At 46.4% G+C, this 121,896-nt stretch overlaps 2 protein-coding genes and 2 long non-coding RNA genes across 4 annotated transcripts in view; 2 read left to right on the top strand and 2 right to left on the bottom strand.

Annotated features, from left to right (window-relative positions):
• Window positions 1–3,237: 3,237 nt before the first annotated feature.
• Window positions 3,238–31,784, top strand: LOC127389812 (sodium/hydrogen exchanger 2-like). Its single transcript, XM_051630683.1, has 12 exons — window positions 3,238–3,277; window positions 4,688–5,151; window positions 5,924–6,174; window positions 10,206–10,423; window positions 11,942–12,138; window positions 15,865–15,954; window positions 17,976–18,046; window positions 19,478–19,624; window positions 20,671–20,773; window positions 21,939–22,073; window positions 26,208–26,274; window positions 28,428–31,784. The coding sequence occupies exons 1-12, from the start codon at window positions 3,253–3,255 to the stop codon at window positions 28,562–28,564; spliced, it is 1,905 nt and encodes a 634-aa protein (XP_051486643.1). The 5' UTR covers window positions 3,238–3,252; the 3' UTR covers window positions 28,565–31,784.
• Window positions 31,785–36,715: 4,931 nt separating this feature from the next.
• Window positions 36,716–52,511, top strand: LOC127389820 (transmembrane protein 182-like). Its single transcript, XM_051630697.1, has 5 exons — window positions 36,716–36,987; window positions 39,554–39,671; window positions 41,677–41,775; window positions 44,209–44,346; window positions 51,672–52,511. Exons 1-5 carry the CDS (start codon window positions 36,835–36,837, stop codon window positions 51,899–51,901), a joined length of 738 nt encoding a protein of 245 aa, XP_051486657.1. The 5' UTR covers window positions 36,716–36,834; the 3' UTR covers window positions 51,902–52,511.
• Window positions 52,512–53,954: 1,443 nt separating this feature from the next.
• LOC127389829 (uncharacterized) lies at window positions 53,955–62,982 on the bottom strand. The gene is made up of 5 exons (XR_007890711.1): window positions 62,863–62,982; window positions 59,673–59,745; window positions 58,355–58,491; window positions 57,521–57,677; window positions 53,955–54,064 (listed from the first exon to the last, which is right to left on the bottom strand). It is a non-coding gene; the product is annotated as an uncharacterized LOC127389829 (long non-coding RNA).
• Window positions 62,983–118,031: 55,049 nt separating this feature from the next.
• LOC127389830 (uncharacterized) overlaps window positions 118,032–121,896 on the bottom strand; it is a 13,789-nt gene continuing 9,924 nt past the window's right edge. Inside the window, exons 3-4 of the long non-coding RNA XR_007890712.1 lie at window positions 119,222–119,303; window positions 118,032–118,129 (exon numbers count right to left, since the gene is read on the bottom strand). This is a non-coding gene — a long non-coding RNA (uncharacterized LOC127389830). The remainder of the gene's footprint in view (window positions 118,130–119,221; window positions 119,304–121,896) is intronic.

Raw genomic sequence — 121,896 nt, 5'->3', positions numbered from 1 at the left:
TGGAGAGTGGAAATGGGCAGGACTGGGAAATCCTGCAGTCCCCCTGGAGGGAGAGGAAGATGTCTGGTGAGTTTTGAGCCAACAGTGTGTTTCTTTGTGCTGGGTGGGTCTGGGAGGCCTCAGTCCAACATAAGATTTTCACATGTTATTAACCATAAACCCCCAAAATTTTGCATTCTCATATTTGAGTAAATACTTTAATGATGTCCTGATTTGAGGCCCAAATAATATGGGAAGTCTTTGCAGTGACACAGCTAAAGATGCAGATGTTTTTTTCTTTCCCTTCATATAAAGCATGAGCTTATTCTCAGTTTCCCTTCATAAATCTCAGCAGTGAAATTCAGGAGGGGATGGGAAATGAGATTTAATTGGCAATATTTTGTTGTTGTTAAGTGATTCATGTGTTCATAGTGAAGAAGAGGAGTCAGAGTGTACTTGAAGGTGATTGCACATCAGGAGAAAAAGGTTTCACACCTTTTGCTCTCCAAGCAAGGAAAAATGATTTGTTGCCATTGGTTAAGGAGTGTTAAGGGGTTAAAAGAGTTGATTTAACAGAACATTTTCATTGCAGGAGCCTGAATTCTGGTCACTGCTACCACAATACTCTGTTCTTCTCTCCGTTCTAGCAGCAACGAGGTACCTGTCAATACAATTCTGGGCATCAGAATCCAGCCCAGAAACCTAAATGCCCAGGAAAGCACATTACATGAGAAAAAAAAAAAGGGAAACATATCAATAAACGTATGATCAAATGGCACTCACATGAAAAAAAGTGGCTCAGTAACATCCATAACCATTACAAGAGGTACAACATGTCTGTTGTCATCATAGAACTTTGCAAAAACATGTTGGTTTATTTGTAACTCATCTATAATGACAGAGATCCATCAAATACTTGAAGGGAAGGAGCAAACTCATTTATGTAGAACTTTAAGGCAAAATAATTAGAAAAACAGGGAGTTTCCAAATCCTAAAAACAAGCTTGAAGGCTCTCACTGGGATGAAACACCATGTCCAACATGTTTGCCAGGTGCCTGTTGCCACCCTTGCCCAGGTCTGGGTGCAGGGAGCTGGTTTTTGGGCTGAGAAGGGCAGAGGAGCTTTGGAGCAGCTGCTGGAAGCTCTGCAGGAGCTTCTGTTCACATTTGGAATGTTCTCCCTAAGAACCACGGGGTGTTCTGCCCTGTTCACAGGGCTTTGCTGAGCAGTGAAGGGAAAGAAGCATCCTACCTGTCTTTTCACTTCCCCTCTGTTGCTTAGTCCCTAAGGTCCTGATTGTAGAAATTCACTTCATTTGAAAAATGGAGCATATTTTCATCTCATCCTCTCTGCTGACCTTCCTCAAATACTGTCTGCTGGGGGTGTTTTTTATTTCTGGCTCCATTATCAAATAGATATTGATTCTCTGCATGAAAACATTTTCCAGATAGTGCTATTGAGCTCCATGCTGCAGGTCTTTTATTTTTTTTTCTGTCCAAGATGCAAACGTTTCCTGTTTGGCTGGAGGTAAATGCAAACAAATATTAACTATCTTGCTTTTTTTTTTTTTTTTAAATTTTCCTGAGAACAGCAAAAATCAAAACGGATTGTTTGGGGCTGGGGGGGAATGGGAAGTTGGCAAAACTCCTTTTCTGTGCCACCAAGTGGCCAGACTCCCAAGTTCACCAAGTATTTCAGCAGAAAGAAGGAATGTGATGGTTTGGCTGGGGAGCCCAGGCTCAGAAATGCTTCCCCTGCTCTTAGCTCTGGCTGAGTAATTTCTTAATTGCCTCTTCCCTGCTGTTAAGAGCACTGCTCTATCCCTCCTTCACAGGAACAAGGGATCCTGTCTCCTCCCCCTAAAAGACATGCTGTTAATTCAAATTAACCACAGCAAACTAGGAAGAAGTCACTCCTAGAGTGTGTCCCTGCAGCTCTCCTGTCTGCCAGGTTTATCCTCCTTCCACCAGACCAGAAGCAGGGAGCTCCCACGAGCCCAGGATCAGTGTCTGCACGAGGTTGGGTTCTGGCTCTGCAGCAGCAAAGTGGGTCACCAGCTTGTTGTCAGCAGCTCAATTTTGGTGTCATTCAGACAGCTGAAGAGAAGCAAACAGGCCATCGACCAGCCCAGCAGCAGCCTGGGGCCTCTGCCTTTTAATTACATGTGGCCTTTGGACCAAACCCATCCCTGTTCAAACATCATCAACTGAAATGAAACTCCACAGTGGAGGAATTTGGGCCAATCTCGTGGGGTTTTTTTTTTTTCTCTTTAGTATGAATATATTTAATGTAATTGTAAATATCTTCTTATTGGTTCTCCCTCCAACTTTTCTGAGCAAGTTCCCCCAGGTTTTAATGCGTTCAAGTAGTGAAGAGAGATGAAGAGAATTTTTCCTTCTTGGAGGAAGAAGCTTTAAGCAATTGTTGCAACTTCTTCTTCCAGCTCAGGTGCCCTCTCTCCAGTGTGATGCTGCAGCTTGGTGTTTAGCATAAGAAGCTGGGTGCTTTGCTTGGTTTACCAGCTGGACACTGTGACTATCAGCAATGTTGCTGCTGCCTGCTCTCTCTGTGGGCACTGGGGACGTCCAGCTAAGCTCACTGCAACACGGGTCCATTTCAGGCTGGGGCTGCTTGGTGTGGGACCTGCTCCATCAAAGCCTGCCCGCTCTAGCAGCAGTGAATTAATTTATTTTCCCCTCCCAGATGGGTTTCTGAGAGCTCAGAAGCCAAAATGTGCCAAGAGTTAGGACTAAAGTGCAACTTCTCGAGCACACAGTGGATCCGCCCTCGGTCTAAAGGCACACGAGGTGTTTCTCTGAGGAAGCTTCTGCAGGAGGAGTCTCTGCCCGTTTGGGCATGTGGTGCCCAAGGATGCAATTCCCCAGCAGGGTCTCCCAGCTGGGAGCTAATGGAGCAGGGAGGAGAGGAGGAGAGGCAGTGTGAGGCGGAGCAGAGGCTCCTCTGCTGGCAGCAGCCCACGCCGTCCCCAGCGCGCTGCCCACACCGAGAGGGTTTCCAGGGCACATGGAGGGACAGGCCAGGGGCAAAGCTGCAGCTGCAGTCCTAGCTGGGTCCTTGCTCTCCTCCAGCCTCCAAACCACCAGGGTCAGAGCCCTGCAAGGCTCCCCGGCGATGCCACTGCTGGAGGACTCCATCCTGGAGAACATCAGCTGGGCTGCCGAGGAGACCCAGGGCAACGCGTCCTCAGAGCACGCGTTTTTCTCTCCGGATTACCAGCACGTCCAAGTCCCCTTTGAAATCACCCTCTGGATCATGCTCGCCTCCTTGGCCAAAATAGGTAAGGCACCTTGAGGGGGTGAGGAAGGACGGGGTCTCTGTGGGGATGGTGTGGGCGGGGGTGGTCTTTGCTTCACCTCTTCTCCAGTCCCGGGGCTTGAGATAACACGTCAGTAAGATCCTCAGGATGTGCCAGACACACCTGCAAGCCCAAGGAATAGCTACCCTTTTGCACTTTGGGTTGGAAATGATGGTTTCCCACCCAGAAGTTCCCATCTGTGCCTGTCAGTGCTGCTAGTAGGAAAACTATGAGGCTTTCTGGGAACTGTAGCCAACTGCAGGACACGCCGAGGTGGGCTTCATCTCCATGAGCTTCTCAGCTACACTGCCTGTGGGTTGTCCCCTGGCACCTTCATCTTCACATGAAGACTCCTTGGTCTTAAAAAGGGTGCTGCACCTGGCCAGCAGCAAGGAATAAAGCAATCCATGTGCAGGGGGTTTTACAGCCTGACCCCAAATCTCCCAGTCTAACAACACCTGAGAGAGGATATTTGAACCACTTGGACCTGTTTTTTGTTGCCTTGAAAAGCTGAGCATAGAAAAGTGGAAACAATGAATTATCTTTTTAATTATCATTTATTTTTTCCTCCAGGATTTGGGATCACTCTCTTGAATCACTGCTATTCTCAATTTCTTTTTTCCATAGAAGGGAGAAATCTCTGAGATCTCTTTAAACCAGAATTTCTTTCAGATGAAAAGTCTTCTTGTTTTGCTCTCCTTCATATTATAGGATGAGATCCTAATTTTATTAACATGCATGAAGAAATAATAATCATCACAGACAATTTTTTTTCCTCCTTCTACTTTGCTTTGGTCCAGTTTCTCTTCATAACTGACCTGGAGGGTCTGTGGTGATTGGCAGCATTTCTCTCTAATTTGGGGCTTGAAGCCTGGTTCGAATGGACTTTTTTTTTTTTTCAATCTTGTCTTTAGCTTTATGTTTTTTTTTGATTAAACACTCTTAAAAGTGGCACAATTTGCAAGCAATGAGCATGCTTTTTTGTGATTTTTAAATATAGAGAATCTCTATTGGCTTTCAAATTAGCAGCTGCTGTTTCTGTTGGTGCTGAGGGTGCCTAGATCACCCCAGAAATAATTCCACATATTTCCTTCTTTATGCAGATGATTTAGTTTTTCTATTTGTGTATTACCTGAAGGTACATCTTTAACCTTGATGCCACAGTGAAATGCAGCCTGGAGCAACAGTAATTTCAGGAAACTTGCTATTTTCAGTCAACTCTGATTTTCTAGCCCGTTTCTGATGTAGTGTCTCCACCTTATTTGTGTGTGTGCTACCTGCTGAAGATGGGACCACAGGTGGTTCCTCACCCCACGGAGGAGCAGCTTGGGGCTCTGCAGCCAGTTTGGGCTGGTGAGATGATAATTTCTTTGTCTATCCATCTTCTCCCAGGGTTTCACCTCTACAACAGGCTGCCTTCTGTCGTTCCCGAGAGCTGTTTGTTGATATTTGTAGGACTCATCATGGGGGGAATCATTTATGGCCTAAACGACAAGTCACCCCCTGTTATGGACAGTGACATCTTTTTCCTCTACCTGCTGCCACCCATTGTCCTTGATGCTGGGTACTTCATGCCCAGCAGGCCCTTTTTTGAGAACATGGGCACCATCCTCCTCTACGCGGTGGTGGGGACGATATGGAACGTCTTTGGGATTGGCTTTTCCCTCTATGGGATCTGCCAGGTGAAAGCCTTCCAGCTGCAGGACGTCTCGTTGCTCCACAACCTCCTGTTTGGCAGCCTGATTGCTGCCGTGGATCCCGTGGCAGTCTTGGCTGTCTTCGAGGAGATCCACGTCAACGAAAAGCTGCACATCTTGGTCTTTGGCGAGTCGCTCCTCAACGACGCGGTGACAGTGGTAAGGACCAGGTTTGGTTTGGTGCCTCTGGTGCTTAGAGGAAGGATGGGCTGGTGCTGAGAGGTGGGACGTGAGGTCTGCAGAGGGAAAAGGTGTCAACAGCTGCTTCTAGAAGAGGACTCCTGGTCCACTTCTCTGGCCTGAGGTCCTGAGAAGCTTTTTGGGTGAACAAGCTCTTTGCATGTCTGGAGACAGAAAGTCGTGAGTGCCTCAGCACTCATGGAGTCACAGAGTCCTCAGGGTTGGAAGGGACCTCTGGAGATCATCTAGTCCAACCTCCTTCCAGAGCAGGGTCACCTACAGCAGGTCCCACAGGAGCTTGTCCATACAGGTTGGGAATGTCTCCAGAGAAGGAGACTCCACAAGCCCCCTGGGCAGCCTGTCTCAGGGCTTTGTTTCTCTCACAGTAAAGAAGATTTTTGTTGTGTTTAACTTGAACCTCCTGTGCTCCAGCTTGTGCCCATTGCCCCTTGTCCTGTCCCTGGACACTGCAAATAAGATTCTGGCCCATCCTCCTGCCACCTCCTGCAGATATTGCCCAGCACTGATCAGATCCCCCCTCAGCCTCCTCCTCTCCAGCTGAGCAGCCCCAGCCCTCCCAGCCTTTCCTCACAGGGCAGATGCTCCAGGTAGGACCCTGACCTCCAGAGCAGGTTGTTGACCCTCCACTGGCAGAAATCCCAGCAGCAGATTAGAACGTCATCGCTGCAAGCGGCCACCTCCGGTGAACGCCTTATTCACGGCTGCTTTTCCCTTGAAAAATTTTCACCAGGTGCTCTACAAGCTCTTTCGCTCTTTCTGTGAGATGCCAACCATCAAAAGCGTGGATGTTTTTGCTGGAGTGGGAAAGTTCTTCGTGGTTGGGCTAGGAGGAATTCTAGTAGGGCTGACCTTCGGGATGACGGCCGCCTTCACCACGCGCTTCACCAAGGACATCCGTGTCATCGAGCCCCTCTTTGTCTTCCTCTACAGCTACCTCTCCTACCTCACTGCTGAGATGTTCCACCTCTCGGGGATCGTGGCGTAAGTGTGTCCCAGCAGCTCACCTGGCCAGGAGAGCTGTCTGCATGGAGTTACTAAATAGTGTCAGAAAAAGGTTTAACGTTCGTTTGAGAGAATCCCAGAGTGGGGGGGTTGGAAGGGACCTCTGGAGATCATCTAGTCCTACCCCCCTGCTGGAGAGGGATCCCCTAGAGCAGATCCCACAGGAACACATCCAGGAGGGTTGGGAATGTCTCCAGGGATGGAGACTCCACCACCTCCCTGGGCAGCCTGTCCCAGGGCTCTGGGACCCTCAGAGTCAAGAAGTAGTTTCTCATCTCCAGGTTCAACCTCCTGTGCTCCAGCTTGTGCCCATTGCCCCTGGTCCTGTCCCTGGACACCCCTGAGCAGAGTCTGGCCCATCCTCCTGCCACCGCCTGCAGATATTGACCAGCACTGATCAGATCCCCCCTCAGCCTCCTCCTCTCCAGCTGAGCAGCCCCAGCTCTCCCAGCCTTTCCTCACAGGCAGATGCTCCAGCCCCTTCAGCATCTCAGTGCCCTGGGATGGACTCTCTCCAGTAGCTCCTTGTCCTTCTGGAACTGGGGAGGAAACAGTTCTAAGTTAGTTGGAGGTCTGTGTCTTGAGGTGTCACCCACCTCACACGTCACACAACCCCAGGCTGATGGTGACAGCTGCAAGCCACAAGCATCCCAGATGACAACTGCTGGGCAGGTTTCAGGCAGCTGATCCATTGCTGTAGGTTATTGAGGAATGTTTATTTGAGCTCCATGGTTTTTGTTTTGGAACCCTGGACGTTCAAGCAAGGGAGATTCCTGGTTCCAGCTACACACAGAGTTACCAGGGAGACCTGTTTTAAAACTAAAGATACTCCTTCAGAAAGAAACCATTCCTATACCTGCAGGTTTTGATTCCTCACATGTTTGAACAGGAGCAATATCCTGGCATTCCCAAAACCATTTCTAGCTCTGGGAATAAGTGGGAGAAAACCTATTTATAGGAAGGTAGGACAGAACAGTGGAATAAATTCACTGTATAATCCCCGTGGAGCAGCAAACACTCGATGCTCCTGGTGTCTCCTGCTACCAATCCCAAGCTGCTCTTCCTATGATGGAATCCATTGTCTGTTCCTTTGAACAATGCTTTGTTCAAAAACCATGGCAAAGGCAGCTGATCCCTGCACTTATCAGTTCAAAATGATCAAGCTCTCTTTGATATGTCTTGATTTCAAACCATCCATTCGTTCGTGGCCGGGGAATGTTGGGTTAGAAGCAGCAGATCTTGGCAGTTTGTTTCTTTGGGAAAGAACCTGATTGCCAAAAAAAAGAAAGAATAAAACAACAATTCTAGGTAGTAAAATAGAAATGAAATCCATCCGTAATTGCAGTGCAATCTGCTCAGCAGTTCTGGGACTGGTTTTTGGTTCGATTTTTCAAGGTTTGTTTTGTTTTTCCCTGGCTCTAGGGACAGAGCAGGTCAAGTTTATTCCCAGTCTTTGAAACTGGTGTGAAGTCATATCCTTTTCCCAAGAAGTGTTCCCAAACCACAGCTCTGGAAGTCACCTGCCCATAAATAACTGTTGGATTTCTTAGTTCCTAGAACTATCTCACTCCCTATTTATTGAGGCAGACACAGGAACAGAAGAGTGTGTGGTTTCCTTCTCAGTGGTTCAATCCCTGCCACTCTTTCTTGCTCAGTGCTTCATACAAAGTGAGCCAGTCCAAAAAAGGATGAAGACTGATCCCAGAATATTTTAAAGTACATTTTCATAGGAGATGAAAGATGTGAACTCCAAAAACATCGGATCAAAAAGGCATTTGGATCCTGCCCACAGCCTGCTGGAGAAAACAGGATGACTTTCCTGTGTCTGCCCTTCCATACCCTGTTCCTTTGCTCCCAGCCCTGAAGCCCAGTTTTCACTTGGGACAGACCCAAATGTTTCTTTCTCCTTCAAAAAAAGTCCGGGTTTTTTATTTGTGGCAATAAGGAAAAACCAATAACACCCATTTTGAAATGAAAGAAACAGAAATGTCTGCATTTGGGATTTATTTTTTTTTTGGCCCTAATTCTGAGCTCAGCCATCAGCAACTCCTACTGGGTGGAGCTGCATCTTAATTTGAAGAAGTGTTTTGTTTTCCCTGTAGTTTCTTCGTTGTTCCAACTGAATGTCTGGGAAGTGTTTTCTTCCATGATAGTGCTGCTGATTTTCTTACTGCTTGGAGTAGGACATGTGGGTGCTGCTGGTTCCTTTGCCTTGCTGCACCAGAGCTGTGGGTCAGTGGTTCCCTGGTGAACCAGAAGGCAGGTAGTTCTGCTCCTGCTGCTCCTGGCAGCGGGGCAGGGTAGGAGCAGCAATGCAGTGGCTGTCAGAGTCTTCCTGGAAGAAATAAAGAGCTGTGGAGGGGAGATCTGAGGTCTTTGGTCTCACACAGGTCTTAAAACCACAATTGCTGCACAGCCAGCTCTGCCTCTTTGCAAACTGTCCTGTTGGCTGGGCTTGGGGGGCAACCCTGGTTTGCTTTGTTGTTGGGTTTTTTTTCCCATGAAAGCCTGAATAATGTAAATATTTCCCTTCATGAAGTTCTGGGGTTAAATGTGATGCTTTCCCTGCACAGCAGCAGTTGTGTGGCTGTTTTCTGAGCAGTCCTTAGCTGGGAGGATCCATCCAACCCCAGCCACTCTAGGATTCTATGACTATGGACGATGTGCTGTGAAGCCCCCCACCTATCTTACCACCTGTTTGCATCCAGGTGGGTCACTTACCTGTGCTGGTCACAGCTGGTGTTTGCAGTCAGTCTGCCAGCCCCAGGGGCACTTCTGCAAGTTGTGGTTCAACTTCTCTGTAGGCTTGTCTACCTATTATATCATGTAAAGAGATTAACCATGATGTCCTCTATGAAAGGACTTTTTAATGCAATAAAAGTCCACGTGGATGGGTTGACCCAGTGCCAATGGACACTGGCCCTTGGCAATGTGAAGCTGTCTTGCTATTGCAGGTACAATTTTTAGAAGGAAGGGTTTCTGCTCGGGTTAAAATACAAAAAAAAATATGGAGCTGCAGTTTTTTTGGGTGCTCAGTTGTTTTGCCCTTCAAAGGTTGCTGGTCTGAAAGTGTATTGATTTGAAAAGCTGATGCATTAGGCTGAGCACATGTGCCTTGGAACCTGGGGAGCCCATTAGCCATGAAAAATGGCAAGGGAGAAGTTCTAATTGGTGCTGCAGGCTTCTGGAGTGACCTTGGGGGTGCAACACCTGAGGGAGTAAAATGGGCTGAGGGCAGTGACAGTGTTTCTTGCCTCATTGTGCAGCCTCACGAGTCTGCTTGAAGATTTTATTCTCTCTTGGTTGCATGGAGTCAATGGCTTCCTACCTGTGCCCCCAACACAAGAGGGACATGGAGCTCCTGGAGAGAGTCCAGAGGAGAACCTGGAGATGACCTGAGGGCTGGAGCAGCTCTGCTCTGGAGACAGGCTGAGACAGTTGGGGTGTTCAGCCTGGAGAAGAGAAGGCTCCAGGGAGACCTGAGAGCACCTTCCAGGGCCTGAAGGGGCTCCAGGAAAGCTGGGGAGGGGCTTGGGACAAGGGCAGGGAGGGATGGGATGAGGGGGAACGGGGATTAAAACTGGAAGAGGGGAGATTTAGACATGAGGAGGCAATTCTTTGCTGTGAGGGTGGTGAGACCCTGGCCCAGGTTGCCCAGGGAAGCTGTGGCTGCCCCATCCCTGGCAGCGTTGAAGGGCAGGTTGGATGGGGCTTGGAGCAGCCTGGGCTGGTGGGAGGTGTCCCTGCCCATGCAGGGGGTTGGATCTAGATGGTCTTGAAGGTCCCTTCCAACTCAATCATTCTATGATTCTATATAGTATTTTACTGTCCTGCTGGTCCTCTTGATCTTGTTGGGCTGATGTAGGAAGCGAATCACTACCCCATGAGATGTCTGCAAGGATATAAGGCTTGATGAACCCTATTTTTTTTTAAATAAATGACAACATGCCAATTTTGTGTGCCTAAGCAGAAAAAAACCCCCTCTAAACCTCTTGTTTTTATTTTCTCAGCATCATTGCTTGTGCCATGGGCATGAAACGTTACGTGGAGGCCAACATCTCTCTCAAGTCTCACACCACAGTCAAATACTTCATGAAGATGTGGAGCAGTGTTAGTGAAACCCTCATCTTCATCTTTCTTGGCGTTTCCACTATTGGAGAAAACCACGAGTGGAACTGGCCATACATTTGCTTCACTGTCATTTTCTGTCTCATTTGGAGAGCACTAGGTATGGTGAAATTAGATTTCTTTCTTTATGGGAGTGAAAAATGGGATTGCATTAAAGGAGAGAAGGTTCCTGCCCCCACCACCATCCTCTCCTGCTCCCTCTGTAGCTCCTCTCCCATGTCAGTGTGTCTTGGTCCCTTCATATCTTCACAGTATGAGGGAGATTTTAAGTACATGGCTTGGGATCAGAGAGCTGTGTGAGCCTCTGGCTGCCCATTCTGACTTGCAGGGTTCCAGGGGGTTTAATTCATAAGGAGCTTGTGTTCAGGAGCTTCTTTAATGGGGAAACTGGGGGAACCTTCAAGTCTCTGGAGATGCTGCTCTGCTTTGCACAGCTGACTTCTGGGTGGGTGAGAGCTGGGAGCTAAAATGGAAGTGAAAGGCAAAAATGTAAGGATGGTTCTGCTCCTTCTCAAGAGCTTCAGATAAGGACTGTGAATGTCAGAATGGCCCAGAAACAGGGAATTGCTGAGGTTGGCAGGGACCTCTGGAGAGGCAGTTCTCAACATAGCCACTCATCTTCAGGAAGTAAAAGGCTGATCATCTCCATTGGTGTTAAGCTCACTTACTGACTTAAGGCCCAACTTTTTTGGACATCTCTGCATCTGTTTGTGTATTTGCAAACAACTATCAAGTGCATCCATTGCTCGGTCACTTTACGGAGTCCTGAATTCCTGCAGTACAAGTCTCAGAGCAGAAGATTTGTGGAGAGGCAACGTGAGCACAGGGAGAATGCACATCAAACGTTCAGAGTGCCTCAGGTAGTGCTGGCAAACTCCTGGCAATCAGAAGGGAACCTGGGGTTACATTATTGCTAATGGTTTGCCTCGGGAGCTTTTAGAATCTGAGCAATTCAATCCTTTGTCCTCACCAGTTAGAATAAATCCATTCATACTGGAGTTTTCAGAACCTGGCTGGGTCATTGTGCCAGTGGATGGGGCAGCTTTGGCTGGCAGGTGACCACGGGATTGCCCTGCAAAGCTCTGAATTAAGTGCCACCAAACCAGATGTGCTGCTGGGTCCTTGGCTGCCCACAGTTCTTGTCAGTTCCGTGTTTAGCTGGTGCTCAGGGTCTGGTGGGCAGATAAGGGGGGTGTTCTGGGGACCTGCAGCCCCTAACATCCCTCTGCAGAGCTCAGAGTCCTTCTGAAGGAAACTCCAGTTTCCCAGGTGGACTGTTAAAAACAAACAAACAAACGAGGGGATTTGCTACCAAATGAACTCCCTGCAACGTGAGAGTCCTAGCAAACCCCCCCAAACTGTGCCTGGTCAGTGGTGTCTGGAACCCCCAGAGCAGAGATCTGGGGAGTTAATTTCTATCTGGACAATTGGAATGCAAACCTGTTGGACCAGGCTGGAAGAAAAGCCCTTCTCCAGTGGCATACTGGGAATACACCCCCTGGGCACTGGTGTTGACCAGCTCAGGGATGGTTTGCTGTGGGAGGCACAGAGTAGATCCCATCATGATGTGTTTTCTCTCTTGGTCTGATGTGCTCCCATCTCCTTCCCTGCTTCCCAGGGGTCCTGGTGCTGACCTTCTTGGTGAACAGATGTCACGTGAACACCATCACCAGTAAAGACCAGTTCATTATTGCCTACGGGGGCCTCCGAGGAGCCATTTGCTTCTCCCTGGTTTTCCTGCTCCCCGACTTTCACCGGAAGAAGCTCTTCATTGCAGCAACAACTGTTGTCATCCTCTTCACCGTGTTTGTCCAGGTGAAAAGACTCTGGCTGTGAAAGTGTGGCTTCAGAGATGTAGAGAGGTGGTCTTTTTCTTTTCTTTTCTTTTCTTTTCTTTTCTTTTCTTTTCTTTTCTTTTCTTTTCTTTTCTTTTCTTTTCTTTTCTTTTCTTTTCTTTTCTTTTCTTTTCTTTTCTTTTCTTTTCTTTTCTTTTCTTTTCTTTTCTTTTCTTTTCTTTTCTTTTCCCTTCCTTCCTTCCTTCCTTCCTTCCTTCCTTCCTTCCTTCCTTCCTTCCTTCCTTCCTTCCTTCCTTCCTTCCTTCCTTCCTTCCTTCCTTCCTTCCTTCCTTCCTTCCTTCCTTCCTTCCTTCCTTCCTTCCTTCCTTTCTTTCTTTCTTTCTTTCTTTCTTTCTTTCTTTCTTTCTTTCTTTCTTTCTTTCTTTCTTTCTTTCTTTCTTTCTTTCTTTCTTTCTTTCTTTCTTTCTTTCTTTCTTTCTTTCTTTCTTTCTTTCTTTCTTTCTTTCTTTCTTTCTTTCTTTCTTTCTTTCTTTCTTTCTTTCTTTCTTTCTTTCTTTCTTCCTTCCTTCCTTCCTTCCTTCCTTTCTTCCTTTCTTCCTTTCTTCCTTTCTTCCTTTCTTTCTTCCTTCCTTCCTTCCTTCCTTCCTTCCTTCCTTCCTTCCTTCCTTCCTTCCTTCCTTCCTTCCTTCCTTCCTTCCTTCCTTCCTTCCTTCCTTCCTTCCTTCCTTCCTTCCTTCCTTCCTTCCTTCCTTCCTTCCTTCCTTCCTTCCTTCCTTCCTTCCTTCCTTCCTTCCTTCCTTCCTTCCTTCCTTCCTTCCTTCCTTCCTTCCTTCCTTCCTTCCTTTCTTTCTTTCTTCCTTTCTTTCTTTCTTCCTTTCTTTCTCCCTCCCTTCCTTCCTTCCTTCCTTCCTTCCTTCCTTCCTTCCTTCCTTCCTTCCTTCCTTCCTTCCTTCCTTCCTTCCTTCCTTCCTTCCTTCCTTCCTTCCTTCCTTCCTTCCTTCCTTCCTTCCTTCCTTCCTTCCTTCCTTCCTTCCTTCCTTTTGGTTTTTTCCTTTCTTCCTCCCCCCATTCTTTTTTCCCTTTTTTTTTCTTCCCCTTCTTTCTTTTCCCTTTCCCCCCATGCTTTTTATATTTTTTTCCCCCTTAATTTTATTTTTCTCAGTTTCTTTTTATTCCCCCCCCACTTCTCTCCCCCCCTTCTTTTATTTCCTCCTCCCCCTGCTCCTGTTTGCAGCCCCATCCCCCAGGAAAGCAGGAGCAGCCCGGGCTGCTCCAGGGAAGCACCGACCCCTCCTGCAGCTGCCGGGGCAAGGGCAGGACCTGGGAGGGGAGATGTTCTCCCTGCCCAGTGCTGGGATGTCATGGGTCCTTCAGCTGCTCTCCAGGGATGTTGAGGAGAGAGGGTTTCTCCTCCTTAGGTACGGGCTGAGCTGGGAGAACTGCTGAGCTGCAGCTCCCGGCGCTGCTGGGACATCTAGTGGTGACATCCCTGCAGCTCCTGGTGTCCCAGCTCCCTGGAGTCCCTGGTGTCCCAGCTCCCTGGAGCCCCTGGTGTCCCAGATCCCTGGAGCCCCTGGTGTCCCAGATCCCTGGAGCCCCTGGTGTCCCAGATCCCTGGAGCCCCTGGTGTCCCAGATCCCTGCAGCTCCTGGTGTCCCAGATCCCTGCAGCCCCTGGTGTCCCAGATCCCTGCAGCCCCTGGTGTCCAGCTCCCTGCAGCTCCTTGTGTCCCAGCTCCCTGGAGCCCCTGGTGTCCCAGATCCCTGCAGCTCCTGGTGTCCCAGATCCCTGGAACCCCTGGTGTCCAGATCCCTGCAGCCCCTGGTGTCCCATCCCTGCACATGGCACCTGTAGTGACAGACTTTGCCCAGGCTCCAGGTACCTGCAGCTCAGGCCACCACGAGAACAGGGTGGGAGGAGGATCAACCTGCTTAAAAGCTGAAGCAGATATTGCTGCAGCTCAGCCCTGGCACCTTAGGTAAAACCAACAGAAGGAGGAATGGAGGTGAACCTTCAGAAACCTGGGTTTGCAAATGTGTCCAAGCCACAGCCGTGGGTGCAGGGTTGAGGAGCCTTTGTTGGAGGAGCACAAACTCACTTCATGTTCTTGGAATTCCTGACCATGATGTCTGAAAAGCCTCATGCTGCATAGATTAGTGTCCAAGGTGAGAGCAGTTGGGCTTGTCAGGGTCTGTCAGTGCATAACAACCCAGGAAACTCTCATTTGGCCTCTCTAACTCAGGTCCATGAAGCCCTTCTTCCCACAAGAAGTCTGGTTAATCATTTTGAGAATGTAAGCTCAGCAATTGTCATGTCCTCAGGGCTTCCAGGAAGGCCTGGATATACACCACATAGACCAGAAAGTCCTCCAAGGAGCTGTGGGCTTGTCTGGAATGTCACAAAAAGCCCTCATTGTTCTGCCTTTAAGTGCAGTTGAAAAGTGAAATACCATGTTCTCCCTTTGAAGTCCACTCTCTCAGCCTGTTGACCTCTGGCCTCTTGTACAAAACTCTTAGCAAAGACAGAAACTGTGGAGAGTTGGTGGGTTTGGTTGGAAGTTTGGCTTTTTTATTTATTTTTCCGTTTGCTGCCCAAAATGACCCGTTCACTGCTGGATCTCTGGTGATAGGAACCATTTTGTGTGGTGGTAGAGCTGCCAGCACTGGGTGATGCACTTCAGGTGAGTAACCCCTGGTGGGTGGAGGAGCCCCAGTGGGACCTACGGGTGTGCAGTGAAGTGACAAGGACCCAAAACTGACCCTTTGGGATTCCCATCATGTCCCCGAGGTCAGGATGGGCCGAAGCAAGTCAGGTCTTTCTAAATCTGAGAGTCCTGGTCACGAAACTCCAAAACCATCCCTTTTGAAATGAAAACCAGCCACTGCTGACCAACCAGCAAAGGCAAGAGACCAAAGTGCAGAGTCTCGACTTCTGTATTATCTGTTATTTCTGAATTTGTGAGTTGGATGTTGCTTCCTCTGAACAGCGACGTGGTTTTTATTGCTGTTAGCTATTAAAATGACACATGAATTGGTTCTGCAATTAAAAATGTGTACAAGTCTCCCCTGTGCCAGCATTTGTGACATTCAGGAGTCATAAACATCAACTACTCCATCATTTTTGCTGTAAACCTGTCCCAGAAAAGTCATGTCACACCAAAGCCAGACTAAGAAACGCACCAAACAGTGTTTTAGAAGCTCTCTTACGAGGCTCAAAGGTCACCAAAACTCTTCCCTTGGCCCTTCCCACCAGGTGGATACTTTGATTAGTAAGCTCAGCCACAGACTGACCACCACAGATGGTTGGAGTAATGAGGTGTGACCTAGAACTTGAGAGAAATGATGGGGGATGCCTCGTGCTGTGAGGGCTGAAGGCTCATTTCAGGCATTTGAACTTTGCAGGTTGGAAGGTCCCTCTGGTAGGTACCAGCAACGGTGTGGGAAGCTGTTCTTTTCTTCCCCACATCAGTCTAAACAACAGTGGTTGGTTTGGTGGTGGTGTTTGCCCCCTGAGCCCACATGCTCTCCCTTCCTGCCCCTGTCCCTCTGCCTCCTCTCCTCCCGTGCCCTGATCTCCACAGGCTTGACCTTGACATCGTTGGTTGCCTTGTTGTGTGGTCTTGGAGGCTTCAGATGAGGAGAGTGGAGCATTTCTGCTGTCTGCCCACCCTGAGCCTGTGTGCGAGCTCCTGTTGAAGCTCTGGATGTGAAGCAAGGCTGATGTTGTGTTTGTGGTTGTGCTGCAGGGAATGACCATCCGGCCTCTCGTTGACTTGTTGGCTGTCAAGAGGAAAAGAGAGAGTGCTCCCACAGTGGGGGAGCAGATCCACATTCGGGTAAGTGCTGCACCACAGCTCTCCACTATGCTTTGCTGACAGCAACGTGGTCCTTCTGGTGTCTGGTGTGCCTCTAGGGACTTGACAGACCTGCAGTTTTACCTGCATCTTCTGCAGGTCAGTCCCTTTCCAGCTTTGAAGTCCTACGTAGCTTCCTAACCATGGCTTATTGTTTGCATTGGAAGAGCTGAGGCTGGGGCTGCCTTCAGTGGTGCCCAAACATGATAGGCAAAGATAATCCCTCACCCAGAAGTTTACACTCTGCCATAACTCCAGTGTTCTGCTTCTCTGGAAGGAGCAAAAGAAAGAAAACATGACTTGGTTTCTCCCGGGGTTGTGATCACCAGTCACATCACCACCATCAGTCTGGATGTTTTTAGAAAAGAAAAAAAAATAAGTAGAAAAGGGAGGGTAGGATTAGTGCTAGACTGGAAGGAATCACTGAAGTGTCCCTCCCCTCCCTGGAAGTGTTCAAGGCCAGGTTGGACTGGGCTTTGAGGAACCTGATCTGGTAGAAGAAGGTGTCCCTGCCCATGACAGGGGGGTTGGAACTAGATGGTCTTGAAAGTCCCTTCCACACCATTTGATGATTCTAAGTCCATAATCCAAAGGTGGAACTTAATTCACCTTGCTCTCACCATCCAGAGGTTGGCCTTTCTACTTGTAGAGGACTTCTTCAGAGAGTGGGTCAAGTCCATTGGAAAGCAGGGGGTTCTGCACACCCACCTGGGGCTTTTGCATTCGCAGCTGCCTCCAGTGTGAAGTTGTGTTTCTGAACCTCTTTATGCCATTTCTTTGACTATGGCTTCTCCAGGTGTATCTTGCTCTTCTTTTTGGGAAGCTAGAAATAAAGCCACGAGGTCTGAGGACATCTCTAAGGTTGGCAGCCTCACCACCAGGTGTTATTGCAGGGCTTTGTCTGAGGTTAATGGAACAGTTCCCTGGGCTGAGGAGTCTCTTCTTGTCATGAACAGAGAATATTTCTTCTTTTGGTGGGGTGTGAATAGTAAATCATCCCTGGAAATGTGTTTATTGGGAAACCTGAGCTGCAAATGGCTACGTCCCAGTGAAGATGAGAAGGTGACAGTGCAGAGAGGTGGAAATCAGGGACACAAATGCCAGAAGCAACTTTCTCCCTCAGATGATTTCTCCATCTGGGTAGTCGGGCCGTTCTTGCTCGCAAGGATGAGTGTGGAGGGGGATGTCATTTGCTGCTCCTCAGACCATGCAGCTGCTGCTGGCAAGGTGTGGACTCTCAACCTGTACCAGGGCTGAGTGAACCACTTGGAAATTTTTCTGTCTCTGACCCCACAAAAGGTAATTTTTTAAAACATCAGAGCTGGAGGAAATTCTAGGGATGTTGGTACCTGAAGGTGGAGGGGGAGTGACCCACAGGAGAGCAGGGCCCTTCTCCCAGCTCAGAGAAAATCATGTGGGAAATTACAGAGGTTTAACTTCTAGGTGGAAAAATCATCCTGTCTGAGACTTCTCATATAAGATGAAATAATAAGAAGAATGTGTTTTGTGTAAGGCACAACATGGCCAATTCCATGGGAAGTGTCTGGGGGAAGGCAGTGTTTGTTATTCAAGTCAAAACATCATCTGTACGTGATCTACATCCATATCCTGAAGATACTGATCTCCTGAGACAAACTGTCCTCAAAAACCTCACGATGAGCCTTTCCTGCCTATCACAGCCCAAAATGCAAGACATGCAAAGCCACCAGCCACCCTGCACGTGTCACCAAGAGCAGATCCACCTCCCTCAGGGCTTATTCTTTGCTCGGCCGGTCCAGAGAATAAGCAGCCAAACCCCTTTTTGTGCTCCAGAGCTGAGGGACACAAGTGGATGGCTGGATGGGGAATTAGCCCCACATCCCTTCTTCTTGTTTCCTGGCTCTGTGGACCAAGCTGGAAACATCTCCTGGTTTGTCTGAGGGCTTTTTGATGTTTGCTGGCTGGGCTCATCACGTATGCAACGCACGCAACCCGCGTACAGCAAAATCCTCTCTTCTGTTTAGTTCTTGGATCATTTGCTGGCTGGCATTGAAGATATATCTGGTCACTGGGGACAGTATTACTGGAAAGACAAGTAAGGATTTGCCAAAATACAACCGTGTACACGTGTAGAGCAAAATGAAGCTGGTTTCTATTCCCTAAGTTTCCACTCTGGGCAGCTGAGCCTCGTTCATACCTGTTCATTCCCCGCCCGCACGTCGTGGTCTGTACTTCACCCTAACAAGCCTCCTTTCTCCTCTCCTGTTGTGTTTTTCTCTTCTTGTCCAAAGAAATCTGCTGGAAATGAAGAGCACAATGCACAGCTCGGGTGGCTTGAGGGGGTCCCTGCACTCCTGCCTGCCTGGCTGTGCAGGAGCTGAGGACCCCAACCCAGTTTGTGCACAGGTAACATTAAAAATAGGAGCTCGCAGCTCTTGGAGGAGCAGCTGCTTGTTGGGGATTGACAAATGATAGCAGATCTCTACAGGTTTCTGTAGCAAAGGCTTTCATTAGGTTCCTTTAGATGGTTGATGTAGGAGGTTTTTAAAAAATGCAAAGAACATACAATAAAAAAAATATTGCCTGGAGAAGAGAAGGCTCCAGGGAGACCTTAGAGCACCTTCCAGTGCCTGAAGGGGTCCAGGAAAGCTGGGGAGGGACTTGGGACAAGGGCAGGGAGGGAGAGGACAAGGGAGATGGATTAAAACTGGAAGAGGGAGATGGAGGTTGGACACGAGGAGGGAATTCTTTGGTGTGAGGGTGGTGAGAGCCTGGCCCAGGTTGCCCAGGGAAGCTGTGGCTGCCCCATCCCTGGCAGTGTTGAAGGGCAGGTTGGATGGGGCTTGGAGCAGCCTGGGCTGGTGGGAGGTGTCCCTGCTCGTGCAGGGGGTTGGATCTAGATGATCTTGAAGGTCCATATAGATGAACCTTATGATCCATATGATCTATGCTAAGAGCAATCTGCCAGGTTGAGCTTCTTGGTTGTGCAGACACCTTCCTTGCAAGGACTCACAACTGCAGCTGGCAGGGATTTCCTTAGGAATGCCCGTGCTTGGAAGTGCCACTGGGAACGGCTGCTGCTGAGGAGCATCCTGGCTCCTCATGAGCAGGTCTGTGAACAGCTAACAACAGCCAAAATTAACTGTCAGGATCTGATACCAGCTAGATCTTTCCCAACTGTGCTGCACTGGAGCAGGAATTGAGAGGAAATGGCTCAAAGCAGAAGCTGGAAGCGTTTAAATCTGTTGCATCCCTTGGGACTACTGCATGTTGCACTCCCTGCAGTACTTCCAGAGGAGCTCATGATAAATCTGTCACTTTGGGGGAGTTTTTATGGTATTTGGCAAAGTGAAAAAGTCATGTACAGTAGTGATTAGGGGCTGACCTTGTGGCTCACTGATTTCTGGAAAGAAGGGAAGGGGGGTTACGGAGCAATTGTGGACTGTGAATCTGCTGGCTTGCTCAGCCCCATTTAGGTGCTGGGGAGCTGTGGGAGGAGGCTGAGCCTGTCTTGTTTGGTTCTCAGATTGGAGTATTTCAACAGCAAATACCTGCAGAAGATCCTCCTCCGGGAGTACGACCAGCCCAAATCCAGCATCGTGCTCCTCTACGAGAAGCTGGAGCGCAAACACGCCATCCAGCTGGCAGAAACAGGGCAGCTGGGGCAGACCCCGTCCCACCCCTCCTTGCTGTAAGTGTCCCCCCTTGCCCTGGACCCCTTGCAGTCACTCCTCCCACCAGAAGGAACAGTTATGAAAAGCTTTCGCCAAGTTCTCTGCCTCCTCTGCTCCTCCCTGCTGGGCTATCCCACGGGAAGGAGCAACGTAGCTTGGGCAAAAGTGAATTAACCAGATTGGATATTAGGAAGAGCTTCTTGACTTGGAAGAGGGGTGGTCAGGCACTGGAATGGGCTGCCCAGGGAGGTGGGGGAGTCACCATCCCTGGAGGGATTAAAACGAGTGTGGAGGCATGGCACTTTAGGACATGCTGTGTGGGTAGTGTCCTGTTGTTTGGTTTATTTAGGGGGTTATTTTTGGTTGGTTGTTGTTGTTGCTGTTGCTTTACTTCTCCTGGGTGGACAGTTGGACTTGGTGATCTTAGAGGTCTTTTCCAACGGTGACAATTCTGTGGTTCTGTAAAGTTACTTTAATACCTGCCTACTCTGTAGTAGGTAGGTAGCAAAAACGAGCAGTTGGGTGAGCAATATATCAGCACTGATGAACACATCTTCTGATCCTGTACATGGAGGCTCACCTCCTGTGTGGAGGCTTATCCTTCCAGAGCCATCAAAAAACAGTGCTCAGAGGAAGAGGCTTGCACCATTTCTTGATGGCTTTGGCCGTTTCTGGATGGCTTTGACCACTTCTTGATGGCTTTGCACCATTCCACATACCAAGGGAGCCAACAGTGAGCATGAACATTGGCTGAGGCAGCAAGGCCAAATATTTGTGTGCCAGAATGACCATCTCATCTCTCACAGATGGTTCTGCTCTGCTACAGTTCCCCACAGCTCTTGTATCTCCCCAGGAGCACAGGGATGGCACCACTCTGCCACAAATCCCAAATATCCCTTCTGCCCTGGGCTCCAGGGGCGAGGATCAGCTGTTGGTCCTGTCTGCTGGTGGTGGGATCCAAAGGAGCTTTGGGGAGACACTGGTTGTGCTGCTGTGCACCTTCTGAAACTAGGCCCTTTGGTTTTCTCTGCAGCAACAACGCCAGGACTGTCACAACAGACAAAAATCTGGAGGATACTCTGAATCCTGATGTCCTGGAAAATATACAGGAAATCCTGGCAAGGAACCTGTACCGAATAAGGAGAAGGGTAAAACTCTCCCCTCAATCTGTATTTGAGATGTCCAATAACAAAAGTTATCTCAGTTATCCAACCAGCCCGAGCAGATGTTATGAATATTTCCATAATTACTGCTGATGTCTCTTTGTGAGCAGTGAATGGTTGGCTGTGTGAAGCCAGCTCCAGTTTCCAAGTCGGTGGCACGTTTCTGTTTGCAGCATGACAGCTTCTGAGAGGTTCACCCAGTCAGCCTATAATTTCCCAAAGTTATTTTAGGCATCAGTACCCAGAACCAGAAAGAAGAAAGGAGGAGCAGATGGATCTTCAGGCATCGGGTTAGCAGATCCAGAAGCTGCAGCAGCTCCTGGTTACCTCCAGAGCAGGGCAGGGATGGGGTTACACTCATCTTGCATCTTGGGTTTTTTCCCATAGTGGGGAGCACAGCCAGTGGGCTGGGAGTGAGAATTCCCGTGGCAGTTTAGCCAGGAAACTGGTGCAACTGGTGGACAGCACAGCAACCACTTGCTGTTGACATGATGATTCAGGAATCAGCTGCCTGAGGTTTCACACAGCACCTGGGGCTGTGCTTTGGCGTTGCTGCTCAGGTGGTGGTACCTGGAGCCTTGTCCTTCAAATCCTTCCAAATGTCCTTCAAAAAATGGTTTACGGATTACATGTGGAATCCTGAGTTCTTGGGGATGCAGCTGGGGTGGGCTCAGCACAAAGGGACCCCCCACCCCTTCCTGTCCCTTTTGCTGAGCCGAGAGAAGCAAGTAGATGTGGCTGGGAGGAAACCAGTAGACGTGGTGAAAGGGCTGGAGGTGAAGGCACATCTCCAGTCTGCACTGCTGCCTAAACCCAGCAGCTGTCCCAGAGTCAGTGGGAGATTTCACTTTGGTTAGTGCACACCTGTGCTGCAGGATTTAGCATTCCTGGTGATGCTCTTGCAGGACTGACTTGTGGAGGTGGGGCTAATATAAAACATGGGAGTCCCCTCTGCCCTCCTTGGCTCCTTGCCCTCCTTCCCAACCTCTCACACTTGGGTGGATCACTTGATCCCACCAACTAGGCAGGCTGGTGGCTGCAAGGGGGGTGAAGGACTGTGGAAGAGGCAGGCTCTAGGGAAGGGATGCTGCTGTGGAGAGGGATGGATGGTCCCCCCTCCACCACCATCTCTCTCTGGTGCCACGTGCAGGGACCAGCCTACAACAGGCACACCCTTCCTGGGGACACCGAGCCTGTGGAACATGCCAAGGAGCTCCTGATCCTCCGACACAAGAACCTGTGGGTGGAAGTGAGTGGAAGTGACACAGCCAGCTCTGGGAAGGAGGTAAGAGGGAGCAGGGAAGGCTTGGACCTGCAGAGACCGTGCACGGGCTGCAGGAACAACAGCTTCTATCTACTCTGTGTTGCTGCTGGGATTGCCTTCCAAAGACGAACCCTGTTGCCTTGAAAAACCAAACCAACCAACAAAAAAGCCCCACCTCTCAATCCTAAATATCATTCCAATGAGTAGAAAATACTGAGGGGGAAAAAAAAACCCAACAACTCCATCCTAACTCCTGGCAAACAAAGGAGATGTCTCGGGTGCAGTGTCATTCCATGCTTTGTGAGCACAGGCTTCCAGCCACCCCAGGAAAGTTATTTACTGAGCAAATGTTATTAATTGGGCTTCAGTCAGCAGCTTCAGAGGTCTGCTTTCCCCATGTTTTCTTTTCTGGGAGATTTTCTTGGAGGTGGGAATTTGGTTCACCCATTGTCAGCAGCCCAGATGGACCGTAAATATTTGAAGCTGCTCGGTGTTTGTTTTCCCCCCCCCCCAACTCTTTTGAGAGGACAGAAGTTTTATTGTGAGCTTCCTATTTATTCTGGAGGTGAGGTTTTTTTTATTTTTAAAAGCAGCTACAGTTCTGGGCAGACTTGAAGAAAGTACAATAGAGGCAAGTGTTGCATCCTGGGCTCCTGGGAGAACCACTCCGAGTCCAAATTCACTGCTGGCACAGCTCCATGTTGTTCACCTTCTGAATCAGAGGAGAAAGAAGGTGAATACTCTGTCTGTGGCTGGTGAGGACTTTTGTTGACTCCTTTGGAAATCAGCCTGGCCAGCATTACCCCTTGGAAAGATGAAATGGTCCAGGAACAGGGCAAGAGGAGCGGGGATGATCTTATCAGTTCCTCCCATCCTCTGCATGTCTTACTCTGGAGGAAAAGCATTTTGCTGCCAGGCCCCCAGGTGGCTGAGCCATCCCTAAATTTCACCCACCTCCCCAGATCTGGAGTTTTTTGGTGCCTTGAGCTCGAGCACTGCCTGAGTGCAGCCTGTGCTCTCTAATCTGGGCAGCCAGACTGCACCACCAAGGAGAGCAGCGTGACCTTTTGCAAAGAAACAATTTATCTTGCTTTATTTAGATAGTAATTTTCCAGGACAGCCAAAGAACTCGGGGCTGCCACGGGCTCTCTTCCACTCCAATTTCTTTCTTCAAATGCCAGTCATGGAGGAGCCCATCAAGAAAAGCAGTAACACACCAAGTGCTGCTGCTCCTCAGCCCTTCATTCACAGAAAGGTGTCCTGGCTCTTGCAAGCAACTCAGAAGATTTAATTTGATCATTTACATGCTGATTGGTACCTACAATTCAAAACAGACAGGCAAGAGCGTGGCATGTTCCTGGAGAACATTTGGTATAATTAAACTTCAAAAGAACAGCATCAAACTCGGGCTGATTTTGAGCACAACGTTGCATTTGATTGTTAACCCTTGAGCTGCTGCCTTCCCCTCCACTGCTGCTCCCAGCAGGTGCATTTGGTAGGAAAATTAGCACCTTTAGGAGGGTCCTTTCTCCTGTTGCTTGGAATGCTTTTTGCAGCTGGCCTCTGAGGAGAGAATATTTGGGGGGAAAAACTGCAAAAATAGCATAGAATTCTCTCTACCTCTAAAGTGACTCATGGACGGTGCCAATAGAAATAAGGGGGTGCCCAGAAATGATGGGATAATGTTCTATGAGAGCCCTGGAATATCGACAGGAGGTGGGAGGGTGGGTGAGCTCTGTTACTTCCCACTGCAGGAGGACAGATTGCAGAATCTGCCAGCAGAAGATAAGGAACTTGGCTCTAAAAAAGTGTCCATTTTTGTCCCCTTAAAAACAGCTCAGTACTTCCAACTTTTTTTGGGGAATAAAATGAAGCCGTTCAGGTTTGGTTTCAGTTGACAAGCAAATGGAGTTTTCCTGTTTAAAAAAAGAGGGCTAGTTGGTGGTTTTGAGCTCCTAATTGTCACATACTCCATCTTTTCTAGTCCCGAAGGGAAGGGGTTGGCATTACAGGTTTTGAGTCAGCAAGAAGTGAAAAAACAAACTAGACACGCGTGGTTCTATTCTGCATTTCACCACGAGATGGAAGCATTACAACTGGGTTTGCAAACCCAGGAGCTGGGAAAGCAGCTCCAGGCAAAGGGCTGCTGGAAACCCACCCTGCTGGTGAAACGCCTGCTGCTCTTCCACTGGAAAAGAAGTTTTGGGGAGACCTTCCATCAGTTGGGTGTTATGAGCTGAGTGAATCATTTAAAAAATCCCTTTGAGTCAGTAAAAACACTGTGTTTACTTCTCACTGGCTGCCTGCATATATATATATATATATATATTTCTTTGTTAATTGAAGTTGCTTAGTGACTTGCTATTAAAATATGAAGCTGTGGTAGCTCAGTTCGATTAATCTCCTAAACTATTAGGTGCTGGTTGGTGTTTTTTCCCCTGTATCAGTCACCCCAAAATAAGGAATGTCTGGAAGAGCATCTTTCTCTACATCTGTGGCTGCACCACAGGCTGGGGAAGAGCCAAGGGTGAAGTTCATTTCACTGGATGGACAATCCATCTCCTTGCACTGTCAGCATGGAGAAACCAGTGCCCTGACCAGGACAGGCACTGGTCCATGGCCAACCCCAGGCTTCAGCCAGGGTGGATCACCTCTTCTCTCCAACCCGGGTGGCTCTAGATGCCTTGGGGCTCTGTTGCCACTTTGCTTTTACAGCAGTGAGATGGCTCTTGGGCTGCCTCAGAAGCTGCTGCCAAGGAGGGGCTGGAGAGGGAAGGCAGGGACAAGAAGGAAGAAAAGAACCATCCTCGTCCCCCCTGGAGCCAACGGTGCAGGTTAAATGATTTACACCAGGCAGAAAACCCTTGGCAGGACCACGAGGTGACTTCAGATCTGAATCGCTGCCCAGAGGATGAACTCCAAGACTCTCTATTCCCAGCAGAAAGTTCTCCTTCCTCTGCCTAAGGACAAAATTCCTGCCAAAGGCTGCTGCTTCCTGGAGCCCTGCATCGTGCTGGCTGTGAATGCTCTCCAGATTTTGGGCTTGCCTTCTTTCAGGCAAGGATCCAACACAGGGGACACCGGTGGGACAGTTTCTGAGGCTCAGGATAGCTTTTCTTTGCCCACCCAGCACCCAGAAAATCCTTGCACCTGTAGCCAGGCAACTTGGTCCTCTTTTCTTCTGCCAGAACACGAGCACACTCCCCCAGAAGGAGCTTATTTGGAGCTGCCTGTAAGCCATGTGTGTAAATGACATCTTGCCTTGGGTAATTATGTCGGAGCCCTTTCATGGAGCGTGCTCTGAGAATGGGTAAAAGCCCCTGGGAATGGCTTTCCAGGGAGCCAGGAGCTGCTGCTGGAGCTGGGAAGGCTTTGTTATTAAAATGGTCAATAAAAGTGGGAACAAGGGATGGAGGGCACTGGTCCTCGTTAGGGGAGGGGGGAGGAGAAACCGAAACAAAACAGCCACCCAGGCTGGGAGGTGTCCAGAGTTGTTTTGGCAGCCTGGGCTTCTGGACTGAGATGCCAAATCACAGCTACGTAAGAGGCTTATTCCCAGTTTACAGAAGCACTGAACAGTGCAGGCAGCCTTTTTATTTTTGAGTTTATTTTTGTTTCCCCCAAGGCTGGATATTAGCAGTGGAGTGAAAGGGCAGGGAGCTCGTTAGCGCAAGCTCGTTACCTGCCTCCTTGGCCTGCAGCCAAGGTTGGGAACAGGCAAGGTGAGAAACACCCATGTCCTGGAGATGGGTTTTGCTTCCTTCCTCTCCTGCTCTGTCCTCCCCACTCCAGGGCTGCTCCATCCCACCCCACCCCACCCCACCCCACCCCATCCCATCCCATCCCATCCCATCCCACCCCACCCCACCCCACCCCACCCCACCCCATCCCATCCCATCCCATCCCCTCCTGACTCCCTCCAGGAGAGCTCAGGCCTCTTCCACCAACCCGAAACAAAGCAGCAAATATCTCCTGCCCTCTCTCCAGCCTATTTTTAGCAACAGTTCTTTCTCGTTTTTCTTGGCCAAAGTAAAACAAATGGCAGCAGAGTCCCTGGGGATGGCAAATGGCTTGTTTATGAAGCAGGAGTGTCATTAACAGACTGGTCAGCAATCTTCATCAATGCACTGAGGTCTTTTTCTTCCTTGCTCACAGAAGGACGACTCCTACTCGGCGCAGGGGGACTCCAGCACGCAGCTCAAGCTGTCCCGTTCCTTCTCAGGTAAGCCTGGGAGCTGGTGGGTGCTGGTGGGGATCCCCCCAGCTCCCCTGGGGGTGGCCCAGCAGAGAGGATGCTCTGAGGTCCACGGTGTGTCCCTGGCAGGGCTGGGATCTGGGAGGCAGCCCAAGCAAAGCCTCCTGTCCTCCCCAGCTGGTCACTGTGGGGTGCAGGTTGGTGCCTGCAGGCAGGGTGGCAGGGACATCTCTCCAGCCCTGGGGGACAAAGCGTGGGAGAGAGAAGTGTGTCCCAGTCCAGGTGTTGGTCCTCTCTGTCACCTGTGTGCTGCAAGGGGAGGGGGGGTGTGAATTCACACAGAGCTTCCTTGTCTCCCACATCCAGCCAGGAAAACATTTGAAACTGGGACCGTTCTTCACATTCTTCACCAAGAGGTCTGGCAGTAATTGCAGATCATTCTGCCTAGGGTGATGCTAATGCATAAATTAAAACCTTATAAAAATGAGTGATACTTGGAAACATGAAGTTTGTGCCCAAATGCTTTCCAAAAATGAAAATGATTATTTTTTGGTGGTTGTTGTTTACTAAGTACTTTAAAAGTGCTTTAAAACCCCACGAGCAGCACTGCCTGGATTGAGTATTTGTTGCAGGAAGGTCAGAGGCTCAAGACCTCATGTTTTTGAAAGCCCAAACTCAATTTTTAGGTAACTGAGAGCTTAGTTTTCACACTTTTAGTAAAGGACTTCACACCAGTGAAGCCTCACACCAAGCACAGCTGGGCAAACCTGCAGGCAGAGTCAGTTTTGGCCCCTGCACCTCAGTGAAATGTTCAGTGGGAAACTGAGCACTGGGTGTTTGCAATACCTGGCACAAAACACCTCTTAGCAGAATCCTGCCTGTAAAAGTGGTGGTGGGAAAGATTCAGTGTTTGTTGGAGATGATACAAAATAAGATTGTTGGCTCCCAGTTTGGGCTGGGATAGGTTAAAGGGCTGGGTCTAATACAGAGTAATTTTTTTTGTTACATATGCACGGGAAAACTATTTCAGAAGCAAGTTTTCTTTCAGTCTTTTCATGTTCCTCTATTTCTAATATTTTCTTTGAGATTTTCTTTGAACAATTAATTAAAACTTGCTAACTAAGGAGCTGTAGAGCAGGTACCTCACTGCAGGTTTGCAAGGGTGGGTGGAAGGAACCCAGCTGTGTGGTGCTGGTGACTTCATGACATGGACATCTGCTGGGGATGTAGCTCTTTTAATCCCCAGCTTAGGATAAATGTTTAAACTATGTCCTTCCTGCAGGAAAACATGAGTGTCAGCCCAGCAAATTGATAGGAAAGTGTTGCTGGGAGGGTGGGTTGGTTGGTTCTTTTTTTGCCCTGGGGAAAATGTGAGCCCAAGGGTGGTTGTACAAACATCCTGCCCCTGAGTCAATGTGGGACCATGAAATTCGAGGTGCTCTGGCAGGACACCTGCATCTTGACAAGCTGTTTTAAGGTGGTTGCCAATGGGAATTGCTGTTTTGCAAAGGTGCTGGTGGGAAATGACCAGAGTGATGTTATTGATCCAAATTGTGTGCAGTTCTGGGCTTCCCAGTTCCAGAAGGACAAGGAGCTACTGGAGAGAGTCCATCCCAGGGCACTGAGATGCTGAAGGGGCTGGAGCATCTGCCTGTGAGGAAAGGCTGGGAGAGCTGGGGCTGCTCAGCTGGAGAGGAGGAGGCTGAGGGGGGATCTGCTCAGTGCTGGTCAATATCTGCAGGGGGTGGCAGGAGGATGGGCCAGACTCTGCTCAGGGGTGTCCAGGGACAGGACCAGGGGCAATGGGCACAAGCTGGAGCACAGGAGGTTGAACCTGGAGATGAGAAACTACTTCTTGACTCTGAGGGTCCCAGAGCCCTGGGACAGGCTGCCCAGGGAGGTGGTGGAGTCTCCATCCCTGGGGACATTCCAAACCCTCCTGGATGTGTTCCTGTGGGATCTGCTCTAGGGGATCCTGCTCTGGAAGGAGGTTGGACTAGATGATCTCCAGAGGTCCCTTCCAACCCCACCACTCTGTGATATTTCAAAGTACAAAATAGGGTTTCAATTGTCCTTTCCCCTCAGTAGCTCTTGGTACTTCTTCATTCCTGTTGATCCACAAAGGAGAACGTTTGTCCTACAGGTTGGTGTTTTTAGCTGCTGTTTTTCTCTCCCTGCAGTGAGGGATGCGGAGAAGGTTCCGGAAGGGAAGCAGAACCGGTCCAAGTCGGTGTGTGTCCTCCCACCCCCACAGCCCAGCAGCACAGCTTGGGGGGAGGAGAAGCAAACGGAGAAAAACCTGACTCTGGAGGGGTAAAAGCTTCAGAGGTGCTGCCTGGAGGGGTCTGACTTTGGTGGATGTCTGCTGTAGGTGTAGATAATGTAAATAACAGATGTCTTGAAAAGGAAAGCGTGGGCAGGGCTTCCTGCTCATGGCAGGGAGGTTGGAACCTTGAGGATCTTGAAGGTCCCTTTCAACCTTCACCACAGAATCATTGAATCACTAAGTTTGGAAGGGACCTTCCAGATCATCAAGTTCCAACCCCCCTGCCCATGAGCAGGGAACCACCAGACCAGGTTGCACAAAACCTCGTCCAACCTGGCCTTGAAAACCTCCAGGGATGGGGCATCAACAACCTCCCCGGGCATCCCATCCCAGTTCACAGTTCTGGGATTCTATGAAATGTCCTGAGTGGTTTGCACCCACACGTCTGCTCTTACTGCACAGTGATGGGTTTTGACTGGGGAGCAGGGGAGAAATGCACAGCAGAGCACCAGCAGTGTGGGGTCATGGCTGAGGGAGAATTTGTAAGGAATGCCTAGGAAAAATTAAGCTGGGAAAACTGCTGAAACTGTCTAAAGCTGCAAGACAGGTGAGATATCTGATCCTCTCATTAGGCAGCAGTGACAGACAAAAGAGCAGGGAGCATTTAGATTGTATGGTAGGAAAAACTTTGTCATCTCAAGGAGGGTTTTATTAGGTGATGGGACATGCCACCAGGAAAGGCAGCAGAAATGGTGAAAGGTCTCTTCTTCTCCTCAGGAACTGGTGGGTCCTGACCATGGACATTAATCATGTGAAGTTCAGAGTTAAATCATGTAGTTTATTAAGGTGTTGTGTCTTACTGGAGGCTAGACACTGTTCTTTTGATGACAACTTCTTCCTGCTGTGCTAAAAGGGGAAAATATATTCTTAGGGATTTAAAAAAAAATATGTAAGAAATGGTTCATCTCAAAAAATGAGATGGAGAAGCTCCAAATCCAGTGGTGATACCAAGAGCTGAGCATGCCAGCCCTGTGAGAGATGGGGAAGGCTGGTGCTGTGGTCTGCAAAGGGTCTCCAAAAAGATCTCCTGGCACAGCTGAGAGCTGCAGGGGGCAGAGGAGCTTTGAATGTGTCTCCTTAGAAGGTGCAAGAGGGAGAGGGACCCAAAACCTCACTGCTGTGGAGAGCTCCTGTCAGGAAAGGTGCCACCCTCTTTCAGAGCAGATGCAGGGATAGTACCTGAGGAAGATGGGTATCTCCACCTTTGGGTCATTTGCCTTGAAACTCCAGGTAAATGTTGGAATTCTTGTCCTTAGCTGAACCCAACAGGGTGAGTTTCAACGTTGCAAACATCAACATGTTTCTTTCTCTTCCCCTTCCTCTGCCTTGAAGGATCCAAGAGTATTTCATTAGAACGAGCAGCTCTTTCTGAAATAAAAAGAAAAGAAACTGCAGGAATTCACATGCTCCATTCCATGGCATTTTGGGACTTCCAGAACCAACCTCCTGCATGCAGAAACACTGCCTGGTGCACTGGGGCTTTCATTTGAAGTTAGAGAGACAAAATGGGGTGTATTTGCTTTACAGTGATGTGGAGGTCTCCTTTCCAGTTGAAAAAAACCCTTTTACAGTGTCCTGACATGAGCTGAGTTAGCTTATCCTGACCTGAGGGACATTCTTCACTCCCCCATCACTGGAAATTCACCTTACTGCAAATGAAAATGGGACCTTTTAGCCTTGCATGTGTATTTTGTGTCTGGGTGCACATCCATGTACATATTCACTGATCTTAGTGTCAGTCCTTTGTTGTCTTTGGGTACTTTATAAGCAGTTTGGTTTGTTTCTGAATTAATTCTGTCTTGCATGGGAGTGAGGTGGATTGGTCTGTACTTTATTTAGAAAACTGCCTTTCTTGAAGATGTTGTAATATATATGTACCCTGTTGCTGTCTGAATTAAATATGCTGTATTATGAGATCATCTAAGGGTTATTACCTCCTTGCATCTGCAATATGCACACAAGTGAGAGGGGAAAAAATACTGAATCTGGAGATCCTTGGCTACCTGGTCTTGAAATATCCTCTGTTCACCTGCAGTTTAATGTCCACGGTGCTTGAAATTTCTCCTTAACTTCTGCAGAAGTTAAGAAAGATGGGTCCTTTTTATTCTGTAGTTGGAGGGCAAAAAGGCAAATCAATCATGTTGCTTTCCAAAGAGTTTTTAGTCAAGGGTAGGAACTTTTTTAATCCTTTGGCCAGTTGTTGCTTGGTTTTGGATTTTTTTGGGTTGTTTCGTTGGGGTTTTTTTTGGCTTCTGAACTGTCTTGCTTTTTTTTTGTCCAAAATACCTGGCTGTCTGTACCATCTTTGTCTTGTACAGGATCCTTCATGCTTCTGGGTCCTTAAATAATGAGCTTTTTATCGTTGGGGTTTCACGTCGTGTAAAACGAGTTCTCTGCAATATTGTTCTGGATGATCAAGGACCTTCCTGTTTTGGCACGTGTAGGTTTCTTTGTCATACTGTAGTAGGCAGCAGAAATGTTTGGAAAAACCAGGGCACTTCCAGAAAATGGAACTGAATTTTTTTTGTGGGAAAAAAAAAAAAAGAGACCATCATTTTGCTTGCAGGTTTTTTTTGGAGTTGCACGTTTTCATCTTCCTCCAGCACAACAAGAGCCAGGTTCTCCCAGCTCCTAGCAATCCCAGATGTTGCTTGGCTGGAGGCTGCAGCAGGTTCCTACCATCCCCACGTCCCTGGCCTGATCCTGCCCAGATCCCAGCCCCTTTAATCCCTCCTCAACCCTGCTTTGCAACGTGGGCACCAGGAACACTTCTCTGCTCTATTAACGATTTGCTTGATCTGCAGAGAAGACAATGTTCTCTACATACTTTCCCAATGAGTCACTCTGCCCCAAATTTAACCTTCTAGATACTATGGATTTTATTTTTTTTTTCCCCTAAAAGTTTCTTTACAAAACATAATAGCCCAGCTAAAGCTTTCAGGAGGTATGTTCCAGTTACTTACTGGCCAAGCCCTCCGACCAGTGTGCATTTCAGCCCAGAATACCTTCAATAATCTTGGCTGGTATCCAGTGTTGGTGGTCTTAAAATTCTACAACTGAGTGGAAAACTGCTAAATGCCCAGGCTTCAGAGCATGCCTAATTAATTCTTTGCAGGGTTTTAGGCCTTTAGAAAGTGTTAAAAACCGGGGATTGAGTGTATCATTGAATATCTCATGGTTCTGGGGAAATAAATGGCATCAGTTTGATTCCTTTGGTCGTTCAAAGAGTGATTGCTCAGTGTTGGCTCTGGAAGTTTGCAGGAGGCTTTTGAAAGTTGAAATGAAAGCAGGCAAAAAAGTTGCTAATGCTGGGGAGGAGCTCAATGGCAACGTGGGAGCCCCAGACAAGCTCAGAAAGGTCTGGCCACATAGATCAAGCAGCAGCATTTACAACGTGGGCCATAAATCTCCCTTGGCCTCACCACTCCTAAAAGCATTTTGTGTTCAGCACGTGGCCTTGTGAAAATGATGTTTATTTCCACCAGAAAATCCCACTTGTGTTTATTTTATTTCACTGCTGCTGAAGGAAGTTATAACGGCTTAATCCTGGAAAGTGCTGGTGACACTGAAGAAGCAGGGGAGACAAATCTGAGCTTTTCTTCTCTCCTGAGATCAAGTGCTGGGGGGTGTTCAACCTCACGTGAAAAATGAAGGATCTTTCAACATCCTGGCTTATGTGCTTCTTCCAAGAGACGTGGAGACTGGAGAGATGAAAAAGGAGCATGAGATGGGGATGAAGCTGTGATTATAAGTTTAAAGCAGAATTAAAGGAGCAAATGCCCATATAGATATCACAGGTCATGCTGGGGGGGTTCTCTTTGCAAAACCATCCGGGGATGTTGGTGACATTTCCAAGGCCAAGCTGGTAGCACTTATTGTGCTTTGGGTGGTTTTGCTCTCCTTGGTTTCTTCTTGTTAGGAGGTTTGTGGAAGCAAGAGGAAAGGCAGAGATCCAGCAGAGAGGTTGACCCCATCTACCTAAGGAAACATGGTGTGGAACATCTCTCAGAGCATGATGGATCAGCAGGATGAGCTCCGAGGCAGAAAGGTGAGCAGGTCCCCAGAGGGACTCGGGGAAGTCATAGAATCACGGAATAGTTTGGGAGGGATCTTCAAGATCATCCAGTTCCAACCTCCTGCATGGGCAGGGACACCTCCCAGCAGCCCAGGCTGCTCCAAGCCCCATCCAACCTGCCCTTCAACACTGCCAGGGATGGGGCAGCCACAGCTTCCCTGGGCAACCTGGGCCGGGGTCTCACCCCCCTCACAGCAAAGAATTTCCTCCTCATGTCTCACCTCAGTCTCCCCTAATCCAGTTTTAATCCATCCCCCCTTGTCCTCTCACTACAACCCCTTATAAAAAGTCCCTCCCCAGCTTTTCTGGAGCCCCTTCAGGTCCTGGTGTTGTTGGGGGTGTCACCCTCCCTGCTTTTGTTTATAAAATCCACATTTTCTGATGAGTTTATCAGCAGATCCCTAGTCCTTCCTGACTGCAGAGGAAGGGAGAGGGGCTGGAATGATTTATTGGTGGCTTTCTTGCCATTCTTTCTTTTTTTTTCCCTTTCTTTTCTTCTAGTACCTTCATGCCATGTCTATTAGCATGGCTGCCTATTGCATTGTATAAAATCTACATGAACAAAACACTTGCACAAAAGGGAAGCAGAAAGTTAATTTACACTTGGAAACCAGATTGGGTCAGAGTTTTATATTTAATCAAGATGTTTCCTCTGAAGAATAAGGAAACTCTTTTTTTTCTATGAGTCCAGCTTGTAAGACTAAAAAGCCTTATGGAGAAAAAATATTCCTATTATAAAAATGTTGATTTTATCTATTTTTTTCCCCTAAGCAACAAAGAAATAGAGAAGCAAGGGGGGGCAGAGGTTAGATGAACCCTGGCCAAGCAGGACTAGGTGAGTTTGCTCCTCTGGTAGCCCCAGTACCTGCTCCCAGGAGGTGCCAAGACCTACTGGGCTGGCTGGATGCAGTGGGGTTGGTGTCTAATGGGAAAAAAAATCACTGAATGGAAGGAAACATAAGGGGGCTGTAGCCCCACCGTGTCCCCAGCAAACCTGGCTGCTCCCAGCACGTGCTGCTGGAGCAGCTGCTGGTGCCTCAGGCACCATCTCGTTGTCCAACATGCCCAGGAATTTTTCAGCTCCCAACAGAGACAGGTGTGGGAGGGTGCCAAGGAGCAGGGAAAGCTCAGTGCATGGAGAGGCATTTTGACCTTGGAAGCTGAGTTCCTCTCCCACAACTGAAGAACTTGGAAGCTGTTTGGCTGGGCACAGAGCAGCCAGGGAGGAGCCAAGGCTTGGGCACCAGCTCTGCTCAGCCACAGCCACCCAGGGGCTTTCCTGCCAAGGTGCTGGAGAATTGCTGAGGACACCTTCCAGATGGCAAGTGGTGCTAACTTGTACCAGCATAAATACAGCAACGCCCCGTGCAGAGGACCAAAAAGCACACACTTCCATGTGGAAGTGTCCATGAAATCCCTGCTTTAAAAATATATCAGAGCCCTCTTTGCTTTCCAAATTTGTGCAACCTGGAAATGAAGTCCTCCCTTCGGGTGTGCAGACCCTTGTCTGCACCAAGCTCCTTCAAGCACTGCCCGAGCTCCCCCGTGCTCAGCTCTGAGGTGCAGATCACAAGAAGAGATGGCAACTGATTGTTCTGATCACTTCAGACAGGTTTAACTGGTGTGGCACGTTTGTTAAATGGTGGCAGATTGAACCCACACTTGTTGAAGATGAATGAGGCGACAGGTAAGTTGCACTTGGTATTTAATCAACCCTTTTGTGTTCCATCTGCAGAGGTCATCTCCCTGCAGCAGTGGAGCCTACCAGGTAACCTGGTGGCTGTGAGCTGGGGGTGTGTTGTAGTTCCAAACTGGGGAAAAAAAAAAGGGATATGCTGGGCTGCCCAGGGATGGGCTGGGAGAGGCTTCGGACGTGGGGGTGTGGGGAGAGAGAAGGTGAGGAGAAGGTTGGCCAGAAACATGTACGTGCAAACACATCACAGCAGCAGGGGTTGCTGCCAGCTAAAGGTGGGAGGGTGAGCAAGTGGCCAGGGAGGGACAGTGTGTGTCTTTTCATGCCAAATTGCAGGGCTGGGGTGGCTCTTTTCTCCTTTCCCAGGCGCTGGTGCCGGGAACGTGCAGGAGAAGAGGAGCTGCTGCTTCTCCCCCAGGCACAGCCAGGGCTTGCCTGGGAGGCTGCATCATGTCAGGGTCATTAGTCCTCTCCATTAACTGACTAAAGAGTTTGCTTGGAAGAAAAGGGATGGTTAAGCAGCTCAGAGACATGGTGTACGTTTTAAATTCCCAGAGGACAGCTGTTGTGTCACAGCTCTCCCAGCAGATGGATGTCTGAAGGCCACACGATGATGTTGCTACCTGCCCAGAGCAGCATGCAGCCCTGCTGAGAAGACCTTCACCCCCTTATTCAAACATTAGAAGGCATTCTTCCATTTGTGTGACCAACCAAGATGTAAGCCTAACCTTTGAGACCAACCACTGGCCCTGTCCTGCAGCTCCCTGTGGTCTTGTCACCCACCACCTGCCTCACCATGCCAGGTGCAACGACACCTTCTGCCCCCCTTGGATTCTTGCCCCTTGCAGTCCCATTCTAGTTCTGACTAATGGAGCTGTGGCTGAGTTTTGCCCTTTCATGATGGTCAGTCTGCAACCTGGCCCACCTTTCCTTTCTCCAGGTCTTGGTGCAGGGGCTCCTCTGGGCAGGGACCTCTCTCCTGGATCCCGTGGGATGCCTCATGCCCTCGTGGTCAGGGAAAGTCAACATCATCTCAGTCACATTGACAGTGAGGAAGAGAGGTCTGATGTATTATTTAAAAGTTCTCCCAGCCTGCAATGTTGAAGAAGGAAAAATGCAGAAACTAGAATAAATTATTAGAATTCAACATCTATTGTGCTCATAGAAGAAGAGAGAGCACATCCATCTTCCATGTGCCTCAACAGTGGGCTAGAAGTGTAGTCAAAAGTTTACCCATCCCTCTCCAGTTTCCCTAACCAGTGTGCAGCTTCTCTGAGGTACCCATATGTTCACAGTTGACTTTAACTATTAAATTGATTTGGAAATCAATTTGGCATGTCAGAATCCCATAGGAGAAGGAAGTCGACATCTTCATCTGTCTCCCTGTTTAGAACAGGCCACGACTCAGGCTAAGGTTTGAAAATCAAAACTTGAATTTTCCACTCTAATTTAAATTTCCTCCCCCAGCCTCCTGGCATGTCACAGCAACACAGTTGTTGTCCTCCAGAGATGGTAAATTTCCTAGCATGGTGTCCCATTCCTGGCAGTGATCTACAGCAGATGCTCCAGCAGAAGATAAAAACCTTTGGAACCAAATGGCAATGAAATTCCTTGCAGGAATGTCCTGGTCCCCATGAGACACTGCTTCTCCAGCAGGCTGGGGTGGTGGGAGGGGTGTGGATGCTACAGGGTCTGCTTTTCAGTGGCAGGAGAGAGACAACAACCTTCTACAACTGCAGAGCAAGACACTCAGGAGCTATTGGTGCATACACCTGATCTGGTGGTCCTTGGCTTGCTAGATGTGGCCCTGCCTGACTTAGATGTGCTGGCATGGGTTGCTTGCATCGTGACTGGGAGATATTGAAGCTCTCACCAAGGTTTTAGTCTTATTGCTTGGATCTCTGGGGTTTCCTTGTGCGAAAGGTCCACCAGCAGGAGCTGAAGGAGACCTGTGTTCCAGAGGTGCCACTTCAACACTGCACTGGTGAGGATGTGGACAAAGGTGTCTCGCAGCAATGGCTGTGGAAACTTCAGGCTCCACGAGATGGTGAAGGTGAGTTCAGCCCTGCTCCATGGGTGCCCAGCCTCTCTGCCAAGCTGGTGCACACAGGGGCTTCAGCAGCTCTGCCGTGCCCGGGCAGTTCTGCACCGTGACCACTCCTGACCTGCAGGGACTGCCTGGCCAGCCAGGCTCAGGGCTCCTGCCCTGCTCCTCTGGAGTGAACGGCCATGTGTTTATTTGGAAGCCTTCCTGTTCTGCCCCAATAGCAGTTTGGCATGTTCCTTCGTGCCACAGCTGTTTGGTTACCCCAGGTCATCTGCTTTTCTTAGTCCTCTCCCCACCACCCACTGAAACTCACACCGGCCAGGAGAAGATCATTATCCCCGTCCAAAAATAGCACTTCTCTTGTCTCCCTCTTCCAGGGACCCTGGAAGCTTTAGAGTTTTTCTTCTTTTCTGCTTTCCAGCCCTGCTGCCCATCCCTGCTGCCCCATGAAGGCTGGAGTGGCTGCCCTGGCAGGCGGGCTCTTCGGCGCCACCGGCCTCTTGCTCTTCCTCCTCGCCTTTGGGACCGACTACTGGCTCCTGGCTACAGAGACCTGTGGCATCTTTCCCAGTGGGAACAGCACTCTGCAGAGCGGGGAGGTAAACTCCAACATCTTGCCTTACTTGGGAAGAGAAAGCGTTGACTTAGTGAAATCATTTGCTCTAAAGGCAACGCTAAATACTTTGAATTTCGGCGCTGGTTGGTTTTAATCTGTGGTCGTATTTATGCTCGTTAGAAGTGACCTGTTAATTTAAAACCTCAGCCTGAGCTAACTTTAAAATCTGAACCAGCTTTTCCCCAGTATCCAGCATTTTGACTGAAGTAAAATGCATCTAGGAGGCATGAAGACAGCTCCTCTCTAATCTGGCAAATAAGAACATTAGAGAATGAAAGGCAAAAATGTAAGAGCTTTACTTGTCGACAGCAGTTGCCTCCAAAGACAAAAGAAATTTGATATTTGCCATTAAAAGATTTCTCCCTCTGTAGTTTCTTCTTTTAAAAATAGTTCCTATTTTAAAGTGTAGGACTTGGCAATCATTTGCATCTGAAGTGATGTGATTACAGCACAGTCAGAAAACACGAGCGAACATCAGACACTGCTCAGACTAGGCAAGAATTCCTGCCTGTTGAACAAGAAGAGACCTATATATTTTAAAATTAAGGGATATAGATAGGATTTTAGCTATCAGGAAATATAACTTCTGAGGGATGTTGTGGTATTTTAGTGCTAACTGCTGGTGTCACTTGTGAAAGTTGAATTTTTAGCTGCACTTACTATTGTCTAACTCTTCAAGGAAATAACCAGATCGGTTCCTTGAGCCACCCACTCTCTAGAAAGGTTTTTGTGCTGATCCATGTGTGATTTTGATTACAAAATGACAGGAAGATCCTTGTTGTGTGCAGATTTTTGTTATTTCAAAGTTCAACCCAATTAGGTTTGATTTTTCTCTGCTGTGGCGAGTCACACTGGGTGAGGCATCATGATGCCAGCAAGACAGATTTTTTTTATCATTCCAGAATCCCATCATCAAATGTAGGACAGTGTTTGCCTGAGTCATGTTTCCAAATGACTTTCTCTATTAAAAAAATAGAAATTATATATGGATATATATAAAAACTGCCTGGCAGAAGACACGTTGCTGTTTGAAGCAGCCTGGTGAAGCCCTGGAGATGTCAGAAACCTGGCTCAGTTTTTGTGCACTTGGGAAGTGACATTGTTAATTGTTTCAGACTTTAGTTTGTGGTGTTGTCTTTTAAAGTGGAGCTGTTGCACTGCACGACACGAGTAAGCACCTGAAACATGTCAGAAAGGCTCCTGGCCCAGTGCTAGTGAGCCTGTCACTAAGGCAGAGCTACTTCAAAGGCATCAGGCAGAAACAGGAACTGCTCTTACTCTCCCCTCCAAGCTATTTTCTTTCTATTTCAGACCCTCTTTTTATTATTTCTGTTTCAGTTCATGGTTGTGTACAACGGGTCTGTGGTTTTTTTTTCCTTCTCTGCCTTTTCTTAAACTGGCAAATCCTGTCCCTTACAGATAAGGATGGGCTCGAGGATCTGCCAAGCAGTGATTAAATATGCCATGGATGCTCTGAGTCAGCAGCCATCCAGCTGATGGAGTCTGAGGGCTGCGTGTTACCATTAGCATAGTTGGTAATTTATCCTGAAAGTAAGAGGAGAGTCAGGTCAGAGCTCTAGGAGTGGTCAAACCTCTTTGCCTAAAAACACGGAGGTGAGGGAATGATCTTCTAGCACCTCCTTGTCAAGTCCCGTCTCCTTTCTCTTGTTCCCAGGGTCCAATCCTTTTTCTCCATCCTCCACAAAATGTCATTTTATACCAGTTGTGTCTCCTTTACCAATTTTGATGTGGTAAAGGCAAAATAGATTTGGGCTACAGTTTTAATAAGGCTTTTGGTAAATAGTCCATGACTCAACTTTGCAGTATGGTCCCTTCTGGAAAGACTTAGACCTTGTGCTCAAAGATCTGGTCTGGTAGTTGAAGTAGACTCACCAAAAAGTGAACAATTGTCAAAATCCCTGTCCTGGTCTATAAGGAGAATGGTGTGGAAAGATTAATTTGTCTCTCTCATAAGTTGAGCATAATTTCTACTGGGCTCAGCAGGGAGAGAAAGAAAAGAGGAAACTTTTGGGCTGGTGGTTGGAAGAGGCTGGAACATGGGGAGTGTTAGAGCTGGACTGACTTCTGGGGTTGAGTCAGACCTTACCTGGACCCTGCAGAGTAGCAAGGACACTTGAACTGTTGCATTGGGTCACCCCTACAATCGTCTACCTGGTCATCAACCTGCTTCAAACTGGTTACAACAGCAGTAAAATTTACTCCAGGTAGGTGTTGAAGAAGTAGAGTCCACCCAGAATGCTCTGCTCCCTGACGTGCCCTTCCAGCTCCAAAAATCAGTGGTTTAAAGATATTAAAGAAGAAATTTAATTTGTGAAGGTCTGCAGGACAGTTTGTTATCAGGACATTTTGTGGTTCTGATACACCAGCAAGTCAAGGACAGCACCTGACTCTGGGTTCCCCAACCCCTCCAAAACCAGCTCAACAATAAATGAGAACCCCGACAAAAAAATGAAAGCAACATCCCTCTAAAAAATACACCCTTTCCCATGATCATCCCTGTGTCAGCTTGGGCTTTCATTCCTCCCCAGGATGAAGTGCAGACAGAGGTCAGGAAGGAGGTCCTCACTTTCCACCACGAGGGCTTCTTCTGGAGGTGCTGGTTCTTCGGCGAGGGGCACCCAGAGACCATCTGGACCTTCTGGTACAGTGAGTACGATGCCACTGCAGACATCTTGTTCTTCTTTTCATTCTCATCATCTCTACATCAAAAGCAAACTTGGGTCACCCTTTCTGTGCTCTTTTTTTGACTTGGAGTTTGCTCTCAGAGGGTTGTTTGCAGAAATGTAGGAACCTCTTGATGCCTTTTTAAAGTATCACTTAGTCTTGGGGAGTGGTGGCCTCCACAGCAAGGCCAGCTCTTCCCCCATCCCTGTTTGTGTTCAGTTAAGGGCAGAACATGAGCCTGTGCCTTTCCTGGCCCTTGACACTGCTCTTCTCAGCCTTTTCAGCCATTGGGATGTTCCCAGTTCCCACTGATTTCAGCACTGGGAAGGCTGGGTGCACACCTGTGGTGCTCCAGGACCACAGTGAAACCGTGGGCCACGCGTGAAAAAACCAGAGATGCCTGCAAAATCTTCTTTGGTTTTCCTGAAAGCTCATTCACTCTTCCAAAAAAGAATTGAAGGAGAGGGTGAAAACCTGTTCTGAGAGACCAGCTGGTGCTGAGGGGTGGCCCATGTGAAGTATGAGGTCTTGGCCCAGTGAACAGGGTGTTCCCACCAGGAAGAGCAAAGGAGTGAGACCACCCCCAGCACGTTGAGCCAACAACCAGTTCACCCACGTTAGTGCAGGGTGGGTAATTAGAGAACAGCCTTTCCCTGGGCTGCCACAACCCTAGAGACATTTAGGAAAAAAAAGAAAAAAAGATGTTTTGAATCATTTCTGCAGAGGTTTTGAACACTGCAAAAGCCTTGACCCTGCACTCATGGTGGCTTCAGGCTGCTCTGAGATGTTCAGGTGCCAGGAGAGCAGAGTGATTTCCCTCCTAGGGTGTTTGGCAAAAAAAACCAACCCTGTGCAGGTCCTCACAAGGAATTTACTTTGCTGTGATCAAACTTGCCAATGACTTTGCTGTCCCCCAGCCCCTGACCTGTGTTTCCTGCCAGTTCTGGCAGGAACAGCTACTGCCACCATTCAGATATTTTGAGTGGGAATGTCTTGATATAAAAAGAACAGGCTTGAGAAGAGGGGCTTTGCTAACTAATGACATTGTATGGAAACACATGATGTCCTATAATGTCACCTGGAGTGAAATGGCTCTTTCTGATAACTGGCAAATTTGTATTACTTCTTTAGGTATTTATTATAATAGGGTTGATCTGGCAAATTAATTTGCTGCCCTTGTGGATGTAATAATTAAGTCAATAGGTATTCCATAGCCAATTTAGCGTGAACTAATGTCCACCTATTATAAAGTGCTCCTTTGAGCTGGGGAACATATTTAAATAAGTAGCCAACCATTAATTAATTAATTTAACACTCATTCTGTTCCCGTTAATCATGATAAGCCTCAGTGGTATTCACATTGATGGGGCACTTCCTTTCTAATTGTGCTTTGCCTCCTCACCAACTGCAGGTCTTGTTAAGGTACTTTGGTCTGGTACCCAAGTAGCTTTGCCCCTTCTGGGCTGTCTGACACGTTTGCTGGAAGAAAACAGCAATGGGAATATTTACGTTGATGGCATTTGCTCCATCTTGCATGATTTATGCCCAAATCAGACTCAGGTTCTGAAGATGGTGGACAGCTAGAAGTCTCAGAACATGTTACGTCTCCTCTCTCTCTCATCAGTCTTTCTTTCCCCCTCCCTGCTTCTTCCCCTCCCTTTTTCTTCCCCCCTTTTCTTTTTTTTCCTTTTTCTTCTTCTTCATTTTTTTAACTTTTTGCCCCTTTTTCTCCTTGCCTTTCTGTCTTTCTTTTTCTTTTCTCTTTTCCTCTATTATTTGTCTTTTCTTATTTGTCTTTTCTTATTTTTCTTTCTTTTTCTTTTTTTCTTTTCTCTTTTTTTCTTTCCAAACAGGGTTTTCCATCCTTCTTGACTCACCAGCCCTTTTTGCCTTCTGTGAGGGTTTTGTGCCTCTGAACCCAGTAACTGTGACTTTGCAGGGAATAAAAGCAATACAATTGGTTTCTTTTTCTGCTGTTCTTTTTCAGCCAGCCAAGTACACCCCAAGTTCTGCATGCATGGATACCTCTTCCCTCTGCCCATTGCTCTTGGACCTTTTCCCCACCCTTCCTACGACACGACAGCAGGTGGGTTTCTTTCCTCCTTCCCCAAGTGGTGGGACAGGGGTCACCATGTGTGTCATTGCTCTGGTTCTCCTGGTGCAAATGCTGTGGCCAAGCTCGCCCAAGACTTTTGGAAAGCTCCTTCACAAAAGGGTTCTGCTCAGTTGGCTGCCCCAAGCCATGAGCACATGGAGGTGTTCTCCAGCATCTTCTCTCCTCCAGAAGGAGCCATGCCTGGCTGCCAGCCCTGCACCCTCCCCTGGGTGCTCAGTGCCTACTCCTATCAGCAAGGGAAGATGCTAAATCCATCCTCTCCCTTCTCCCACCTCCTCACTCACTGGGAGGAGCTGGAGGCAAAGGGCTTCTGCCCCATGGCCAAATCCAGACCCTGCAGAAACAAAAAGAATTGATCCTGGGCTGTGGGCTTGTGGCAATCCAGCATTGACCCATTTCCAGAGCCTTGGCTTCCTGGGAGAGCTCTGGGGTTGACTTGTTGCAAAGCAAAATAAACAAGCACTGGAAAAATCAGGGAAAGACCAAATCGTTAGAAGCTCCACGTAAGTGACTGACTTGTTTTAATACACCGAGCAAGACCCAGTTGGAGAGCTCCCTTTTCAACCAAGTTCCCTTTTTTATTTGTGTTTCTCTGTATTTGCAGAGTTCTTTAATGAATCAGCTGCCGTTAGGAATTGTAATTTGCTAAATTGGTGGCAGCAGCTAGAATTAATTCAATGATCTTTTTTGAAATGAATTGATTTCTCTAACTAGTCTGCATCACTCCACCTTGCCTCTGGGGAACCCAGGGCAGGCATCCTGCACAAACAAACATCTTGACCTTTTCCTTAGCCTTTAGCAGTACCTTTAGTTTTGTTTTTATTTTTTTTTTTTATATGAGGAATTAATTGAAAAAAAAAAACAAACAATAAAATACCCAGCACACCAAACCACCAACCCAAGGATCACGTTTAGGGCAGCTCGTTCCTTTTGCTGGGCTGTGCAGGATTCCTGCCTCAGGGAGCACCTTGCAGTGTGAAATGGATGTGAGGGACCCATGGAGGGGAAAAGGAGGAGCCAAATCCTGTCGTGGGGGGGTTTTATTTTCTGCTCAGGAGAGGCAGGCAGGCGTGACGTCTGGTTTCTGAATGATCTCACTGAGCACACTGGGTTTTTTTTTTTCCCTGTACTAAATAAAGGGCCCTGGAGGCATCTGTCCCTGCCTGTCAGCCCTGGCTGTGGAATTCTCTCCAGCTGCTGCCCAGCAATGAGCACTGGGACAGGTTCCTGGGGTGGTGCTGGGGACTGGCTGTGCCTGGAGGGTCCTGGCACCCACCCTGCTGTGATCCCCATGGAGGGGAGGGTGTCTCAGCACCCACACTGAGTTCCCTGCTGCATCCACCCCCTGAAATGCTCTGGGACCAGCACCAAGAGCAGGAACTTCTGCCATTAACATTCATTTTCCTTCAAACTAGTCCATCCTCCTGTGCAAATGATGACAAACCAGGAGGCCATCCAGGAAGAGGGGTCCTCCAGCTGGTACCTGCTCCAGAGATAATTCTGCCTCTGCATCCTCATAGGCTCCCTGAGAGGACTTGGTGAGGGGAAGTTAAACATGAAAATGAATTCTGTGGTTTGGGAGAGTTCAAGATACTTATCTCTCCCTAAGTGGCTCTCCTGACAAAATGGTTTCAAATGAGAAAAAGGGCATCTTCTCTGTAACCCTTTTCTTTCAAGTGTGAATCCCTTCAGCACTGCCCACTTGCTTGTGCTCAGCTCTAACCTCTCTAACTTAGAGTTTCTGAAAAACAAGGGACAGAACAGGATGGGGTGGTCTGAGAGGACCAGATAAACCAGGGGAACTGGGAGCAGGGTAGCAAGAGCCTGATGGCCACCACCTTTGGCCAGGCTTTATGGCAGGGACTGGAACAGACTTGGTTACTCAGAGATCTAAACTGGTGGGGTCTATCCTGTCCTGTGGGATGTGATGGACACAAACCTGCTTGGCTCTGGCCAGTGTGGCTGCATGAAGTCCCAGCAAAAACCCCCAAACCCAGGGGATGAAGAGGCAGCCACACTCCTGCCCTGCTCTTGGAGTCAAGCAAGGCCATGAATGGGGGAAATCACAAGCTCCTGTTTTCCCTGCAAGCAAAAACTGCCTTGATTTTAAACCAGGAACCTGGTGCCTTCTGCAAGCGGTAATTGAAATGGAACAAAGATGTGACCTGACTCCATCTCTCCCAGTTTTCCCATTTTCCTTCCTTTCTTGCCAATCCCTTCCCTCCCCCACAGGCACAGCAAACCACGGTGTCTTCTGCTCCCCACCCTTCCCTGGCCAACCTCCCCATCCCCTTGTACTCATTCCAACCCTGTTACCTAGGACACTGACATCCAACCTGAACTCGCTCCACTTTTCCTGCCTTTCACCTCCCTGATTTTACTCTTTTTTCCCCCCCCATGCAGTGTACAGAGGCTTCTGGACGGCCTTCATCATCCTGGCTGTGGCCACCGGGCTGGTGGGAGGGCTCCTGCTGGTCTGTGGGGTGCCCTTCGTGAGCCCCCGTGCCTACAAAGCTGGAGGGGGGTTCCTCCTCACCTCGGGTAAGATGCTGAGGGGCAAGGGGACGTGGGCCAGGGATGCATCCATGCTCTTTGGGCTGAGTGCAGGGGAAGGGGAGCAGCTGGGGACCAGGCAGTGCTGGAGGGAAGTGGGGGCTCTGGTGGGAGCTGCATTGTCAATGATTTCCCTCCTCCCCTGCTGGAAAGAAACCTCTTATGCTGTGTCGAGCTTTAGCATGGTAGTCTTTAGTCCTAGGGAGGCTGGGGTTTGAGAAAACTACTTGCTCTTCTTTGCAGTGCAGGGGAGCAGAGCCTTTTATTTTGGGGAATTTCGTAGCATTGGCTCACAGAATCACACAATCATTTTGGTTGGGAAGGAGCTTTAGGACCATCAAGTCCAACCATTGACCCAGCCCTGCCAAGGCCACCCCTGCCCCACGTCCCTCAGCACCATCTCCAGGGCTTTGAAACCCCTCCAGGGATGGGGACTCCACCTGCCCTGGGCAGCCTGGGCCAGGGCCTGACAACCCTTTTGGGGAAGAGATTGTTGATAATATCCAACATAACCTCCCCTGGCACCACATCAGGCCATTACCTCTTGTCCTATGACTTGTTCCTTGGGAGCAGAGCCCGACCCCCCCTGGCTCCAACCTCCTCTCAGGCAGCTGTAGAGTCATCAGGTCTCCCCTCAGCCTCCTTTGCTCCAGGCTGGACACCCCCAGCTCCCTCAGACACACCTTGGAAGACCTGCTGGTGTTAACCTGGGGCAGCACTCAGCTGCACTAGGTTTCCCTAGGTCAGTCTTTGCCCTCAGACCTCTCCTGCCTCTGCTGTTAACACCTGGTGCTGCTGGAGGCCCCACTGAGCAAGGACAGGGACACCCAGAAATGGGAGGGCTGGCTTAGTAGGTAAAGAGGTGGCCCAGCAGGAAAATGAATTAAAACCAGACATTTGTTCATTTTCCCCACATCATTATGAATGATTCCATTGAATTATCACTTGGGTTTGTTTTTTTCTTTTTCTGTTTGAGGAGGAATAACTGGCTTAACTAGTAGAGATACTTGGTTATTATCAGTGACTCCAACTCAGAAAAATCTCTTTTGCAACTCCAGCAGCTAAAGGCTGGAGCTCAGCAGAGCCATGTCAAGTGAAGAACTCCACAATGAAGTCAGACTTTTCTCTGGAAAACCACAGCTTAATTATGGATCCTGCCCCAGGTCCTGCTTCCCCACACGTGGCATTAATCAAGCACCAGGCAGTGTCTTTGCTCCCAGTTTGGGTTTTGTGTGTGCCCAAGTTTTTTGGGGCTGAAAACACCCATGAAAATATTTAACAAGAGAGCTCCCAACATTGACCTTGGAGGAGCTCCACCCAAACTTCCAATCTGCTGATGTCCTGCTATTGTTACCTTTTATCCTTTTGTGCCATTATTTAGCTCCCAGTCCATTTTACAGCTCCTTTCCTAAGTTCTTTCTCCTCCACATGGACTAATAATTAACCACCAAGCTGCTTGTTAAAATGAAGCTAGATGACAGGAAGCTATTTGTCCAAAAGAACCTGGAAGGCACTAAATCAGTGTGGCTCTACCTGCCTCTGCTAATTAACTTTGCATTTTGTCTGATTTTCCACGTGCCTCCAGGTCTTCTGTTGCTGAAGTGAGGGCAGCCAGCCTCTGGGTTCCTCCTTATCTCTCTCTTATCTAGTTGAATAGATCCTTGGTTGGGCTTGATTTTTCTGAAGGCAAATTTCAAGTGGTTTTACACCCATGGATTTCATTTGGGAATGCAAGACATCCTGTGATCAGCCCTCCAGCAGGTGCCAGGGCCTTCTGCTGAGGAGTGTTGGCCACTTGACATCTGAATGCATTGAAGTCATCTCTTCTAGTGAGATTCAAGCCAAATATTTGAATCCTTCCAGATGAGACACTGGCTACCTCAGTTAAAGCCTCTTCAAAACACTCAACGTTCAGCCCAAATGGAAAAACTGTGACCTGTCACCTTCTGGCACTGGCCAGACAGGTCAAAGATCACACAGAAAATGAGGCTGAGCAATATTGAATCCCTCCCTTCCATTTTTTTCCCCTGTTGTTTTTGCACTTTATTTGACTACTTCTTGATTGAAAGGCTGGGCCATAGAATGTGACACTTTTTAGAGGAGCTGATTATGCATCACACAAACCTCTTGGCATCAGACAAAGATGCTGCTGCTGAAATTGAAGTTTGTATTAATGCAGACTCAATCTGAACAGCAATCATTGTTATTAACTGTCATTAAGAGGACCGAGTTCAGCTGCAAGAGGCTTCCTGCTAGATTTTTCAATCTAAAGGGAGAATGTGACAGTATTTCAGCATTTTCAGCAAAGTTTTGCTCAGAGTTTCAGCTGAATGTTTTATTTTTGAGCCGGGATCCTGAGCTCAGACCTCTGGATCCTGCTTGGCACTGGCTTCCTGATGGATTCAGGATGCAGCCCTCCATGGTTATTTTCTCACTGCCCCTTCTAAAAATATTTTGCATAACTGTGCTAAGCTGTAAGAACAATAGATTGAACACAGCTTCAGCTCCTTTGCCATCCCTTTCCTTTGGAGAGTGGGATTTGGAGACAGGGCATGGGAGGACACACATCTTGTCTTCTAATCATGGCCTGGGGGTCAGTGTTAATTAACCTCCCTGGCAGAAAGGATCTCTCCTTGAGGAAGTGTGGAAGAGATGGCAGTTTGTAATTCAGGAAGGTGTTCTGGCTGTGGGATGGTGAGATGGGGCACCATGACTGCAAGATGCCCTGTCCTCCTGGGTCATCCCCTAACACAGCTGTCCATAACCTCCCTGCAGCCCATGCCCAGGTCAGGAAAACCCAGCTGGGATTAATCTTTGCAAAACCATGCAATATTTGCCACTGAAAGGCTCTAAAGGTGTTACTGGGGTTAATCTGTGCCCTGATGGTTAACCAGGCTGAGGTGACCTCTAGGAGCTGCTGTGCCAGGTCACAGGGGGGATTCACTGCCTTAGGGTGAAGATTGTTACCTCTCCATTAGATCCCTTTAGCTTTCCTCCTTGAGATGCCTTTTCTTTACTGTCATTTCAAGAGGAGAAACCTGAGTGTCTGCCAGCTCCTGGAACAAATGCAGTGCTGGGGGTAGGGAGGGTCCCTTTCAAGGGACTGGAGCCAGCACCTTCATTCCTTCTGCTGGGTGGCTTGGGAAATAGAGCTGGAGCCCCACCAGGCATGTGGTGCTGCTTGTGTTTGCACATCACATGCTGGCTGAGCTGCCATCCTTGCCTGCCAAAACCACCATCCTCATCATCCTGAGCCACCATCCTCACCATCCAGCTCCCCAGAGCACCCCAGCTGCAGGAGCTGCTGTCCTTCCAACACTTGCCATCTCAGCCTCAGCTTCAGTCCTTGCAAAGGGGAGGCAGGCACTGCCTGGTGACTAATTGTCCCCCTTGTTTTGATAGTCAGGTGACAATATGACTAATTATTACTACAATGTCACCGAGAGAGGCTGCACTGCAGCTTCTGGAAGCTGTTTGAATTGCTTGGTTGTTCTTCTTGGCTCTCTGTGCTTGTGCTCCTCAGTTTTCATTTCCCTTGGGCACTGTCTTTAGGGCTGAGGGAGTTGATGTTGTTCAGCCTGGAGAAGAGAAACCTCCAGGGAGACCTCACCTGGTGAGAAAGGTGAAGGAGTCAAAGTCTGTTATTTTCCTAATTAGCAGAATACACAGAAACTCAGTATCCTCCCCAGAACAAGAGTTAAAGACTGAGTTTACTCACCTGCCCCTACAATTAGCAGCTATAAAGCTGTCACAAGGACACCAAGTGAGAGAAAGGAAAAGCCCATCTCCAATTTCCCCACAAGGAGGGTGCAGCTCTCCTGGGAGGGGAGATGGAGCATCAGGTGGGTTCAAAGGAGAAAGATTTAATACCCCACCTCAATCTTCTTGCACTTAGCCCCTCTCTAGAAGATGCTGTTGACTTCATCAGCGTCGAGATGGAGTTTTGCAGCTCCTTTTTTTTCCACACTGTCCTTATGAACAGAGGCAAAGAGGGAAGGGGGAGAAAAAGGGATCACTTGGCTAATTTTCCAGTGGTAGAAACCACAGGGATGCTGAGAGGAGCAGGGACGTGGTCTGGTTTGATGAGGTCTTCACCCAAATCCAACAAACATCCTGACTCTCGGGTGCATGTGCTGACCCTGGGCTCATTTATTGGGCAGAAAACAAGGGGGGTTTTGTCATGTTGCTGCCCAAGGCAGGAAGAAATCTGTCTCCTTACATAAAAAGTGACTTGGGGTGGGCAGGAACTGAAGATGTCTTCCTGCTGCACCTGAGACTCAAGACCCCAAAAAGGAGGGGTTAAAGTGAGACCTGTTCAAAGGATGAAAAATCCAGAACGAGCAGCCTTTTTAAAACAAAAAGCCTGAATCCTCACGTGGGTAAGATGGGAGTGGAGCATCCTGACCATTCCCCAGTGAAGAGTCTACCAGTGTTTAAAGTGTGACAGATTTCAGGCAGTGTCACGAATACCTGGGATTGTTCCAGGGGAGCATTTCTTTTTGCTGCTGAGTTGTCAGTGAGCTGCCCTTTCTGTGTATCTACCCTCCTCCCTCAGCTGCTCCTGCCCTTTTGATTTCCTCTCCTCACCAAGGAGATGCTGCCAATCCCAAGGACTCCTCACCCACTCACCTGTAATTATTTCAGGGAAGGAGGCTGCTTACTTTACATTTGCTTGTCATTTTCCCAGAGTGTGAAAACGTTCTTAATTTAGATGCCAAGGCTGTGCCATCACCTCCAGTACCTGTTTAATAATAAATCCTTCCAGGAGAGAACAGGTGCTTCTCTTGGGACCATCTCCCCATCCTCAGCTCCTGGTGAGCTTGGGGATGGTCCAATTAATCTGATTTCTTCAATAAATGAAGCTTAGGCCATCTGAATTGTCCTAGGGTCATTCAACAAAACACCCCCAGGGTTATTTAAAGAAAACCAGAAGATTTTAAAGCAAAGCAGGACCATACCTGTGTCCTCTGTCCCACTTGGACTACATTTTTACTTGCATCTCTGACCGTAGGTATCATAAGTTAATGAAATAGAAATTGATCCTTAAAAGAGCACTTTTCAAGGTTCAGTTGCCATCTAATTAATTTAATTTTAAATTACATCAGTAATAAAGACTTAATTGCCTTCTTATCAATATATTGTATTTTGTAAGGGACATGTGACTATTTAACCATGCAATCATTTTTCTTATGGTAGAGTAATTGGTATTTTAAGCATACAACTCTCCTATTAAGTGTAAAATATTTATTTGTGCACTTAATTTCAAGTGGTATCAAAATCTCAATGAACATGCAAATGCTACAACAGCTGCTGTTTAACCCCTCCCCTGCCTCTTCAGCAAACATGAGGACTTCTCCATGGAAGGGAGAAGGGCTGGGAACAACAGCCCGTGGTGACATCAAAGATATGCTCGTGGTTACTCCAGTTTTGGATGATGAAGGTGCTTTTTGCAGCCTTAGGGTAGAGGAGGCAGATCAACAGACATGACAGCTCAGGACAGGCAGGAAGCTCCAATTTCTATCTAACACGTGGACTTTGAACCCTCAGTCCCTTCCCCTCAGTCTCATTTTTGGCTACAGCTTGGGAAGTGGAGGTTGCCTGCAGATGTGCTTAGCCCCACCAAGGGCAGGAATGCAGCTGAACATGGATGTGTCTTCTCTGAGCAAGGTTTCAGGCCCCACCATCACTAAGCAGAGCCACCAGTGTCAAGCTTTACCTGTGTCCTTTGCTTAGCACAGGAGCTGGGTTGTGCAGAGTATGAGCTGCCAGGAGGAAGAATTAAATATACTACAAGCTACCTCTGATTTAAAAATTGCAAAGGGAGAAATTAAATCCAGCAGAAGCCACAACACATCCACAGAACTGTGTGGTAGCTTGTCAACTAAATTAATTTCCAACTGTTCACTTCTCCTATAAAAATATTATAAGCTGTGATGCATTTCTTTCATATCTATATATCTGCATGTGTATATATCTCTATATACATCTCTGTCTCTAGTTATATCACAGCTTCTAGCTGTGGAAGGAGCCAGAGCAGATCTTACTGATGTGCTTTCAGATCTGTCATCATAACATCACTGTTTAGTTTTAATATATGTTGACTTTATAATGCACTATCTCTATTCTTTAATGCGATACAGTAAATATCTTGGGGCCACACTAGTTCTTGTCATCTTCTTCACATGGAGGAGCTGGACCTGAGCCTCTCACCAGCATCCCTTTGGATTATGGGGAAAGGAGGTTCCTGTTATGACCCCAACGCCTCCAAACCCACGGCAGGTCTAGGAGGTGCTTTTCAGATGTGGCCAACTCTTCCTGCAACCACTGCCCTCCCTGGGGTCTGCATCTGGAAAGAGGAGCTGGTGAGCTCAGATGGGAGCTCTGCTCCTTGGGTCACAGGGGAGCAAACCCACTCCAAGCAAGATGCTGACCTTGGGCTCATGGCTCAGCCTCAAGTGTGGCCTCAGCCCTCCTGCCAGCTGCCTGGCACCAGGGAATGCCAAGGAGGCCTCACCTGCCAAAAGGAATACTTTCTAGCCTCACAGAATAAGCTCTTTATAATTTATTTCTTTTAATTCTGTGATTTAGTAACCCATCTGAGATGAATATCTCATGGCTGCCTGCCTTTTCCACTCTATTCCGTGTTACTTCTCTGCAAAACACCACCACCTATCCTCCTCCTCACGTGTTTTAAGGCTTGGTTGCAAAGCTCAGTTCAAAGAAGGGTAACACAAGAGGTGGAGGGGCCCTGCACAGGCCACAGCAGCCACTGGTGTCTGTGTGGGCTCTGCTGCTGGGCAGGTTGGGTGCTGGGTAACACTTGCCATCAGCAAGACTGATCCCCACATCTCTGTGTTTCTGCTGGAAATTGGATCTGACACTACTGGAAAGGGCAGGTAAAAAAGGGGAAAAAAAAAATAATCAGTCTTAGTCTCACCTTCTCACTCATATAAGAGAAATTAAATGTTAAAAAAGAAAAAATGACCTACTTTTAGATGCCTGCTGTGAACACCAACCATGGTGATGGTGGTTTCTCCAAAGCTGCAACGAGCCCTCGGTAGCGCCGGCGGTCAAGGCACGAGGTGTTGATCTGCCTGTGGCTGGGCAGGAGCTGGTCTCAGCCATGTGGGTCTCTCCCATGGTGATTGGGCTTGGATTTCATGGGAACGTGCAGAGGAAGGTCATGAATAATACTTCTGCAACTCAGCTTTGCTGCAAGAAGGAATGGAAACGTGTTGCCACCTTTTCTCCGTTTTACTTCTGTGATTCATAAGCTGGTTGTAAGAATAACTCATCTTTGTCTCTCTTGCCAGGAGGCTTGTTTCTCCTGCTGGTGTTTCTCTTCGTGATGTGGAAGGAGTTTGCAGCTGATTTTCAGAAGTACATCCTCCTGGAGAGGAGTGAGAAGTGCCTGGACGACGTTCCCGTGCACGTGCACTACGGGTGGTCGTTCATGTTTGCTGCAGCCGGGGTGCCCCTGGTCTTAATTTCTGGACTCCTCTTCTACCTGGTTGGCAGAGACATTAGGAAGTCCCTGGAGTAAGACAAATATGGAGAAGGGCACTTGAGAAAACTGGTGATGCTCCTTGGAACGGAACACACCCGAGTTTTGAGGACTAGGTGGTTCTTGTAGCTATAATTGTAGGTGCATGATCATACCCACCCTTACCTGGAGGCAGGGACGGAGCACTGAGCATCCAACCTCTCTCAGCCCCAAACCAGGCTGAATGTCCAGCTTCAGCATGGTCACACCTCGCAGACCTTGAGATGTATCTATGGCTTTTGCATCCATTTTACCTGCAGCCCTGGGAACAGCCTTGGCTGTGAAAGCAGCTTCCCCCCCCCATCCATAAGCAGCAGAGCTGGAGTTCTGTGGCCTTCCCAGCATCCTTGTTTCTTGGAAAAGGTAATTGACTCTGGCGGCCACGCTGGATGCCAGAATGTCTATTTCTGAAAAGCAATTAAGAATGATTTTATTTTTATTTTAGCTGGCTCTAATTGACATCAAAGGACAACCATTTCATGGGATGTCGGGAAACGGGAGAACCTCTTTGTTTTTCCTAAGAAGCCCCTGATTCTAAACATACAAATGTACCTGGACCCAACCTAACTTTCCTTCAGTGAATAAACCAGTTTCTGTGGCATGAAACCTACCACGAATTCATTAGTGTTTCTTTGCAGCATTTAATGTTTTCCCTGGACACGGTGTTGTGGGGATTTACAACCCCAAAACTGAAAGATGGTCAGAGATGGGGGGAAGGGGGGGGAACAATGTTCTTTGTTAGGGTAGACCATAGGACCTTGTATTCTACAGATGTAGCACAAGAGTCTGCTCCAAAAAGTTACATTAAATACCACGTAGATGCCTTTCCATTTTTGCAATTTGTAGAATGGTTTGGGTTGGAAGGGACCTTCAAGATCATCCAGTTCCAACCCCCCCGCATGGGCAGGGACACCTCCCACCAGCCCAGGCTGCTCCAAGCCCCATCCAACCTGCCCTTCAACACTGCCAGGGATGGGGCAGCCACAGCTTCCCTGGGCAACCTGGGCCAGGCTCTCACCACCCTCACAGCAAAGAATTTCCTCCTCATGTCTCACCTCAATCTCCCTCTTCCAGTTTTCATCCATCACCCCTTGTCTTCCCACTATGATTGCTCCAGTGCACGTTGTCTGACAGGCTATGGTGGTCCCACTGGGAGTAATTCATGCTAATTTTATACCAAACTGTTGAGGTGAAGTAATTTATCCCTTGTATGCAGAGGTTTGTAAAAACACCAGAGAACTGACAAGGATTTGATCTTGTCATGTTTTTCGGGCTGGATCTCCAGGCTTTGAAGTACTTTGTTGGGCCTTTGCTTGCTGAACTCGTTAGCATAAATTTTAAATCAAGCTTCCCAAAAAATGCACGTTGTTCTCATGAATGTCACAGTGTGCATTAAACATACATCTCCCAAGCTTTATGTCATGCTATTGACTCAGTATAGTTAATTAATAATGTGATGTAAATCTCTTCTAGTGAGCACTGAAGCTTGTTGGCAGGATAAAAATGTTTGTTAATGCTCTTCCTAAAATATTATTCAAGTCTGGCATTTCTCTCCTTTTGGAGCAGGTTCTAATTATTCTTTTACAAGATTCATGGCATCCACAGAGTGAGAAATTGTAATTCCCACATGGAAAGATTAGTTCTTGCAGATGACTAACAGGCCGGGTCTACAGTTCTTAAGCAAAATTCACACAGTTTTCCCTTAACAGAAATTTTGGTTTAATAGAATTGGTATCTACAGGTAAAAATATTGTTTTTTCCCAGCTGAAAAGACGTTTCACGGCATTTACAAATATACAGATATTTCAGTGTTTTATTTGACCATTCTAAACTGTTTTTTCCCCCCACAGTATCTCCTTGGGTTCTGCCCTGTGGCCCATCAGTTCTTCAACTGATAATTTCTCACTATAAATTCCCTTTGAATAATTTTTGCCATTTAATTATCTATTCAGTGTCGAGATGAACACTTATGGCCACAAAGAATAAAAATATATAATCCAGGAGCAGAAGAGGTCAAGATTTACAGTCACTTGCCTTTCACTGATCCCATAAAACAATCCAAGCGTGCAGAAATGATGATCCCATAAGAGACACCAGGGCAGAAGAATGAGAATGCAGCACAAAATCCATCAGACTTATTGATATCTGGGAAGCCGAGGATCCCTGAAGTTGTGAATATAGAAGTGAGTTTTATATTATAGAATGAAATATTTATTAACTTTCTCCATCTGTTCTCTAAAAAATTTAGTTTCATGTCATCAAGGCATTTATGGAATACATTTAGCTTAATTTGTGCCTTAGGGAGTGAACCATCCCTGGAGACTTGCTCTTTCTGGATCAGCTCTAGAGCAAGCAATAGTTTAAAAGTCCCTCATTCCTTGGAAAAACACTTGGCTTTGAATCATTCTTGAACAGAGGTGTGGGGTTTTTTTTAAACCCTCTGGTACTGAGCCTACTCCAATAATCACAGCAATAAAGATACAGAGAAGAAAAGTACAGAGAAGAATCAAAGAATGTCCTGGGTTGGAAGAGCCCTCTAAAGGTCATCTAGTCCAACCCCCTGACAATAAGAAGGGACATCTCCAACTGGAACAGGTTGCTCAGAGCCCCATCAAGCCTGACCTTGAATGAGAATGAGGCTGAGATTAGAATGAGATGAGAGAGCAGAATAACGACACGACTGCACCATTTTTAGCCAGCACCATCATTTTGGGGGACTAAAGAGTCTGATTCCTCATCTCTCAGGTTTCCTGCGGCAGGTGCAACTCCAGCGGATGAAATGTTGGGTGAGAATCCTGGTTTCTGGAGGAGAGATTTCAAAAAACCAGCTGATGGGCTGAGCGGTCGGGTTTGAAACGGCAGAACCCGCCGTCGCTTTCATCTGTTGAACGTGCAGAACTTTGATGAAAGGACATTATAGAGAAGTGACAAGGACCTAATTCTGATCCAAGTTCTGTCATTATAAATCATGAGTAATTCCAAAGACTGCAGCAGACCCTTATCACTGTTAAACATCTGTAAGGCAGATCAGAACCGGGACTAATAAATACATTCAAAAATGCATAATTAAACCAGCGATTTCACATCACTCTGATGAGTTTTAGTCAAGGATTTCTTCAAGGATGCTTTTCTCACATTAGCATTTGACGTTAGTAAGCGATGAATAATTCCATTTTTTCTTCCCAACATCTGGGACACTTCCTGCTTTATTTGCTACTTACTGAACACTTGGCAGGAAATATTAATGAAGCTTGGGTGTTCAATGCAGGCTCTGCGGATCAGGCTCAGGAGACACAGCAGAGGCTGCATGTCTTGAGATGAAGAGGCTTGAGTTTGGTAAAGATACTGGAAGATTTGCCCAACTTGTGGGAAATACAGGGATTGGGGGAGGTCACCCAAAATGCAAGGCCCTGCAGCTCCTTTGTTCAACTGTTCCCTCATACAGAAGGAAAAAAAAAAACAACCCCAACAAATTGATGGTCAAAGTTTTTCTTCCTGGTCAGAGCAACTTTTTAAGTGGTGATTCTGAGAACTTGGACAGCCAGAGGGTGGGAAGGTGCTGGGTGATGAACAGCAGCCCCAAGGAGAGATGAACCAGGAGACCAGCAGGCTGTGAGGGCACCAGTGCCATGCCCAGCTGCTTTCTCACACCTCTAGAGACCTGAAGGGCTTTTACTTTCTTAGTAAAGTTGATGGTAAAAGTCCGTGTTCAGGGAGGTCTGCTGGCTCTTCAGAGCAACCTGCTGAGGAGAGCTGAGCTGAGCCGCAGAGAACTTCCAAGGGGGAAAGAAATGTCCTTCTGAACCACTGTGAAGTGACCTTGGCAGTTCAGCACCTGACCAGGAGGGTGGAAGCACCCTCTGCTATGGAAATCAGGTTAATTGGAAATGAACCAAAATTTGACCAAGCAGATGTAGAAAAACCTCCACGGGATTTACAAAACTTTCTACTTTTCCTTTTTGTCCAGAAAAAACCCATCTTCTCTGGACAGGTAGTGTGCTCTCCTGGGTGTGACACACTTCTCCTGCCTTGGTGGACTCCCATAACAAAACCTGGAGGTCAGCAGAACAAGCATCTCCACCTGAGCTGCTCTTCAAGGCTCCCTACAACAACTGGGCAACTCATCCTTTTAGCCAGTCTGAGCAACACAAAGGAAAAGTGCTCAGGCTTTCCAGCCCTATGGAAGATAACCAAGGAAGATCCCCATGGCTTGTGTCCTGCAGGCTTCCACTGGGCAGCCCAGCTGACTCAACACCTTCTGAAATGCTCTGGTCACCCATCCTGAGCAACAAGTACTAGTGGGAGAGGGCACAGATGCTGTGTGGCAAATTAAGACACAAGCAAAATTAAAATAGGTAAGAAAACAGAAGGTATCTCCATGCTTTGGGCACCAGGCTGTACATTACTGTGGGATTAAGCCAGATCACCCAGAGTACATTTTACAAGAGTGCCCAGCACCTCAATCCTATAATCAATAAGCTGTACATGCTGCAGCACAAAGGCCTCTTATCAGAAATACCACTTTGAATTTAGTGACTTTATTTAATCCCTGATGCCTGCAGAGCATCAGTCCTGTCTTCTGGGTTAATTTATTTATTCCAGTTCTCTATTTTTAGTCTTTCAAGTACTTGACATTTGAGAAGCAGAATTTCCCCACACACACACTTCCTAAAGAAATGTCTGAATGTCTGAAAATCTCTTTAAAGAAATGTGTTGGTTTCCTAATTCATTGACCTCCCTTCCTCTTGGGAGCCAGAGGTCTGTTATCAATACTGATAACCATACACTGAGCAGATCAAGGAAGGCTCCTTTTCACCCTGCTTGGAGTTCCTAAATCAATGCTGGAAGTCCTCAAGGCCAGGTTGGATGGAGTACTGAGCAACTTGATCCAGTGGGAGGTGTCCCTGCCCATGCAGGGGGGTTGGATCTAGATGATCTTTAAGGTCCCTTCCAACCCAAACCAGTCTGGGATTCTGTGATTTTATGATTCTCTCTTTCTTCTCATCTCTATTTTTTCCTATCTCTCCTTCTCTTAGAAAAAAAAAAGAAGAAAACAAAAAGCTCCTGTATTTTCTAGATTTCCAAGATGCTGTCCTGAATTTAGTTTGGGGGTTGATGTGATGTTTTGTAGTGACACTTATCTTCTGGAATTTGATGTTTCCTGGTTTGATCACATGAACCCTTGGGTGACTCCAAGAGAACCAGGGGTTTAAGTGGTGTGACCACATCAAAGCTTATTGGTAAATGAAACAGCAAATGAAAAAAAATAGTCTATAGACACTGCTATGATGGTGGAGTAATGACTATCATAAGAGCACTCTAATTAACCCAACTGGTAGGTACTAAACATTTAGTTACTGAAGAGTAGATTGAAGCTTTATAAGCTTCTGTGTCTGCAAAGGAAAAAGTCTTGCCTGACCTTGGCTAATTAGGTTAATGTTGGCTTCATAAAAACCAGATAAAAATTAAAATAAAGTAGCACTAAGGGCAATGGTGTGAAAAGCACAGGGTTAATTATATTTCCCCAATCCACTTCCATTCTTTCCCTTTGTGGCTTACAAGAAAAAAAAGCAAAAACCTGCTGAGGAGAAAGAACTATGCCTCAAATGGGAACATTACCTTGACAAAATCTGTCACCAGGCCTGGGAAACACGTTTGTGGAGTCACAGGATGCAGTAGTTTCTCCTTTTCAGATGCTGTTAGAAATCCTTTGAATGTTCTTCTCTTTCAAAACCAGCCCATGAGAGGAGTCGTTCACCAAAGTGTTCAGTTCATTCTGAAATATAGAGACATTGGTTTTGAATCCCCATAAAAAAAGCAGGGAAATGTAACAGTTTAGACCAACCAGCCACCCAAGTGGTCCTAGGTCCTTGCTGAGGTGGATTCTGAGCCTCAGACCATTGGCAGCAGAGATCCTGCCTCTCAAACCTCACATGGCAGCTCCAGAATCAAAGTTGTTACCTCCTGAGTCGAAGAATTAGCTCCCAAACCCAACCATTCTCCTGCAATTTTGTTCCACAAGTCAAGAACTCTTCATCTTTCCATGCCTGAAGTGAAACCCCATGTTATACTCACACAAACACACACACATGCAGCCACTTTACACGTTAAACATCTATAAAATAAGAGGCTTTTGCTGCCACAAACACTTGAAAAGCTTCACAGCAGAGGTGATTTCAGCAAGGGCTGGAGCCCAGAGCAGAAGTGCCACTTCAGCTGACACCCAGAGGTTTCAGGATCTTAGGGAATGAAACATTTTTAACTCCTTTTAAATTAATATAATTGGAATAAAATAAAATAAACTACAGAAAAATACCTTGGGACGTTTTTGCAGGTGGTGTTGTGTTGTGTTTTTTTTTTTAAACTGGAAAATGCCATTTTGAGCTCAAACCTGCCCTGAAGTAGATTTTGACACAAAAATATCTTCAGTGTTTAGGGAGGGACTGCACAGACCTGCTGTTTGAAGCCATTTTTCTCTCTTTCCCAGCAATCCCAGCACAGTTATTCCAGCAAGGTTTCAGCTCCAGGGCAGGCAGCAGCTGCTCCAGGCTTTCATTCTGGTGTCACTTCTCTGGGTCAGCTCATGGGTTCTGCAGACAAAAAATGGACACTTTCAGTATTCCACAAGCCCAAAATGCTGCCTGCTGGGTGGAGGGATTTGTTATCCATCAGGGAACAGAGCTGAAGACTGATGCAAATGGAGTTTCATACCAGGGTGCAGCACCCTGCACCCAGCACCCAGTGCTGCCCACGCAAGGGTGATACACAGGGAGGAAACTCTGCATTTCCTACACTTTAAAATAAATTATTATCATTATTATTTTAATAACACAACTTCTGAAAGGGTAGCAATACCTTGTTTTGGAAAATCACAGCTGGGGAATCTGCTCAGATATCTGCCCAATGAATTTCTGACTTAGAGGTAACCCTACTTCATAAATATTTCAGCAAAGAATACACAAGGTTTGGTTCTCTTTATTGTTTTTTCAGGTTGCTGCACACCCAGGGGAAGGAGGTGGGTGACCTCAATTTTTTGGGATGTTTTGTAGCAGGACAAGGAAAGATCTGCCCAGGACATGTGGCTGCTTGGGAAGCTCAGCCCAGGCAGTGCTTGTGGAGGAGGAACCACAGCAGTGTGTCCCTGGACTACCCCAAAGCAGCCCTTCAAAGAAGAGAAACTATGCAAGCTTAAAGCCATCATTTAAATCAAAATATAACCATTAATATAAGAAGAAGAATTAAAAGAGAATGAATGTGTGAGCATCCCAGGGTGCAGTGTCTCCCTGAGCCAGTCCAGGGCTGCATCCTGCTGTTCCCATTGCAGGGAAAGGAGGACCTGGAGCACAGTTTTCCTGATTTTTCTCAGCCTGACCAGCAGCCACGTTATCTGTGATTCCATGTGTCCTCCCTGACACTGGGTACTCTGCCTTTTAGGCCAAACCTTTGCTTAGGGAAAGCCACTGGAGCATCACAACTGCATTGATTTAATTCATCGTGAGCATCAGGCTCTGCCCAACATCTCATCTCCACTCCCTGGCAATACTAATCCATTCAAAAGATAGCAGAAGGAATAAGAAGATTTCTTCCACAGAACTCCAAAGTCTTCCCTTGGAAAACAAACAAAACAAAATAAGAATAAATGAGAGTGGGTTTGCTTTTTCTAGGCCTTTGCCAGTGGGCACTGAGCACAGGCTGTGAAGGTCCCTCCGGAGCAGCTCATCTGTGAGGAGGCTGCAGGTACCACCAGGGTGCCCTGGGTTTGGGATTTTACCTGCTGAGTTACAGTAGTTTTTATCCAGGAATACCGTGGAAAATCACAGTTGGGTCTCCAGCCAAGGCAGTAACTGAAAAACAGCAGCAAAGACATAAAATCTTATGGTTAGTGGATTTTGGGTTTGACTTGAACGACACTCGAGCGCTTCTGGCGTGCAATACCAATATTAGACATTAAAAAAGGGTATCCATGGTAAAGGGAACCATAAAGTTGGGGCAAGGCACTGTTGGGGGAGGCAGGGCTGCTGGACCAAGCCTTCCTGAACCCCCTGAAGAACTTGCCCTCCTGCAGCAGCTCAATTTCTGCAGTCAAATCAGACTAAAGAGTCTTCTCTCGCTGCCTCCTTCCTAAGTTATCCATGTACTCCTAGTTTATACCATCAATAAACCATTATCTTGGTGCTGCCTTATCTGCCTGGGCTTGAGACCAGCCAGGAGGGCACACACAGCCTCAGCTCTACCTTTTGCATTTGTCCTTCTGAGGGTGAGCAAATAAACAAGGAGCTTGTTTTCACCCTCCTGTATTTTGTCTTCCATAATTGAAGCAGTTCTGGGGCTGCTCTGGGGGAACGTGGCCATGGCCTTCCTGAGGGTCTCGTGGGGAATGCCTGTGGGGACCTTTGGGATGAGGAATTGGGGAATGGGAAGATCTTGTGCCTTTCTTCACATGACCTAAACTAAATGCAAAAGTCAAACTCAAGGCAAAAGCTGACTCACCGGCTTAATTTAGCAGCAAAATCATACGTGGAGCACCACAGTACCTGGTGAAGGGTGCCTTGATTTCTAATTATGGATGATACAGCTAATCAGCACCAATCAACATTTTATGATCTTGACTTAATATTTAATATAATGTTAATTATAATTGCTTTTGCCACAAACTGTGGCACACGCAAGGTGCCGTTTGACTCCTGGAGTGCCTGGTGGTGCTGGGTGGGCTCTGGGAGGGGGTTGCTGGAGGAAGGAGCATCTCTCCCCAAAATCCCACCCTGGCAGCACAAACCCACCTCCCTGCTCACCTCCCCGCTCCAGCTGCCTGGAGTTGTGATGCTAATTAAGTGGTGGTGAGTCCCAGTGTTATTAGAATGGAGTTTTTATCTCACATAAGTACCTTCCAGCTACAAACAGGGGAAGTTCATTTAATTAGAAATTATTTTAGTGGCAGTTAATGTGAACACAGTTCAATGAGTCTGAAATATGTTTAATTTTTTTTTACTTTTTATTTTTTTTCAGAGCCAGGAGGCTGGAAAAAAAAATAATCCCAGATAATCTGGATGATAAATTCAGGCCATTTTTGTGCATTTCAGCCTGCTCTAATTCCCTTTCCCTTACCCCCATGATGTTTGGGAGCTCTGTCATCACAGGAGCTGGAAGGTTTGTGGTCCATGAAAACATGATATTTCAAAGCAGTTTTTTTCCCCCTGCACTGCCCTTTTTTTCATCCTTTTATGACCCAGAAAGCTGCAGAGCTCCTGCCACCCCAATGCCCATTTACTTTCAGATTTTCAGCATCCCTGGGAGAGGTGTCTCAGGAAGGGCACTGCTTGCTCAAAGCATCTCCAAAAGTTTGCAGTGAGGGATTTAGGAAAAATCCCTGCCCCCTCAGAAGCCCCTTTCTGACTCCCAACCTCCCAGTGCCCCACTGGGTAAATCAGAAGCACTTCTGGGATTCAGAGTCCCTGCATAAGACAGAAGAAGGAAACCTGAGCAGGGTATTTTCTAGGACTGCTTGGGCACAGGGACATTTTTTTTTTAAAAAAGAGGATTTTTTTCTTGCATATATCTTAGGTTTTTGTACTTTAGACTCACAGTATCACAGTATCTGATTGGAAAAGACCTTCGAAAGATCAGTGAGTCCAACCACTACCCTAACTAACAACAATCCTGACCCCTGGCAACACAGCTGTCTTCTTAGATGTCTCCAGGGATGGTGGCTCAACCACCTCCTCAGCCTGCCTGGATCACCAAGTCATGCTCTTTTGGCATGAAGCTCATCAGATATATAAACCAGATATATAAAAACAGATATAAAAAACCCCAGATATAAGACTGCAAGAGCAAAATACAGTAACAGCCAAAGTTACCCCCATTTGCATCTGATGACAGAGCAAGTTGATGCAGGGGAGTGAAACTCTCCTGGTCCATCACAGATCCCAGCCAGGGGTACCTGAAATGGCTGTGGAGATCTGCTCTGGCATAATCTCCTCTCTCTTCTCATGGTCAGCCTCAAAGTCAAGCACCAGAAGATGCTCATAGCAGAAGACCTGGCACTGCCTGAGAAACTGCTGAGCATCATGAGGGTCATCAGGGGACAGCAAGAGCCTGGCAATGGGCATGTTTTGGTGCAGTGCTTTTTTCAGGCTTGGTGGGTTTTCTCACTCTCCTTCTCCTGCACATGGTCTCCAGGCCAGTAGAGGCTCCTTGAAGACCATATCTCAACTCTTTACTAGCAAGGTTGAGTTCCTTCTGTATCACAGGCTAGAGAAGAGAAGGCTTCAGTGAGATCTTAAAGCACCTTCCAGTGCCTGAAGGGGCTCCAGGAAAGCTGGGGAGGGGCTTGGGACAAGGGCAGGGAGGGGGAGGACAAGGGGGGATGGATGAAAACTGGAAGAGGGGAGACTGAGGTTGGACATGAGGAGGAAATTCTTTGCTGTGAGGGTGGTGAGAGCCTGGCCCAGGTTGCCCAGGGAAGCTGTGGCTGCCCCATCCCTGGCAGTGTTGGAGGGCAGGTTGGATGGGGCTTGGAGCAGCCTGGGCTGGTGGGAGGTGTCCCTGCCCATGCAGGGGGGTTGGAACTACATGATCTTTGAGGTGCCTTCCAACCCAAACCATTCCATGATTCTGTGAGTCTATGAATAAGCTGAAGTGAATAATTCCTCCAGTGAATTTCACCTCTTTTTCAGTATACAGTTTCCTTTGATGGATTCATTATTCCCAAATATTTGCTGAATAGCTTCAGTAAATAATTCTCAGGCTGTAGCTGGCTGGTAGCTTCTCATAATTATTTCATGGTCAAAATTTAAGCTCTGGTGGGTAAGTACAACTGCTAAAAGATCTAAAAAGTAAAACCAAAGCAATCCCAGTATGTTCAATGAAATAAATAAAACTGAGGCAATTTTTAAGTATTATAAACACTCTGTAAAAATATCAGAATCAGGCTGCTGCTCAAGACACCTAATTTAACTAACCTGCATCTTCCCCAGATCCATTTCCAGCTGGGATTTGACTCTGCTCCTCCACGTCATCTTGTCCCAGGATCTCCTCTGGGGCTGAGCTGGGGTCTCTTCTGTGGATTCCTTCCCTTAGCAATTAATAGTATATCAGGCCCTACTTAAAAACAAAAATAAGAAAAAAGAAGGCATGTTTGATTCATGTTGGTGTGATGGTTTTGCCTGAAGTTGCAATGAAGAGGAGAGGCCCAGAGGCCAAGGTGAGGGTCAGGGGCTTCACTAACCTGTGAAGCTCCAGCCAAGGTCAGCAGCTGGAGCTGATGCTTTGTTCCTCCAGCAGTGCCAGGGGCTGCACAAGGTCAGGCAGGAGTAGAAGGAGCCCTGAGAGGTAACAGGAAGGGGGACAAAAGGGGGCATGAGCTGCAGACCCCATAAATCAGGAGCTGAGATGTTTCACCCCAAGTCTCATACCCTGCACCTCCTGGGGAAGTTAAGCACTGAGCAAGCAAAGCATCTCTGGGAAGGTTTGAATTATTCATTATGGCAGGAAAGCACCTGAAAGAAAACCTGTCGTTGAAAGAGAAAATGAAACAAACTAACACCCAGGACAGACCCCCCTGGCCCCAAGCTCTGCTGGCTCTGGTGGGTCAAACTCTTTCCCTCCACCCCAAAGCCTTTTACATGGGTTTGATCTCCAGCCTCCTGATTTGGGAAAACAAAGCTCAAGCTGGGAGACAAGGTCCTTCTAGCTAATGGTTAAGCTCATTGACTTTCAAATGCAATCTTGTTGGGTTTTGCTGTTTAAATCTATTGTGTTGCATCCCTGTTTACCTTCTCCCAGTGCCCCTTAACGTCATTAATATTACCATAAAGGAAATTAATTCCACCCCCACATGCACATGGAAACACCTCCCATCAGAGTAACTTAACATCTCTCACGTGGTGATGTAAATATTTATACCACCAGAACACCTCTGGTACCACCACATCAGGTAAGGCCCTTCAGCCATTAAAGATCTTATAACCTCTCCTTACATGTGTAGCTCCATATGAAGTCCTGTTCCCAGAAAAAGTTAATTAAAGCCCATAATTCCAGTATGAGTCAAACCTGGCAAAGGTCTGGCAGGAACTTCTCCCAGGCACAGCTCCTGACACTTCACTGAAATCAAAATTAACCCCCCAGAAGGCCTCAGAAGCCAAACCTCTCCTTTTGAAAGGGGAGACTTATCAAACCTCCACTCTCTGTCTCTCAGCTTCTGCAGCAGAGACCTAAACCAACCACCCAAAAACCTGCTCAAGACCTGGAGCCCTCCCTGGTGACCTGCAGGGACGTGCCATGGCAGGGTGGCATTTTTGTGTTCCTATGTGCAACAACCCCTGAGACTGCCTGAGCAGTTTAGGGAGACAAGATCTGTCAGAATCATAGAGTCACAAACTGGTGGGCATTGCAAGGGACCTCTGGAGATCATCGAGCCCAACCCCCCAGCAGAGCAGGATCACCTGGGGCAGGTCAACAGAAACACCTCCAGGTGGGTCTGGAAAGTCTCCAGAGAAGGAGACTCCACAACCCCCTGGGCAGCCTGTCCCAGGGCTCTGTCACCCTCACAGCAAAGAAGCTTTTCCTCATGTTGAGGTGGAACTTCCATGTTCCAGTTTGTGTCCATTGCCCCTTGTCCTATCACAGGCACCTCTGAAAAGAGACTGGCCCCTTCTTCTTGACACCCACCCTTCAGATACCTGTAGACATTAATAAGATCCCCTCTCAGTCTTTTCTTCCCCAGACTGAACAGCCCCAGGTCTCTCAGCCTTTCCTCAGAACACAGATGTTCCAGTCCCTGAATCATCCTTGTAGCCTCCCTTGGACTTTTCCCAGTAAATCCCTGTCCCTCTTGACCTGAGGAGCCCAGAGGACCTTAAGAACAAGCTAAGAGTATCCTAATTTGGCCATCACAGATTTAAGAGGAGCAGGAATGGCTGTCCCACCTCCTGCTGGAGGAGCCTTGTGCAGGAAGAGCTGGGCCCTGTGGCTGGCCAGGGGAGTTGGAGCATCTTCAACACCTTTGCTGAAGACAAGCAACCAGTCAGAAGGGCCAATCCCATGAGAACAGCCAAGTGCCTCCCCCTCCAGCAACGCTGCTGCAAGGAAGGTGGTGCAGGGATTTGGAACCAGATGGTCTTTAAGGCCCCTCCCAACCCAAACCAGCCTGTGATTCTACGACGAACCCGCGGAAGGTGCTTCCTCCCCTAGAAACGAAGGGGAGTGTTCCAACAAACGAGAGGGTCCTTAGAAATATCTACCCACACGGGCAGGGGTGTTTAATATAAAAACAGGAGCATCGGAGAAGACCACCAACCTCCAAGCTGGGGGGTTTTGCCTCCTCTCCCTCACGCTGGTGGTGGAGGGGCCGTGATAAGCGCGGTGGTGCCTTGTGCCATCGGCGCTACCTAAAAGCAAATGAAACTGGCATAAATAATTGTGCTGTAGAAAGCCTTTCTGTTGCACCTTGCCTATCACTGACAATTTACATATCTTAGGAAAACCTTTGTCAGCTTCTGTCATTTCTGCACTATTATGTGCCTTTCTGGATAATTACCAGTTAATGTGAAAAAGCAGATGGAAAAAAACCTTGAAATTTCTGATAGAGAATCCTCAAACCTCTCCCCTTATCTGTGCACAGCAGCTTCCTGATTTCAAAAGAAGTTTGAAAACCTTTGTTAAAAATGTCCCTGATTCCCAGTTTGAATGAACCAAATGACATTCAGCTAAAATTATTCAGCTTTTTCCACAATTAAATTCCATTATCGTAAACTGCCAAAGTAAAACGGAAGGTCTCTTAACTCACGTGTTGGTTGTTTGCTTGTATTTTTCATGGTGGAATTGTACAAAGCTGTGGGAAGTAGAAGGGGGATAAACAATTACTGGAATTTTGCATCAATGAGAGGGGCATTTTCAGACCCTTCATTATGGGTCCCTTCATTACCCCGTCACGGGGTTGGTGCGTTTCCTCTCCTATTTTATTTTCATTTTTCCTCCCTCTTTTCTTCTTTTTTTCCCCCTCTCTGTTAATTCCTTTTCCTGCAAAACCCCACTGAGACTGATTGGCTATTTTACCAAACTTAAGGAGCAGCAATTACTTGGGGTTTGGGGTCTTTTTTTCACTCCTAGAAATGATTTCTCCCCGCAGCCGGGGAGCGCTCGGCCCCGGCCACGCGCAGACGCTTCTCCTCTCCCTCTAATGAAGCAGCTGCACCTGGGGGAAAGGATTTCATTTTCAAAAATACCATTCCCCCAAGCAGGGGAATTGCCCTCGTGCTTTCTCAGTTGGCTTTCTCCCCTGCTCTCCTGGCAGATTTACAAATGCAGCAGCCCGTGAGCAAGGCAGCACAGTTCGCTCACGGGCGGGATGGAGGGAAGCACAAATAACCCCCTAAAGCCCTGAGAGGGCTGAGCCTGCTGTGCTGCCTGGCTCTGGTGGCCACGGGGGTGTTATTTCTGTGATCTTCCATTAAAAAAACAACCCAACAAACAGGAGGAAACTTTCTGGGCACTGATGCCAGTGATTTGAGGCAGGGTTTTCAGTTCAAAACGCCTTTAAAAGGTTGGTGGGCTGGGGTCAAGCTCTTCCAAGTGTTGCCTCACTTACAGGTAACAACCCCATGCAGGGGCACTCTGCAAGCTTCTGCTGCTCAGCTCCAGTTTTGTAAGCACTGCAGACTTCTGGCCTTCATGGACCCTCGGGCAGAAGAATCTTTGCTGAGCCTTTCCTACCCTGGGGATGAAAACCAGCCAGGGAGCGTGGCCGAGGTGAGCTGGGCTTGCAGGGGGGAAGGAGGAGAGCAAGGAGGTGTCAGCCTGGCAGGGTAGAGGGGAGGAGAAGTGGAAGAGTGAAGAGACATATGGACAGTAAATATTCCTGCTAGGACACCTGGTGTCCCTTGTGCTGGTGGAACCACAGCAGGAGCAGAGCAGAAAGTGTCCCTCCAACACCCCAGCCCCACCACTGAGGCACCACCACCTTGCTGTCAGGAAAAGGCACAAACAGTTTAATGTGGATCCCATTTCTCTTCAGTTCTCTAAACATACTCTAAAGTCTTTTTTTTTTTTTTAGAAAAAAAAAACAAAAGTATATAGATATATTCTAGCTCCATACTGTATGCTACAACAGGAAAAAAACTACTCCCTTCAGAGAATGAGAGTGGAGCTGTGATAGTCAGGATCACTCCAATGGGAGATAAAGCCCCTTGGTATCTCCAAGTTGTATCTGAGAGCTCTCCAGACGAAGGCAGTGCAGCTCTCTGCTGTCCTGCTGGCTTCTGGGGATGGAGCTTCTCTTCCTGACTGGCATTTAACATCAACATCCCCACGGAATGACATTTCAAACACTGATTAAAATCATTGTCTTTTATGGCAGAGTAAGTTTGTTCTTCAAAGTGAAGAAGATTAAAAAAATGCTGTTGCAAACAGTGATGAAAACCAGATGAATAAAAACAACCAAAAAAGCTTCTAATTCCATTCTTTTCAATTAGCTCTTTCATTTGATATAACTCATTTGCACTTGTTGCTTGTTTTACATCTCTTATTGTCCAGCATTTTATTTCACACATCTAACAGTATTAAATCAAACTGTTTTCTAGTCTTTGCCTTCTTTTGAAGCCTCTTGAAAGTCTAAAGCAGACTTTAAAAACCAGATATTAAAAGCAAACTTTCATCTCTCTGCAGGTTATTTGTAATCAGACCTTTCTCATCAAGGGCTCATTTCGTTGGTGTTTGGGATCTGGGAATTATTAAAACTATCAATCCATCTGGTTAAAAACATTGCCCAGGCTTCTTCAGCGTTCTGAAACTTCAGCATCATGCTTGGGTCCATCAGCTGGTGCAGGTGATGTGGTGCTCCTGCTTGGAGGTTCTTACACAAGGAGTGATGCAGTGAAGTCTACACAGGCTTTGATTTCCATGACAGCACACTTCACCTTGCAACTCCTGTTTACTCTCTGCTGGAAGCAATGGCTGGTGGCTCATGCTGAGGCCTGAGACATAAAACAGTCTGTTATTGAAGGGACAATGTTGCTTCCCCGTGGGAAACTAACAAACCTTGCTGTGGATTTTGGAGAAACTAGCCACAGCTCCACAGCTGAGTTACTTTCTCCTCTTAGCTGCAAGGGAACTGCCCTGCCGTGCCCAGAAGGGCTTTACAAATCTCCAGGTTATCACTCCAGAAATTTTATTTTCTTCAGCTCTTCTGAGTTGGGAAGAAGCAGCAGCAGCAGCAGCAGAGCTTCAACAGTGTCAGTGACAAGCTGGGAAAGTGCTGAGTTACTTCTTCCCTTTCAGAATTAAAAGGCTGTTCAGAAGAGGCTTCATTCACACGGAGACTAGAGGCTGGTTTAAATACACTCAGTCGTGGAAGATGGAGTGAAAATAGCAATTTAATGAGCTTGATTGGCTTCATCAGTACAATTTGCTCTTCAAATCTTCTGCTCCCAAATGCTGTTCCTTTTCCCACTTACAGAGCCCACCAAAACAGCCCCTGCCATCTACACCCCACCCCACTCCTTGAGTGGTTGCCTTCATCTGTGCACTTCAGATACCAGCAAATACATTCTCTACCTCAAACGTGCTAATGAGAGACTCAAAAAGACTGAATTAAAAAAAAAAAGAAGCTTCATCACAGTCTCCCTTTTGGCTTAGAGATGGTGTAAACAAAGGATTCCAGGATGCTGTAAAACTCTGGGTTAACTCCAAGAGTTTTGAAGTGTTGCTGATGGAGATGGTGATTTACACTAAGCAAAAATCAAGACACCGAAGCCTCTGTGGAATCAAACCAGACAGGCTGCAGCCTGATGGATCCTGCTTCCCTGAGAAACTCTTCCTCCTGCTTGTAAATGTGTGGAGCCATCCTGTGACACCCAGCTCCTACTGCACAGCCCAGCCCCAGGGAAAATCACCTCGGAAAATCACCTCAGAACATCACAGATATTGCCAGGATGACCAGAGCTTTGGGCTTGGAGAATGCTGATCTCATTTTGAATATACAAATGATAATTCAATGCTAAAAATCCTTACAGCAGAAACTGCTGCTTACCTTCCACTCCACTCCACAGTGAAAAATCCTGTGGCCCCTCCTAAACCAGCACAAATGAAGACAGAATGTGTTGGATCATTACTCTTCAGCATCAACTGATTCCGTTTGCTTTCTCCAGGAAAGTCTCAACAGCTAAATGCTGTTGGTGCAAGGTGCCTCCCACTGCTGACCAGGACTTGATCCCTACAATTAGGATTGATTTTGAAAGTACCAAGTCATGGGGATAGAGAGCACTGACAGCAGCACCTGCAGGAGCCAGCCCACCTTCTGCACCATCAGATTTCATCAAAATGCCTGCAAAAGTATCTAAATACTTGAAGATTTCACTGCTTTGACACAGAACACTGGAAGGTAGAATGAGGCAAACCTGTCTATGAACTCCCCCTGGACAAGCATGGCAAATTACCAGGATTAAAATGACATTAAATCTTCCTTAACAAACCAGTGCTGGGATTCACTAATTAGAAGTTTTGCAAATGAGAAAGTTTTCAGTGGGTTGTTTTGTTGTTGTTGTTGTTGTTTTAATTTTCCAGCTTTAAAGGATGCAGCTTGGAGTTTAATTCTCTGCCAAGAAGGTGGAGGAGGCCCATCAAACACATGGTTGTGCTGCCCTGCTTCCACCTGGCCATGAAGCTGGTGAGGGCCTGAAAAATATCAGCCACAAAGTCTCACTTTGATGGAAACATCCCCAAAATTTGACTTTGCCCCCAAGATTAAGCTCAATGGCAGCACCAGAGTGGGTACTTTTCTCTCTCTTGCATCTCTCTTAGGAGGAGGTGTCCCACCCAGAGAGATGTTCCCTGGTGGGTGGACATCCTGCTGCAACACTCCTGCACAAAGGAGGAACCTTTCAAAGCACAGACAGTGTTATCTCAAAGGCAACATTCCCTCTTTGATCCCCTGATGAGCCAGGCTGGCTTTGCTCTCCTCAGTGCCTCCTTCACCAGCAGCTCTTTCCAAATAGGAAAAGCCTGAATAGAGGCAAGACTTGGCTGACTTAAGACTGGCAAGAGCAAAAACGTGGTGGGGAGAAACCCCCACGTGCCACCTCCAGGCCCTTTTCATTCTCCCAGATCATGCAATTGACTTTTTTTTTTTTTTAAGAAAAGGTTTTTTTTATGATGGGAGAAACAGTTCAGAAACCACAGCAGCCCTCGTGCTGCTGCAGAGGATGGGGAAACTGTGTGGTGTCACAGTGGGTTCACCAAAGTTAATTCCACCACAAGCAAGGCATGGATGTTACCTTCTCCTGAGACAGCCCCAGCCCTTCTGTTTCATTACTCCTCCATCCATAAAAGGGCTCCGATTAAAACTGTGGCCTGTTGTTTGATGAACCAGGAATCCATACATCCTGTAATTTTCCTTCCCTCATCCTCTTTCCCTGGGTTTCTGTGTCATATTCAGTAAAGTCTCTCTTTTATTGAACATCTGTTCGGAGCACAGCGAGCTTATTCCAGCTCTGCAGGAAAGCACCTTTCCTCCCAAATAAATTAAAACAATGTATGTGCCTCTGGCCAATAGATCATTGGATGGGAGTCATGAACGTACATTTGTGGATATTTGATGGGAAGTTTATCATTGAAACGATGAAAATACAGTCCTTCAACATATGGATCATTCAGAGCTACTCTCTTCCCTTTCCAGTTGAAGGATCTTCCTGCATCTAGAGGAATTTAGATAAAATGAAGAATTTCGACTGGGCTGCTGCTAAAAGCTGTTGTCAAAGAGTGGAAGAGTAAAAGGAAGATGCAGGGATGTGGTTTGACTTTGAGATGGAAGGGGATTAAACGGAGTTAGTTGTAGGTGGAGCAAACAATGAGTGGTGTAATTGGCAAGTGGTGTAATAAGTCAGCAAAGAGTGCATTAAAAAGAGAATTAAAATAGAAGTTAAAGTACAGAAAAACCTCTCTGCAGGTGCACTAGTGACCACCTGAGGTTGGGATCTAAACATTTGGTGTCTGCTCTGCTGTTTGATTCTCATTATCAAGCTGGGTCCAAGTGCCCTCTCTGGTGATCTGGAGCAAACCACGGCCATAGCTTGAAAAGGACATATATTTTTTTGCCCTCTTCCTACACCACGTATTATAATTTCCATAATGAGAGATGTTTTCTGCTTTGGAGAGGTTTGTAAGCAGCTTCCACTGCTCTCAAAAGCACAGCCTAATTCCTGAGGCAATTTGGCAGCAGGAAACCCTTATCACGATTATCAGGAAGTAAACACAAGGATGTTGAACTCCAAGAAGCAGCTCAGAGTAATCAAGGAAGGCAAGATCCTGCTGCTGTGTGGCTTCCAGTTCTTAAGACACCTTTGGGGATTTGACAGTGTGAACAATTCCTTCTACTCTCCCTGTCATGGAGTTGCAGGACCCTCAGCATCATGACAGCAAAACACAGATGCTATGAGTTTTCAAGGAGACTTAACTAAAATCTCCCCCAGATTGAAAGAGGCTCTGGTCTGAAGTTTCTGCTTTCCACACCCTACAGACATCCAACCTAGACCAACCCAAGCTATTCAACACAACATATTCACTTCTCAGAATTCGTTCCCCCGCCCCCCGAATTCTTGCCAAAACCCTGTAAAGTGAGATTTATGAGCTCTACTATTTAACACTTAAATGATGACCTTATGTTCCTTTGGTGAACTTAGTCCAGCAGAGAAGCAAGTTCACAGCAGACTGTCTAGCAAGTGAAATATATACTTACTTAGGCAAGTATAAATTGAGCTGCTACAATGGCAAGAGAAGTGCAATGGGATCATTAAGCCACAGACTTGCCCCAGGAAGAGACAGAAAACAATATCAAGGATAGAAGTGGAACATACACATTCTACTGCATTTCTCTCCTGAATGGGCTAGAACTCCTAAAAGGCAAGTGAGATTTTTCCTTGGTTTTTATGGGGCTTCAGCCCAGTCCCTCCCCACACACACGGGTGTTCCCTCTGGGGATGGCACAGCTACCACCAGCCTGTTAGAGAAGACCTTGTGGGACAGTCATCCCTGCTGTAATCACTTGCCTGAGAGCAATCCCACCTCGGTGGGGCAGGCACTTAACAATCTATTATGTTGTAATTAAGCTTGGCCATGTTTACACTGCTTGATGATGAAGCATAAAGATTAATTTACCTCTCTAGCCCTGTTGCCAGAATGCACTGGCACAGCACCCCATTAAAAATGGAAATAGCAGTGAAGTCTCCAATTATTTTATACTGCCTGAAGTCTATCAGAATTCATCCTTTTATGCACCATTACTTTAATTTATTGGTTTATCATCTATTGGTGTAGTAGCAGTTATCACCAGTCATTCTATATATGTTTTTAAGTATGGTGATAACATCTTCTATGGAGAAACAAGCCATGATAACAGCTCATTTACAGTTTGTCAATTTAAGAGGCCAAAGAAAGGCAGAGAATTGCTTTTGACTTACAAAAAATCTGGCAGAGGCAACGAAGATTGGGTTCCTCTGTCATTGGAGCTTAAAATTAAACAAGCCTGAGCTCTTCAGTGTGACCCTGATGAAATGAAGGGGAATCAGGATGAGGGCAGAAACAAGAATGCACAAGGTTGATCTTCACACTTTGTTTTTCTTGAAAAATTGATTAGAAATTTGAAGATCAATTTAAAGATCTTGGCTCTGTGTCAGCAAGAGACTGAAATGGGTACCTTGCTTCTGAGCATGAGTTTTCTCATCCATGTCAGAGGGCTTGCAGTTTGCCAGTTGTGCATGGGCAGCCTTGCTCAACCCAGTGCTGTGGCCAGGAAAGGTGATGGTCACATCTTGTGTTGGAGGCTCCTGAAGGAATCACCATGCCAGACGAGTCCTTCAACCTGGAACAAAACAGGAAAAGTTCACCTTGATGCAGTTACAATGTTGGGAAGACCATATTTATATTTCAGCTTTCTGAAAAGTGGAAGAAATTGCTCCTGGCTCTCCTTGCCTTCCCATTTCTGGTCTGGGACATCTCCCAGCAGGGTCTGGCAGGGCTCAGCTCAGGAGCTCCAAGTACCAGAGAAGGATGGAGGCTGGAGAATTTTTCAATGCTGAGACAGGATCTGCCCCCTTAAGTGCAGGTGTCCAAACTTGCCTCAGGCACCTTCCAAACATCTTGAAGGAGTGCTTCCAAGGCCAGAGCTGTGGTCCTGTGTGTCTAAGTGACAGTGATGAACTAACACAGGACCTGTGGTCACCAACAGCTGTGCCAGACCTTCAGGGAGTTTTAATCTTCCCTGGTCAACAGAAAGGACAAAATCCTTGGAGAAATGACCATTAGCTCATTGGGATTCTCAGTGGTTGTTGTCCTTCTGCTCTCATCTCCCACGTGACAGCAGCTCTGCTCCTTCCTGCTGTGGTTTCCTACACATCATTTACTGGGGCAGCTTAGAAAAATGATTCAAAAATTGTTCCTTCTAAGTCCTCGAGTTGCTCTCCCATAAAGCTTCCACACCATTTTGTGCTCTTTCTGAGGGAGAGAGCTTGCAAGGCTCACCCCACTTCTAAATCTGATTAACAATTTTGTTGAGTGTCATAATGGTGATTGGCAAAGCCTCAAAGAAAGGAAAAAAAAGTAAGTCCTGCACAATACAGGCTGATTATGAAGCAACATTGACATCATGCACCCAAGCTTCATTATCCAGCCAACATGTCATCACTTGTGCCCATCCAAGTTGAAGGACTCCTATTACTACAGTTTGGGAAACTGTGTCTGATTGTTCTGAAATCTGATTAGGCTTCATAAAGACATAGAGGTTGTTTCCATGCTCACATTCTCCTCCTTGGGTGGAACATTGGTGTGGAAGAGCTCATCTTCTTTGCATTAGTGGAGTGAAGAAAATGGTAGCTACATTGGCCTTAGCACTCTTGTAGGAACAGGTTTCTTCTGTCCATGACTGTTTACCTTATGCTTATATGCACAGTTCTGCTTCTGCAAAAGGAAGGGGAAAGGTTAAGGTTTAGTGCCCCTCCAAGTCTGAATCATTAAAGAATCACAGAATCATTTTGGTTGGGAAAGAGCTTTAAGATCATCAAATCCAACCATTAACCCAGCCCTGCCAAGGCCACCACTGCCCCATGTCCCTCAGCACCACATCTACAAGGTTTTGAAACCTCTCCAGGGATGGGGACTCCACCCCTGCCCTGGGCAGCCTGGGCAGAGCCTGACAGCCCTTTTGGGGAAGAGATTGTTCCCAATATCCAACTTAAACCTCCCCTGGCAGAGCTTGAGGCCATTGATTTTTGTTCTGTCCCTTGTTCCTTCAGAAAAGACACTCACCACCCCTTTGCTCCAACCTCCTCTCAGGCAGCTGCAGAGCCAGCAGGTCTCCCCTCACCTCCTTGTCTCCAGGCTGGACACCCCCAGCTCCCTCAGCTGCTCCTGCTCAGACTTGTGCTCCAGCCCCTTCCCCAGCTCTATCGCCCTCCTCTGGATACTCTCCATCCCCTCAATGTCCTTCTTGCTCTAGGGGCCCAAAACTGAGGCCAGAATTCCAGGTGCAGCCTCACCAGTGCCCAGCACAAGGGAACAAGCAGTGAAGCAGTGATGGTGAGCAGCTCAGGGCTGGCTGGGCAGTCCCAGCAGGAACAGCCATCAGGCACAGCTGTCGTGACAAGTAAAGGGAGAAAGCAGATGTCCACAGGTCAAGGAGGACGTTAGCAGGAAGATGTCTTAAGTACAGAACAGGCAGAACTCTTGATTCAAACCTCTATTATTGACCTGGATGTAAAACAGGAGTTGAGGTCAAGGTGTTTCATGGGACCAAGGAGATGTTGTTTGTTGTCCTCCACTGAGCATGCACGCTGGCTGCTGTGCTCACTTTGAGTGGGCTGCTCCCCCCAGCTGCCCCTTTTTTTGCCCAGCAATGCCTGCAGGAGACTGCAGAGCAGGTCAGGTTATTTAACAAGAAAACATCCCAACAAGCAGCCCGTGTTCCCAGGCGTGTTGCCCTCAGTGGTTTCTAGGGTCCATAAGCAGCACAACACGGGCAATAAACTTTTTGACTGTTTATCAGAAGTTTTATGAGTTGTGACTGCCAAGTGCCTGGTTGGCTCAGGTGTCCCCAAGGGGTGCACCTGTCCAGGGCCAGCAGCTCTGCAGAGCCATGGGCACCACTCACCCCAACGTGAGCAGCACCCAGCACCTCACTGCAGGTTGAACCCCTAGAAGTCCGTGCTCTTTTCCCCCAGTAATCAGAGTCTTGGCTGTCCACGGAGTGCAAGAAGGCAACCAGAGCCTGGGGGCCACAGTCTGGAAACCTTCCTGATCCCACAGCTCCCATGGATAAACAGTGGTGCCATCATCCCAGCATTTCTCTGCTTGGAGCCTTCTGCAAGGGGTGGGTGATGGCTTGACAGCACATCCCTGCGTGGTGATTACAACTGGGACCTGTCATTAAATAATGAGCAGGGTGATGGAGGAAACACAGAATGCCATCCACGGTATGCACAGTGGGGTCATAAATCCAAGGTGAAATAGTAAGTCTCCAAGGAGTTACAGAAATCCAGATAGCTACCCTGGAGGAGGTGCATTTATTGTGGAGCACTACAAGGTTTTTCTCTTATCTCTAATTTTATAGATCTCTGCAGCTGCAGCAGTCCTTGGATAGGGCACATATTTGAAAATCCTATAAATTTCCCCTCCTGTTTGCTTCAGATTCACTGGCACTTTCTGTCTTTCCTATCTCCTGGTATTTTATGCCTCAGTACTAGGAGAAAAAAAATGCTTTGTTTGCACTAGATGTAATATGGAAACTCTCTCTGACATTTAAACTTTAGTATCAGTTTGCCTACAGTGTTAATATCACTGAAACTGCTTATATGGATTAAATTGCCTACAGTACATAATGCCAAAATATGAACATAGCACATTTACTGATTCAAGCCCTTGAAAGAATTATTACCATTAAAATATTTAAGGTCACCTTTACAAAGGCAATAAATCAGGAGGATGTCAAACAGAGCATTTCAAGCTCCCACACTGGAGTAGCCCGCTGGGAAAATGATGGTTGATTCCCACAGGGAAAGGGGTTTGGGGACAACCCTGGGGTTCAGGCCTCTCTGGGTACACTGGACAAGGGGTGTCTGCCTCAGGGGAGGGGAGGACCAGGGATGCTCCACTCTTGGGTGACCCCAGTGTGAGATGTGACAGCTCTGCAAGGCGGTTCTTACCCCGACTCGGCTGCTGGTGCACAGGCTCCCAGCCCAGTTCCAGCAGCCCTGAAGGTCCTGCAGGTGGATGGAGCTGCAAACCCTGGTTTTTGCCATTCAAATCAGATGCAGCAGCTCAGCGTGCCCTCAGGAAGCAGAACTGATGAGTAAGGAGATGCCATTTCCATGGAGTAGCTCTTCTCTGCAGAACAGCCTATTCATGCTACGGGTCCAGCTCTGCAAAAACCCTTATTGAGGTCAACACAATTTCCTGATAATTGAAGCCAGTAGAAAGTTTGGCTTCAGTGAGAACTGACAAATCAAACCTATCAGGAAATTCTTTTAAAAAAATAAAAAAATAATAAAAAAAATAATCCCTTGTTATTCTTTCATCTTAAATATTAAGATTCAGCCAATTTCCTGAGAACAACCACTGTGTAAAACTTTAATCTTTGGGGAATGGATTGGGACTGTAATTGCAAAGCCCAACATCCTCCTCCTGTCCCATATTCCCTCCCTCTGAATGTCAGCACTTACTAGTGAGCTATAAAGAGGGGATACATTTGCATTTGGTTATTACTCACACTTTTATTTGTTTCCAGGTGACTGTTCTTTATGTTCAGCCCAACACCTGCATCTGCAGTGGCCCATCATAATTTACAGCTGAGGAGAGAGACTAATGCTCATCATCATTTCCTAAGGCAGATGAGTATGCTTAAAGATATGATTTCTTTTGTAAATTCCACACCAGCAATTAAGTGTAATAATTGATCAAGGCCTCATCTATAAACAGCTCACCAAGGGGAATGGGTGGGATGAGCTTTCCAAACCAACTGTCCAAGCCTTCCTGCTCTGCTTGACAGGTGATTCCTTTCTTCTTCCTGCTGCTGCTAACACCTGTAATGAAGGCAATTAAACTCACAGTGCTCATTAAGGATGGGCAGTCCTGTTTGTGGGTATTTCCAATCCACCTTGCTGCAGCAGCTCCATGGCAGAGGTGCTGGAGGCTGCTCCCATTTACCTTTCCCATTTTACACTGCGAAGCTAGAGGGGATTCCTGCCATTCTTGCCAATAAAACATACCTACATTCATACATTTATGTGGGAGGGGGAACGGGCAACCCACCTTTACTGCCTTGGGGATTTCCCTCCAACCCCAAGTGCCTGCTCCCTATCTCTGAGGGCTGCACTTGGTGGCCACTTCCTTGTGGTCTCATCCCGTTCCCCTCCCACTGCTTTTCTGGATGCACCGTCGGCTTCTGCTTTTCTGAGGAGAGCACAGATTTCTGGTCTGCTGATACAATCTTGGGGAAAGCTGGTGCTTGGCTTCCCACACTCCCTCTGCAACCTCCCAGACTGGTTGAGGTCCAAGACACTGCACTGAGAGACGTTGCTGCCACAGCTGCATGCAGAGCTGATGGGAAACAACACAGAAGGACAGAAAAAAACAGGATGAAGGGGGATGGTTTTCCCAAGGGGTTGTTCAGGGGAAGATGAGCAAGGAGAATCTTAACACCTGATTTGTCCAGAGAAGCTGTGGAAGCCCCATCCCTGGCAGTGTTGAAGGGCAGGTTGGATGGGGCTTGGAGCAGCCTGGGCTGGTGGGAGGTGTCCCTGCCCATGCAGGGGGGTTGGATCCCTTCCCACCCAAACCATTCTGTAATCTATTAGTTATAAAACACTGTTCAGGGGCAGTAACTTGGCTTTTCCTCCCAATTTGAGGACTTTGTTTAGGCACATGCCCTGATTTCTGTATCTTCCAAGAGACTGGTTTTGGGAGCACCGGGCAGGTCCTGCTTCTCTTGACCACGAGCAGAAGTTCAGACTGCACCCTGGGATGTCAGTCAACAGAGTTCGTGCTCTCCTTTCCAGTATTCTCATAGAAAGAGCCTGAATTTCCTCAGAAATGTTGTACACCCTGAAGAACCTCTGCTGTCACAGGCCAACAAGCAGCTCCTGAGCTCCAGCAGATGCTTTGCAGGGGGAACAGAAGCTGAGTCTGCCCGAGCCTTTGCTCCTCTGGCCTTTCAACTGCTCTACCCGTTAGCTTGAACAGTTGGCTAACACATCTGATAATTGAGCCTGTTAATGTCTTGCAAGAGTGACTGACAGGCAGATTGTTGTTGAATCAAGGATCCATCAGGCTGAGGGTATTGAAGTTGGCAGAGCCCAATAATTTACAGCTTTCTCCTTCAGCTTCCCATCATTTACATTCCAGCCACTGAAGGGGAACCCACAGCTGAAGAAAATTGATGGACTCAGCACCCAGACATGACACTCCTGAATCTTCAGATTGCTATTTTATACACATGTTGCAAAGCATGATCAATGGGAACTTGTAAACTCCTCATTAACGGGAACCCTGGTGAAGCTGCACCTAACCTGTCTGCTCCTGTGCTTTGCTGGGACCTGCTGGTGGACTCTGAATCGTTTCCATTTCACATTTTCTCTAACCCAGTGACCTAACGACAGTGCAATTACTGAACCTAAGCCATTATATTGCTGCAGGGTCTTAGTCACAAGGGGGGTGGTATTTGGGTAAAAGCAGAAGACACCAAGGCACTCAGCTTCAGCTCATCTCTTGTTGGCTGTGTGGTCTCATCAAATGGAACCACCCAGATGTTGGTGTTCAGGCCCAGGCTTATGTTTCTTGCTGAAGTCATGCTTTGACCAATTGCTTGGAAGTTCCTCCATTACACATCACAACCCCTGGGCAATGTCCATCCACCAAAAATACATAGAAGTAATTTCTTTTCCAATGCCATAACACATACCTGTGTTCATGGAAACACAAAGTTTTAAAAAAAATATGTAAAATCCTTCTTTCCTTCTTGAGAAAATCAAAAGCTTTTTATACATGGAAAAAAATCCAGCCAACTTCCAGGTATAAAATGTGATTGCTGGGGTATAACAACAGTTTACCAAAGGCAGGACAGGGCAATGGGAGGCTGTTCTCAGCTGAGTAAAGTCAATTTTTAAAGGCATTATGTACTCACTGTTTTTAGAATCCACGTGCCCAAATTCATCATCATTGTCTGCAGATTTATCCGAGTATCACATCCAGAACCTAAAGAAAAATACCACTGAAAATATTTTCCTAAGGAATTCCAGAGAGAGGCAGAAAAAAATCCAATCATTTGCTTCAGCAGTAAAGTGAAGAGGAGGGAATAAAAGCTTGACTTTCCTTGCCAGCCCTCAGCTTGGCAAAGTGCTTCAGCACAGGCATAACTGCATGGATGCAAATATATATATATATATATATATATATACACACACATACACCTTTTAATAGGGTTTTTAATGCATGTTTCAATAACCTCAGGCTGAAGTACCTTGCTGAGCTGAGCTTTAATATGTATTTAGGTTTGTTCATGCTGCTCGGGGCTTGTGTCAAGGTTTTTGTCTTCATGTTCATCACATGCAACAGAATGAACCTGTTGAAATGGGATGTTTTTCAGGTTTGTCATCTCTTAACCCTGCTGCTCACTCATTGGCTCAGTGGTAAACTTATAATTTGTTTCTCAGGGTTTCTCTATCCCAGTAAAGATGACGTAGGACAGAAAGTGCAGATCATCACATGGAAAAGGAGGAGGATTCTCACTGTCCAAACATGTAAGAAGTCAGCAAAAAAACCTCATTTCCCTGAAAAGGCAAAATCACTCTCAGTCTGACAGGACAGCCCTGTACCCGTGCAACCCCAGTACATTATGAATGCAAAAGGAGGAACTCGGGAAGAACGTGAATACATGTGGAAATAATAGATATTTAACCCTTATTTCCATTTTACTCTAAAGATCCCCAACAGCCAAACTGAATCCAGCTGACCTCACACTTGGATGTTGCCCATGTAAAACGTATTTTTAATAAAAACTACTTCCCATATTTACAGTGCTTCAAAAGGAATAGAAGTGTTTGGGTTTTTTAAAGCCTCACATCAAATACTTGCACTCCTAAGAAGCCCATTAACCGTTCTCATCTAAAACTCACCCTTCAACACTTCACCCTATAGTGCACATTGTTGTCAATTTTTGTCTGATTTACCCCCTGCTAATAGCTGGGCTCAATTCCAAGAAACTTAGGACAATTGCAGAGAGATGCAGATCTAACATTTTTCAAGCTGACAGCCAATAGTTCTGAGCATTTCATTCCCAGGATGGAAGAATCTCCAAATCCTGCTCCTGTCAATTCACCCAGGAAAACACATCAGAACCAAACTGTGTCTGTGCAGCCTGAGTGAAAATGTTATTGTTTGACCCAAATTGTATATTTCGTGGCAGGTTTGTAGGGATTGATCCTGGCTGGCTCTGGTATTTTAATACCAAGCTGAGCACTCAACAGTTCCTGATAAATTAGCAGCTGTGTGGTAACTGGAGGCATTTTGTCCTCAGCAGTGTGTCTGAGGTAAAGGTTCATTTAATTTACCCCTTGTTAAAGTTTAAACACTGATGCCAAATCCCACCAGACTTGGTATGTGTGACAGGACTAAGTGGTTCTGCTAAACTTTGAGGCTGGGGCTTCAGTTTTGAAACGCATCGTCTCTCTGTGGCTGCCCCTGAGCAGCAGCACTGAGTAAAGAGACAAAAAAGAACCAAACCAAACCCCACACCTAAACAAAATTTCTCCGTTTACTCAGGTTTGAAATTATAGCTGCCAAACACAGCTCTGGAAGTTGTACAATATTTGTGCGTGAGTTTGATAAGTGGCCTCTGCTCCAACAGAAAGCAGGGAGGGTCCAGGAGGCTCTAGGGACCTTCCTCCTCCCTTGAAGAGGGTCAGAATCTGCCAACAGCCCCAGAGCTCAGATGCTTCGTGGTGCAAAGAACCTGCCTCAAGGCTGAGCTGCAGCAAGGGTGGACCAGGGAGAAACTCTCATCATCTTTCTGCTCTTCTTGCTCTTCTCCTTGTCTTTCTAGTCCCTCCTGTAGATCTCGAGCCACCAGTTCTGGTTTAATACGATTTAAGTGGAATTATTAATCTTTCTTCCCAAGCCTGATCAGACATTTGAGTACCTAGTCATTGTGGAAGCCACCACCACACTCTCTGCCTTTTGATCCTTTAGTATTTCATTCATACTGACCTGATATTCCTTTGCAAACCTTCCTGTGTGTAAATCTCCAGGCAAGGCGTAAGTGTCCAACCACCAGCACTAGGGGTCCTGATAGGACCCATATGGACCTCCAGAAACCACTCAGACCAGTGTCCTCTTTGGAGCAGGTTGCTGAGGAGCAGGTCCAACCAAGCTCTGAATTTTTCCACCTTGCCCACTTCAACGTTGGGAGCCCAAGAGCATCAAACCCACAATTTCACACGTTCATCACATCCAGGAGGTGTGACTGGACTCTTCTTTAAACCCCTGGGGAAGAGTTTTCCTTTCTTGTAACAGCTCCAGAAAGAAGTGACCCGGGTCAGATTTTTGATGTGCAGGCAGTTAACATTTTCCTCAGCACTTCCTTGTACAGCACTAATTGCATCCCTGTATTTCATCCCATGACAAAGTTTGCTTTTACACAGCACTAACACAAGTCTGTCCCAGCCCATAATGAGCATCCACGTGTGGTCACACTAAAAAAAAAACTGATCACACAATTTTACAAGTGGGTCATTGGCCACCAACATAGCCTTGAGCCCTGTGTTTCTGGGACACTTCGTATCAGCAGTTGGAGACTTTGATTGGCATTTTCCCTCCTTCAAATCAGGAGCTGTATTAATTTTGCATGCTTTGCTCCTTGTACAGTTTAGTATCTAGAGAGACTGGGCAGGTTTTTTTCTGTCTGTGCAGACCCATCCTTGTCTGAACCATCTGTGCAGTGCTCTTATGTTTGCAGACACTGAGATTCAGTGTGTCCTGGAGGAACATCAAGCTCTACCTTCCATTCCTATGGCAAAATTAAAATATTTGGAAAATGGACCTAAATTAGGGAAAGATTTCCTCATTATTGGGGAGCCTACAAAATCTTTTGATTTGCCTCTGAACGAAATCAAACCTTTGGTTTCTGGGGAAAAAAAAGAAAATCAAGGTAAATCCTTTCTAGAGCAAAATCTGACCCGTCATATTTATCCATGAGAAACCTGCCCTTATTCCTGGCTTTTGCAGGAGACTCTCTCCTCAAAAAATCCTGACTCTTGCTTGGGAAAGGGTGCACAAAAATTAATATATTGTTGAAAAGGTGCCAGTTGGATGCCTACCCCACACCTCTGGGACTTCCTTCCTTTGCAGAAAAATAAATATTTACAGTCAAATAAAACCTGCAGTGATTTTGGAATCAGTTTTTTGAACAGCAGTGCTACTGTGCACTGAAAGGACTCTAAAAACTTACTGGTTCATGTTTTTTAACTTCAAAGTTTGATGGATAGGCTCTAAGTCCAAGATAAAGTAGACTTAGGCCAAAAGGTTTGAAAGGTGATCTCTGATCTTAGCATAGTTCTCCATCATCAGTTCATAAAAATTCTTGGCAGGGTATGGAGTACCTGTTGGTCTGTTCCTTTCCAAATAACTGCTTTTATGGGGCTGATCCAGTTCCTAGGAAAATCATGAGGGAATTTTTGGAGCTAACCTTGCTGCAAATTTTGTGACTGAAGGAGGAGAGAAAGGGCTGAAAGCTTCAGCTGGTGGAAACCAGCATCGTTCTGTTCTAGTCAGCACTTGGAGTCTGTTCCTGGGTATTTGGGGTTTAGCAAATAAACTCTTCATTTCCCTTGAGAAATGCCAGGGCTTCAGAAGTGAATAAAAATAAATCTGGTTTCTGCTGAAAGCCAGCATTTGTCAAAATGGTTCTTAAAAGCCAGTATTACAAGATGCACAGATATTGAAGCACCAGCAGCTATGCCTTGGCTTACATGACACCACAGAAAACACAAGCAGTCCAATTGATATGAATATTTTGATGTAACAAAACACACTGCTGGAAGAGCAGTCACCTTCACCCTCCAGCTCCAGGTACCTCGGCGCATAAATCAAGAGGCTTAACTTCTCTATAAACTTCTTGTTTCAGATCTTGAAAGCCTTAATAAACTTCACGAGACTGAACGGCTTGCTGTGCCTTCAGCCAAGCAGGAGCCAAGACAACAGGTCCCCAGGTCACTGTGCTGAGGGAATGAGAAGGGTGCCCCGTGGCATCGGTGATGAGCAGCATGAAAGACTTTCTGCCTCCTCAGTGAGATGGCTCAAGGTATCAGGTGCCAGATAAGAGCTACATCATCTACTATTTTCCCCTGAAACCACTGTAACAGTTGCTTTTTTTATATGGCTTTTGCTGATCATAGCACATTTGTGGGGGTTGCCCGCTTGTTTCCATCAAACACCCTTTGGTCCTACCAGGTCTTATCATAGAATGGTTTGTGTTGGAAGGGACCTGAAAGATCATGTAGATCCAACCCCCTGCATGGGCAGGGACACCTCCCACCAGCCCAGGCTGCTCCAAGCCCCATCCAACCTGCCCTTCAACACTGCCAGGGATGGGGCAGCCACAGCTTCCCTGGGCAACCTGGGCCAGGCTCTCACCACCCTCACACCAAAGAATTTCCTCCTCATGTCTCCCTCTTCCAGTTTTCATCCATCCCTCCTTGTCCTCTCCCTCCCTGCCCTTGTCCCAAGCCCCTCCCCAGCTTTCCTGGAGCCCCTTCAGGCACTGGAAGGTGCTCTCAGGTCTCCCTGGAGCCTTCTCTTCTCCAGGCTGAACACCCCAACTCTCCCAGCCTGGCTCCAGAGCAGAGCTGCTCCAGCCCTCTGACCACCTTTATGGGCTCCTCTGGACTGGATCCAGGAGCTTCATGCCCTTCTTATGTTGGGGACTCCAGAACTGGACACAGTCTCCAGGTGAGGTCTCACAAGAGGAGAGCAGAGGGGACAATCCCCTCCCTGGCCCTGCTGCCCACGCTGCTGGTGACACAGCCCAGGACACGGGTGGTTTCTGGGCTCCAGCACATGGTGCTGGCCCGTGTTGAGCTTCTCCTCCACCATCACCCTCAAGTCCTTCTCCTCTGGACTGTAGGACTAGGCTTTCTCTTTAGTTACATGAATGATAAACTTGGAAATATTTCCTGCTCCCTCTCCTTACCTCCCAGCAGTGTATTCTCAGAGCAGAACTGTCATTAAATGAAGCTCGAAGATAAATCATGAGGAAAAGGTCAAATTCCACTTCCTGGAGATTTGCAGGACACGTATGTCTTACTATTGGGTTAAATGATGGAGATTTTATACTGGTGGTTTCTGAACAGCGTTGATGGATCTCTGAAAGGTCAGAGGACTTGCAGCTTGCTGGATGTATAGATTGTTTGTGAAACAATTGCAGGTTTGAGGAACTGATAGAGCTCCTGGCCAAGAGAAGAACCAGGCTGTGGGTGCTGATGGTTAGATGCAGCTTTGGGGAATCACCAGCAGATCTGGATCTAAGAGGAAGCTGAACAAAGGGATGGAGCTCCTGCTTTGCATCTCACTTCCCTCCCAGCAGCAAGAAATTAGAGCTTCTCTGTTGGACAGTGGAGAGTGTAATTCCAAAGATAATGCCTGCCATCCCAAAGAGAGTGCCCAGACCTAGGCCTTATTCCCAGGCCCAAAAGGCTTGGAATACACCCTTATTTAATGACATTTATAAATACTCACCACATGATGTGAAAACAACACAATGACAATGCTTTATCTAGGATGAGAACAGCACAGCAACCTTGGGTCACCTCTGTCCTCCTGACTCATAAATGCTGTAAACCCACAGCTTGATCCCATGGCAAGTGGGTAAGAGGGGTGAACCACACAAAATCATTCTGGTTGGCAAAAACTTGTAAGATCATTGACTCCAACCATAACCTAACTGCTCAGCACTAACCCAGCTCTACCAAGTCCAGTGCTTAAACCATGTCCCTCAGCACCACATCTACACAGCTCTGAAACACCTCCAGGGATGATGATTCAACCACCTCCCTGGGCAGCCTATGCCAGTGTTTAATTACCCTGTCAATGAAGAAGTTTCTCCTAATATCTAATCTAAACATCCCCTGGTGCTGCTTGAGGCCATTTCCTCTTGTCCTATTGCTTATTACTTGGGAGAAGAGACCAACTTCCACCTCAATACCACCTCCTTTCACACAGTGAGCTTGGCTTTGGTACCCACCATCACACCAGTCAGTCTCAGCATCACTCTCAGGCTGCACAAGGAGATCAAGACACGCCACCAACAACACCCTGACAGCAGAAGAACAAATATTAAGCACTTCCAAGTGTCACTTTTCAGCTAGAAGAACTAAAGGAGACAGCTGACCACTGCCATGTCAACACGTCACACGCAGCAGTCTCTCTCCAGGACACAACCCTGCAAGTGACAAACAGCTTTGCTGTAAAACACCAGCAGAGAATCTGGTCCAGCACACTCATGGTTTAGATTTCTTTACATCCATCCCTTCCTGCTGGCCATTCAACCCCTTGAGGTTTTGCACTAGTTTCCTCCCCCTCCAGGTTCAAGCAACGATACTGAACACGTGAAAAAATCCTTTCAAAATCATATTCAGATGAATAGACATTGTTTGCATGCTTGTACATATATGAACAGGCAGACAACATGTAATAGAAACATACGTGTGCTAGAGACAAAAGGCACTTGCAAAAGACATGTAGAGTTCAATGCTCTCTTGCACAAAAAAAGAAATTTCCTGAAACAACACATCTGAAATAGCCTTACAGATGTTTCTCTGCATCACCAAAAAGAACCGTCCCCTGAGCTAAAATGAAAATTGATTTGGAAAAAAAAAAAAGAAGCTGAAGGATATGAGTGGATCATCATAATTGGATCAACATGCTCCAAAAGCTTCAGGCTACTTCGACTTCATTTCTTAGCTGACAGCTTTCTTTTGGAATTCTTCAAACCAAACACAAATGGTCTGATTGCAGTATGTGAAACATTTGACCATCATATCCTTGACAGTCAGTCCTCTGCTGCAGGGGAGGTTTGATAACTGTTGTCAAATTCAGAGCAGCCAGTCTGACCCAAAGAACCAACACACGCACAAAACCAGCATCTGCTTCAACCCCCCAAAAATAAATAAAATAAAATGGAGGTTCTACCAATATAAAATGACACCATTTGCAGGAAAAAAATAAAAGAGACAGAAAAAAGGCTGGACTGGGACTTCTCCAAAGAGTGTTGCAACCATTTCTTGGTGCTTAATTAGTAAATAGAAATTAGAGATGATAAAAACCCACTTGGCTTTCCACCCAACAGTCGTGTGAGAAATGAAAGCAGCCACAGCAGCAAGTCTCTCAACCTGATTTATGGATGGGAACATCTGAGCAGGTTGGAGCTACATCTTTTTTTTTTTTTTTTTCCCTCCAAAAAATAAATACATAAAAAAATAAAGGGTGGTGTTGCAGGTTCTGTTTTGGGGCGACTGGCAAATTTCCAAAGCTCAGTGCAGCTTTCAGAGCTAAACAGATGAAAACTAAATGGCAAAAAGCACAAAAATAGAATTTTTAAAAAGGGTAAAATCTAATGTTACCTTCTCTGTTTGTTCCTCTGACAGGTGAAAGTGAACACGGCTGCACTAATTGGCAGAAGAGAATTGAAGGCTATCATGGGTAAACTAATTACTGGCTGTCAATCCTGTGTTAAACACCTAGTAAGAGGAGTTTTAGTAAATACACTCTTTCTGTAGGTGAAGATTCAAGATTTTTATCAAAATTTTATGGAGGATTTAATTCATGGTCCTGGAAACAGCACTTTAGGACAAAAAATACTTGCTCCTCACTGTAGTTCAGCAGGTTTAGAAAGGATTGCAACTCAAGAGCTTGTTCTCCAGCAAGTACAAATTAATTTTCAAAGCAAAAATCTTGTTGCTGACAGGTCTTAGTCTCACTCTCCATCAGAGCCAGTTGTAGGGAAAGTGAGAATTATGGAACAAATCTCTCTCTGCAGGGAGGTTTCCAACACTTGACTTTGCCAACACCAAGCCCTGCAAGATGGGTGATGAATCTCACTCTTCAGGGCAACAATTGTACTCCCAGGCTCCCTCTTGCACCTTGTCTCCTTTTCTCCTTGGCCACACCCACAATAAACCTATTTAGCCCAGTTTTTTCTGGCACGATTATTGCTCATCAGTGGCTTAGTTTGGGTTGTTTGTGTTTTTTTTCCCCTCATTATCTGTTTCTCTCTCTGAATGCTCAGGGGGCCAAAGGGATAAAGTTTAACGACTCTTCACAGTTCAGTGTCCTGCAAAATTAGAGGCACATCTGGAAGTGGGTTTTGCTTCAGAAGGACTTTTAAGTGACTAAATGTTCTCATCTGCAGGCACGTGTAGCCTTATGGAAGATGGAGAGCTAGCAGGGGTTGCCCCCTCCTACCTGAAATACACCACAAATCAGATTCCAAGGGTTTTTCTAACTCCTGAAACAGCCTGAATGTTTTTTTTTTCTTCGTCTTCCATTTAAGAGCAGCCTTCATTAAACAGCTATAAAACTAAATTAAGAGAAAGCAATAACATCTGATTAGAGCCAAGAAAAAAAAAAATCAATAGCTCAGCATGAACAACTAAGGAACAGAAAAATATTCCAGACACTTCCAAAAGAAGAGTTTTAGGATGAAAAACTTAGTGCTAGGGAAGAGAGGCATTATCTGGGATGGAATTCAGCTCGAACAACTGGGATTAATAAAGCTGCATTCATTAATTCCTTCCCCAGCTCTAACTGCCAAGCATTTGTCATTTCTAGTACCAAGCTGTGGCATGATGCAGTGGTGCAAAGTTACCCACTTGCTGCTCTGTCCCCACAGCACAGGAAAGAGAAGACATTTCCCACAGGCATCTTTTGGGTACCAGCAGACCTGGCTGGAGGGGCTCCACCCCATGGACTTGCAGGGCATCCACCACCATTCCCCAGGCTCTTTCAGACTGTCAAATAGAAATACAATTAGAGGTTGACCTTCCTTGGGAATTTCAGCCAAGAATATCAGCCTGGATGAAGGATGGGAAGGAAGAAGGGCTATGCAATTGATTTTCTTGAGCAGGCTGGCTGTTCTTTACTCAGAGTGAATTTGGGACTGCAATGTTAAGCATCTGGGGCCAGGAGGATGATGCAACTGGTTTTGCTGTGATAATGCTGAGAAATAACTTCATTTGGGGGAGTAAAAAGAGATCTGTGGGAGGAGCTGATTTTTTTCTTATGCCACTGGGATGTTCTGCATGCAGGTTCAAGCCTAGTTTTTCATGATTTATCTTCCTCCTGGATGTATTCTTTCCCTTTTCCAGCACTTACATTGTCTGGAAGATCATCTTCCCTGTGTTGAATTCCCTTAATCTTTCTCAAGGTAATAAAAACCAGATTGACACTTACTGGCTTGTCTGCAAGTGTTGGAGATCTTTTGATGGCCAGCATAGGAGACATGTTTTCAGGTGTAATAAGGTGGGAACTTCTGCCTGGATGTACAGGGACAGCAGATTTCCTGTGCTAAGGTGTTTATTCTTACCAGGTGGCAGCAGATGATGTGTTTCTGCTCTGGAAAGGATTTGTCTTCTTCAGCAAATGTGATGGGTGTGTGGAAAGCCCCAGCTCAGGCCACGTGCAGAACACATTGCCACTCCAGATGAAGGCTGTTAGTGTTTGAGGGTGCATGGGGGTACAAGATGGCAGGGAGCAGCTGCAGCACGTGCTGGGATTGCCCTGCAAGAACATCAGCCCATTTCCTGCTAACCCAGCAAAGGGGACCTGGAGGAAACCTGGACCTTCAGCAGAAGGAGAACACATGGAAAGCAGAGATTGTTTTTTTGTTGGAAGTCCCACAGAAAAGGGCTGCATCTTGGTGGGCTTGGCTTCCCAGTGATGATGAAAGTGTCTGAAGAACAACATGGTACAGTTTGGTAGGTCCAGCCTAGGGCTGGCTTTGCCTGGTAGATGAGGAAGCTTATTTGAATTTCAAAGCTGGCCTATATTTTTCTGGCAGAGAGTAAATAATGCAACACACACACACACACACGTGCTCAGAGGGGAGAGAAGATCAGATCAGGATGCACCACCCTGTGATGCCTTCAGCTATGTTGGGTGGTTTGTCAGATGTCCCAGTGTCTGGTGAGGTTTGGGATCACCTGCAGCTGGAGCAGCCAGAGCTGTGTGAGGTGGCCCCAGGGATGGCTGCTGGGTACCAGTACTTCCATCTAACAAGGCTGGAAAGCTGGAGGATTCCCAGCACCCCAACTTAGGGCTGTTCTCTCCACAACAAGATGGGTGATCATTTATCTAGAACAATTTACCACTTGCATTCTGATGCAAATTAATCAATTTCATTATAAACTCTGCTATGAGATCAATCCTGCTAAACCCTAGATATTATATTCAGACCTTGAGAATCCAGGATTAAAAAAAATATATATCTGTGTGATACCTTTATTTCTGGGGCCTAACAAAGATACATTCTTAGTAATCTGTTTTTCTCCTAACCTCAGTTAGTTTTCCTCCTCCTCAAAATGTAAAATTGATTTGTTGTGTTGGGAAAGAACCAGGTTTGGGTATATGGGCCATGATAAAAATTGATTGGTCACCAAAAATTAGCATTCAACACACATAGCACTGAGTATATATACAAAAAAGACTGCTAAAATATCTACCAAAAATGTACATTTGGAAATCTTGTTCCAGCAAGAGAATTCACAGGAGCAAGTTGACTGAGGTGTTACTAAGGTACCTGATGGAGATGGATTTGAGGTCAGGTACCATGGGAGCCTGAGCACACACTGAGTGGGAATTTAACAAGAGGCTTTTAATTGTAAAACCCAGCACTCCTCTCCTTCTGCTGAACCTGTTTGCACCTCAGAAAGGACCTGGGGTCCTTGTGGTGCTTCAGAGCCAGGATCTCACACGCACAACACAGACCTCCCAAGCCCCCAGAAGCAACTCAGTCTCCAGACAGTGTGTGCACTTCACATCCAGCCAGCTCCTCCCAAGAAAAGGAGATAAGTGGATGCAAATAGAATAATTCCTCTAGAATTAAGATACATTAAGATACCTGCTTTGATTCCCCCTCCTACCCCACAACTAAATCAATATTTAAACTTGATATAAAATGTCCATATGTTTTAGGATTTTAGGAACTAAACCAGACATCATTTGGGGAGAGAAAGAGGAAAAAAAGCAAATATCCAGAGATGGGTCAAAGTATCCACCAGTCCTGAAGCCCTTAGGGGAAATCATTACAACAGGTATCAGTGCTAGGTCACTCCAATTCCATTTAAGAAAAAGATGTTAAAACTGGATCTGTGCTCATAGAGGGAACAATCTATGAGCTTAAATAACAGAGTTTTGAAGGCAAGGAAAAGTAAGATCTCCAGAGAAAGCCATGGTGAGTCCAGAGGTGATCTGAGCAGCCCCTACGGAAGTCTGGTTCTCTATCCATAAACCCTAGGATTGCTCTTTGAAGCCAGAGGAAGTTAGAAAAAACAGACTTCAGGGGGAAAACAGTAACTCACAGACCCTCTCTGTATTTTCTCTCTCTCAAACTGAGGAATCCATTATTCTTCCTTATGCCCACGGCTCTTGCTCACCCATCCTGAGCCCAACCCTTCCATCCCACCCTGAGCCTTCAAACAGGGAGACATCAGGGTTTCGTTTCACCATGGGAGGGACCTTGTTGATAAAGGGACATGAGGATGTTCAAGCAGTGCAGCAGAAGCTGAGACACCTGCAGCTGTCAGCAAGCAAGGCTGGAGGAGCTGGAAGCTTTTATCCAGATGGGAATAGTTGAAAGAGTTGATGCATCTGAATAGATTTGCCTATAGGAGCAACCTTGAATAAATTGGCTGAATTCAAATATGTGCCAATCTGTGGGAGCCTAAAGAGGCAGTGGTGGTTGATAGACACCCCTTGCCACTCACCCAAGACCCTCTGGCTGAATTTCAGATCTTGGCAGTGAATTCAGTGCTGGACTTTAAATGCTTTGATTTGAAAGAGCAGTAGGAGAATCCAGCCCCTTGTTGCCCTTCAATAGCTGCTTTCTGCTGCTCAACAGCTGCAGTTATATTTATTAACCTTTCATGTTTACTACTTTAACATGCTTGTGGAAACAAGCTGGTAGCATCATTGCTCTTTTAGGGTGTTGAGGAAAAATATCCAGAGTCTGGTGTCTTTCCTAAATTTGTCCATTTGAAAATTCACATAAAAGCATATTATTTAAGAAATATGACTTCATGCAAAGCAATATTGCTTAAGACAAAGCAAACAAGGGAATCCTTTTGCCTTGAAATGACTTCCATGCACTTATAACATCAGAAAGATGTATTTTGGCATTTAAATCTTCTCACCCCCTTGTGCTACTGCACAAAGCAGACAGCAAAGGATTGCTCAGAGTTGCAGTGATCCAGCATGAAGGACAGCAGATACTTGGTAGGTGAGCACTGTAAAAACAAACATCCATACACACACAAACAAAAAGGAAAACTGCAACAAAGAGGGAAGCAAAAGAAGGAAGATTATGGATGAGAACAAAGCCCCCAGTGCAGGGACTTCATTGCTCACCACCTCTGCCTTGTGCCATCCCACCATCCTCCCTGCTTCTCCTCCTGATCCACAGCTGGGAAAAGCTTTCTTTTGTCTAAGAGGTATTTCTTAAATGCTGAGAAAGGCTCCAGTGAGAAGGCAATTCAGAAATCTGCACGTGTGGAACACACAGAGTTTCTTATTATGTTTCTTTTTTCCTCAATACTCCCCTCTCTACACAGAAGTCATCATAGGATGAGAAGATCCAAATTGCAAAGATACACACAAATCATATTATAGTTTTCCATATCTGATCTTTTGGCACTTCTTTTGCTAAGAAGGTTCAAATCCATTTTAACCCAATTTAAGAATTAACCCAAATTGAGTATTAACCCAAATTAAGTATTCCCTGATCCAGATTAGCACTGAAAAGCAAAAGTAAATGTAACTTCAAGGTGTATTTTGTGAGGTAACTTGCCAAAGAGAAGGCTCCATTGCATTGAGAGAGCAAAGTAAAGGGCTTAATTGGTAATGAGGAAGGATTAGGCCCACAGAAAAGTATTGCTATAGCAACAAAATAATTTATGAGGATAAGTATAACAAAGCCAGAGCCCCAGAAATGTGAGGGGAAGAGGCTGGTACACACTTGAACAACATCACACTTCCCTTTGTAATAACTAAGATATCAAAAGGAATGAAGGCACCTTATTTTGTGGTATTATTTTCAATTTCCTTTCATCAACCCCCTTTAGCTGCCCTCAGTCCCTGCAAACACATCATGCCTGTCCTGGCTGAAGAGCAGAGGCTGGGCCACCACCAGACATGGTCCCAGGCAAAAGGCCTCTCCCTTGGAGGGACAACTATGGGTTGATGGAGTCTAGGGGGACCATTCCCAAAGAGCCTGGGGGGACCATTCCCAAAGAGCCTGGGAGGACCCTGCACAGGTGCATGGGTGGCAGCACAGGGTGGGCAGCAGTCACCATGGCCACCAGAAGCCCTGGCCAGCAGCCACTTTTAATCTATGTTTAGCTAATTGGCAGTGACAATGACCATCCAATGTCCCAGCTCAGCAGCTCTTCCAGCCCTACAACAGCACAGGAAAAGCCTCCTGCATCTTCCTCTGGAAGAGGGGTTGAAAAGTTAAAAAAAAAATTATTATCATCAGCATTTATCATTCCAGGCTATAAAAACCTGCCAGTGAAACTCCCCCAGAAGGCTTCATGCATTACCAAAGTGCTAATTTTCCTCTTCATTATTCCCCCAAACCTACATTTGAAGCTGCAGCTCCTGCTTTAGCAAGGGCTGTTGTTTAATGTGTTCCTGAATGTAGATCCTTGACAGAGACCATTTTTCTTGCTGCTCAGGTGGCTCGTATAGCAAGATATATGTCCTTTATGCATAAATTCCTTGCAATACTGCTCTAGCATCATCAGCAGAAAATCTGAGGAAGCAGCCACAAAACACCACCAGAGACACTTGGGCTTCAAGCCTCTTCCCATTGAAATGGAAGCTGAGGGACCACAAGAGTCCGTGACCCATGATCATGGATCCATGATCATGGGCTGAGGGATCAAGAGGGTCCCCTCACCCTGCTGAGCCCCATCATTGCCTTCTCCTGGCTTGGACACAAACATCATCACTGAGCTGGACAGCCCAGTTTAGATGCTAAACCCAGTTTAGATACTAAGCCTTTTATATCTGAATTTCTGTAACTAAAAATAACAACAATATAACAACAACAACATCCCTTTCCATCCCTAACAGGATGTCAGCATCATTCTCTCTGGCTTACCCTTATTACCTCCTATTTACACACCCAGAGCCTGACCACATGAACCCCTCACCTGCCCACTGTTCTGGGTCACTGGATATTGTCATCCCCCTCAAACACGTTCTTTAGCTGATATATCAGGGGAATAAACTTAATTCTAACACTTCTCTTTCAATAGTCAAGGAGCAGTTGGGAGCCCTGGGGGACTCCCAAGGTAAGACCTTGCAGCCTGGGCTGGTCCCACCACCCCAGAAAGGACATTTCAGCCAAAACTTCCATGTGGAGGAGAGTGAAAATGAAAGGAAAAATTAAGAGTTAAACTCCTCATCTCTTCTCCCTGGGACGGCCAGAAGAGACACAAGCAGTCAGGTACAACATCTCCTGCATCTACACTTTGCCTCCCTGCTGTGGATCTGCTGGAGGTGGCACCTGGGGTGGGGCTGCATCTGGTTTCATAGCATCAGTGACATTATCCTGCAAGACCCAAAGGCTCCTAAGCTCTGCACGAGCTGCAGCAAAGCCTCTGCTGTGCAAGCTGGGTGTTCAGGAGCTGTTCCTGATTTAAACTGCAGGTGATGACAAAATAACTGTGCCCAAATGGGTTTTGGCTTTTTCAAAAATGCATCAGATTATTTATCAGCAACATTGCCACTGCATCTGGATAGAGATCCTTAGCTTTGCTGACTGAACAACCATCATTTAACAACAAAGAAAAAGAACAAGATTAATTGCTTTCAGGCAATGGGAAATCATCTCCATGTAAATAATTCCTGTGGTGTTATTTACAGGGCCCATGAAGCAGTTGTCAAGGAGGAGGAGATGAACCACATCAAACTTTGGCCATCTAAAAATTAGGCACCCACTGCCCAGAGGATCCCATGCCACAGCTATTGAACATGCTCCTCCAGGAGACACTTCATCCCATCTCTCAGCTGACTGTTGAGGAAGCCTTCATCTAAATGTTAGATTATTAAAGTTGATTATTCAAGTTGGTGAAATGAATCCCTGTGTCCCCTAATCTAAGCGAGGTCTTTGAGAGCTGAACTTGACTCCTCACACCAAACCAGCAGTCTTTCCAATCACAGGAGCTGCCTTTCAATTTCTGCAATTCCCACTCGTGCCTCTAGGAAGACTGTCTGTATTTTGATTGAATGTATTAGTTCATATTTATTTATTAGGCCTCTTTTCTTCCTAGAGTTTCAGATCAGTATCAGGCACATGGTGGCACAGAACAATTATCACAGCTGCTTGGCCACTAAACAGGGGAAAACTCCCCCTGCTCTTTTCCCTGTAAAAACAGAGAATACTACCCAGAGCATCCACAAAAGTGTGAAATTAAATTGCAAATTCCAAATTCAGCTTGATAAATTCTGTTTAAATACCGTGTCATACTAATTAGACCCTTCTGTCTCTTCATTTCTAAGAGCCTAGTGTTCCACCCAAGTTTCTTCTTCCCCCTCTGCTCTGGGGGACCATGTACTTGTCCCCATCCTCTCCCCTGTCCCTACACTACCTACAACTGCACCAGTGATCTGCACAGCACCCAGCAGCACCCTCTGGAAGGGCATCTCTCCCCAGCAGACCTCTTCCCACCCCCAAAATCCCTAAGGATGCTGTGGAGGAGGGTGATGGGCACCCGTTGTGGTTCTGGGGTGCAGGGTAGGGCCAGCACACACCCCTGCCCTGCTGGGGGCTGCAGGAGCACGGCCACAACTGCCCACGCCAAGGCAGAGAGCAAAGCAAGACCACTTGGACCTTCATGGACCTTCTAGGTACAGGGTTTAGTGGTGGGCTTGGCAGGGCTGGGTTAACAATCGGACTTGATGACCTTAAAGGTCTCTTCCAACCAAAACAATTCTATGATTCATCCCCTCCAGCCTGTAGTTCACCCTCCTCACAGCTCCGGTAGGAGGCGGCAACTTCATTTCTGCCAGAACACGGTATTGAACATCAGACCTTCACCTCAGCTTTTCCACTCTGTGTTAGGTCACAGCCTCCGGGAGCTCCGGCACCTTCTCTCCCTCTGCCCCAGGCTGGTTGGGCAGCGCCTTGGAAGCCTCCGGTGCCACGGGCAGGGGGTTCACCTCCTGGCGAGCCCCTAGAGGGAGACATGACCCAGATTTTGGGAGAAGGGAGGCGTGGAGAGCCAGGCAGCACCTCCCGGCTCCCAGGCGTGGTGGAGCCAGGGCAGTGGGATGGATGCTCCCCAGGGCAGTGGGATGGATGCTCCCCGGGGCAGTGGGATTGGGTGCTCCCCAAGGCGGTGGGATGGGTGCTCCCCGGGGCAGGGGGATGGGTGTCCCCCCGGGGCAGGGGGATGGGTGCTCCCCAAGGCGGTGGGATGGGTGCTCCCCGGGGCAGTGGGATGGGTGCTCCCCGGGGCAGGGGGATGGGTGCTCCCCCGGGGCGGTGGGATGGGTGCTCCCCGGGAAGGTGGGATGGGTGCTCCCCAGGGCGGTGGGATGGGTGCTCCCCAAGGCGGTGGGATGGGTGCTCCCCGGGGCAGGGGGATGGGTGCTCCCCGGGGCAGGGGGATGGGTGCCCCCCCGGGGCAGTGGGATGGGTGCTCCCCAAGGCGGTGGGATGGGTGCTCCCCCGGGGCGGTGGGATGGGTGCTCCCCAAGGCGGTGGGATGGGTGCTCCCCCGGGGCGGTGGGATGGGTGCTCCCCGGGGAGGTGGGATGGGTGCTCCCCCAGGGCGGTGGGATGGGTGCTCCCCAAGGCGGTGGGATGGGTGCTCCCCGGGGCAGGGGGATGGGTGCCCCCCCGGGGCAGTGGGATGGGTGCTCCCCCGGGGCAGTGGGATGGGTGCTCCCCCAGGGCGGTGGGATGGGTGCTCCCCAAGGCGGTGGGATGGATGCCCCCCCGGGGCAGTGGGATGGGTGCTCCCCGGGGAGGTGGGATGGGTGCTCCCCAGGGCGGTGGGATGGGTGCCCCCCCGGGGCAGTGGGATGGGTGCTCCCCCGGGGCAGTGGGATGGATGCCCCCCCGGGGGGGTGGGATGGGTGCTCCCCGGGGAGGTGGGATGGGTGCTCCCCAGGGCGGTGGGATGGGTGCCCCCCCGGGGCAGTGGGATGGGTGCTCCCCCGGGGCAGTGGGATGGATGCCCCCCCGGGGGGGTGGGATGGGTGCTCCCCGGGGAGGTGGGATGGGTGCTCCCCAGGGCGGTGGGATGGGTGCCCCCCCGGGGCAGTGGGATGGGTGCCCCCCCGGGGCAGTGGGATGGATGCCCCCCCGGGGCGGTGGGATGGGTGCTCCCCAAGGCGGTGGGATGGGTGCTCCCCCGGGGCGGTGGGATGGGTGCCCCCCCGGGGCAGGGGGATGGGTGCCCCCAAGGCAGTGGGATGGGTGCTCCCCGGGACGGTGGGATGGGTGCCCCCCGGGGCGGTGGGATGGGTGCTCCCCACCACAGCTCTGCCCAGAGCCCTCCTGGGATGCCCTGGGTCCCCGAGGGGCTCCTGGAGAAGCGGGGGGCAGTGCTGCTCTCTGAGCAGCCCCAAAGAATGCAGGACCCCCCCACATCCCAGGATGTCCTGGAGCAAGCAGCGGGAACGGGAGGGGATGGAAGGCAGGAAGACGGGACCGCAGCCAAGCTGGGGATGTGGCAGCTCCAGCTTCTCCCTCCAGGGAAACCACGGCTCTAGCAGCTTACCAGGTGGCTCCTTTTTAACTGAGTGCACGATGGACCCTTTATCTCCACCATAATATCAACATCTAAAGGAAGAAAACCGATTGTTAAACGGCAGAGAAAGAACAGGACTGGATTACCAGTGCAATTTGCATCAGCAATAAAATGCCACCAATTCGCAAAGATAAACTAGGGGGAAGATTAGTCTGAACTGCCAACCTCTTAAAATGTTTCTCATTTCTTGGTTATGGTTATTTTTGCAAATTTCCCCTTCAGAAATCACATTTCTTTCAAATCAGATGGTTGCCCTAGGGTTGTTGACCTTTATTTCGCCCATCTGGAAAACAAATGAAGCAGGAAGGGTAACAATATGAGATACTAATCAGAAGTGCTGTTTGTTTTTTGGGGAAGCTTGGTTTCCAACTCCTGGATATTCCCCCCTAAAGGCACTGCCAGCAGATACAGCAGAGAAAGGAAGGTCTGCAAGGAAAACCAGCAGCTTGGCCAGAAGTCTTTTTTTTTTTGTGGCATCTTGTCAGTGGTGAAAAGAAGAAGGGAAAAAAGCCAAATGAATAGTAAAAATAAATGCAGATGTAGCTGAAAAGCCAGGTGATGGACCTTGATATGGCTACTAGTGCCTCATCACTCCAGATTTGACCTAAAAATTTTTATGGGAGGTTTACCAGAGTGACAGGCAAGGTCAAAACCACCTATTATCATTAATTTTGGTTGAAGACATGTAACATAAGAATAGCTGTAAATAGAGTTACAAAAAAAAAAGTGTGTGTGGGGAGGGGTTGGTTAAGGGATTAGTTAAGATGGTTTTTTTCCCCCCCAGAGGGAAAAAGAAGTGCAGCCAGAGACTGAACAAGGAAAATCCGTCTTGGTTTATTCTCCTCAGTAAATCAGCACCCAAGGTGGTGCAGATGAACAGAGGATTTTGTTAGATTTGATGAGGAATCTGTAATTTGGAGGATCTGAGTCCCACAGTTTCAACTGGTGAGTTTATGAGATTAGTCGTGCTGGAAATGAACCTGATTTGGGGGAATGACAGTAAGGCTTTACAGTTTTAATTATTAGAAATCAATGGGTAACAAAATCAATTTTTAGGCAGCTCTGTTAAAAAAAGGATAATACAATTTAGGATTCATTAAATGCTATTTTTTTTTTTTCCTCCATCTCCTTGTTTCTCTCACCACTCCATCTCACCCAGAGATTGGATCAGCCTTAAAGCACTGCACAGATCTTGGTGGAAAAACCTTGCCCAAACCTCACACAGCAAACTCACAAAGCTGTGACTGAGCAAGCAGGACCTGTCCATGGATGGAGAAAGGTGGTTCATCTAAAGAGAACAGGGCTGGAGTGAGGAAAAGGATTCGGGGAGACCCGAGTCAAAGGGACCATTGCTGGAGATGGAGCAGGGATGCAGAGTCAAACAGGAGCAGCTCTGGGTCTGCAGCACCAACCAGCAGAGCCTTTCTGTGTGCAGGTCCTGTGTCTGCACACAACCTTGAGTATCAGGATCTGCTTTGATGATAAATAGTACAAATGGAGGCTAAGACACTGAGCTACCAGGGGATCACTGGTGTACCCCTCTAGACACCACTGAGGACGAGCAGAAGAGCTATTGGTGCAGAGTCTCCTCTGAAGGACAGACTGCTTGTATCCCATAATAGCAGATTCCCTTTAAAAATAGCAAATGACAGTCAGAGGAATAATAAAACCCAGAAAATCATACCAAAACCCAGCAATACATCAAAGCCATTTTAATAGCTCTTAATACAGTCACTGACAGAGCCACTGCACTTGCAAGGGTGGCTGATAGAACAGGCAGAGGTTTCTGGGTTTACATCCATTTCATCCTAAAAGTTTCTGTTGCTTCTTGCATGCAAATTATAGATAATAACTGTGCTGACAAGAGGTTGCACTCAGCTGACTCCACTATGAGGTAAAATTGGAAGAAAATACCTGGTTAAAAGAACCTGTCTCATTTTTTCCTCTTGGAGAAGAAGAAGAGAAAGATGCAAGGAGTTAATTGCATGGGGCTTCTTATATCTCTTGGCTGGCTACTGAACCAGGGTCATAACTCAGTGCTTCTGGATACTGACAGAGAAAATGTTATTTGATGTAGTAAGGGTAATCCTATGCTTATCAAATCATCTTGCTTGCCTGTAAAGCTAAGCTCCAATTCATGATGTTTTATGAAGCTACAGATTGAGCTAAGGCTATAAAAATTGGAACTTAATATTCAGGAATAAAAATGCATAGAGCACCACTGAAGTGACTTTTTTTTTTTTTTTTTTAAAGGACTTGTATCCTCCTTGCATTAAATATGACCAGAGAGAGTGGCAGTAATGGCACTGGAGAAAGCAGGAGACAAACAGCACAGGTCTGTGATTTCTAAGACGTGGGACCTTGCTGCTGTGTGGCTGTGAAGGCAGAATGATGGGTCACAGGGTAGAACAATGGCTAAGAACCCACCATGCCTCCTCTGGCCCTTAGCAAGTTCTCTTCATTTTTAAGCATTTTCCCTCTGAGAAAACCCAGCCAAGTCTCTCAAAGCACATCTGCCTGCCAGACAGGTTTGGGCTAGTTTATTTATTTTTATTTTTTTTCCTTCAGGTGACCAAACCCACAGAAAGAAGTGGAAGACTTCCATGCAGCTGTTTTGAGGTGAGCTTGCATTTGCTCACCTGAAAAAAAAAGATGAGATTTCTTTTTTATGGGCTTTAAAAATGAAAGTAAGAGAAATGGAAAATTTTCTGATCTATTTCTGCACCCTCCAGAGCCCTCACTGCATCTGACACAACTTTCCCACCACCTTCCCCCACTGATCTTTTATTGCAGTCATTAGAAGACACCCATCTACTGAAATTCTATCTTTCAGGCCCTGGTGGAGCAAAGCACACAAATACCTGTTTCATGTCATATGGAGCAAAACATTTAAGCAGTCACCCGCCTTCCAAAGGTGTTCATAGGACTAAATAGCTGCTCAAACTATTGCTGCAGAGCCATGAGGTTATTTACATGCTTCATGGTGAGTGCACAACAGATGTCATCTTCTAAACCAAGGTTGAAAATCCTTAGGAAAAATTAACTAAGCTAGCAATTATACAAGAGTTGTGTGAAACACGGCTTGATTTTTACTTTGAGATTTTGGGATCTAATTAAGGAGCAGGACTGATGTGTTCAAACACTCAGGGGATTTGAGTGCTCACTTGCTTAAGCTCGTTTGAACAGTCCAGCCTTGATCATTAAAGGGATGCACTAATGGCAGTCGTGAGCACCACGCTGTCCTCAGGAATCAAATGACTTGAAGCACTGCAACACCTGAAGTCACTTTTAATAGGATTTCAAGATAGGAAAATGTTCAGCCTCTTCAAATGTCTTAAGGATAGGCAGAGATAGCCTCTTTAGGAGCAGCCTGTGCCAGGAAGAAGCTGCTCCCCCAGCTGCTCATTAAAACCCCCTCGCTACAGGTTTTGAACAGATCTGTTGGCAAAGCAGCTCAAATGAGCACATTAATGTTCTTCAGGCAAAGGGAAAAAAAATAGAAAAAGTGAAAGTGGGCAAGGTGGGACTCGTCATTCAAACAGTTTAACCCAGCTTGGCTGGGAGGAATCAGGCACCTGACTGCACAGCACTTGGTCAGCAGGGGTAGAGCTGGCAGGGATGAAGGCATCAACCTGCCCCGTGTCCACATGTACCCTCTTCCCATTCCTGTTTCATGAGTCAATCACTTCTGTACTTAAATTCAAAACATCTACTACAACCTAGGCCCAGAAACACTTCATATGCTTTTCTTTTCCCCCCCCTCATTACATTAGGGTGACAGACACTGCATTATACCCAGGGGATGTGGCACAGGGCTCAGGATCTTCTAGATCCAGCACCACCACCCAGGACTCGTTATGTGACCCCAGCAAGACTGAGTAGATTCCTTGAACCACCGTTAAGAATTTGCAAACAAAATACACAGGTAAAACCCTGCCAGGGGTTGCCATTCCCTGGATGAAGCTCTGCCCCATGAGATCCTTTGCACCAGGTTAAACCCCACCTGCTGATGCAGAACCTGTGCAGGGAGAAAGAGACACCTGGGGCTAGAGGGTTACTGCTCACAAACTCAGAAGGTGTCACAAGGACATTTCAGGTAATATTTTCACTCCCTACATTTTAAAATCTGTGATACAGCTGTGTAGGCAGCATTTACAATCCATTATTTCCTTCACACTCTCTCCACGTGCTTCCCCAGATCTGACAATGTTGGTAAAAGAAAAAAAAGAAATCATAAAAAGCTAATCCATGCTGAGGCAGAAAAACAACTCACTAAAACACCATCTAAAACAGGAGGTTTGAACTCATTGAAACTCTATTATATGCTTGAGTAACTCCTGGAACAATAGAAAGCTATGCATGATTACGTAGGCAAGCAGAAATCTGCCAGGCAGATGTTGTCCTCCCTGCCACATGCTGAAGGCTCAGGACTGGCCTGGACACCATCTCTCCTCTGTGATTGCTCATTTGAGTGGTCACGCCAGGGTAAGTTGGTAATGACACCTTGTTAAGTCAGGTAGTCCTGCTCATTAGGTGTTCAATTTGGCTCAATGGAAAGCGGGTATAAAAGCAAAGCTAGCTGTGATGGAATATCCCTGCAGAAAGAGGAACCAAAGCTCTGGGGCTTTCTTGGCTCCACAGAACATGTGTGATATTTCAGAGGGGGAAATGGGCTGTTGGTATTAGCCTGATCCACAGCCAAGGGGATCTTCCCTCATTTCCTCGAGTTTGCTCTAGGGCTCCAGAAGCCTAATCATGTCATAGGCTCCATTTCATTGGTTTGGGGTTTTTTAAAATATTTTTTTATGTTTTTTTAAATTCCTCTTCAGTCTTCTACTGTAGTGAGAGAAGCCTCTGGAGAAGCTGGCTTCCAATAACAAATCCCTACCACTGCCCTCTTATTCTGAGCAGATTTTCAGCTTGAGTAAAGTACCCCAGCATTATTAGATACCAATTAACAGCAGCTTTGGGTCTCAGCTTAGGCAAGAAATTTCAGTAACAAGCAGCAAATATGGTTCCATTTGACACACCTGGAACAAGCACCCATTGTGCAGCCTCAGCTGCCAAGGAGTTCCACAAGTAGCACCCCAAGAGTGGAATCTCATACTAACCAGCAGATGAAAGAAGCTATTTTTTAAAAAAACCTCACCAAACCAAACAACCACCACCTTGGGAAAGGAACATGAGGTACTTAGAAAGGTCACAAGCCTGAGTGATGGGGACTGAAGAGACTTTAAAGCCCATGATCTGCACTAACACATTGGAGGAGGTAGATCCCCAAAGTAGCTCCTCTGTTTTCCTGGGTTTTTTCCTCACAGTACAAGGCCAGGAGAGGTTCCTGCTCCAGCTGAGGTCCACACATGATGCCTGTGTGACATGGCTGGAGAAGACCCTCGTGTCTGCAGCCCACCCCAGCAGCACCATTGGTGGCCACAGATGGGCTGGAGGCACAACCACAGTCGTGCTGCTACTGCCCAACTTCCTCCAGCTGCTCTCAAATTTTGTTCCCATCCTTTTTTGGCTACTGCCTGTTCCTTTGTTGGCTGCTGAAGCAAACCAAGAAGGCGATGGTGAAATGCAACAACAAGAAAAGGTAGAGCTGGAACAGTGGGAGAAAAGGTGAAAGAGATTTCTGTTTAAAATGCATCAGCAATATTTTCAAGAGAGCCTTTTAATTTACCACTTACAATTTTCTAGCAAGCACACTGGCTTGTCAGACTTGATAATTTTATCCAAAAGTTGTGATCATCATTATTTTTCTTAAAGTCTCAGCTCTCTTGAGACAATGGATTTATCTTATCTACACAATCTCCATTTATCTCAGCTGGCTTGCTTTAAAAAAAACCACATAATAAAATTATGGCCCTCAGGTTTTAAGAGGAAAGCTTTAAAATATGAACCTTTAAGGACAGGGAAGAAAGAAAACAAGCAACTCACTTTTTCTTTTTAAGCCAAAATCCTAATCCAGGGGAGTCCTGATTAATAATTTCTAAGCACTTGATGGTGGGGATTTCTTACACTCTGTCAGCAAGTGTAGCACTGGAAAGGCAAGAGAGTCAAGGGGAAACCATCAGTAGTAATAATACCTCTGCATTCCCAAACAAATTTGCATGGGATGGTGGAAGAGGTGGCAGCTCCACGTGTAATGGATCAGATATGGAGTTCACACGTTTGCAGCTGCAAGTCACACCAATACCTGCCTCATCTCTCCACCTGGTCATGGAAGAGCCAACTGCCCAAGCACACAAACTTCAGAGAGCAAAAAATGAGGATGGAAAACTCTATGTTGTCTCCTATTAGCTTGCAAAAAGAATGACTGATGGCCACAACAGCAATGTCACTGGTGGAGTGGCTGTCAGGGAGACAGAGCTCTGCCCCTAAAAAGGTTGGACCAGATGATCCTTGAGGTCCCTTCCAACCTTGAATTCTGATTCTATGTGGAAAGAGCTGTATGGAGACCCTGTGGCTGTGCCACCTTGGTGTGGTCACAACCCTCTACAAAAGACAATCCAGCATCTGCAAAGAGCAAAGAGCCAGGCTGAGCACAGGATTTGCACGGGCTGGTTCCTCAGGGAGTTCCATCCCAGCTCATATGTAGAAAACTCCAACCAGGGAGGAGCTCCTGGTGTGGTTTTGGTTTGGTTGTTGTTTGGGGTTTTTGTTTTAAGTCGCTCTCCTGTCTTTTATTTCAGCTAAGGAATGAAGTGCAACTGCTCATCAGTCTGATGTACATAAATATATGTCTCCCCTAGTTACAGACACCTGCTGCAGCCTCTCAGTAAAGCAGAAAGTGCCACCTCCATTCAGGTAGTCCATCAATTTAGAAACCCAAAGAGCTGATGGAAACGATTGTCAAAGAGCCCATCATTTTGCAGTTAGTATAATTAATAAGGTGTGCACAAAATCCGAGAGTGTTTTAACACATGTTTTCAGCTGATTTGCATTATTGTTATGTTATAATAAAAGAGAGCCACATGTTAACAGAACACCAGGGACCCAGTCTGATGCAACTGCTCAACATCAATAGGAAAATCAGAGGGGAAATATCAAGTTACCTCGAAAACAATTTTGGTTTCCAAGAGCTGTGACTTCTATTGAGTAAATTTTGCAAAAGAACTTCTGTTTATAAAAATGATTGGGTAGTGTTGGCTGTCAGAAAACATAAACAGACAATTAGTGCAATGAGCAGAGCAATGTAATGAACTCCTCCTGGCAGTGTCCTGTCTGGACCCAAGCAAGGACCTGGCTCAATGAACAGTTAGGCACGTGTTTAAGTTCTCAAGATCATCCTAGGAGTTTACTGGGACAATTCACCCACTGAAGCGTGTGCAAGAGGTCTGTAAAAGCTCAGACATATTTTGGGGAAACAGGATTTTGGGGACAGACAATGATTTTGTCGAGTTGAGGCACCACCTAAAAGCCATTTCAGAAAACCTCCTAGCCAGGTATAAGGTCCTGCAGGCAGTTTGGATTGGCTTTAGTGGTGTAGCTTGTTTGGTGGCCTGGGGAAGACTGTTGACTTCTGTGTCTCTCTAGTCTCCACCTGAATTCCACACTGGATCTTCCTCCTGAGGCTCAGCTACAGCTCTGCCATGAAGTAACAATGAGTTTCAGCCTTGGCTTTCAACATGAGTATGGGGACTCTGGAGGTATGTGAAGGACAAAACAGCCCTGGAGGGAAATGTGATTAACTGCACCATGTCCCTGAGTTATCTTAATTTCTTCCACTAAATAAAAATCAGTGGAGCCAATTTCTTGCATGAAAACCTGACCATTGGTGTGCTCTGAAACTGCTCTGGTCATCTTTGCTTCAGACTTGCAAAGCATCTCCTGTTCAGTCCCTAAAGTTATTCTGATGGACCCAAAGGCAGTAAAAAAACCTGCAAAAATTAGCTCCTTCTGTGATGTCTTCAGATGTTTTTGGAGTTATACGGAGAACAACCAGGCAGGACTGACACCCCTGGCACTCTGAGCACCTGACATTGCTCCCAAAGGACAGTTCTCCTGAGCTGGATCCTGCAAACAGGGGGCTGGTGTGGGAGACACACACGAAGGATGCTGAAACAGATTTATGGATGGATTATTCTGAAGCTGAGCTGTTCTTCAGGAGTTCTCTCAACAGGAAAAAGTTCTCAAGGCAAAATCTTGTCTAGTGATGAAAAAGTGAGCAAGATTCATCAATAAAGGAATAAATGCTGTCAAGGAGGATTCCTTTCTTCCTCCCTCTCTAAGTAACGCATTCAGTTGGATCTTTTCTTTACAAAAGTCCAAAGCCAGGACAATCATTCCCACTGGCACCTTGTGTGTGCCAAGGTAGGTTTTGGGTTTTGAGGTGAAGGGAAACACCAATACTTAGATCTGACAGTAACAATAAGAGCAGACTCCTTCCTTCTGGAGTCTGCTTGAACTTGAAACACTGGAGAACCACCTTCTCAAGCCTATTTGATCAGACAGCTCTACCTCCTAGGGATGTAAACCCAGGAGCAGGACCCTGCCTGACCCTCATTAGCCAGGAGCAGAAGGTGAGAGCTGCCTGTTGCCACTGTGCTCCTTCCCACCCCTCTGTGTTTGTACACTCTAGAAGCTGACCTAACGGCTACCTCCCGACTCTAATTGGAGCCTTGATGTTAGATGCAAAAGTTCTTGTCACCTACACTTCAAAAAGGTGCAAGTCAGGCACTGAGGCCCAACACTCAAGCTCTGCTCATCTCTAATCTATATTCCCATGGAGAGAAAGCACGGACAGTGTCAAACAAAACACACAATTAGTCCCCCTCTAACAGCCAGCAGTTCAAACTGTAACATCATGCCAGGCGTGATTAAGAGTGATACAGCACATCATCATTGTCAACACTATTCAACCAATGTAAACCTTAGTTAGAAATGTACTTGTCAGAGAAAAATGTGCCTTTGATTTCTATTACACTTTCCCCAGTAATTGCTGTCATCAGTGGCAGGTTATTATTACAGTTGAATAGAGTTTCAGTAATTACTTTTGCACAGATTCTAACAGCTTTTAGATTGAATGATATTCTGACAGTTTGAATACTCTTGACAACAATTACCTTTTTCCTGGTTAACACTGATTCAGGAAAATTAAAAATTAAATCTGTTCAGAGGAAACACTTATGTATGGCACTAGTAAGTGGGTTGATACAAAAATGTGTAAATTACAGAACGACTTAAAATAAAAAGTTCTTTTGCTCTTCCTCTTATGCTTTAAAAAAAAAATAAATCAGCACTTAGGGTACATGCAGTACATGCTGGATAGATTACTAGTAAATGATGTGAAATAATTTAAAGCACTTCTAAATCCACTTCCTACTGATCAGCTTGAAATGGAGAAAACACTATTCTGGAGGAAGGCTTGTTGCTCTCACCCTGGTTGTTGTTAGTCAGATGATGGCTTTTGACTTTCAAACCATCATTCTTAATCTCACATCACCAGGTTATTTAAAACCAAAACCAACAAACAAGCAACCTGCCTTACAAAGGTAGCCTAGAAAAAACTCAGCTTGCATGTTATTTCTGAAAAACGTATCTAATATTCCAGGGGTCATAACTCAAATGGTTTGATTAAAAAAAAAAAAGGCTCATGCACAGTTCTCAGATTTAATTTCCCTCTTTGACAACATAACTGGCCTTGTGGATAAGGGAGAGACAGTTGATGTGATACATCTTGTTATTAGGAGGCTTTTTGATACTGTATCACATGACATTCTTATAATAAAATGAAGAAAATATGGTCTAGAACTAGATAAAATTATCATAAGATGGAGGGAACAATTGGCTGAAAAGCTGCTCTCAGAGAGTTGTTATCAATGGTTCCCTGTCAAGCCATGGGGAAATTTCAGGTAGGATTCCTCAGGGATCTGCCCTTGCTCCAGATGTGTTCAGTGTTTCCATAATGACTCCGTTAAAAGGAAAAGAGATTACATTGATAAAGTTTGCAATGTTGAGGAGCTGGGATGGTGGGAACCCTTGGGATGTCTGGATCAAAACCCACAAAGATATTAACAGTTTGAAGTGATGGCCTGAAGTTAAGATGAAATTCAATAAAGGCAACTGGAAAGCACTGCACTTCCAGAGGAGCAATCCCATACCAATGGGAAACTGCCAGAGTGGGAGCTGTACCACAGAGAAGTTTCCAACTCAGAGTGGCCTACAAGCTCAAACAGCTCCAGAAAAGGGAATTTCAAGGATTTTGGCTGGTCCTCATAAGACTTGTGCTCCAGATCCTTCCCAGGTCTGTTGCCCTTCCCTGGATAAGCTCCAGCCTCTCAATGTCAGAGCAGCTTTCCAGTGCCTGAAGGGGCTCCAGGAAAGCTGGAGAAGGACTTGGGACAAGGGCAGGGAGTGAGAGGACAAGGGGGGATGGATGAAAACTGGAAGAGGGAGATTGAGGTGAGACATGAGGAGGGAATTCTTCCTTGTGAGGGTGGTGAGAGCCTGGCCCAGGTTGCCCAGGGAAGCTGTGGCTGCCCCATCCCTGGCAGTGTTGAAGGGCAGGTTGGATGGGGCTTGGAGCAGCCTGGGCTGGTGGGAGGTGTCCCTGCCCATGCAGGGGGGATGGAACTGCATGATCTTTGAGGTCTCTTCCAACACAAACCAGTCTGTGATTCTATAAATATCCTTCTTGGGGTGAGAGGCATAGGAGGGATCTTCTGCTCTACACACAGAGTCTGTTGCAAAGCTGTGATTGAGCCTTTAGCTTTCGAGGCTGCTCCCTCGCTCTGATCTATGTGGGAATTAAAATATCATCTTCTTCTTTTCTGCCCGTTAGAATTATGGATTTATTTTATTGTTACACTTACTGTGGAGCCTTCTCTTTTTATTAGCATTGTACAATCTGCACAAAAGCAAAATTTAGTCCTTTCAGGGAGCTGAAAGGAACCAATCTTTTACGTGACAAATCCAACATTATCATATGTAAACCTCATTTACTATGTAATGTCTTCCTGTTTCCAGTTCATTAATTGAATGAAACCTATTTTCACATTCTGGTAGGCAGCAGCATTCTCCAACTAACATAAATGGTGCTTTTAGGAAAAAAAATAGGTAATGCTAGAAAATATTGAACATATTTTTTGACAAATCATTATATGGATTTATGGAAAAAAAAAAAAATCACTCACTACACTTCTCAAAAATAAAGAAGTGGTGGCTGAACCTAATATAAAATTTGCTTGAGAAGGTTAATACCAACTAGAGTATCTTGAAGGTCCCTTCCAACCCATTCTGTGAAAGTAACTGTTGAACCTTCCAGAAAGGAAGCCATCTGACTTGAGTGAATGTGATTGTGTTGCTCTCCTTGGCCCAAGGCTGTGGCTGGAGGCAGGGCCTGTCCCCCACCTGGGGGGCATCACTCTGCCCCACATCACTGAGACAGATGTCCCCAAAATGGCAGAACCACTGAATCTGGCACAACACAGCTAGGAACTGCTGAGAGTAGAGAGATCATTAAAAATATAGCTCCCTAGGCAATGATAAAGTACTGGTATCTTGCTTATCATCTTCAAGCTGTAACAACAGTGCTCTTCTAGAAGAGTAGATTTCTGTCCCACAGGGAAAGAACATCTCTAGATATTAACTGCAAATTCCAGGAAAACACCCAAATGGTTCAGTCCCCTTCATATACAGAAAATTGTGCAAGTTCACAATTAACAAAGGTCTTCTCCCCAAGGGGAGGATAAGCCACAAGTCTTTTGCATTGAGATGTAGCAGAGGTGATCATTTAGAAGTGATACAACAAAAGTGTCTTGGCTATATGAATTAAGACCAGACCACCTAGCTACTAAAATAATATTTTTACACACTTTTGTAAAAGTAACCTCTGCAGCTGCCTGTGGTTTTGCCTGTCCTGCTTCAGAAAAAAACCAAACAACATGAAACCACACTAAAGCTGGGTTTAAAATCTGCCTCCAATCACACCACAACCACCAGCTGTTTCCTCCTCAAGACATTATCCCACCTGTCTCAGCTGGTTCAACAAAGCCAAAGCCATTCAGCACGTTTGGAGAGAAACTTGCCTGCTAAACTACCACACTTTAATCTTCATTGTGTATTAAAATGGCACTTGTAATGCCCAGCTACACTACTACAACCACTTGTGGAGACACATAACCAGGGAGTGTCCAAATTAGAGCTAAATTTCTAACACACACCACTTGGTGAGAATCAAGACCAGTGTTTGTAATTGAAAGACACTGTCAGTTCTTTTGTTGATTTGTTTCTCTCAAGAAAATCTGTAGCCCTGCAAGAGCACCAGCAATAAAGCTCCTCACAAGTTCCAGGCATGTTCCTTTAGGAAAATCTTTAATTATTTTTTTATTTAAGTAAAAAAAAATAATAAATTAAATCATTTTCTGCTTAGGTCCAAAGATTAAAAAAAATATCCAGCTGGGAGGATACTCACTCAAAATAACTCTTGATTGATATCTGCATTAACATGGCATGAACAGTAAGAAAACACTGATGACATTTGTCCATGGCACAAAATAATGCAGCATCACTGACATCCAGGACATGGTGCTATCACAGGTGAACCAGAATAACAGAAAAGAAATGAAGTGATGAAGGTCTTGCCTTCAGCCCACAGGAGAGACTGGGGATCTCAGCAGCCCCAGCTGGAGTGTGGACGCCACCAGGGGTTTAGGACCTGGTACCACAGCTTCAAAACTGATATGAAAATGAGAAAAAAAAAAAAAAAAAAGGCAATTTAAAATTGCCTACTAGGCACCTATTCTTTTTGACCTCAACCCAAAGCACTTAGCAGCCAAAGAGAAGACAAGCTCACAATTAGTGAATATGACCAGTTAATGAGTCTACTCTGAAAGGCTTTTAAATAAAACAAAAAGCAAACCTGGGGAAAAGCAACTTATCTGCTCTATGTGAGGCCAATTCTTTTTAAGCACAGGTCATGTTATTTTGAAATCAATCCCTTTTAGCAATTGTTCCATCACCAGGACTATATCATTCCAGAGAGAATGGACCCAAAACCTCTTACTGCCAAATAACTTCATCTTGGTGTATCAGAACTGTATTTTCTTAAAATAAAATTTATCAATAAACTGGGTGGATTTGTTGCTTTTCTTAACAGAAATGTTCCCTGACAACTTCAAAACCAAATTACATATAGGAAAACAATAGAGTTACAAAGCTTTTTTTTTTTTAAAAATATACAATCCACAGAGCTGTAACAGTACAGAATGGCTTGCTGAGAAAAATAAAACTCCAGCTGACTGGAAGAAAAAGAAAACAGAAATAGGCACGTCCAAAATGGTTGTGACCAGCCAGGATGCCAAATTCTAGCAGCTGTTAGAGCAGGCAGCACGAAAAACTGTGAAGCATTCCCAAAAAGTAGCCCCTTTTCCCCTCCTTGGTACCTCATGGCCTCACCAGGACTCAAACTATGACTGCCATATAATACCCTAGTAAGTATTTTTATAAACTGCTACTGTAATAAACATTTTCAACCCCATTCTTACCAAGCAATTCCAAGATGAGGAAGAGGGGTGGTGGGAGCATCCCTGTTAGATAGAGCATGCACAGCTTTCCTGCCTTCCCCAGCTCAGGACCAGCACGTCCCAGTAGCCCAGGACCAGCACGTCCCAGTAGCCCTGCACCCAGCCAGGCTGTTCCCAGCACAGCTCCCCAGATCCCTCTCCTCACGTGCTCCAGCAGCAGACATCTTCCTCTCTCCATCCCCACAGCTCAGACAAGGGCTCTCCCAGGAGAGGGAATAAACGAGTTGCATTTGCAACATCTTCATGTGCATCAGGAAGGGTGAGAATTAGGAAGAGCGGTGAGAACGAGAGCGACTCCTCACCCCCCAGGGCTCCTCAGGCACCTGTGAGGGACCAGACCTCAGGACCTGCACCTGAGGGAAGTGGTGTGGAAACACCCTGGCGAGCCCCGGGCAAAGCCTGGTTTGCACCCCGAGAGGAATGTCCCAGAGGATGGAGACAAGGCTGATGGCCTGGCTGTGGAGAGAAGCGAGGGTGAAGATCCCCTCCAGGTGCTCAGTGGTGATGTGGCTCAAACACACCTACCATCCTTGTGCAACCATTGCCTCAGCAAAACAGGTCTATGAAAGTGGTGGTGGGCTTGGGGAACCTTCCTGACATGACTCTGCCCCAGTGGCTGAGCCCAGGACTGGGGATTTTCTGTTGCCTGTCTCTCTCTCTAACTTCTTCTATTCTGCCTCTTTCTCTTCCTTTTCCTTCCTAAAATCACTCAGGAACACAAGGCCTCACCACGATTTTCCCTTCTCCTTCTTTTCCTTCCTAAAATTGCTCAGGAACACAAGGCCTCACCACGGTTTCTCTGGGGCCGCGCAGCTTGAAGGTCTCTGTATTGTGACTTTTGTGATCCAAATAATCAGCCCTTCCTGCTGCGCAGCCTGAGGTAATGACTGAAGTGTCAGAATGCCTTACCTGGTTTTAATTAAACCTGATCTTCAAATCCAGACCTTGAGTGTCATTGCACCTTCATCTGACCAAGGGGCATCGGAGGGTTGAACGTTTCTGCTGGCGGTGACATTTCAATCCCTCCCCTCTGAGGGGGCTGAGACACAGGTTGGGTCCAGCCAGACCTGGGCTCCTCCCTGAGAGGTTTGGAAAGCAAGGTGGTCCCATCTGAATCTCCCTGGGTTGCCCTGCCTGGGTGGTGCCAGGTATCCAAGCGTCGCTTTCCTTCTGGAATAGTTTAGGTGGAGGCTCTAAGTGTGCTGAACACTTTCATTCAGCACCTCACGTGCCGGGAGTGTCTGATGAGCAGCTTTCCTCCCCTGCTCCTCAGCTGGGAGGAAGTCTTTGCTCTCTTAGATCCTGACCCAAAGCCTGTCAGAGGGATTGCAGAGTGTCCTATTGATGGGAAGGGCCATGCACCTTTGCTAATTGCTCCTCAGAGTGAAAACAGATCCTTCAGCTTTCATTTTAAACCCGTGAAGCTCCATCCCTTGATATTTTGGGCCCTTATTTTAGGTGTGCTGATGAGGAGAGGAGGACAAAGCCCAGGAGAGAGGGCTGTGCATGGTATATATGCTATACAAACTTTGAACATCTTATGGCTCCACAAGCTGCAGGGTTCAGAAGTTCAGAATATATGCTACATTTAAGGTAATCATTGCCTGCCCACACACCTGAGCCCTGAAAACCACCCTGATGCTCCCCAATAGCTGAGCAGTGTGAGCTCCTTGTTTCTCCCCAGGAAATTAATTTTTTAGATTGCTCTTTTCCCAGGTGGAGATGACATCTCGATTCCAAGCAGAGGTGTGGATGGAGGAAAGCAGGAGGTCCAGAGAGCCTGCAAGCTTTGGTTTGTGCCAAAAAAAGGTTTTGAGAAATCACAAGATGCTTATTCAAGTCCAAGAAATGTGGCTGGTGAAATGAAATGGTGACTTCTGATGGAAATTAAAAGTTAAACTCACATGTTGAAGTGATAATGGAGCTTTACAAATCCCTTAAACAACAGAATAACCCCATTATTGTCATTTTTTGAAGGCTGAGTTCTAGCTGGTAGGTATCATTGCAGCTTCTCAGTCCCATCTCCCAGGATGGCAAACCCTGGAAAAGCTCCATGATGGGGGAAATTTAAAGGCTGCCTTTAAAATATCTGATGCTTTTGCCCTGGGAAGGAGCTGAGCTGGCTGGAATTAATAGATATTTTTATCTCTAGGTTAAAAAAGCCTGCACAGACACAATGATACAGACAAATACAAGTCTCTAAGAGCAGGGAAAGCAGCTGTAGCCCATGGCTGCTGATGTGGGAAGCCAGGAGACAGCATGGTCAGCTAGAGGAATCCCCAGCCTGTGGGTCTGAGGACAGAAGACCAGTCTGGACAGACCATCTTTCCCACCATGACATAAATACTGCAATTTTGGCAGAAGCAGGAGAAATCCTAGTGAGAGAAATCTACAAAGTGCAATAATAACCTGGAAACCTACCTTAAAAAAATGCCTCCTTACAATGAGATCATTTTTCTTCCCTCCACAAAGAGGGATTTCACCCCGGAGTTGTATCTAAAAGATGGTAAAACATAACAGATGAATGTTGCCTTGCATAAGGAACACACACATGCATTTAAATCACTTATATTTTACGTTTTTATGATGCAGTTGTGGATTGTGTTATTTTGCATTTGTAATTAGAGGTTGAAACAGATGGTAAAGGCTTGGTTTAAAGTGATGTACTGGAGTACACAGCTCCAAGTGCTGAGGATGGAAACCCTACCAGGAGGTGGTCAAATAGCAAAATGTTGGCTGCACATCCAAGAGTGCTGAAAAGTACCAGAATGGAGTTTCTAGAAGGGACCTTTAAGATCATCTAGATCCAACCCCCCTGCATGGGCAGGGACACCTCCCACCAGCCCAGGCTGCTCCAAGCCCCATCCAACCTGCCCTTCAACACTGCCAGGGATGGGGCAGCCACAGCTTCCCTGGGCAACCTGGGCCAGGCTCTCACCACCCTCACACTAAATTTCCTCCTCATATCCAACCTAAATCTCCCCTCTTCCAGTTTTCATCCATTCCCCCTTGTCCTCTCCCTCCCTGCCCTTGTCCCAAGCCCCTCCCCAGCTTTCCTGGAGCCCCTTCAGGCACTGGAAGGTGCTCTAAGGTCTCCCTGGAGCCTTCTCTTCTCCAGGCTGAACACCCCAACTCTCCCAGCCTGTCTCCACAGGAGAAGTGCTCCAGCCCTCAGACCATCTTTGTCAAAAAGCATTTGTGAAAACCTGTTCTTTCTTCTCCACAAAAGCACTTTTACAGCCTTCTCACTACCGTGCTCTAATTTTAGCAGTCAGGGTACTTCTTTTTCAAGAGACCTGACACTGTATAATTAATATAGTGGGAAGAGGAAAAAAGATAAATAATGGTTATAAAATGCTGTATGTGGGTTTAAAAAATGGTATTGCTTGCTGTCTTGGAGCCTGAGAAGAAGCTGACACAGAGGCTGCAGAATGCAGAGGGCTCCCACCAGCTTGTCCTTTTCCTGAAGTCAGTGCAACTGCAGCAGCCAAAACCAAGGTCTGCTGCTTTGCTCCAAGGCCTGCTGCAAAAGGGAGAAAACGATGTTATTTTCTGAAGGCTGTTCCTGTGATTCGGTGATTTCACCTCCTTTTAGCATCCTGATGTCCCCGCTTTGGAAGATCTGCTGCAGATTATTTTTTTTTATGAAGACCTTTCCATAGGTCCTCACAGCCTTCTGCTGCAGGAACCTGCCAGGCATTTTCCAAAGCCCCGTGAAGTCAGTGAAATAACACAACTGTGCTTTTGTGGCTTTTTTTGATTAGATTATTACATTTCTATTCCGTGTTCCTCTCTAGGTCAAGAGGAGCATTGCCTGGGGTGGTGGCAAGCCCATCCTGAGATGCAGTAGCATTGTTAAGACCAAAAAAACCAACCCCAAAACCCAAGGCACAGCAGCAGGTGAGGAAGCAGCCAGGTTTTTTATCTGTGCATTAGGCTTTGCCCTGAATCACTTCCTTTTATGCCACTCAGTTCCACTTAGCCAACATGGTCAGTAAGAGCCCAAATATGGTGTCTCTACTCATGGTTGCAATCTTAGGAAACAACCTCCAGATTAAAAGGCAGGTTCAGGCCAGGGAGCTCACAGCACCATGTCTTTATTCCTTGGCAGCAGAAGCAACACACCTGAAAACCACGTCCATCATTTGCTTTTTGACACAGAACTGCTTATAGAGCTGGAAATGCTTCACACAGCCAAGAAATATGAATTCATGTCACTGCTGTGAGACTACAAATGCAACCTGTCCTTTGAGAAACCTGCACACGCTGTTCTGTGGGTGTTGAAAGCTGAGCACCAAAGCTGGAAGCAGCCCCAGTAGTGTTATTTCATAGCCTGTGGGCAACCACAGTACACTCTGGGGCTCAACAGTTTTTAAATATGTTGAGCTGGATCCAGACTTGTGTCTGCTTCATTATCATCTGAATTACATTAAAATCAAGAAAGACCACCACCACAACAAAAGCCCCATTTTTGTGCTGTGATTTCTGGTCACCAGAGCAGTGCAAGGTGAGCAGGGGCTGAAAGCTGCTCTGATACAGCAGAAGACCAGGTTGCTTCCTCCTTCTTGTCCTTGGATTGCAAGACCAACCTTCCCTCAGCCCTCCTGCCCCAAGAGCTCAGCACATTTTGAAGCAGACGAGATCAGCTCTGTAATTTCTTTGGGCTTCTTGGAAATCCTGCTGCTAGACTGGTTTTCCTAGGCCACCAGCTGACTTAGAAGAGAGTTTGTTGTTGACACTACAGAACATTCATGGATCTGGGGGGATTAATGCCATAATTACCAGCATCACTATATGGTTTAGACAGCCATGGAACAGCAATGGAAATGGTACAAGGCTCTGGGTGTATCCCTGGAGCCTCTGAGTTCAGCATGAGTGTGCAACTTTTCCAACTCTGTCCCACCACATCATCATCTTTTAAAGGAGACTTTTTTGTCTCATTTTAAATACTTCTATACTTTCGTCCACTTTTTTTTGAAAGCCAGTTTGCAAAGCTCAACCACTCACAGATGACACCATCTTTGAGCAATCTCACAAACCAACACAACCACGGAACTGGAAAAGCAGAAACACCTGAACTACAAAGTGATCACCTTGATGCTGCTTTTGGTGACAAAGATGGTGTGTGTATTTTACCAGAATCTTAGTAACTGGACCATGAGCCAGCAATCCTTCCAACCCCCATTAAGAAAATCTCTCCAGAACCACTCAAGTTCATTATTAAATCAATCAGATGAGATCTCATAATCATGAGCTACTTTAAGTTTTACCCTTCTGCCACTTAAGCTGATAATAAGATTTTACAATAAAATACCAAGAAGGACACACAAACCTCTTTTGAAAACCACTCCATAAGTTACTCACTGAAGGTTAAATTTTACCTAGTACATCTATCCCTTTTAACTTCAATATTCAGATTCTGTGAGTCCCCACAAAGAAGAATGGATAAAGATCCTTTTCTGTTTCAAAGAGGATGCAAAGGGTTGCTCTGGCTTTGCCCTGCTCTGTGTTGAAGAGTCCCTCTCACAAACACAGCCCCTGGCCTGCTCTGAAGGGTTCAAGTCCTTTTCAATCTCCCCAAAACTGCCTTTTTTTCTAACAAAGACCTTCAAAAATCTCATTCAGGTTTTAAAAAATACTTTTGTTGTACCAACAGTGATAGCTCTTAAAATTGCCTGGATAAAGGATGACACGAGTCCAGTGATGGAGGCTTTCAAAATCAGAGCTTAGAGGCTGAAGTTTGACTCAAATTCACCTTCTCTGAGAGTTTCTTCTTCCCAGTACATTTTGTTTTGCTATGGGATGTGCTATTAATTGATGAATGTAAGAGGGTGTTTAAGTACAGTGGTTGTGCTTCTCAGAACACCCTGAGTAAAATTTCAGTGAGGAAAATTTCTGAAAAACTATGCCTGATATCCAAATACAATGTGGTATTTACTCAGCTAATGACTCTCTCTGGTACAGATCATATTTAGCTACCATAGCTAATAAGCAGCAGGACTCCTCAAGGAGTAAAATGCACGTGATGGCACTAAACCACCAACTGCTGCCCCTCTGACAAATAAACACACAGAGAGAGACAAGAACAAAAATGTAATAAAAATGGACAAGAAGAGGGAAATAGGAGTGAGGAAATGAAGAGCTGAGAACCCAAGTGGGCTGGGAAGGAGAAGGATAAAGGAGGCAAGGAGGCAGAAATGGATAACAGTTTTCACAGGGAGGAGTAAAGGCAGCACAAGTGACAGATCTTAATCAAAGGCAGGATCCCAGGGAGAAGAGCCAGGAATTCAAGAGGACAAAGTAATGAGGGAGATGGGAGGGACAGGAACTGAGATGGATTAGGCTGGATCCCCAGATGCCTTCAGCATGACAAGGATCATCCCCAACATCCCTTTTGGCACCGTGAGGAGCATCCCATACCCCTCTGATATGGATACTGGTTGCAGAGCTTTCCATAACTGTCACAAAACAACCCCCTGTTTTCTCACTTGTGCTGCTTGAGCTGACAAAACTTGGACAATTTTAGCTATTTCTATATTGCTAATTGTGATGAGCTACTATTAATAAGCTGCTTCAGCACAAGGATGTGTTCTGCCAAAGAGCAAGGAGCTGTCACTCAAAGCTCCAAGCCTTTTCTTACTTCTAATAGGTCACTTCCTACCAAAAATGGAGCAAACCCTTTAAATGCATGTGCATCCTATCAAAAGATACCCCATGTCATCTGACAGGATATTAATAATCCAGCCCCAAATTGGTTACTGCCTTCAAAATCCCAGTGATCACACTCCAAACAGCAGTGCAGGGACACAACCTGCCAGCAGTCACCCAAAACAATCCAAATCCATAAGCTCAAAATCAATGTTTTAAGCCACTATAGGGTCTGGATCACCAGGTAGGCATGACAAGGATTCATACTGTTAATACATGGGTTATATGTGTTATTAGGATAATTCATTAAAACAGCTTTTACAATAACTACCAATATTATCTACCCTATTAGGCTGTTATGAGAAGTATTTTTAGTATTTTTCAGTATTTTTTCTTTCTTACTAGCAGTGTTTACTGAATGCTCAGCTTTAAAATGACACTCTAGCTGCAGTCTTATCACTCAACTTCTCATTTTTTTCAAATGCAAAAAAAGATCTGAAACAAACAGATCATAAAATCTTCCTACAAATAATATCTGTTTACTGTCTTTGGGATTATTATGGACAAGGAAATTGAACCAGAACACCAGAAGAATGAATTTTCTTTGGGGAATTAATTCACATCTGTTCCTGGATGACAACAGGAGGAGCAGAACTTAGAAAAGAAATTAAAAAAATAAATTAGAAAAGAAATGTAATTTTTTAAAGGAAAAATGGCTTCCTCTGATCTTTAGCCAAAGATTCAGGAGAGTTTTTATTCTACCTGACCTGATCAGCCCAATTCTAATACAGAGCTGAGAGAGGAGAGAGTCATTATGACAGTCAAGTCCTTTCTGGAAAGGATAGAGGTGGGTTTCTGAAAATAGAAATACCTGGAAAATGCACTTGCCTGGTTCTTTGTTTGCAAATCTTAATGCTCCTCCTTTTGAAGTTTGTTGATGCACTGAGCTTCTCCTCCAGGAGCTCTTCTGGAACAGTGCTTCTCTTCACCACCTTTAGTAAAAAAGAGGGCATGGATTATTCTGTTTGCAGAACCTTTTTGCACCCCAAGTATGGTTTCAGTTTTCCCTTTGAAATTTAGATCAAACAATCTCACCAACACTGATTCCCTTCTCCCAGATGGTGTTCACAGGTCGGACTCTTCAGGCAGCTTGTGGAATGTGGGTTTGGAAGGCACCACAGTTAAACTGACACTTTGCTTTTAAGGTCTATATGTCTTCCATACAATCATAGAATCACAGAATAGTTTGGGTTGGCCTCATCCAACCTGCCCTTGAACACTTCCAGGGATGGGGCAGCCACAACTTCCCTGTACATTAGTAGCAAAAATTAAATGTAGAATCTTTACATTGACAACTAAACAGCACCAAGCTATGAAATGCAAATTAATACTATCATGCCTTTCCTAATTTATAATTAATTTGCCCTGCATTGGCCTACATATTTTTTCCTATTTTTGCAAGAACAAGCCTGACACAGAACCAGAAGAAACAACTGGGGGCTTTTTTTGACCAATATCTAGAGAAAACCCAGCAGGTTTTTCATGAACGTACTGTGCCACCCTAGTCTTCAATTTTAAAAAATATAGGGATAAAAGCAGAAGGGATTTAAGGCATTCTACAGTATGATGATATTGTTAATATACCTGATTTTTCTATTCCTGTTCCTTATGGAATGGAAATGGTGATGCAATTCTGTGATGAAGACACTTTCCATTAAATAGATGAACATAACGAAGTGTATTTTGCTTGAATTTCTATAGCTTCAGTGCACACCAGGCCTGCTAAGGGCTGAGTCCTTTCAAGAACTATTTATTCCAAAGTTGCAGGGCTGATGAAGGCTTTCAAGTTACAAATTCCTGTTTTTCTTGGAGCAACACCTTTAAAGATATGCAAAGAGGGATTTCTCAGCACTGTTCAGAAACGAGTCCCAAGTGATTTGCCACTTTGGAGTACAGAGAATGTTTTCTAATTCAAGCAAACATTTGGGGGAAAGGAAAAAAAAAAAAAAAGGATGTGAAAAAAAAATGAAAGCTCATTAGGAAAACAACAACAAAATCTCAGAAGAAATGTTCAGCCAACTTACTTGGTTTCATAATTGTGCTTTTAGATCCTGGGGCACGAGCAACGTGCAGCATTTTTAATTGAAGGAAAGATGCACCAGTTGTCTGTGAAAAAAAATAAGGTTTTAAAGGCTTTGGAAGAGGTTTGGCAAAAATCCTCAATCGAAGGCTCCCTCAGACCATATTCCCAAAGCTAAAGTCTTTCCTGCTGTTTCTCAGAGTTCATTTTTTTGAGGTAGTATTTTGGGTCCTGTAGGCGATGGAAATATGTAGGTTATTCTCACACAAACAAATTTCAGAAAACCAGATCTATTTGCCTAGTAGATGGACACATTCACTGGGAACCTTTGATAGATGAAGGCAGAGCTACAATTTCTCTGGTTTGCTGCTACAACTGCTGTGTGCTACGCATGGAAAATCACCTGCCTGTGGACAATGTATCTTTGCCTTCACCTTTTTGCATCTTGATCACGGACTGGCAGGCACTTAACCACGTGGAAGGGGATGTAATGTGAATAACTTGCTTTCAGACTTGCAAGTCTTCAGCCATATGTTCACTGATAGCTGAGCATAAATCTACTGGAATTTACTGTCATATACTGCAGATCAATAAACCCACAGTATTTCAGAAGGGCTGAATGTATATTGCATTTGAGAGATGCATATTTTCAGATATAATTATTTACATATAAGGTCCAAGAGCAGGAGATAACCTTAAGCTTCGGTACCATTAACACTTGCAAATAATCATCACTACTGTATCACTCTCACACTCCATAATCTGCTAACATATGTCTACATTTTATATGTGTTTATGTAGTACTTTATATGGAAATGTTTCATTACTGCCCCCAGCAACATGTGGCATTTCTTCAAGAACATTTCAGCACCTTTTACCGCGGTTTCTTCAAATGTCTTTCTAATCGTGAGGATTTCATTCTACAAATGTTATCACTGCTCAAGCAGATTAATTTTCTTTAACTGTTTAATATGCATGCTGGAGGCATTTCAACAATATGCAAAACACACCGTACAGAATTATTACAAGTAAACTACTATCGGGCTATTATAGATCAGATTTAAAGCAGTTTGGTTGGAGAGAGCTCCATTTCAAGACCTGCACGTCTTCCTATTGGGGCATCATTTAATCTGGAATTTTTGTTTGGGATATATGGCAATTTTTCAATTCATTCTTACCACACCACTTTTTCTAAACCCGGTGTTCTTAGTTACCAAAACAGTGACTGCTGGTGAAGAGAGTATTTCATAGAATCATAGAATGTGTGGGGCTGGAAGGGACCTTTGAAGGTCACCCAGTCCAGCCCCCCTGCAGTGCACAGGGACCATTTTAAGTAGACCAGGTTGCTCAGAGCCTGGTCAAGCCTGACCTTGAGTGTCTCCAGGGATGGGGCCTCCAGCACCTCGCTGGGCAACCTGTGCCAGTGCTTCACCACCCTCTCTGCAAAGAACTTTTTTTTGATACCCAGATCTAAACTTACCCTGCTCTAGTTCAAGGTCATTACAGTAGAAAGTTCTGTCTCAGTTTAGATTTCCTGAATCTCAAGCAATTGAGATCATTTTTTTGTTAGTTCCTGTCTGATCTGGCATCTTCTAAAAATGCACAAACCCCAGCTGGCTGGAGAGGCCTCCAGGCAGGTACCAATGCAGAGAAGAAAGTAACAGTTACTAATACAGAAGCTCCTGAGCCAGCTCACCTCTAGCTCACCATGGTCATGTTCAAAGAGACTCAGACCAGTGTCTGCCATCGATGTTTTGTTGTGCAGAAACACAGATATTAGCAATATTCAGATACCATGTCAGCCTTCTAAAAAGAAGGGCTCAGAAGCCAGCTGGGATGAGCAGCTTTTGGGCCAAACTTAACTCTTTGCCAAACTCAGAGCAAGCCTAGACTAACTTTTGAAGAACCAAAAGCAAATGCTAGAAGAAATGCAATTTCCCTGCTGTGAGGTTTGGTGCCGTTACTGTTGGAGATGAATCATTGTTTCTTTCCTATATATCATCTGAGTATCTATAACTGTCTCTCTTCTAAATGTTAATTGTATCCAACAGAAAAGACTTTAAATGAATACTCTGTCAATAACACTGTTATTAATGTTTCTTGATAGGCACGGTTGGAATATTTTGTAAGATCAGAGTCTAGTATTTCCTACAGAACTTGCTTCATGTGTTGTGTTGTTACATCTACTTTTGATCAAAACCTGCTTATAAAGTCCTGGTTGGCTTTTTATGTTATTTTTATCTTTTTTACCTTTTCTCTCAAGAATTCCCTTGTCACTAACTTTTGATAAACTGTAGTGACTGTATGTATAGTAGTGATCCTCACTTATCGGGGGAATTGCAAGCCTGGGTCTTAGCTGTTAAAGTTATATAAAGTTTTTATTATCACATTGCTCAGTTGTGCTGCCTTCACCCAGCTTGGCTGGCATTAGAAGACCCAGTGGGGTCAGGGATTGCAGCCTTAGGCTTGGTGGAGTCATTTGAAGATTTTTCTTTATGCCAAATCTACCTCTTTCTAAATGACAATGACAAGAATCAGCAGCAATTCCTTTCTCTTGGCCACACACCCAGCTGAGAGAAAGGGAGGCAGAAAGGAGACCCCATGTTGTATAAAACCAACCTTCCTTCCTTCCTTCCTTCCTTCCTTCCTTCCTTCCTTCCTTCCTTCCTTCCTTCCTTC

The sequence above is a fragment of the Apus apus genome, chromosome 12 (genome assembly GCF_020740795.1).
Source record: "Apus apus isolate bApuApu2 chromosome 12, bApuApu2.pri.cur, whole genome shotgun sequence".
Taxonomy (NCBI): Eukaryota; Metazoa; Chordata; class Aves; order Apodiformes; family Apodidae; genus Apus; species Apus apus.
This window is presented reverse-complemented; position numbering and strand designations above follow the sequence as displayed.

Excerpts from the sequence above, each read along its gene's own strand:
- LOC127389812 (XM_051630683.1), top strand. The coding sequence starts at position 3,253 with ATGCTCGCCTCCTTGGCCAAAATAG. Across the intron at positions 12,139-15,864 it reads TCTTCACCGTGTTTGTCCAG|GGAATGACCATCCGGCCTCT; the intron begins GTGAAAAGACTC and ends GTTGTGCTGCAG. Across the intron at positions 22,074-26,207 it reads CAGCCAGCTCTGGGAAGGAG|AAGGACGACTCCTACTCGGC; the intron begins GTAAGAGGGAGC and ends CCTTGCTCACAG.
- LOC127389820 (XM_051630697.1), top strand. The coding sequence starts at position 36,835 with ATGAAGGCTGGAGTGGCTGCCCTGGCAGGCGGGCTCTTCGGCGCCACC. Across the intron at positions 39,672-41,676 it reads CATCTGGACCTTCTGGTACA|CCAGCCAAGTACACCCCAAG; the intron begins GTGAGTACGATG and ends GTTCTTTTTCAG. Across the intron at positions 41,776-44,208 it reads TTCCTACGACACGACAGCAG|TGTACAGAGGCTTCTGGACG; the intron begins GTGGGTTTCTTT and ends CCCCCCATGCAG.